This window comes from Cheilinus undulatus, linkage group 10 (assembly GCF_018320785.1).
Source record: "Cheilinus undulatus linkage group 10, ASM1832078v1, whole genome shotgun sequence".
Classification (NCBI taxonomy): domain Eukaryota; kingdom Metazoa; phylum Chordata; class Actinopteri; order Labriformes; family Labridae; genus Cheilinus; species Cheilinus undulatus.
Window position 1 is genome coordinate 28,578,413 of NC_054874.1, and position 144,179 is coordinate 28,722,591.

At 40.5% G+C, this 144,179-nt stretch overlaps 4 protein-coding genes across 9 annotated transcripts; 3 read left to right on the forward strand and 1 right to left on the reverse strand.

Annotated features, from left to right (window-relative positions):
* The first annotated feature begins 24,879 nt into the window (after positions 1-24,879).
* On the forward strand, positions 24,880-33,243 carry etf1a (eukaryotic translation termination factor 1a). Of its 2 annotated transcripts, none has more exons than XM_041796804.1 (11): positions 24,880-25,036; positions 25,416-25,526; positions 26,890-27,065; positions 27,634-27,773; positions 27,897-28,035; positions 28,201-28,391; positions 29,562-29,691; positions 29,797-29,970; positions 30,067-30,131; positions 30,215-30,362; positions 32,489-33,243. In XM_041796804.1, the coding sequence occupies exons 2-11, from the start codon at positions 25,441-25,443 to the stop codon at positions 32,569-32,571; spliced, it is 1,332 nt and encodes a 443-aa protein (XP_041652738.1). In that variant the 5' UTR covers positions 24,880-25,036; positions 25,416-25,440; the 3' UTR covers positions 32,572-33,243. The 2 variants fall into 2 exon arrangements, with proteins under 2 accessions (XP_041652738.1, XP_041652739.1); XM_041796805.1 differs by lacking the exon at positions 24,880-25,036 and adding an exon at positions 25,161-25,294.
* A 1,439-nt stretch (positions 33,244-34,682) lies between these two features.
* On the forward strand, positions 34,683-51,579 carry fbxw11a (F-box and WD repeat domain containing 11a). 2 transcript variants are annotated; one of them, XM_041797461.1, is made up of 13 exons: positions 34,683-34,810; positions 39,041-39,109; positions 39,575-39,794; positions 40,236-40,422; positions 40,704-40,794; positions 42,026-42,163; positions 43,266-43,384; positions 46,859-47,108; positions 48,805-48,923; positions 49,187-49,297; positions 49,390-49,468; positions 50,027-50,191; positions 50,307-51,579. In XM_041797461.1, the coding sequence occupies exons 1-12, from the start codon at positions 34,772-34,774 to the stop codon at positions 50,186-50,188; spliced, it is 1,584 nt and encodes a 527-aa protein (XP_041653395.1). In that variant the 5' UTR covers positions 34,683-34,771; the 3' UTR covers positions 50,189-50,191; positions 50,307-51,579. The 2 variants fall into 2 exon arrangements, with proteins under 2 accessions (XP_041653395.1, XP_041653397.1); XM_041797463.1 differs by lacking the exon at positions 34,683-34,810 and adding an exon at positions 34,993-35,261.
* A 6,784-nt stretch (positions 51,580-58,363) lies between these two features.
* fgf18a (fibroblast growth factor 18a) lies at positions 58,364-88,074 on the reverse strand. Of its 4 annotated transcripts, none has more exons than XM_041796791.1 (5): positions 87,957-88,074; positions 61,997-62,036; positions 61,697-61,877; positions 60,068-60,174; positions 58,364-59,951 (listed from the first exon to the last, which is right to left on the reverse strand). In XM_041796791.1, the coding sequence occupies exons 2-5, from the start codon at positions 62,024-62,026 to the stop codon at positions 59,679-59,681; spliced, it is 591 nt and encodes a 196-aa protein (XP_041652725.1). In that variant the 5' UTR covers positions 62,027-62,036; positions 87,957-88,074; the 3' UTR covers positions 58,364-59,678. The 4 variants fall into 4 exon arrangements, with proteins under 4 accessions (XP_041652725.1, XP_041652724.1, XP_041652722.1 ...); XM_041796790.1 differs by lacking the exon at positions 87,957-88,074 and adding an exon at positions 65,343-66,865 and having other exon boundaries at positions 61,697-61,874; XM_041796788.1 differs by lacking the exon at positions 87,957-88,074 and adding an exon at positions 65,343-66,865 and having other exon boundaries at positions 58,364-59,948.
* A 34,647-nt stretch (positions 88,075-122,721) lies between these two features.
* si:ch73-233f7.1 (uncharacterized protein LOC100537710 homolog) lies at positions 122,722-128,777 on the forward strand. The gene is made up of 4 exons (XM_041797559.1): positions 122,722-125,244; positions 127,620-127,678; positions 127,823-127,950; positions 128,473-128,777. The coding sequence occupies exons 1-4, from the start codon at positions 122,722-122,724 to the stop codon at positions 128,775-128,777; spliced, it is 3,015 nt and encodes a 1,004-aa protein (XP_041653493.1).
* Positions 128,778-144,179: the final 15,402 nt, after the last annotated feature.

Here is a 144,179-nt window from a genome sequence, read left to right on the forward strand (position 1 = left end):
AATCCTCCTCATCCAAATCCACTGACTGGTCTGAAATGCCTTATCTGACACCTCCATAGCTGTCTTTTGCAAACTCTTTCCCTTTACTCCCAGCTCTTTAAGTACTGGAACTGCTGACCTTGCTACTAACCCCCTACATCCTACTTCTACCTGATGAACGTTCCATCTCCACTGTTCAGCTTCTGCTCCTCTGCTCATTTTAGCTTTTCCTTTCAGATGTTTCTTCCTCATTATCCCCAGGGAACAGTTGGTTCTATGAAATAACTATAAATGGCTGGCAGACTGTAGCACTATGTCGTGCCTGAAATTAGTTGAAACCATCTCTTATGGGACAAGTGTTCCTGCCAAATACACCTGCATCACCCAGTCCTTAGCACCCTTCAGCTGGCGTCTGAGCTACCTCCATGTGAGTGAAGGAGAAAGGTTGGGTCTCTGGGTTTCCTCTGCTTCATTTTTTTTTTATTATTAATTTATTTTTGCAATTTCTTATTGATCTGAGTAAACAAATACTGCATGATGACGAAGGAGGGAATAAGACAGCGGGAAATAAAGTATCACAACAGGCGGTGGGGTAATCCCAGCTGGGATCCGGTGTTTGATGTCTGACTTGTGGCTCAAATCAATATTGCGTGCTGGATGGCAAACATACAGGCTTCCTGTCTGACTGTTTACTACATCTTTCTCCTGCCTGCATGTGAAGCCCTGAGATGCACAAACAAATGCCTTTACACACAGAGAAATGCTCCCAACTCAGTGCTGAACTTATAAGGCCTTTCAGTCTGGTTTTCTTCTCCAGTGCCCTTCTCATTATCTTTAATTCATTTTTTTAATTTTTACTTTATGCTATAGTGACCACAGACAACTGTAGGCAAATGTGTTTCCTGGTTCATTTTGCTTGTTTTACTTAAACTTTAGAAATGCAATCTCATAAAGACACAATTCTCAAAAATAACAACAGCAAAACACCCCAAAGATAATGTCAGACAGTATAATCCATATTGGAGGAGAAATCCCTGAAACAAGTCATGTAAATGTGGAGAGAGGAAGTCATAAAAATTGCATTTACAAGAACAAAGACTCATCAGTAAGCTTTCAAAGGGTTTATTTAAACCCCAGAATCCAACTTCAGTCCCTGCTGTAGGGGGTTCGGGTTTAGGGGCACACTAGGTGAAGGCCGTCTTACCAAATTCTGAACAGACTGAGGGGACGAAAACTGTAATAAAGACATGGGATAAGGTCCTAGAAGCAATGCTCATGTCATGTCAATTTCATTTATAAAGCATATTTTAAAACAACATTTGTTGCTTAAAGTGCTATACAAAGACAAGACAATTAAAGACCAAGGATAAAAACATTAAAAATAATGATGAAATACTTTCTGGTTGGTATCATTTTTAAAATAATGGAAAGGGATTGTGAAGTACACACTGTGTGTGGAAAAAGTGAAGAAAAAGAGTAACTTTCAACCTCTGTTCTCTCTGATGATGGCCAGCAGAGGGCACTCAACTCAACTTTAACACAAGTCTTTTCAAAAATTACTCCTCACTTCTTAACCAGGGGTCATTCCTTCATAGAAGTGTCCTGTGTGGATTGGTCCATCGAAAACAGGCAATCTACCAAGAAAGAAACAAATCGGAGTTGGATCTATAAAACAACTTCTACTAGGATTGTCAGTTAACCTGCAGAAGTCTAGATCAATGAAAGCCGACCTCACACCGAGGTTGATTTGTTCTAGGTTTTCATTTCAGCTGAGTGAAACAGATAATATTGCAGCATATCCTTTAAAGCCTGGGTACTTTGTTGGTGATTATGGTTCCTTGTGACCGGAAAGGAGTAATGAGGACTTGGTTATACATTTTTATGGTCAGTTAAATATCATTTTCCCCACCAGCTAAATTAAACATCCTTATTAATATTGAAGTATTGTGAACTATAGATGCATGCTGCGGACAGAACAAGCACCAATGTTGGCTGGTCATACTGCATTCATACAGTTTCCTCAAGCTACAGTAATAATAATAATGATGATGATAATGATAATTTGTTGCATTAAATGTAGATATCTGAACTTTGGCTCATAAATATGACTAAGCTTCAAAAATGGCCAGTGTAAATAAAACAGCTTTAATAATTACACAAAACAATTTCAGCTGTAATGATTTAAGAGTTACTGTTGCATATAGAATTTTATTATTTACCTGGTCATACTGTCTTTAAGCATTTGACATTCAAGTAATGTGTATAAGCTCACAGATGAAAGTACATGATAGTTTAAAATATAACTCACAAAAATGAAGGGGCTTTGTGGCATTCAGTATACTTTTTAAATCAGATGCCTAGCACTCTCCTCATGGTTGTTTAAATCGCACTTTTCTCATTTTCCTCTTCCTCACTCTCTATTGCTCCATCCATCTCAGTGTCATCCTCCCTTCTCCTTTTTCACCCCCATTCTTTTATTTGATGGTGACACTTCAGTATAAAGGGCAGATGGAGGACCTACACATCTTGACTGCAAAGATGAATTACCCGCCTCACCATTTTTCTCTTGTTCTGTTTTATGAAAGCTCTCCGTTTATCTTCTGTTTTACTACCAGCAGGGCAAAGCCTTTATGTTAAAGCGAGCCTTTAACAAGCAAATCATTAGGGCATATCCTGCTTACAAATATAAGTTTGAAAATAGATGTGACACAATCTAGTGTCAATTTATACAGTATTTGGCTGTAGTCTGGATGTTTGTCCACCTCTGGACAAGCAGTTTGCACAATAAAATATGGTTTAGGTTCCCAAATATTTAAGAAACTACAACCCCAATTCCAAAAAAGTTGGGGCACTGTGTAAAATGTAAATTAAAAATAAATGGTTTTCAAATGGACTCATATTTTATTCACAATGAAGCATAAACAATATATCAGATGTGGAAAAATATCAGCTCATTTTGAATTTAATGGCAGCAAAACATCTCAAATAAGTAAAGACATGGCCATGTTTACCATTCTGTAGCATCCTCTCTTTTTTAACAACAGTCTGTAAACATCTGGTGTTTTGGGAGGGCAATGTTGTCCCATTCTTTTCTAATGTAGAATTCTAGCTCCTCAACAGTCCCAGGTCTTCTTTGCAGGATTTCTCATTTTATGATGCTCCACATGTTTTCTGTTAGTGAATGACTTTGACTGCAGGCAGGCCACTTCAGTGCCTGGCTCTTCTACTGGGAAGCCATGTTGTTGTGATAAGGTACAACACTGTCTTGCTGAAATATGCAAGACCTTCCCTGAAAGACACGTTGTTTGGACGGGAGCATATGTTGCTCTAATACCTCTATATGCATTTCAGCATTGATAGAGCCTCTTCAGATGTATAACCAGCACATAGGCACTATTGCAACCCCATACCATCAGAGATGCATGCTTTTGAACCTTGTGCTGCTAACAAGCTAGATAGTCCCACTCCACTTTAGTCCAAAGGACAAAGGAAGGTTGTTGGTGTTTTCCAAAAAGAATTCCAAGTTTTGAATTATCTGACCACAGAACAGTTTTCCATTTTGCATTAGTTAAAATGAGCTTAGGCACAGAGAAGACGGCAGAGTTCCTGGATCTGGATGGCACAGCCAATTGTGTTGACAGACACTGATTTGTTGAAGTGTTCCCGAGCCCATGCACTGATTGCAGTCCAAATTCATCCATCCATTTTCTACATCGCTTATCCCGTTCGGGGTCAGGGGAGGAAGCCGGAGTACCCGGAGAGAACCCATGCATGCACGGGGAGAACATGAAAACTCCACACAGAAGCAAACCGGGGATCTTCTTGCTGTGAGGCAACAGTGCTAACCCCTGCGCCATGCAGCCTGTCCAGAATCATGTCTGTTTGTCTGTTTTTAATGTAGTGCCACCTGAGGGCCAGAAGATCATGAGCATCCCATACTGACCTTTGGCCTTGTCACTTGCACACAGATTCTCTAGATTCTCCGAATCTTTTGACGATAATATGTATACTGTAGATGGTGGGATATTTAGAGTCTTTGCCATTTTTCATTGAGGGACATTTTTCTGAAATTGTTCCACAAGTTTTAGACAGTTTTCTCACAGATTGGTGAGCCTCTGCCCATCTTTACTCAGGCTCTGCCTCCCTAAAATGCTCCTTTTACACCCAGTCATGTCAATGACCTGTTTTTCATTAGTTCCACCTCCTTTTCCAGCCTTTTGTTGCTTCATCCCCTACTGCTGCCATCAAATTCAAAATGAGCTAATATTTTTTATGAAATGGAAAAATGGCTCAGTTTTAACATCTGATGGTATTTATGTTTTTATTGTGATTGGATTGTGTTTTTAAGATTTGTAAATCTTGCGTTCTTTCTTTATTTACATTTTACACAGTGCCCCAACTTTTTTGGAATTGGGGTTTAAGATTTACCTAAATAATCAAATGTTATTTTTCCATAATGGCTTTAATATTTCCAAAGCCAACAAATCTGCAGATATAAGTTAAGATGCTGCTCATATGTCCTCATATGATTTAATGTCCTGGTAGTATTATATGCCTAATAATATGCTCCTTCAATAAACGTTGCAAAAAAAAAAAACACGTTATATTTATACAAGTAACCTTAGACGAAGCTTTTTAAATTTTTTTCACATTGAACAGTAAAAATATGGACAAACTTAACAGCTCTGTATTTTTTGTACATAATCTATGCTGTGCCTTATATGCAAGCATGCTGTCCATTGTGCTTATGATGATATCCAAAATCAGGCAACAAATCCTCTTCTGCTATGCTTTACTTTAATGCTTTTCAACTTTGTAACTGCATGTACACATACTGTCAGTTTAATTCAAGATGACTGCAGCAGTGTGAACGTTTCCCCTCACAGGAGGCTGTCTGAAGGTCTCTTTTAACCACTGAGGCCCCCTGTGCTCTGAATGAACAAGTGTTCTCCTTGTACTCCCTGTGGAACAACTTTTATGTCAAGATTGTGTCTGCCTCTGGCTTCTTAAAGCCGACCTGACCCCACTGTGCTCCTGAAAGAAACAGTTAACGGGACATGTTGTCTCTGTGTATCTCGTCCCTTTGTGTGTGTGCCTCCCTGTGTGCAAATGTTTTTTTCCGCTCTAGCTTTCTGACTCAGTGCCCACCAAAAGGACTTCCATCACAGACAGCAGTGCCGCTCCTGTCCGAAACAATTTGGGTCAGACCAACTAAAACAGAAAAGAGGGCTCCTTTTGGGACTCATCGTTGCCCACTGAGGGAGTCTGAAGAGAGCAGAGAGACAAAGATGGGGAGAGAGCCGTCAAAGCAGCAGGGGGATCAGAGGAGGAAAGAAGAGTGCTTGTCAAAGTGAACAAATGGAGTTTATATCCAAACACCAAAGACTGTCAAAGGGAGAAAATGGAAAATAGTATCAGAGACCATTAGAGTGAACAGGACGTGTACCTCAATTCTTGATCCAGGAGAAAATAAGTTTGGTAGATGTTCTACTAACTGAAATTGTGTTGCAGATAGATGGTTTCTCTGTATGAGAGGGAGATGTTGGACTCTAACCTCTAATGTGCCTGCTGTATTTTCCCCTCTGACACTGCTGCTGTAGTTGAAGCTGTAGAGGTATTACTGTGTCACAGATACACTCTGACTCCTAACATGCTGCTATTTCTCCCTGTTTTCTCTATTATAGTGCTACCAATCTAAGAAGAGAACTTACAAAGCCAAACACAAGTTTAAGTATGGGATCCTCTGGTTACAGACCATTACTGTGTGTGATGTTTTAGGTTTGTTTAAGATGTAAAAGTACATTAATCCCACATAACTTTCTTTATCATTCAGGTCAACAAACAGATACGACTGAGAATGAACACAAGTATTCAACATGTTGGAACGGAACAGAAGTTTATCACCTTGTATTGACAAAATAATCCAATGATCCAAATCCCCCTCTACTCATAAAAATCAAATAATCAGGACTTTCAAGAAAATGTAACCTTTTAGATACCAGGTTCTGTCACCATGCCCCCCTGTGCTTTAGATGGGAAAAGGTGAAAAAGTTAGTTATTTTCAATCTAGTATGTGCAAAGTCGATTTTGTTTTTATTCCTAGTCATCAGAACTTGGGAAGTGTCAATAATTTCTGGCAACACTGATTTTTATGCATTATTATTTTTGGTGAAGTGTCAAATGTTAAAAAATGCGACACATGAGCTGTTAAGGACCAAAATGGTTCATTCTATACACTAGGCTGTAAAATTTTTATTCATTCATATTTCTAAAACTTTTTTGGTTAATCATTTAAACCAGGGATGTCCAAACTATGGCCTGGGGCCAAATACGGCCCACGGTCCATTTCTGATTCTAAACATTAAATGAAATATGTCCCACATTTCAACATGAAGCTTGTGCTTGGCTGCTTTGTACTTTTTGGTTTCGGCACAAGGCAGTGCTTCCATGCTAATTCTGTAAATAAACATTTTGACAAGAATATATTTTTATTTTATATATTAATATATTTAATTGAGTTTATGTGAATAATTAAGTCAACATTGTAAACAGAAAACATTGGCAAACAAAATAATAACAATATTTTAATATACAGTGCTTAACAAATTTATTAGACCACCCTAACCCTAACCAAAGTAAGGTTTATGCCACAGCTGCCCTAAATTAACAGCATTGGTAATTACCAAAATCATTTTTTATGTTTCTGCAATGTTAATACACCAATATGTAGAAGCTCTTTAACCAAAATGATATTTTTAATGCTAAATATAATTATTATTGTTCATGAATTTTCAAATTTACTGATTCACAAAAAATTCTGACTTCTCAGAGAAGCACATTATTATTTCTTGATTAATATGTCAAATTATAGTTATTTACTTGCATTCCTGAACAGAAAAATTAGTTTTAGTGGTTGAATGTTATGCTTGATTAATTTCTGACTTCTCAGAGAAGCCCAGTGAGCCGGCTCAAATTTGGGTGAATTCAGTTTGAAATTCCTCATTCCTGTTCAAAATGGTAAAACGTTGAGAGCTCACTGATATTGAAAGATTAGCATTAAAGCACTTCACGATGCTGGATGGTCTCTGAGACAAATATGACAGGTGGTCTAATAAATTTGTTAAGCACTGTATAATGCCCTGATGGATGACGAAGCGTAATGGCAGTACCAATAGTGTTTTAGAGGCAGAGCCAGTAGTAGCTAGGGCCAACCAGGACCCCTGAAATCTAACTGGCCTCCCTAAAATCCTTAAAATGATAGGCTATTTGTCTTGTCAGACATAAACTATCCATTTAAGCATACCTAATCACTAAGCATATCTTAACCATTATAAGATTAGTTTACTAACTTTACTATCCTCAAGGATAGGCATTTGAAAGTAGCCCCACCATCCTTATATATTTTCTTATGCTGTCCTCGGTAGAAAAAGTGTGGATACCCTGTTTTAAACCAACTCCCCATCTACTCATAAAAAAAATGAAATAATCACATCTTTCAAGAAATTTAACCCTGGGGCCAAGTCAGGCCCCTGAAGTCAGTTTTAGTTGACCTGTGAATTGAATGCTTTAAAATTATGCACATACGTTGTTCTTTTAACAAGGTACGGCATTTTAATGATATTTGTATGATTGTCTATATCTTTTCTTCCCCCGTTTTTTCCCACCCCACAGTGTCGCAAGTTATTATTAAGGTATAAAGACAAAAGAAAAAAAACAAACTGAAATTAAAACTCAGAGATTTGTATGTATAAGACACAATAAGTAATGATGAGTTTTGTTTTTTTTTTTGTTTGTTTGTTTTTTTTGTGTGTGTGTGTGTGTGGGGGGGGACTTGTTCTCCCATTGCCTGGGGACCAAAGAGTGAAAAAAAAAACATCCTGTGACAAAAGTCCTCAAAATACTCAAATTTAAAAAAGAAAAAAAAAGTCCTTATGCTTTTGGAATTGGCCTCTTTCGAGCCATTATTAGCACTTCCTGTCTGCAGTGACACAGAGAGACACATCACAGCCTCTTCGTGTCTTTCTCTCCATTATAAGTCAATCAGGCTCTCTCCTCCTGTTTCAAAGTGTTTGCACATGCAATGTTAGACAAAGCATGACGTGAAAACGCAACAGCCTGCTATTGGTTGTCACAACTCATCACAATGCATTATAAATTGAGATGGTGACTAAGGCTAAAGCTAGCAGTGGGGAATGATCAAAAATGGATTATAAAATGGATGTCAAAAAGATGTTCAATATCTGGTGTGGTTTTAATCTTTAAAGACCCTAACAAAGTCACCCAAGTTCCATTCTGGTTATGCTGGGCTTACACCAAAAGATTTTCACAGTCACAGACTAAAAATTGAAAGTTTTTAGTCTGTGACTTTTAGGAGTCTTACTGGAGTCACAGCGTGCTCCCGTTATAGCGTGCTATCGTTACGTTTAAGGCGGTAATCTGCGCTGTTTTATATCAGTCTTTTCCTAATCTTGGACTTGCGATTATATCAAACATGTTTGACATAATCGCAAGCTGCAGTGATGTAACACTATCAACAACCAATAGATGAGCTCTGACAAAAACGGAAACAGGAAACCTGCCGGTCAAAACAACCACAAAAGTGGCAGAGCGGCATGGACGAACAAGAAACACCAGCAGTGACACGTCGATGGTCCCGACCAATATGGTTTCTACTAAGAGCATGATGGGAAAAAATTGCTAAAAGAATCTAGTAGTAGTATTGTAAATAGTGACCCTGCAAGATTCACAGTCTTTGTAAAATCTCAGTCTGAGACTAGGCTGTGACTAAAAACTCTAAAAAGTTGTCTTTAGATTTGAGCAGGTGTGAGCTGATAGTTTTCCAAGAGTCTTTTTCAAATCTTTTCAAAGTTGTCTGATGTACAGATAGTATAAGTAAACGTTCTGGAAAAGGCATGGAGAGCGCCATTAGAATGGCACAATGGAGGGTTTTCACCGAAAAAAGTAAGTGGCTACGATTTTTGGTTCAAAAGCTATTGAACTTTGAATAATGTGTCTCTTCTACAACAATGCCGAGCTCAGAAGGTTTTAATCTGTGATAAACTTTGGAGGAAAATATTTTTATTTTACTTTATTTTCATTTTACTTTATTTTAGACTGACTGGATGAATACAAAGATGTATCACTTCTTTATCTCAGACATATGGCAATTATATTGCATTTTGTGTTTCTGTGCATGATTATAGTGTTAACAAGAACACACAGCATCAAAAGGGGACAAGAATGGAGCATTGAGGAACACCAACAGTAAGACAGAGCCACACGAGAGAAGACATCACTGGACTGTACCGGTATGTTCAAAAAGCTAGCCAGTAACCTTGACCTCCCCCTGGACAAGTCAGAGCTGAGTATAATTTACCTGAACTATCATATGCACAGAGCCCCTCCTGTGACCCAATCAAAGAAAGCAACCTGTTGAACAAAGTTACTAGACACCTTGGGTCAAGGAGGAGGTAAGTTTTCCTTAGCCTAATGAAGTCTGAGATAAGATGTGATCAAGACGAGGGGGGTGAGAACATGCAGTTGGGAGCTAAAATTGTAAGAAATGAGGGATGACGTCGGTAATGTAGATTGAATGGTGGGGTGTTCGGAAATTGAGTTGCACTAAGTTTAACTTTCTCTCATTTTCACGCTCTGTGGCCCTGTGAAAAATAGAGCATTGATAGTGGACATTCTCTACAGGAGTTAAAGAGTAAGTAATGAAAACCTAAGTGAGTGTACTGCCTCCTGCAGCCTTGTGATGAGCAAATGATTGGAGGAAGGGAAAAGAGGTAAAACCTGAAGGGTGGAGGGAGGAGTGAGGGCTGGAGAGGAAAAAGAATACATGAGCATAGACAGGTTTGTGTTGACAGGATGCATGGCAAGGTTTGGACAGGCCAAATGAGTTGTCAAGGCAGAAAAGTGAAAACAATCAAATCAAAACTGAAATGTCGTCTGGTGTATGTTTATGGAACAGTGATTTGTAAAACTGTTTTTTTAGGATTGCCTTACCAGAGACAGAAGAAATAATTCAAACAGAAGAAAAAGGCCTACAGGTCAGTTTAGATGAATGACAGCTGTCAGACACTCAAATGGCCAAAGGTGCCTAGTGCAAAATCAATTAGCTGGTTGATTATCATATCAGTGACAAGTTTTTTGTTTTTGCCCAGCTGGAGAAAGGACTTTGAGTGTGAATTTACATGTGAGTATACTTAAAATTGGTGCTGGTAGTCATCCCCTTTCTTTACATACCTTTACACACATTCCGACTTGGATTGAGGTACAGTGCTTAACAAATTTATTAGACCACCTGTCTCAGAGACCATCCAGCATCATGAAGTGCTTCAATGCAGACTCTTTCATTTTCAGTGAGCTCTCGATGTTTTACCATTTTGAACAGGAATGAGGGATTTCAAACTGAATTCACCCTTTTATACCCAAATTTGAGCCGGCTCACTGGGCTTCTCTGAGAAGTCAGAAATTAATCAAGCATAACATTCAACCACTAAAACTCATTTTTCTGTTCAGGAATGCAAGTAAATAACTATAATTTGACACATTAATCAAGAAATATTAATGTGCTTTACTATTTTTTCAGTTTTTTTGTAAATCAGTAAATTTGAAAATTCATGTATAACAATAATAATTATATTTAGCATTAAAAATATCATTTGGGTTAAAGAGCTTCTACATATTGGTGTATTAACCATTGCAGAAACATAAAACAAAATGATTTTGATTTTACCAGTTTTTACCAATGCTGTTAATTTAGGGCAGCTGTGGCATAAACCTTACTTTGGGTGGTGGTCTAATAAATATGTTAAGCACTGTACATGTTTTAGGTTATCGTCTTTATGGAAAATAAATCTTCTCCCAAGCCGTGGTTCTCTTGCAGACTGAATAAGATTATCCCCCAGGATTCCTTTCTATTATGCCACATACATTTTACCCTCTACCTTTTATGAGCCTTCCGGGGCTGACTGCTGAGAAGAATCCCCACAGCATGATGCTGCCACCACTGTGCTTCATAGTAGGGATGGTGTGTTTGTGGCTATGTGCAGTCATCAGACCATAGAAATTTCTTTCACTTGACCATGGAGTCTCCAACATACCTTTTAACAAACTCTAGTCCAGATTTGATCAGTTTTCTTCAACGGTGGCTTTCTCTTCAACACTCCCGTAAAGCCCTGCTGGTGAAGCAACCTGCAGCAACAGTTGTATGAGTCTCACCCATTTCAGCCGCTGAAGCTTGAAACTCCTTCAGAGTTTTCATAGGTGTCTTTGTGGTCTCTCTTGCCATTCTTCTTCTAGCATGGTCACTCAATTTGTGATGATGGCCTGATTTAGGTGGATTTACACATTCCTTGATGATGGATTTAACTGAACTCAGGGGGATTTTCAGTGCCTTGGAATTTGTTTTGTTTCCACTCCCTGCATTTTAAATATTAGTAACCTTTTCTCTGGGTTGCTTGGAGTGTTCTTTTGTCTTCATGGTGTAATGGTAGCCAGGAATAATGATTGACAAGTGACAGGTTTTTTTATACAATCACTTGAGACTAGGGATGGCACGATTACCCGTTTTCACGATTAATTGCGGTATTAAAATTTACGATTAGTTAATCGTAATGTTTCCTAAATACCACCAATTTACAGAAAAGATTATGCCGGGAACCATATTGGTACATCAGCACAACTTGGCCAGAACGAAAACAAAGTTACACAACAACCGCATGTCACCGCCTCCTGTTGCTTGCATGCAATTGCAGGCGGAGGCGTGTCACTGTCCCAAACAAACTACAGCATGGAAGAGGAAGAGTTGTTCCCTACAAATAAACGGTTGAAGTCAGCTGTGTGTTTTTAACTCAAACACTACTCAGCTAAGACCACTTGAGTGGTCCATCCAAATGAGATTATTATCATTTTTCTGGTAATTATTTGTTACTTTACATTGCTTTTATATTATTTTGTTATGAGAGCATCCTAAGGTGGAAATAAATTAAAATACAAGACCTCTAAGGAGTGTTCATGTGATTTTACTTATTCATGGTAGTGTGAAATTAATTAATGCAAAAATAATCGGGATAATCGTAAAATCGCAATTATTTCTCTGACAATAATTGCATCAAGAAAATCTGTAATTGTGGTATCCCTACTTCAGACACATGCACTGCACTCAGGTGATCCCCATTCCACTTTTTGTGAGACTACTAGCACCAGCTGGCTGGGCATATGCATGACCTATCTATGCAGCCATTTATTTTTCATTACATATTTGTATTCAGATGCACTGAAGAATCTCCTTATGTGTGTCTGTTTAGAGCTAAAGCAGTTTTCTAGTACATGCAAGCCTTGAAGCCTGTAGACTTTGAGCCAGAAAAAAAAAGATGTTCTACCTAACTCTAGAGTATACTAACAGCAGGAAGAGTTTACATAAAAATGCAGCAGAATACATAATAGCCTAAAGGCATCTTGTTTCCTTTGTGAAAGAGAGGTTGTCATGCTCAAGCTGTTATTTAAGGTGCTTTTATGTTTTAGTTTTTGGTGTTTTTGTTATTTTCTTTACCTCCTGTCTCTGTCTTTGTGTGTTTGTTGATCTTTTCATCCATCCCTGAACTCAACTGCATCAATGAAATCATTTTCTTTCTTTACCAAAACAAAAGGTTTGCAAAGCTGGTTGCATGTGTGTAGTTATTAGAAAAGAGAACTTGATCTCCCAGCCCAGATTCCCAGATTTGGTGCTTTTGTTTACATGATAATTTAACAGGGATTACCAATTGTGAAGAGAGTCTAGAGAGCAACTATTTTTAGGATGTTCCCCTTTCACTGAGATTTGTTAAGTTTCTACAACTTGGAGAAGTTGGGAAAATAATTTAAAAGGATGGTGAACACTTCAACATTTTCCCTCTCAAGTCCTTTGTTGTCATCACAGTGGCCCATATGAACTTCAAATTCTTCAAATCCCAGGATAGATGCATTGCCAAACATATCCGAATGCTGTTGCATGATATGTAGAGCTGTGCATTGCTGCTCCCCAAGGTACGTATCATTATTCATAATACAAAGCAAAAGTCAAATTGACCAGAGGTTTGTAGCTTATTTTCACTTGCTGCTTTGGAAGAAATGTTACAAATCATGTTTCACTCATATCTACACAAGCCTCAAGGGAAATAACAGTAACACACAATTTTTGAAAATCAAGGTGAAAATAATTGGTGCTCTAGCGCAAGGAAAGAATCTGGAGAATTATAAAAGGATTCTGTGGTTTCAATTAAACAAGTAAAAAATCTCTCAGGGTTCTTCTGCTCTCAAAGTGCTAAAAGAATCTTAAAAATATTTTCATACATCATTCAGTTTAGCATCAACATTTGTCTCTTCAGAATCTATCAAAAAATGTCTGACATATCTGAGAGACGTGTCTGCAAACAGCAGATACATTTGGATCTGAATCTCATTATCAGCACTGGCTGGAAAAGTAATGAAATATTTAGAGTGGTAATACTCAGCTGTGGCTCTGCAGCAAGGGAAAGTGGTCAAGTAGGATTGGTGGTTCAATCCTGATTTCCCCTCACTACATGTTCAAGTGCCCTTGAGCAAGACACTGAACCCCAAATTGCTGTAAACGGTCAGGGTTAGCTCTGCCATCAGTGTGTGAGTGGGTGCTTAAATGGCTGAAAAGTGCTTTGCATAAAAGTGCTGCAGAAGTGCAATCCACACTCAAGCAGGAAAATACTGCTTGTTTGGGGGAAACGAAGTGAAACCTGCAACCAAAATGAATTACATCTTCATGGATTAATGGTGTCAACATTTTTGCATTTAACGGTATGAACAGTAGATACTGGTGCTGGTTTACTGCTAAAGTTAAAGAGGGCTGCTGCTCTTGTGGTGACCAGCAAACTGGTGTTTGTTTTTATTCAGTCTGTTTAAAGCCTTGGTGTTTTTTTCCTGCTTTGGAAAGAAATAAACTTGGCCAACAAGAATCAACTTTGGAGTGTTGTAAAAAAACATCTGGCAAAATATAGGACGTTGGCAGGCTGGGCTTCTGGCTATTGATAACAGGATAGTCCTGATTAGTTAGCTCATGCTAAACTGAATTGTCCAACGCATCCACTTCAGCGTGAGTTTGAGTTTTAGCCCTCAGGCCATCAGGGCCCTAGTGAGGAATTCTAATAGACATTGGGTCTTACTTATCCCCAGTGCAATTCATTTATTAAATTGCAATTAGACCTTAGGTCGGGCTGCACGGTGGCACAGGGGTTTAGCACTGTTGCCTTGCAGCATGAAGGTTCTTGATTCGAATCCTGGTTGGACAAGGCCTTTCTCCACTGAGACTCTAAATTGCCTGTAGGTGTGGTTGTGAGGGTGCCTGGCTGTTATATCTATATGTCAGCCCTATGTCTGACCAGTCCAGGGTATACCTCCTGCCCAATGGCAGCTTGGATTGGCTCCAGCCTCCTGTGACCCTAAATGGGATCAGGAGTGTAGATAGTGTAGACTATCATTGCTCATTTGCACACCTCCACATTGCATTACTTGGTCTTAGTTTCCATTTTGTGCTGAACTTTTGATGGATGTTATTGCAGATGTTGTTACTATTAGACTTTTAAATTGTTTTGTTTGATTTTGTCTGACTTTAAAGTCTTTGGGCTCTGATTTTACTGTTGTTATTGTCCTTGTTTCTGTTGTAGCCTATGTGCTCTTGCTGCAAAACATATTTTCCCCCATGGAACAATAAACATAATCTGAATCTAGTTTTAACCCATAATATAGTAAAACTATTTAAACACTGTTATATTCTGAGACACAGACACAGAAACAAAGATAGGAGCAAGATCAAGGAAGCTAGCAAGGATAGACTTAAAGTTCAACATGAATATCAGAATTGAATGAATTGATTGTGAAAATCAGGGCTGATAGTTATACCAGTGTGATCTGGAAATTTTATTCGATACTTCTTTTGGTATGACTCCCACATTGCCAACATTTTTGGCAATGTGGCTTCTGCTGTCCAGTAAAAAAACAAAAGAAAATCTCTTAGGGATATTTCCATATTTATGAAATTGGGTTGTATAAGTTACTTGGCAATAGTAGTGGCACTAACCTCTGGTGATTTCAGCAAGTGTTGCCCCTTTAAACAGGATGTGCTGGATGAAGCTAGGTTACACAGCATAGCAGACAGATCCTCTACCTCCACATAATTTAATTACTTTAAGTTGAAAATGGTCCAAAAAAAACAAAACAAACAATGTTGGCTCAACTGTCTTTGTTTTATTTTCAACCCAGAAAGCTTCTGTACTTCGCTCTATTATACAATGCTTCACAAATTTTCAATATAATGCGCATTTGATCCTGCATTGTTTTCTGGCCCATTTTGACCTAAAAGTTTCTAAATTATGGGGAGATATTGTACCTGTCTGCTATGCTGTACAGCCTAACTTCCCTGCCAGTACAAGCAGCAAGTCATCTTAAAGGGCAATGTACATCGAAATGCCTGGAGGCCAATGCCACTAATATTGCTAAGTACTTTATACAACCCAACGTAAAAACAAAAACAAAAATAAAAAAAAAATGAAATATCCCTTTAAATTGACTGACAATCTGCTACTGATCTCTTTCCATATCACGTTATTTGGTGATATCCAATGTTTGTCACCAAGGCCCATTTTGGCTAATTGAGGTCCAACTGATGCATAAGCAAAAAAGAAAAAAAAAAAAAAAAGAAAAAAAAAGAGAGAGAAAGAAAAAAACACAAAAATAGAAGAAATAAACAAACGAGAACACTATAAAACACAAACCAATTTGATTTGTACATAAATGATCTCACAAACAAAGTTGATAGATATAAACATCTCATTATCAGTCACTGAGCCTTCTTTGACCCCCATGTCAGTTAAGTAGAATAAAAATTCTCCTTTAACTTTAAAATGCTATAAAAGCATGTTTCAGAAATGCAGCAGTTCTAAATGAAGTATTTTGCACTATTTCCTATCTATTGCACGCTTTTGTCTCCCTCCTGTGGAGCTTGCCTGTTCTTCGCTTAGACTCCATCTCTCCTCATGACTCCCATTCATCTGTAACTTCATGCTTTTGAGGTGTTTTCTAACTTAAGACAAAAATATGCAAAATTGCCTTTCCCTCTCAGTTTCACAGCCAGACTGGTCTTTCTTGTTGTGCTCCCCTGATGTCCCTTGTGGGTCTTTGTCTATAGACACAAAGAAATGTAAACATGCTCCATAAAAAAACAAACAAAAACATGGTCTTCTTTGCAGTACATGCTCAGTTTTCACTTCCTGTCTCTCTTCATGACAGCATATATAATACTCTGTACTATTTTTTAAATTTTCTTTACATTTTAATGAAATCTGCTGAATAGGTTTTTGTTTTTTCTGTGACAGTTCCACAATGTTTGTCTGAATACATTTACATTGTCCGTGTCCATGCTGTCTTTTCAGTAACCTAATTCCAGCAGCCCACATGTTCCAGCAGCAGATCCACATAGTGTATAGCAGAGCCACACACAGATGCGTAGGTTGTATGTGTTGATATGAGCCCTTTGCTTCAGGAAGACAGCTGCATGTAGCAAGCATTTCAAACCCACGCAGTTATTCTCCATGTCACGCTCTAAATGTAAGAACATGTTTGACATCGTTTCCTTTTTCCATATTCACATGACAGGACATCTCTTGATCTTTCAATAATCACCATCTCTCAAAGTGAGCTCGCATCACCAGACATGCCTTTGTCTTCATTTAACTCGCTGTATTAAATCCATTGTACTGATAATGCTCTTTCTTTAGTTGATTTGATTAATGCAGCTTGAAGAAAATCGATTTTCCACCATCTTTCCCCCTTGTTTCACCTCCTCTTCCCATCCTTTTTTTGCAATCAGTCCATCTTGGAGCTTGTCATGGTGCTGCCTCTGATATAATGCTTTCAGACTACTTTAAAGCTGTGCTGCATCAGTGATGACATGGATTACTGCATGGACCGGACCCGCTGGTATGAAAACTTGATTTTCCCTAGGAGTGACAGCAAAGACATTTGCAGAAATACCACCACAGATTAAAACTGCAATCTCATGAACTGCAGTTTAATCATGTTGATTGAACAGCTGCATTTGATAATTCTCAAATATGTTCTGTCCTGTATTTACAGATGTGTAAATTCATCCTGATTTTCCAGTGAAGATTACTAGCTAAGAGGACACAGCATCATATCCTCGGGAAGCTGAGAGATGGATGGGAGTATCTGGTAATCTGTCCTTGGTGGGTGATAGGTGGTATCGAGGCTTTGTTGACTGCACTCTCCTCTAGGCAATACTGAAAGGAAGCACGTTGTTTTTCAAACTCTTCTGTTTTTACATATTTACAAAACTGCCCAACAGTTACAAAATAAGGCATGGAAGACTTTTAAAATCTAATTGTGGAGAACTCCTCACTCCCTGAGGCATGAAAGACAATTGGATTATACCCTGGGTCAGTGAGTGGCGTAGACAGGCCAGCTGGTCCATATTACCTCAGGGTTTAACCCCTTTCCAATGCATCATTAAGATTGACTGTTTGTCCTGGCCTTTAAATTGAGGTTATTGGTCTTAATCCACTGCACTGATAAACTCCTAATAGGCTACACAGTGTGGACATGCAGCATGTCTTGCCCTATGCCTCAAAGACCTCATTTATATTTATGACAACCTCGACTCTCCATTCCTGATTAATCCCCTTAATATTGGGACGCAGATCCGTAAATCTCCACTTGCCTCTGTGGAGCAAGGAGGAGAGCCAGGGATGTGGAAAGAATGTCAATTCTGAGATTTGCCAAAGAACACAAAACAGAATTTAACCCAAACACCACTACTACTGCAATCCTTGGACTTGTCCTCAAATTAAAAAAGAACTCCCAGTTGTGCAGCAGAAAGTGGCAGACAGCAATGTTTGCTGATTAGTATACTCACACTGAACATCCTAAGAGGATTGGTCTAAGTCATAAGCAAGCTGTTAAAGTGCTGACAAATATGATCCTCTTTTTTTGTAACACAGAAACAGATCATTAGAGACGTCTCATTGTGAGTCAGTGATTATGTAGCAGAGAATATGTGCTGCTTAATTCCCTCTAAGGAGTTCAAAGGTTTCCTTGCTTACATCATAACTCTACTGCGCCTGAAAGTACTGCCCCTCATCGCTGATTGGTCCTGTCACTTTCTAACTGGGCCCAAACGGTTTAGATGGGAGCTTTGCAAGATGGATTTGCCAGTGAGAAACAAGGAAACGGGTGTATCCATCTGCTTTGCAATGTAAGTGATAGCCTACACCAGGAGGAAAAAAAAGTAAGTGACTAAAACTCATGGTTCAAAAGATTTTTAGATTTTTATGACCACAAAAAGGCCCAAAAGTTTTGAATTTCCCCTAACATCCAGAAAACCTTTGACCTTGCAAAGCAGATGATTATGCCCGTTTTTCTGTTTCTCACTGGCGAATCCATCTTGCAAAGCTCCCGTTTGAACCGTTTGGGCCCAGTTAGAAAGTGACAGGACCCAATCAGCGATGAGGGGCAGTACTTTCGGGCCCAGCAGAGTTGTGACATGGGCAAGCAGCAACAAGAGGCTGGTGCAATTATGGTAAAGAGTTTAGCGTGGCTGCTGTGAAAGCGCAAGTTTTATCAGAACTTGGCAACATTTAGTCATGAACAGAAGAACAAAGAACAGCATTGGGTTGTTTTCATGGTTCATGCTATGCAGTTCTCTATGGAATCTACTCCTTCTGTAGGGGCACAGCTCGGTAGCGGCTATATCACCTGTTTTGTTACTATGATTGGCCCGTAAAGATGTGACAGACAGAACATTCATCCAATCACCCTCTGAGTTTTTTTTTCAAAGGCTCTGCCCTTACCCACTGTCTACGAGAACTTTACCAGATGTGTAAAACACATCCATCTGGCATGTCAGGTTAGAAAACCTTACCACATTCCCATGAAAATGCAAAAAAAAAGATGTAAAGATGCAAGGCAAATTTCCCCCAAACTTCAATGAATTTCTCCAAAATATCGAAAATATATCTCCTATATTTTCATGAAAATAATTAAAATCTCCAAGAAAAATCCCCGAAATATCCAAACAGAACATTCTCCTGACACTTTAAGCAAATTACTTTAATGGAAATTCCAGATAATTATCTCAAAAAAATCTCATAGCAGAAATCATTACTAAACTACGCACAAAAAGTAAAGAAATCTGTGTTTGGTAGATTATTTCTTTGTTGTAACAATGCTTCTTGGCAAAAAAAAAAAAAAAAAAAACTTATCTAATTGGAAAGCTTGTTTATTTCCTTTTTAAATGGTGCCACATATGTAAGGAACATGCATTTGTGAGATGAGCTGCAGAGCTGAGTATGTGGGCTGTGCCCATCGAAAATTCGTCAAATCTAATGTCAGACAGCTTTTTCTGCCATTAACTCTTGGTTGGTGTTTTTTGGTTGATTGAATGAAGTCTGAAGAAACAAGACATATTGGCAGTTTAACAATTTAATAATCTAACAAATAGCAGCCTCAGTAGCATGTAAAAGAACCATGCTCAGCCACAACAGCTTGGCACCTCCTCCTCATGCTAGTCAACAGCCTGGTCACACACTGCTGTGGGATGGCATCCCATTCTTCAACCAGCATTTGTGACAAGTCAGCCAATGTGGTTGTGTTGGTCAATCTGGCCCAAACAGCACGCCCAAGCTGATGTGCCTTTGTTCAATGGGGTTGAAGTCAAGACTGCTGGCAGGTCATCCCATCCTCTCCACTCCCAAATTCTTGAGGTAGTCTCTGATGAGCCCAGTGAACCTGAAGACATCTGTTTTGGGTCATGCTCTCCATAACTCTCTTACCCATGTACACCACACACACAAAAAGCTACCTTCTTGTAGCATGGTCACTATGACACCACTGACTGTTAATCATCCCTACCTCATGATCTATGTGAGGTATGAAGGTCTCCCATGGTACGATCAGAGAAAACTGTGACATTATTAAAAGGGCATCCATATGGACTACACTGCCCTGAAATCAACAATTGAAGAAGATGGCTATATGTGAAAGTAACAATTACAACTACAGCTTATTAAACACTTGATAAGTGTTGGGTGGCATTTCAAACATCTGTATAAGCTGCTATAAAGTGCAGATAAAGTACAAAATCAAACACAATTAGTGTTTACTTCTAAATCAGATAAGGATAGAATGCAATAACAATTTCCTTAATTTTTCTGAACAGTTTAAAATCTCTGTGATGATTGGGATAATATTTCAAACCTGAAATTTGGTCACAGACAAAACAAGGATTAAACAACTCCTGCTTGTTGGATTCCTCCATGAAATCAAATACAGTTTCTCACTCGGGTAAAAGAAAAGCTGGATTTTACAAACATACAGACTTTTCTGCTCATTTGATTGTCCATGTGTGTCAAACAGGTGAGCGGAAAAACAGGCCAGCTCTCATCCACTGCACACCATACCCATCCATTTCCACGTGACAGATCATTACGGCTCTGATGGGTGGCAGATGGTGATGAATTGGCACCGAAACCCGTGCTGAACAATTTTGGAGGCAGTCAGCTGCACGAACTGCTATATCACTTTTCTCCATGATGGAGCCATCCTGTGAGTGCCAGACACAGGCACATCCTCCATGTACCTAATATAACTCAGCCCAGTTCACCAGAGACAGGTAATATCACTGACATGATCACTGGGAATTGCTGCTTAATACAGAAGCAGAAGATTTTTTTAAGATAGGCACTATCATAATTTACAAGACTATAACTAATATCCAGCGTATAGCAAACAAATTGATACCAACAAACTGCATAGTTATCAAATCTGATATTCAATAAAGCCTTACACCTGGGTGTCCCATCAAGAAGGGATATTATCAAATACTGATGAGAGAAGGGGAGATGTTGAAGCTATTCATTTGTCCTTTAACCAATGCTGTCATCTGGTGGCCTTAATGTGTAAAAGCTCTCTACAGCTGTGATAGGACACAGGATAAATGGATCCACAGAGCTTCAACTGAAGCTAAACTTAATGTCTTGTGCCACTGTTAGCATTTACTGGAACCTTACCTTGTAAATATTATCCACCAGTACACATAAAAATACCTACAATATGTAGAAAAATGTATGGAAATATTACAAGAGATGGGCCTGCACATATTGATTCAAAGCAATATACAGTGCCTATAAAAAGTACTCATCCCTTACATGTTTTACCCCTCAACTGATTCCACAAATCAGTCATGGTCATTGAGATTTTGCCTTTTTGACAGAAAAGTTAAAAAAAAACTCTTTAATGTCAAAGTGAAAACAGATTTCTAAAAAGTAAAGTCAATTGAATAATAATACATAATGTAAAATCAGTATTTAGTAAATGCACCTTTGGCTGCAATCACAGTCTCTGTTGATAGATCTCAATCAGGCTTGCACATCTAGACACTGTGTGGTTGCACAAAGATCAGGTGTGAACAGCCCTTTTCAAATCCAGCCACAAATTCTCTATTGGATTGATGTCTGGGCTTTCACCTGGCCACTCATGTAGTTCTTCGCTGTATGCTTCGGATCATTGTCTTGCTGGGGAGTTAATCTTCTCCCATGTTTTCTTGCAGGCTGAATAAGATTGTCCTCCAGGATTTTCCTTTATTTTGCAACATTCATTTTATCCTCTACCTGTACAAGCCTTCCTGGTCCAGCTTCCGAGAAGCATCCCAACATCATGATGCTACCACAAACATGCCTCACAGTTGAGATGCTGCGTTTGTGGTAATGTGCTGTGTTTGGTGTCTGCCAAACAGTGTCTTGTTGGATGGCTTTAAAGCACCATTAGACTGTGGAACTTTTTTCTACTTGACCGTGGAGTGTCCCACATGCCTTTTGATGAACTCCAATAGATTTATTGTGTTTTCTTCAGCATTGGCTTTCTCTTTGACTCTCATCCATAAAATTTTGACTGGTGAAGGACCCGGGCAACAGTTGTTTGCAGAGTCTCTTCCATCTCAGCTGCTGAAGCTTGTAACTCCTTCAGAGTGGTCATAGGTTTCCTGGTGGCTTGTTTTTTTGTTTTGTTTTGTTTTGTTTTGTTTAACTTTTATGTGTCAGGGACCATGTACAGAAAAAAAACATTAAACTCATCAGAGTAGAGATGCTCTGCACCAGATTATAGCTTTCTAGCTAATTTCCATCTGCAGTCCCTGTGGCAGGCAAAAGAGAAAATAAGGTATCGATGTAAAGTGCATTTACAGTACAGAAAGTGTATAAGAGCATAGGGAAATACATTTTGTTCATAGAAAGTGCATACATTCAATTTTAGTGCAAAGACAAAGATTTAAAACAAAGGCATACACCCACTTACACTCACTTACAAACAAAGGCATACACTCACATACACTCACTTACACTCAAGGGCATAGAAATATAATTATTAATTATTGTATTTTCTCACTACAATCTGTCTTGCTCAGCCACTCAGTTTGTAAGGACAGTCTTATCTAGGCAGCTTTATACATGTGCCATATTCAATCCATTTCTTGATAAATTAAAATGAACTCCAGATGATGTTCAATGCTTTAGAATCATTTTTTGTCCATCCCCTGACTTATACTTTTCAGTAACCTTTTTCTGAGTTGCTTGAAGTGTTCTTTTGTCTTCATGATGTAATGGTAGCCAGGAATACTAATTAACCAGTGACTGGACCTTCCAGACACAGGTGTCATTATACCAGACACATTCACTGCACTCAAGTAATTTCCATTTAAATAATTGTGAGACTATTAGCATCAACTGGTTGGACCTCTGTTGAATTTGGTCAGTCAGAGGGTGAATATTTAGGCAATCACTTATTGTACTTTACATATTTATGTTTGACATTACTTTGTAGAAATCTGTTTTCAGTTTGACATTGAAGCGTTTTTTGATTGTTCTGACTAAAAAGCCAAATTATATTGAGCATGATTTATATATTTAATTTTTTTAATAGAAAAAAGGCCAATATATCCTAATTAAATATTCAAACAACTAACAACCCAAGAAAAATCAAATTGCGGTACAAAAAAAAGAGATTGGTATATTCATTTTGATACCACCCATTATTTACACAAGACTCAGCATTTTAATAATGTGTTTCAGAGTGCCTTGAAATCCTTATTCAGAACAACACTACACTTACACTGTACAGACACTACAATCTTTGGCTCATATAATCCTCTACCAGTACCTCAACCCAGTAATTTGCATCTGCAGCATTAAACTCAACAACAGAAGGTGGCCAGGTCACATTGGATGCTCATATGAAACTTTCTTGCTTTTTTTTTCTTGGGAAGCAATGTCTCCATACCACAAATCAAACTAATTGGAAAGTTGACCTTTCTCTTGCTTAGAATAGCTTATTCAGCGGCTTTTTGGAAGCCACACTGTTAAACACTCATGGTCCAGCTGAACCCTGGCTGACTAGAAGAGGAGAAGAGGATACACCTGTGTTTAAAACAAGTGTTGCATTAAACCTTATGCATAGGGGCAGACATAGAAGTGCTTGAAGCTCAAACGTATGATCCACAGACATCCTCCGCTGGAATTTCTGCTGATCAGATACATATCGGCACTATTTCCAAGCCATTGTTAAGAACAATTTAAAAATTCAAAACAAGTCTTTGTACAATTATAGAGTCAACATAATTTTAACATGTAATTGATCAGTGCCCTCATCATTTTGAAACCATAATAGCCTACTTTTTGAAAATCAATAGTTTTCACCTGTCTGATGTTTATCTGAAGTGAAATAACATAGTTATGACAGGAATTTTGTGTAAAAGTAAAAAGCTAACAGAAACATTAATACTGACATTAATACGAACTACAATGTTAAACTGTACTTCTTCACACTTTAATGTGTGTATAAGTAGTAGACATATACAATGGTTTGTTTTTGTCAGTTTGGCTACAAGGATGTTTTGATTATCAGAGTCAGTTTATTTGTTATCATCTAATTCTTTTTGATTTTATCTATCATAATACTCAGCAGCCACATACTTCTTTACCAGCCTGAAAGATCAGGGCCTCTGGGGAAACATTCTGGGTTAAGTTATGTTAGCCACCCCTTGCTCTGTCTGTGCTTGTGCATGTGGAACATATTTTGGAAACATATGAACTTTCCTTGTATGAAGGTGGTACCTTAATCATTAATTTCAATGGATATCTGGGAGGTTAACACAGCCACTGACTTGTCACCAGTAAAATGCATGTTTTATCCTATTCCGGAGGAGAGTTCAAAACAGGGCCAGATTTCCTCCTATTTACTCTTTGTACCCTTTTTTAAGTAGCAGCGTGACAAAACATTTAGAAAAGCTCAAACTATTTTTGTATCATACCTGGGATTACATTTTTTGGATCACAGACATATTCTTTAACACTGGAATAAACCACACTCAGAAAGCAATAAAAGAGTGGGTAAAAGTCGTGAACAGCAGCAGATAATGATTGAAAAGTTTACCTGACAAAAGGTTGACCAGCAGATGTCACTGCACACATTAAGTAGGCTATTCATGGACACCTCCCATGTAATAACGGGACAAATGACGTCGTAAAAAGTAGGCAATAAACTCCTACACCAAGAGGATGGGGGTGGGTCATCTTGCCAACATAATGCTTCTAGTAAACTCCAGCCAAACATTGTGGAAAGAAACATGCCTGTTGGTTAATTTAGCTCTTTGTGTCGTGTCAGACTTACTACATATCCCACGACTCTCAGTTATGAACGCCCACCAAGGCTCTACGATGGTTTTAGATTCTGTCCAATTGTTATTTAGATTGTTATGATTGACATACGATTCAAGAGCTGCCATTGGTTTCTATGCGGTTTCCAGGAAGTAAACGCCACAGTCCTAACCACCTCCTACATGTGAGCTCCATCGATAGCACCACGCGCGGCGTGTGGAGGAGCGAGAAACCGGTCGGGAAGGCAACGTCACTCCTCGCACCACCGACTCGACGTAGTGCAGCGGACAGACAGCGGAGCGGAGCGGCGTTGTCCGAGGCAGGTACGGTACCGTTCCATTTTGTACCAACAATATTCAGTCGGAAAAGTTGATACTTGGGTTATTCCAGGAGACCGGGGGAAAGTAGGTCGTATTAGATAAGAACAGGGTGGACGCTAGGGCCTGGCAGACTGTAGGCCTGTTATTCTCCGCGCACTGTACTGACAGAGGCAGCCCGGGCTGAGTCTTTTCCTCACGGTCAGTCCAGCTGCCAGAACTGGTCAGGTGCCTTAACGGACACCGAGCCACTAGTTTGGAGAGGTACATTGTCTATCTGGACTGGATTAATAATTTTTCCGACTATCAAGACTGGGATTTCTGGTAATTCTGGTTAGAGGAAGGTTTACCTAATGTGTTACCGCTTCTTTTTACGCTTTTGCAGGTGCTGAAGCGATTACAGCAGAAAGATGGCGGACGACCCCAGCGCGGCTGACAGGAACGTGGAGATATGGAAAATCAAGAAGCTGATCAAAAGTTTGGAAGCTGCCCGTGGGTACGTGGTCGATGTAAACTGTGTGTCGATGACACGGACAGGCTAGTCGTTCTTTGGTTTATGGCTCCGGTTGATGGTGTGAATGTTGACCGCCGCAACAGCTGGAGATGGGATAAGAGGGGCCGAATTTGGGAGTGGTTAGCTTAGCGTAGCTAACTTTGCTTACCGTTACTTTTGCTGCTTGCTAGCGTGCTAACCGCTAAAGGCTAGCTTAAACTGTTGGCGCATTTACCTTGTCTGGTGGTTAAAAATACTAAGTTAATTTGGACAAGTGTTGGGTGTGAATCTTATTCTTGTTTGTGTAACGAATGACATTATGTAGAATGACGATTTAGGTACTGAAAAGGGAAAACCTTAGTAAGGTTTACTTTAGCGGCGATGCTAACAAGACCCGCTAATAGACGTCATCTGTGGAAAGAGGCCGCCATGGGTGTCTTTAACAAGAAAGCACGTTGATGTGAAAGGAAGGCCGGTTAGCATACAGTTGGGCTTCCACATGATCCGACAGATTAATGCTAAGACTCTAACTGACGTTTACAGGCCCTTTGTTCGTGTAGATAATGTGACAGAGCTTCTTATTCCCCGTAGTCTTCTCATCCAGCTACCTCATGGCAGCCGGGCTTCTCTGTTACATTCAAACATTACAGGCTACTTCATGGTCAATGGACAGTATTACGAAAGTGCATTTGGCCTTTCATAAAACACGACGTGTTAAATGTGGGCGTTGTTGTATTGGCTGACAGCTTTCTCTGCGTCAGCTTGCTGTATAGTGCTGCGGATTTTTGCTGCCTGTGCTCCATCGCCTGCCATGTCACAGTTGACCATTTGCCCTATATTCATCCAGCTGCTGCTACCTGCCTTCCTGTGTGTGTGAGAGCAGTGTCAGCCTGTACTGGCATGCTTTGTCTGTTGAGAGGTAGTGAATAGAGACAGTTTAGAGGGGAACAACTCAGTCGTCAGCCTCAAGGGCAGAGATTGTGTACCGTGTAGCTATAAGCCCACCCTGTTTGTCCCTCAACCTTTTAAACCCGGTCAAGGTGATATTTTGCAATAGGAGGTTATGTGTTTACAGAAACAGATCAGATAAAACTGCTGTGCCATCACAAAAGTAATAAAATGAAAGGGGTTCAAGTTCCAAATAATCAAGGTTGATTATGGTGAGTGTAAATCACACCTATGATGTCAGTGTCATTTTGACACTGATTTGAGTAACATTTTTGTGTTCAGACTGCGATGGAGTATCTGTGATAAAGCACCAGTGTTAATAATGTTAGACATTGCACCTTAAGCGACTTTTGCCTAAGTTCACCTCAGTGTCAAAGCATTAATGTTAATCTCTCTCTTGCATGCTCTTTTTCTCTAGTAATGGCACCAGTATGATCTCACTGATCATCCCTCCTAAGGACCAGATATCCAGAGTGGCCAAGATGTTGGCGGATGAGTTTGGCACTGCATCTAACATCAAGAGCCGAGTTAACAGGCTCTCTGTTCTCGGGGCCATCACCTCTGTACAGCAAAGACTAAAACTCTACAATAAGGGTATGTTTATTATTAGAACTCCGATAGCTCAAGTAAACAGTCTGTGCAACTGGTATCTTGTTTTTGTAACAGAGTATTTTGTAGAATTTACTGATGGTGGGATATAACTCAAGTTGTATAAGATATGTTTTGTGTACAATGTTATTAAAATGTAAAGTTTTGCAGTTACTGCAGGTCTGAACTTAAGTGGAAATCTCATAAATGTATCTGTCATCGTTCTTAGCATGTTTGTAGGATGAACTATACGCTATCTTTACGCTTTAGGCCAGCCAGTATTATGGGGACGAATGTGTATCTGCCAAAGTTCATCTAGTAGGTTGGAGTTATCAAGTAGCTAGGCAGAGGTTGGGAAAAGCTGGGTTTTATCCGTATGTTAAGTGTCTGTGCACACATTTAATCGTGAATTGAATATGTGCTTACTTTTTAAAAACTTGGCTACAGAAACAGATGTAAGATATCTTTGAAAGTTTAGTGATGCTTGCTTCTTCCTCCTTACTAAATTGATCATTTTGTTTTATTATAACCTTTTTGTTTAATCTGCTTGCCCCTGACTTTTCTCTCTTGGCAGTGCCACCAAATGGTTTGGTTGTGTACTGTGGCACCATTGTGACGGAGGAAGGCAAGGAGAAAAAAGTCAATATAGACTTTGAGCCTTTTAAGCCAATCAACACCTCCCTGTACCTTTGTGACAACAAGTTCCACACCGAGGTAAGTGATTTTCTTGGTTTCTGTGGCTATTTTGATAATAGATCATTTCATTTTTAAGACTCTTGGTATTATACTCTGTCACATTCTTATTCACAATTATTACTTCACTCTCCACTAACACAGGCATTGACAGCCCTGCTCTCTGATGACAGTAAGTTTGGCTTTATTGTCATCGATGGTAGTGGGGCACTGTTTGGCACACTGCAGGGCAATACCAGAGAGGTGCTACACAAGTTCACTGTGGACCTACCCAAGAAGCATGGTACTAATTAACACAAAACTTCAGTTTTGACATTTTTCTATCACACCAATGGATACATATAAGTAATCTATTTACTTTCAATCTGTGTGTGTGTAATTCTTTTTTTTTTTCTTTTTACCTGTGAGGCATTTTAAAAGTTATATCTCTGGCCATTTTTTCTCTCAGGCAGAGGAGGACAGTCTGCTTTGCGTTTTGCTCGTCTGAGAATGGAGAAGAGACACAACTATGTGAGAAAAGTGGCTGAGACAGCTGTCCAGCTCTTTGTGTCCAACGATAAAGTTAATGTGGCAGGAATGGTCTTGGCTGGATCTGCGGACTTCAAGACAGAGCTCAGCCAATCCGACATGTTTGACCCAGTAAGTCTAAGTTTTGTGTATCTTGTGTAACAAATTATTACGTGCTGATTTAGAATGTTAATGAATCACAAAATACACTATTAAGCAATACTGAATTCCAGTTTACCAGAAGTAAATTGCACTTAAAAACTTTTAAAAAGTGTTGTGCTTTTGAATACAAGTACATTCAATTTACTATTTTGATTAAAAGAATGATGATGGCACTTATTCAGAAGTGGTATGTTACGCATTTAGCTCTTTGTAAAGAATTACATAGTTTCCACACTCTGTCAAATTCATAGGATTGGTCAGTGTTTAAAATTTGTAAATCCCTTTTCACCTCAGTCTTGGTAGTGAGGTAGTGAAGCCACTGCTGCTTTCCTTAGTGTCCTTTTTTAAGAGTAACACAAGAATTGTCATCAGTTACAAAGTGGTAAGAAAAGGGGTTATGTGTTCTCAAAGATACAAGCTGTGAGTTTTTTTTCCCCAAAAAGGAGTGCCTCCATTAACTGATTGATGTCCAGTTTTGTAGCATCTGACCCCAAGCAAATTTCTGCCTGTTACTGCAAGCAAAATGAGACCGCAGCCACACATAACACCTGCTGAAGGAACATTATGTTGCCCAGCCCTTCTTAAAGGTCTTTAAACCTTGTATAAGCTTAAAACAGCCCTAGCATAAGGAGCAGTATCTTTCTCAACATTCATTTGAGTACGATCCTTATTTAAGCCTGATTTATGCTTCTGCGTCGTTATGCTGTTGACGCGATGCAGAAGCATAAATCAGGCTTTAGTGCTATATAATTTTGGCTTGTTTTTGCCAAAACATTATCTTTACATCAACTGTACACTTTATATTTTATAAGACACATTCCTGAACCAAATATTACAATAGATGTGAATCTGACTTTTTAGTCAGATATCATGTCTGACATCCTGCAGCCCTACTGACAACAAAACCTGTACAACTGTGCGTCACTATTTTATGTTTTTTTCCCTAGCCTTTGCCGTCATTCATCTAAGCTTATGGCCTATCTTTGGTGTAGAGATTCAAGTAGTTTGACTGTTAAGCTGCTTGTTCTGAAGGGAAATTGGATTTATATATTAAGCATTGTCCAAATCATAATACTTTATATATGTGTACATGTATTTCTGTAGTATATTTCACACAGTTTGTTTGTTTGTGTCTTGCAGAGGTTACAGGCCAAGGTTCTGAAGTTGGTGGACATCTCATACGGAGGAGAGAATGGTTTCAACCAGGCTATTGAGCTCTCAGCAGAGGTTCTCTCTAATGTCAAGTTCATCCAGGAGAAGAAGCTCATAGGTAAGTTGTCCAGTTGAATATAGGAATAAATATTTTTAGATGTTGCCCACAACAACTTGAGGACTTGAGTGTTTCTGTAAATGAAGAGATTGTCCATCTGTACAGGGCGGTACTTCGATGAGATCAGTCAGGACACAGGGAAGTACTGTTTCGGTGTTGAGGACACACTCAAAGCCCTGGAGATGGGAGCTGTGGAGATTCTCATAGTCTATGAGAACTTAGACACAATGCGTTACATTCTCCGTGTGCACGGTGCCGAGAGCAACGGAGCAGAGAATGGTAATAAATCTGTATATATTACATTTCTCAGAAACAAGACCATTAATAGCATGTTATGATGTTTTAATCTTAATATCTGTCCTTGCATTTAATCAGACGAGAAGACTTTATACTTAACGCCAGAGCAAGAGAAAGACAAGTCTCACTTCACAGATAAGGAGGTGAGTGAATCCAAGTGAAGGCTCATTCTCAGATTTAGGTTAGGCCCATTACGCATGTGTTCTGACTCTGATTGTGTTTCTAGACAGGGCAGGAACACGAGCTGATCGAGAGCATGCCACTGCTGGAGTGGTTTGCCAATAACTACAAGAAATTTGGAGCCACGCTGGAGATAGTCACAGACAAGAGCCAGGAAGGTTCCCAGTTTGTCAAGGGCTTTGGCGGCATTGGGGGTAAGCACACTGTCAATGACAGTGAAAGTGTACATTCATAACTTCTCCTACATGTCAGTGAGCTAGTTTGAGTGTCTGTGTTTTCTCGTGTTCCCTCCATGCATAAGAGCAAAACATGGAGGACACCAAGAGAAGGTTTTCCTTTTATGATCCAGAATCTCTCTCCCCTTCTTCAACCTCGGATGGTGAAGAAAATAAAACGAGCCCCAAAATTGTTTTCTAGATACTGGCACAATAAAAATGTCAAGTAACTTTGCAGGATGACATGCTGCAGGCAGCATTCAGGGTGCTCAGTCTAAATTAATTTATGCTTGTATCAGCAACAATAAGGACATTGATAGCCAGTATGGTATGTTTGCGAGAATGTCACAGCTTATTTATAATTGTTGGCTTAATTACATGAACTGAAGATGAAAATCTATAAATAGCAGTCTATGTTTGGGAAATTTGTGCTCAGAAGATTCCCTCTTAGACCATGCAGAAAAAAGTATTGGACACATTTGGTACGGTGGGGGCAAACAGACTGGATTCTGAAGGTTACTCTGCTGCATTATCTCCTTGCAATGTCCTCTTTGTGCACAAAACTTCCAAACTGTCCCTTTATATCTAAAGAATCAAATTATTTTTCTAACACTTATTCATACAAAAGAGTACCAAAAATTAGTCTTGCCAATGTCTTTGACTTTTGTGTGACTTGTTAAATCAGAATGTCCAAAATATCATGTAATTTAACATAAATCATTCAAAATTCAGTCACACAGTGCAAGGGCAGTGCAAGGCAAGGTTGTTATGATTAACTAAAACTAAATAACTAAAATTCAAAAATCATTTTAGTTAACTGAAACTATATAAAAACTAAGCTTTACAAAAAAAAAACAAAAAACAAGCTAGAACTGTGTTGTGCGCTTACAAAACTAACTAACTAAAATAAAATAAAAAATGGAGACAGAATATCCTTAGTTTTAGACTTTGACACAACTATACTGACTGGCACCGACACCCAAGTCTGGGGATTGTAAAATTGTCTGATCTGATTAGTTAAGACGTCACATAGTGGTAGTTTTATGTCTGGTGTTGTAATCATACCTTATCATTAAGTAAATAAAATGATAAGTGAAGAGTTGCCTGTTTTAACATGTTTTTGAAAATGTATGACGGTCACTCAGCCCTGACATCTATCCATAATAACCTCAAACTAACACTAAAACTAATAAAATCTAAACTAAAAAGATGCATTTTTGCTAAATAAAAACTAAAACCAACAGTCCAAACTAATAAAAACTAAACTAAAATCTAACACAGAAAGTGAAAACAAAAAAAAAAAACTAGAAAAGCACTCGGAGAGTGTACACCTCTGCCATTAGCCCTATCTCCCAATAGTAAAGAATCCTTTAAAGAATTCCTGGATCCATACAGTGATCCGGATCACTGCCATAATCTAATCAGTTCTTCCTTATACCATTTGTGACATTTCCTGAAAATTTCATCAAAATCTGTCCATAACTTTTTGAGTTATGTTGCTAACTAACAAACCCATCCGATCACTTAACCTCCTTGGTGGAGGTAATAAGAACTAATGAAAAATCAAAAACTTTTATTACCTTGGTGCAAGGTACTCCACAGGGGAGCAAAAAGAGATTAGCATAAGGTAGAATGATCAGAAGGATTTAGAGGATAATGTACAACGATATAACGAGTATAGTAATACAGTTTGAGATTGTGATAAACATAGTAAAATACAAGAAATTATACACAAATTACTGCACATATAAATGAATACATCGCTAAAATGTTAATAGAACCTAAAAAAATAAAATAAAATTACAAAATACAGGAAATCACATCAAATTTTAATGGTAGTTATTAAAATGCCATAAGTTATTGATGATGATTAACAAATGTTAATACTTAAACATGATGTAAATCCAAGAATGTTAATGTAGAATTAGAATAGGTTGATCGGGATAATAAACTAAGTAAATTGAAAGGATTACAAAACAGCAGGGTACCAGTTTTAGTTGGTTCATCTCAAATTAATCTTCTTGCTGCACATGATCAAACCAAACATTCCACACACTGAAAAGTCACTTCATTACCCTTGTTAATGTGTCATCTCTATTCCTCAGGTATCTTGCGGTACAGGGTGGACTTCCAGGGCATGGAGTACCAAGGAGAGGACGATGAGTTCTTTGATTTGGATGACTACTAGGTAGTCGGGGACTGATACTGGGAGAAAAAAGAAAAGCAAAGGAATGAATGAAGAAATGAGGAAAGAAAAATGCCACCTCTCTTGCAGCAAGTGAGAGGTGCAACTGTGTTGACCATAAATATGACAGACACACCTTCCAATTTACCTGTTGTGCACACACACTTTCACATACATTTCGTCTGTACACAAGACAAAGTACATCACACAGGCTGAAGAGGAGTGAGATTTTCTTTCATCCAGAGAGGGAGAAAGCCCTTCCTGAATAAATCCCTGCCTTAGAGTGCTGGTTCCTTCCCCTAGTTGGATTGGACTCGACTCATTTTTGTTCTTTTTTTTTCTCTTTTCTCCTCCCCTCCATTTTGAATGAACACAACAGCAAGTTCCCAGATTCCTCTCTGCACCCTACCCTGTCCGAAGATGAGCTTTGGACTTACTCCTTGCATACAGAAAATATATTTTCCTTTCTTGCCTCATCATAGCCCTATCCTACATCTCTCTCCTCCCTTCTATGCTTTCTCAATGTTTTTTTTTCTTTCTTTTTTTTTTTTTTTGCATTTCATTTTTTTACTGGTAACTGCTGCTGTTGTATTTTATGAGAGTGGGGGATTTTTTTTACCTGGGTTTCTGTAGAGAAAGGGGGACAAAGTATTAAATTTGAACTGCTGAAAACCATTGCTACCTCCTCATCTGCTGTGGTCTCAATCATGTGCTGTGTCTGTCTCATTCCTGGAAGAATTGAACTTTTCTCTGTTTTCCTGACACCAAATGAAAATATTGTGATAGTCATTTGTGAGAGTGTGCCTGGCTGGGTTATAGAGATTTTGTTGTGAGCAAAGCAATTTAGAATTCACTCACTTAAATCTAAAATGAGTATAAAATTTATAAATTATGGTTTTCTGATCTTCGGGATGCAGCAAAATATTCATTTAGGTCTCTAGTTGTAAGCTAAATGACCTAATTTAAAAACAAAAAAAATCTGAGCATCTTTAATGATTACACTTAGGCAACATTTGATTTCTTGTAAGTAGATTTTTGTGCAGCTATGGATGCAGTCCTGATACTTGTGATAGCCTGCTTGATTACCAAATTGAGGTTTTGAATGCCTCCATGGCAAAGTTGAGTTTTTAATTATGAGTGTTCATCCATATTCAGTTGTGCACTGAAATTGTGATGACAGGAGAACAATTCAGGGAGCGACAAGCTAAAGAATTAAAACTGCAGAACAGAAGTTTTGTGTTGATTCCTCAGGGTACTCCTTGGGTATGAAGAAACAGTCTTCATGATATGACATCAGTGCTTGTCTTGTTTCAAAAACGTAAAGCATTTGAAACATTCAGAAAAGCGTTCAGGGATGTCAGTGACTGAGGCACTACATTAATGTGAACGTCAGTCATTTTTACTTTGTGGGAATAGTGGAGAGACCTCTACAAAAGGTGATCTGAGGTAAAGATTGATCATATAGACTGTGAGGGGAATGCACGGTGTACCAGGCTTCTGAATGGCAATGTTAATTCATGCAGTTCAGGTCTGTAAGTATACCCGTTTGACTTCATAGTCTTCCTTTTCAAGAGGTTACCGTAGTTTCAATATTTCATTTTTATCTTCCTCATAGGGTAATTAAATTGATTCAACCTTCACTTAGTTGTGAAGGTTTATTTAGATACCGGTATACAATTGAATGAAATGTCCTGAGACAACCCGGGTGTCTGTTTAGCACCATAACATCACAGATCCATAGAAGATTTACAGCCTTGAATCACAGTTTATGTTTAATACAACAGGATGTAGGCAATACAATAAATCGCGCATTTTGTCTTAAAAAACCGGCTATCATCCTGCAGCATCTCATAGCAAACCTATGCGGATGATTGATTTTGCCTTAGCGTATTCCTCTTCAGGATAGCAACAGCATCTTCATCCATTTGCCCTTTTGTTTGGGGGAGTCACCGGGGAAAGCCTTGGTAGCACGATTAGCCAATCAATAAAAGACTAAGCTTTAAAACCCCTCCCCTTTGACAAAATATCTCCAATCAGAACATTCGTTCTTTGCATGGGCGTTCCCATCCCCCACCCACCCTTTTGACACTGCCCCACCGAAGCTGTGTGGTTGAGCGAAGTGAATGACGTCTCTGCATTTGCGGGCCGCCGACGCAGGGCTGGGTTTCCATTTTCAGAGCGAGTTTCGGGGGGGATCGTCAACATGGAGCCGGAGATGGAGGACAAAACGCTGGAACTGATGGTAAGATTTTTTTCGGTAGGCACTTTGGATGTCAGAAGTGATCAGTATCACATCTAAATTGAACGAGGCGCCGAGGCCCGATTCGACGGCAGGAACGGGCTGAAGCGGCTTGTCGGGAGAGGGAGAGGAGAAAGGAGGGGGGACCTGAAAGCAGAGGGAGGGCCTGAAATTATCGATACATTTCGCCATGAATTCTCCGCATACTGGACGTTTTGACAATCGATACTCACACGTCAACATCAGCCGAGTGTTAAATATGTGTTCTTTGAGCTAAACTGGCAAACAACGAGGAAATTAGAGGTTGGATGTTCAGTCGTCTGCCGAAGACAGCCGAGGATTCTCGGGGTAGCGTTCACTGCGGTGACGCTGCGCCACTTTAACTGGGCCCTGTCTGATACTTAGCCATCCAGCTAACACAGGCTAGAAGGCGATGAACCAAGTAAATTTACGGGTATGTTCAGTTATCTTGTTTATGTCAAGACTGCTTACACTGTAATCGATGTGTCGAACAGCTTTAAAGATAGTATGATGTAAGATAACTACGCAAAATGGGTCGTCTGATGCCCGACTGTTTATATTTTTGAAGTGCGTAGAAGGAAGTGTAGTGCTTTTTCATTCACATAGCGTTACCACGATTAGCGAGGTAGCAATTAGCCCATTAGCTAGCATGCTAAAATGTTAGTTATACTTGACAGTCATTACTTTACCAAAACGGACAGTTGCTCTGGGCATTATAAGCTGTTTTGATGACCAAAGCTGTCATCTGTCACTATTGCATAGGTTCTCTGAGTATGTAGTCAGATTTCTTTAATATGTGCCATAGTTTCTGGTGAGATGATAAGCTATCTTGATATGCTACGCATCTAGGCTAACGCTAGCTTGCCTACAGCTAACGTTACTAATTGAGAGGTCGAAGTAGTCGCGAAGTAGTTGTGAATTAAGATGAGACACAAGCATTTTGCTGCCGATTGACTATTGAGAGTTCAGTTTGAGGACGATTCACAGGTTTTGACATAACCCAGCCTTTACAAATCAACTGTGTTGTCATACTTTATTGACAAAGCATGTCAGGCCTGAAGCAGGATGATAATCTGTATTATTGGTCAAGTATGCGGCACACACAAGTAATTTGAGTTTGTGACTTTTGTTGAATTAACTATTTAAGACTCTTGTGAATCAAAAGTGCCCCAAACAAACATCAGAGTGAGCACTGAATTCCCTTTTATGAAAGGATGATTACCCAAAAACACCACGTGTTTATAGACCACTAATAACCATCATTGAAGGAAAATTTAATGCCAGAAAAGACTGAAATTACTAATGGAGGCAGCAAGTGGATAAAGCGCTCAAGGAAATATCCCTTGCTATGCTTTCTTTCATTATTAACTTTCTGTCTGTTTGATATGTAGCATATAGTGAAAAAATCAGTAACCTCAAAAGCCTAAACAAAAATGTTCTGTTTGTATGGTCACACCATTGGAAAAAAAATTATTTGTGAAAAGTAAACTTTGTATGTCAACCTAGCTTTTATGAATTATGAACTTCAGCAGACCTTTAGTTTGTAGTTTTACAGAGCGTCTCCTACAAGCCTCAGAAACAGTTGTCTTGGTTTTCTGTGTATTTAATTTATTTTTTGTCCCAGTGTTACTCACTAACCACTCATAAGAGTGGGGATGGCAGAACAGTGGGTGGGGTCTCTCTCAAAACAACAGTGACAAAAATTGACAATTTACCCCATAGCCCCCCCTCTCCTCTACCTATCCCCACCCGGTTCATGTCTAATAATGCTTCTGTGTGTATGTTTACCAGTCTGTTTCTTGTGTGTGGAGGGGTGTGTGTTCCTGCGCTCACTGTGCCAATGTGTGTGTAGCTCTAATACTGGTTTTTCCCCTCACTATCCCCCACCTCCTTCCCTCTTTTCTCTCCTCACCTTTGATGGTTACACGCCCACCTCTCAATTTCAAACCAAACCTTGTCATTGAATTATTTTGTCTTTTTTTGACACTTTACCACACTCTACCTGTCCTGTATGTCACAAACTCCTCACCACTTACATCCATCTGTCCACTCATTGATCCATCCATCCACGCATCTCCTTTGATTTCCTCTTTCCGACTTCCTTTATCAAACCCCCTCCTCTTTTCCTTTTCTTCTCATCTTGGGTCTCTCGCTCCTCCCTTTCTCTGCCTCCCTCACCCTCTCCACTTCGTTCTCCTCCTCCTCCTCCCTTCCTCCCTTCCTCTCTCTCTTTCACACAGTGCTCTGTGCCTCGCTCTCTCTGGCTGGGCTGCTCCTCGGTGGCTGAGAGTTTGTGTGCACTCAGGTGCCTGCAGAGCATCCCCTCCACCCGGGCTCACAACCAGGTTCTGCCTCTCTCCTCTTAATTCTGCTGCTCCTCCTCTCCCTTCCCTTCCCTGCCCTTCCCTTCCTTCCTTGCCATCTCCTCATCCTTCACTTTTCTTCGCCCACTCCACATGACTCCTCATGCCACCTTGGTGCGGACAGCACCCACTCACCCCCCACCCTCCTACCTCCTCACCTTCCGTTGTCCTTTCCTCCCTGTTGGAAGCACACTGCTCTCAGGTTCTTCTCTGGTGCATCCTCAAACTCTCTCAGCTTAAAACTAGCTTTACAAACTGTAATTGACTGCTTTAAAATCATGTCAAATCACAGTGATCACATCTAAACAAGAGCTCCAGATAATTCAAACAGCAATGTAGCTTGTTTATGGAAACTGGAGATTTCTGTTTAATTGGTTTGAGTAAACAAGTATTTGTGAGGACGAAAGGTTCCAGGGGGTCCCAGAGAACAACCCCACTCTGAGGAGTTATGTTTTCTGCCCTTCTACCTGGAGGTGTGAGGGCTGAGGTGGGGGGGGGGGTCTTCCTTCCAAGCTCTGAGAGGCTACATGCTTGCTTGTTTGCCTGCCTGGCCATCTTGGTCTGTCTGTTTTTATTTCTCCCTCCCCTGTATTTTTTCTGCTTTGCATGGTCATCAACTCTAGCAGGCCCATCCTGGCTTCTTGTCCTGTCTGCTTTGGTCTTGATACCTGACCCTTTGTTTGTCTGTCTGTTTGTTTATGTGGCTGAGATCGCCCGTCAAAGACAGTTTTGAGAGGGTTCTGGGTTTATTTTGGAGAATTATACCTAAGCTACAGAGAATTTCTATAGAAGCTCTTTAGCCTCAGAGGAAGAGCTTACAGACACAATTTCAGTTTAAAGATGAACAGAAGTCTATTTTCGCTAACAAAGACATTTTGAAAGACTGTGACCTTGGTACTATCAGCACCTAAGCAGAAATGCAATGCCACTAACCCTCGTTCCGGCTTTTTTGTCCTAGATTTGCAAATAATTTTGATTACATATTATTAACAGGAAATTGTTGTAGAAAGAAATATAAACTTTGAGGAAACATGCAATTGAAATGATCCTTTCCCCATATTGTTGTGTTTAATGTGCAGTTAAATCATGCCAAGTGCTTGCATAAAGGATCTTTGTATTTCAGGGAGTTAAATATATTGGGAAGTATGCAAACATTTTGATTCAAGATCAACTCAACTTATCAGTATTTTACCCTATCCTCTGTTTCTCATGTTGGTCTGGATCTATGTAAAGATTGTTCTTCTTTAACTTTGCATTCATTTTAAGATGTTATCGTTATGTTATTAAGTATTAAGAGCATTAAAGTGGCCAGCCATTTACTGTAGTAATGAAACAAGGGATTTCTGTTTCTCACTACAATGTTTTCAGTCTCCCCAGCTTGTTTGTGATGTACTTGAGAATGATTCAGATTTTGTAGGGCTTAAAGTGATACTAGAAATGGGTAGGATGGGTTACACTCCGTTTTTGGCCTATCCTCTATATGCTGTAAGACCACTATCTGATTTAGTTTCATTACAGTCGTGCCTGAGCTACTGCCAGTCACATACCCAAGATGCTACAGTTTAATTTCCTGCCCAGACTACTTAGCCCACATCACAGACATGCAAGCAAATAGAAACCTTTTGTTGCAGTGCTTAGTTCTTTTCACTCCATATGTGTGTATGCACGGTTGTTTGTGCGTGCACGCCTAAAAAGTCATGATAGTTACCCTTCCTTGGCTGTGTTTGTGGTACTCTTGTGTCCAGCGCTGTCCACACTGCTACCCTGGCTCTCACACTGCCTTTCTCACACATTTGAAAGACGAAACGCTCACTTGCACCCTGTTGTTGTTGTTTTGTTTTTTTTACAGAACACATCAGGGATGGAGTCACAGAACCTTGTAGATGATCTGTCGCCAAAGAAGACCACAGTTCTCAAGGTTTGTTTGTGTAGGGTTTTTTTGTTTAATCATTACCACATCTTGATAAACATAGAAAATTTCATGTAATCTCCGGATTTACATGAATTTCTTACATAAAAACATCCTACAAAGAGGAAAAGCCTTCACTGATGTTGGCATTAGCATTTATTTTAAAGTATACAGCAGCATGTTGGCTTTTGTTTGGTTTAAAGTATCAATGCTGAAAACTGAAAATGCAGAAAATTAAGCCTTGAATTTAAATGCTATTCCTTTTGTTATGAAATCCTGAATCTGCACTCTGCCTCATGCAATGGCTGCATATTTTCTGTTTATACACACATATGGTCTAGATAAATTTACATACAGCCTTGAAAAGTTCTCATGAAAAACAGCAATTTTTAACAAAACCATGCCATGTTTCTCTCAGCCTCACACAAATAAATGAACATTAAATCAATCTGCATGTGCTTCTGATCTTCACAGCTTAGTAACGGTCCTGTCGTGGGGTCCCGCAAGCGCCCATCAGAAGGGAACTACGAGAAGGAGAAAGAACACTGCATCGCCCTGTTTGACCAGTGGTCAGAGGCCGACCAGGTGGAGTTTGTTGAACGCCTGATCTCCCGTATGTGCCACTACCAGCACGGCCACATAAACTCCTACCTCAAACCCATGCTGCAGAGGGACTTCATCACTGCGCTGCCAGGTATAACAAAGTACATTTACAAGCTGCTTTAACAGTTCTGGCTCCAGTAAGAGTTTAAGTTAGACACACAAGACTTTTTAAGTTTACAAGACTGATAAAATATTATTTTTAAAAATGTGTTCAAACGCACAAGTTGTTTGTGTGTGTCATAGTAATGGTTGTGTATTTCTGTAAATGAAAAGGTCCTTGTTCTGCAAACACAGCAATAAGATAAAATGGCAGTTTACAAGAAAAGAGCTGTTCCTTGGATGTTCCAAAATTATTTTCTGATCATCTGATTTTTTTTAAAAGGGATTTTTGATGCTTAAAAAATACAAATGGGCACAGATAGTTTTGGAAAAACCAAACATAATGGACCCCAGGCAGAAATAAACCAAGCAGATGATATTCCATTAATTTTGCAGCGAGTGCTCACTCAGCCTCTTCTCCTCTTCCCTCTAGCACAAGGCTTGGATCACATAGCTGAGAACATCCTGTCTTTCCTGGATGCACGCTCACTATGCTCAGCAGAGCTGGTGTGTAAGGAGTGGCAGAGGGTCATCTCTGAGGGTATGCTGTGGAAGAAGCTGATTGAACGCATGGTCCGTACTGATCCACTCTGGAAAGGCCTGTCTGAGAGACACCAGTGGTGAGAAAAGACACTGATCCATTCACACACAGGGTTAGCAATCCGATTCTCATTTTGGGAAAGATCTGAAAATGGTTTGCAAAACACTGAAGCACACTTTCTGAGGATTTGGGTTGAGATCTTGTTGTCATTGTTGTTAGTTTTCAGCAGTTCAGTTCTGATTATAAGTATACAGAAAAGGGAAGTAAGGTCAAACTTGACTGGTTTTGAGTGTTGTAAAAAGAAAAAAAAAAAAAGGCAATAGAAACAAATCAGATGTCATTCTTATGTTTTTTCCCTAGGGAGAAATATCTGTTCAAGAACCGTACGGCAGAAGTCCCACCCAACTCCTACTATCACTCCCTTTATCCCAAGATCATCCAAGACATAGAGGTAAGACCCAGCCATGTGATTTCAGTATCCTTTTCCTTCTTTTTTTTTTTTTTACTGGGTGCCTTTCCTGTTTTTTCATAAAACTGTGGGTCTAAAAACATAAAGCCACCTAAACCCTTTTTGAAACTGAAACTTCTGTTTTAAGCATCAGAGCATTTGCATCACAGAGCCTCAAATCACTGACATTTTGTCTCTAAGGCGAACAACGGTAGCTTCTCTAATTTGAAGTGGTTAAAATATGACCTGCAAGTGTTCCTTTCTGTGCTGTCAGTGCTGACTCCAGCTAATTGTGGTGGTGTTCTTTTCACAGTCCTCTTATCACCTGGACAGAGCTCACATATGTTTCACAGGATTTGAAGTTCTCTCTCATAACAGAAGTTTTCTGCCATATTTACAGTTGTTACATTTATGGTAGGATTTTCTCTGAGAAGAAACAAGGCAAGGAAGAAGAGTTGACAGCATACTTTAACTGCTGTTTTATGTTCAGCAAATCCATGCTTGTAAATAAAGTACATTGTATGTGCACCAGTTAGTAAAAACAATGCCTAAGTGTATGCTTTGATAAATGATAGAATAAATACTTCCTTGAAAATGACATTTTGCATGGTAAATATGCTTTCTGTTGTATTTGAAAGCGTAGTTTGAAGCTGATGTATTTCCAACTGAAGTAATTTTCACTGCAGTACATCTGATTGTAATGATTAGGTTAGGTATAGGGTCAGTGCTCTGTGACACAACTTCTTTTAGGCTGCTTTGAGATCTAAGGTGGTTCCCCTCACACTCCCTTACTTGTATTTTCTTTATATTTTTTCTGCTTTGAAATTTTTCCAGTTTGCATGGCTAGGGACTATTACTACTAGTAGCTATCAAGCTGATATCTTAAACATACAATGAATTTTACTTTGTGCTGCCTGTTCAAATTCCCACATTTAAAGTAGTCATAGTTAGCTTATTTGAAAATTAGCCTGTAAGAAAAGTTTTAGTTTTATTTCTTTGACTGAATCAACATTTTATAGCCATGAGGGTAAATGTGGGTAGCTCCTCTGTATTGTGCTTTATGTGTCAAGAATTTTCAGTCAGCAATTTTTTTTCTGCTATAATCCCTGATTTCAGTCCTCTCTTTTAACAGAACACACAGGATGTCTGCCTCCATATCCACTCCGATCAACTGTACTTGTATTTCTGAGTATGTTTCTGTTTTTGACCCTTTGCTTGTCCCTTCCTCCTCCAGACTATTGAGGCTAATTGGCGGTGTGGAAGACACAACTTGCAGAGGATTCAGTGCCGCTCTGAAAATAGTAAAGGGGTTTACTGTCTGCAGTACGATGATGACAAGATCATCAGTGGCCTTAGAGACAATTCTATCAAGGTATGTGTGTAGTGGATATCACAGAATGAGATCTTTGAAATGGAGGCATAGGCCTCTGTTATCTTAACCTGTTTTCTCCTTGCCTGCATTGGCTATTTCATTAACTTTTGATTCAAAACTATTAGAGATGAATAAAAATGACTTTCTAGAAGGTTCTGTGGTTAACAAATTGATAATAGGTTTTTTGTTTGTCTTTATGAGATATAATTTAATGCAGGGGTATAACAGCGATAGCACTCTTTTCTGCAAAGCAAAGCATAACATGTTAAACCTCCAAAATGAAATGTAAACGTAGCCCTTAGATAGAAACAATGTTGTCTTCTTCTGGTATTACTTACCATCCACCCTCGAGTAAAAAGCAACTATTGATTCAGCATGACGACGATTTATCCTGATATTTTTGTGATATGATGATTGATCTCAATGTGGAAAGACAGGAATGTTATTAACAGTATACACATTTAAATTTGACTTGAATAATAAATGGCTTAAAATGAAATGTAGATGTAATTAACATCCGCCTCATTTGCACGTTAATGCACCCGCAGTAAAAAGACAAAGAAGAGTTGGCTGTGAGACAGCACTGGTTGCTTTGTGTGAGGTTGTTTTCTTCCAACCTTGTTTTGTGTTTTTATGAATTGAATCTCTTCTTGAAGCTCAGTATGGCTTATCATCTTATTGTCTATGGCGCTGAACTAAACCAGCAGACATTGAGACAGAACACAAGTGAATTATGGGATAAAAGAGCTCAGCTCCAGACTCGCTGGTTTTTTACACTTATCTGTCTGGCCTGGGAGCAAAGGATGAGATGAAGAGGAAGGGAGGATGGAGAGAGGGAGGAGAAGAGCAGATTTGTCTTGTCATTGTCCTCGAGGAGGTTGACGCACACCCAGAGAGGAGCTGCACAGCTCTTACGCACACACTCAGAGACTAGCACAGCAGTGGGGAAATGGGGCATGAAGAGTGCTACGAGAATAGGCCATTCTTAGCGTGACCCAAATCTGCAACCTTTTTATAACCTTTTTTCTGTTCCATTCTCTGTCAATATTCTCCTCTTCATCACTTTTTCCTCTCCTCCTCCTGTTGTGTTTTTTTCCATTAGATCTGGGATAAACAGTCTCTGGAGTGTCTGAAGATACTGACCGGTCACACAGGCTCAGTGTTGTGTCTTCAGTATGACGAGAGGGTCATCGTCACTGGGTCTTCTGACTCAACCGTCAGGTATGATACACATGGAAGAAAACACAAAATTGAAATCACTGAAGAGACTTTTTTCTCTATTTTTTTGAGACTTGATGACTGTACAGCATCTTTCTCCCATATCCATGCTGAGTACAATGTAAATCCATGGTGAGAAGGATGAATCTGGAGACACAAGACCAGTGTTAAAGACTTGAGTGAAGTGCATAAAATATTAATAACATAGTAGAGCTGATTGGTTGATCGTTTTAAAGCTAAATCATCGGTGATTAAATAAACATCTTTACCTTTGGCAAAGTTCCACAACTAAAGGAAATGCTTGACAGTGGAGGGTGATCTAAGTTACATACACAGGGAAAACTTACATGATAAACAATATTAATCAGTAGGGTTAGGGTTTTTTGTGGTATGAATTTTATCCCCAAAGAAAATGCAGCATACTTATAATTCTTGTTTTGAGTGATTATATTGTGATTATACTGTCTTGTGAATTAGTTCCTTACCTGGTGAACTGTAATTACTGTAAACTTTTCTAGTCTTTGATATCTGCTGAATGGCACCTGGACTTTCTCAGTAGTAAACACAATAACAAAGAGAACTAGGTCATCAAATATCAAGTAATTCTTATGTGATCTGTGAAGTCCTTTGAGATTTGTGTTATATCTATTCCAATTTTATTAGGGACTCAAATAGAACTTGAAAGAAGGATGTGTTGTAAGAGTCTAAATGTGTTTAAATGCTCCCCCTTTCCCCTTCATACAAGTGACTAAGTTGTTTAGCCTTTAAGATAATCAGGAATAGTTTTTCCCCATTAATAATTTTCAACACCACATACTGTGCTGTTTGTAGGAGAAGATTGCCTTTTGTCCAGAAAAAAATGTCAGCTCTTCCTGTCTCATCACTTCTTAAATTGCAGTCCTATGACCTAATGCAAATCATTAAATGCAAAACAGGTCTCAGCTACCACATATGCAAAGCTCAGTTGATTAGAAAGAGGTGTGTTTTGATGATTGACATTATTTCAGAAACACTACATAATAACATGAGTTCTCCTAGAGCGTTGGTTCTCAACTAGTGGGTCGGGACCAAAAGTGGGTCACAAAGCCCTTTAAGTCCTTTAAGTCTGGAATGTGTGCCAGCAAAAAAATAATGGCAAAAGATCTTTGTACGGAAGTCCTAAGTGGGTGAAGAGTAAATTCATACTTTTTCTTTTGTTTCTACTATGATTAGAAGTATTTCTCAATATTTGTCTCAAGATTTCTACTTTTGTATCTCCTTTTCTTTGCATAGAAAAGCTAAATTTTGCAAGATAAGCTGAAAATTCCTCAAGAAATTATGTGATTTCCGTGCCTTCTAAGAAAAAATTGGAGTAAAAATGAGATATATGATTTTCTTTCTGTAATGATATGGGTTTTTTTGTATTATTTATTCTGTCCCGTCTCTTTGTTCAGTTATGTTTTGTTCCAGTTGTGGTCAAAACTGCAGCATTGTTCATTACATGAATTCAATTATTTGGAAATTTAAGTTGTATCTGGTTCGTGATTTCTCTTAAAGAAGTGGTGGTTGGTCCTGATGCCCAATGAGTTAAGAACCATTGTACTAGAGGGTCTTCTTAAATCACGGCAAATGTATAAACTAAGGTTGTCAAAATTATACTTGGATACTTTTTTAATGTCACAGGCTTTAAATGATATAATAACCACAATTTTTACATTCAGTGGTACAGAAAAGTACCAGTTAGGAAAGAAAAAAGTCATATCTCTACCCCAGATTTGCTGCTAGGAGAGAGAGAGGGAGACAGCAGGAGTGGATGATCAACATTAAGATGAAGTTGTGATTTGCAAAATAAAGTTGCTGTTTTCCGATCATTAACTCAAGCCGTTTTTACACAGAGATTCCACAATAAAGGGAAAAAGGAATGCCCGTCTCTGTTCCGCAACGAGCAATTCACACAAAGGTGTAACAGAGCCGTGCACGTCTGAGCTTACACATACCCCGGCGTCCCGTAATCAGATTGCAGCCGGCGCCGGAGCTGCTGCTTTCAATTGAACTTGAAACTCTGGATTCCTCGGTTCAAAACTTTGTGTTTTCTAAATGAAATACGGGGAGAATAACATGAACATTAATTTTGATTGATTAGATCCAGTAGACTTTTTTCCTCCATGTTTCTGAGTTGGAGGTCTGCCTTTAAGCAGTGTCACAGCACACGTATTTATGTCGGAGGCCGGAAATTTCAGATTACCGAGCTCACTTGAAACATCGTGGAATTTTTCAGATGCTGGTGTGAGCAGAGATGTGTCTGCTCTCTCCTCTCCTGTACAGAGTGTGATCAGCTCTCTAACCTCGCAGTCTCTCCAGTTAATCCACATTATTCTTTGTTTTATTCCCCTGTTGTTTTCTCCGATGAAATGCTGCTCGATTAAACCTAGCTGGTTTTTAAATCTCCCGTTTATGGAGACAGCAGTGCACACTCGCCGTTGCAGAATGCCATGATGTCTTTTCACACTCATTGCGGAAAAGTCTGTTACGGCTCTGATACCTCTCGATCCGGATCAGAGGTGGGACGAGATGAACACCCCCATTGCGGAACAGTCGCTTTCATACAGAAAGGCATTGCGGAACGAAGGCATATGTATGTATGTATGTATGTATGTACGTATGTATGTCTTTATTGACCCTTTATAGTGTGTGTGCTGGAAATCAAAAATAACTCCCTTAACCTGTTTTGGGTGCCATGGAAGTTAAAGGCATTGTTTGATTTTTACAAGAATGGTATCAAAATTTAAAATGCTGGTTTCATGACATTTCCAGCATGAAACACAAGTGAAGTCTTAAAGAGTTACATGTTCAGTCACTCTTGGAGCTTGTAAAATGGGTTTTATAACAAACATTAAAGACTTCAGTGTGTGTGTGTGTGTGTGTGTGTGTGTGTGTGTGTGTGTGTTGACACCGGCTTGGCTATTACACACAGAAGCTCAGCATTAATTCTCTCATTACTTCACACTTCAGCCGTACTCACTGAGCAGTATCCAAGGAAAATTTTACTTCACTTCCTTAGCAACAGCTTGACAGGCTCTGTGTTTGTAGGTTTGGTTGTCAGCTTTTCCAGCGTGTTCTGCTCTTGACTCTTAATGCCCAGCGGTGCAACACAGTAACATGTTACACACAGCAACTCGTGTATGAGTGTGTCCATTGTAAAACGAATAAACATAATTCTCTCTCATGTCTCCATTGTTCTTTTTCTCCCATTACCCGTCTTTTCCACTCTCTCCTTTCAAACTTCTTTTCTTTGCCTCTGACCATTGCCCCATCTCATTTTTCTTTCCTACACACCCTTGCCTCTATCTTTTCCACTTTTCTTATCCCTTTGTCATTTTTTCCATCTTTGTTCCACATCCCTATTTTTCTCCTTTTCCACCATTCTTTCCTGCTCTGTCACATATGCCCTCATATTTTGGGCACTGTCATCTAATCCCCTGTCTCCCCCCTATGCAGGGTGTGGGAGGTGACGACAGGTGAGGTATTGAATACACTGATCCATCACAACGAGGCAGTCCTTCACCTGCGCTTCGCCAACGGCCTCATGGTCACCTGTTCCAAGGACCGGTCAATTGCAGTGTGGGACATGGCCTCTCCTACAGACATCAGCCTACGTCGTGTCCTCGTGGGACACCGGGCCGCCGTCAACGTAGTTGACTTTGACGATAAATACATCGTCTCCGCCTCAGGGGACCGCACCATCAAGGTAACAAAAACAGCCATTCATAGATTTCACCCAAGGCCTGCGCATGAAAACCCTGTGATGCATTGAAAAAGTATTGTATAAAGATGGGAAGAGTATTAACTGTGATATAATAAGTAACTCTAGAAATGCATTCAGTAAAAACAAAGAAATTTAAATGAGATGAATGTTATCTTGATTTATCATCTCTGGTTGAAAGTACTGTTTGTGCAGGACCAGTATTACCTGTGGACCAATGATAATTTGTGAATTACCCCCTGACGTCAGTGTTTGGTGCGGTGCAGTCAGATGGGATAAGCAAAGTCTGTGATGTACTCAAATTTAAAGATATTTCTAAAGGAAAACATACAGGTGTTGCATGGCTGCAGCAATGGAAATGCATGAAATAAGTATTTCTAAAATTCATACCAAAAATGCAATGTAGTGGGCATTTTGTTCTGCAAGTGATGTTTCTTACATTTCCAATACAGACCCAGAGTATTAAATGGCCAACAGTTGCTTGAGTGTTTTTTCCCTCTATATAAAATACTTCTATATAAATAAGCATTTTTTTTGTATCTTAAACAAGCTGTATATGATTAATAAACTAGTGAAATATTTCCTCTAATTCCATTATGCATTTAGATTGTCTAAGTCATCTGTGCTTATCTGCGGCCAATCAAACAGAGAGAAAGCTGACTATGCCCCTGTTAATGTATGACAAAGGGAGGGGTGCTCATGTTAAATATGGATTTCTCTTGTTTCCCCTTTTTTATGCTATTGATGCTCTTGATGTTGTTTTCGTCCCTGAATCTGGGATCATTACGCATCCACAATAACCCTCCACAGATCAGCTGTTGCTGAATGTAGAGGGACACATTTCAAATCGTAATTTGAGTTATGCATGGCTAAATGATACTGATGTAAGATCAGGCACTTGCAAACCGAAACTGGAGGAAGCAGAGCAGAAGCAGTGTGCGTATGAAGAGAGCAGTGGTGTGTGCACGCACGTTTGGACAGCAGTTTAATTAAATAAGTAAAATAAAACAGTTTTATACATAAGCTGCAATTACCTGAAGAGAAGCACTATTTATAACCTATGTGTCAAAACTCTGTGAACAATCTCCTACACTGCCTTATTTTTTTTTTTTTTAGCAGATCCAACCTCTCTCCAACAACTGGAACCTATGAGGGAGAATTTCCTATATTGACAGGGTGTATTAATATACCATGTAGAAATGTACTGATAGTAAAAAAAAAAAACAGGGCTGATCTTAATACCTGTGTTTTCATGTATTCTTTTAGTGTAAGACTCCACTTTGCCAACATTTTCTCTCATGTTTGATCATGGAAACAGTTTGTTTAGCAGATGATTCTTCTGCTCAATAACAAATATTCCTCTTTGAATCAGCTGTTAGTGGTCTAAATATCATCTTGTAAATTGATTGGACTCAACTCATAATTGCTGACAGCCAATGTTTGTGATATTGTCAAATCAATAATCAGTGCATCCCTAACTCTCAGCCTTATTTCTATTGTAAATCAAATGCTGTAAAACGTGTTTCTTGGTTCTGACTCCTCTAGATGTTTTTAAAGGTAATTTCTCTCTTGTAAATAAGGCTTTTGATCCAACTCTGTAAAACTTCAAATGAGTTTATTGAATTGTTTGTAAGTAATTGAGACTGTTGTTTAAAAAGCCTATTTTTTTGTCCCACTGAAGGTATGGAGCACCAGCACCTGTGAGTTTGTTCGCACTCTAAATGGTCATAAGCGGGGCATCGCATGTCTACAGTACAGAGATCGTCTTGTGGTCAGCGGGTCCTCTGACAACACAATCCGGTACATGAGAGAGAACCGAGATGCATCTTGTTTGACATATTTGTATTCAAAACCACATTACACAAACTCTAAGCCTGTCTCAAAAATATTTTAAATCTGTATTGATAAGGCTGAGGCCAAAACCACTTTGAGTTAAGGGAAGTTTTGTTATTTTTGATTTTATGCTGCTCTTTCATACACTTGATGACGGAGCATCTAAATCTGCTCTGAAAGTTTTAGGACAGCATATTGCTTTGAATTCACGAAGGCTTCTCTTTGTCCAGGTTATGGGATATCGAGTGTGGGGCATGTTTGCGAGTGCTTGAAGGTCATGAGGAGCTGGTGCGCTGCATTCGCTTTGACAACAAAAGGATTGTCAGCGGCGCCTACGATGGGTCAGTCCCACACCCGCACACACACACTCAGAGGTTTGAGCTCAGAGTCACATTTTGTTCTTGACGCTGTGTTGTCTCATGTTTCTCTGCAGTAAGATAAAGGTGTGGGACCTGCAGGCAGCACTGGACCCACGAGCCCCAGCCAGCACATTATGTCTGCGCACTCTAGTGGTAGGTATTTCTGAGTCAGCCTTCAGTCACTTGGTTTAATTTTTGTCCCATAAATTATAATACTTAGAAACATTCAATAGGAAAAGTACTTACTTTCACTTCTACTAGTGTAAGTGATTTTTTTAGACATTACTTCCTTTTTTTCAGTACACCATCAAAAGATTTCTGATACATTGGCTGAATGCAATGTTCAGTTCTTGTTAAAACTCTAAGATATACAAATTTAGATTAATCCTTATGTTTCCATTGATTTTTTTGCATTCTGAGGAAAACTGTCTAACTTTTACTTAATTTGAAAGGACATCCTATCTTTATAAATTGTCTTCATGGTGAGAAGAAGCAAAATCTTCTCATGTTTGCTATGGCTGAATTCCAGGCTTTCCTCATGATGACCTGAACAGAAATATGCTTCTCCAAACAGCATTAACAAACATATCTGAAACAAAAGGCTAACTTTCAATCTCATGTGAATGTGATCCTTAGTGATCGCTTGATTTCAGAGTTGAATGAGTGTCTTTTTTACAGCATGTTGACTTGATGTCTCTGTTGTGTTTTCAGGAGCATTCTGGCCGCGTGTTTCGTCTTCAGTTTGATGAGTTTCAGATCATCAGCAGTTCTCACGACGACACCATCCTGATCTGGGACTTCCTGAATGTCTCGACCAACGGCCAGTCAGAGGGACGGTCTCCCTCTCGCACCTACACTTATATTTCTAGATAGCAGGTACAAAGACAGGTTGTACAGGCCGTTTTATACATTTCAAATTTTCAGGTTGTGTGTGGTAAATTTAAAGGATCTTATACAGTCACCTAATATCAGACTCTCTTTTTTGCACCAGGTGGCGCCATCCACAGAAGCATTTCTTGGAGGAGCCCAGGGCTGATTGGCTGATGGGTGTGTCCATCGTGGAAAGGAGCCCTTCTCTTCTCTTTCCTCCTCGTCATCTCTCTGTCCACCTCTCACCCGGCCCCCTGCCACCTCTACCTTCCTGCTCGTCTGACAGACTCATGAGCTTGTGCCCATTACCTGCCAGCACCATGACACACCACACACTCACAAAAATGCACACGTCAACAGCAACGCAGACCCCAACTGCAGAACCAACACGACTTTCCCGAGAAGTTCACCCTCCTCTACTAATTTATGTTTGTAAAGTACACTAATGACAGTATTAACATTATGTGAGACACAAGCTTCCTTTCGCCCCGTAAAGCAGCTTCTGCTCCTCGGTTTTGAACCTTGGCCAAACAGGTTTCCACACATATGGAATTGCTTGATATATATTTATATATATAAACCAGACACACATGCACACACATGTGGTGGCACATTTGGACAGAAGATGACCGGAGCTGTGATGTGGGAGACAGAGACTCTTTACTCAGCTCCTGGAAAGGAGGGAAGGACCAGAGATGGAGGGAGTGATGGAGGGAGAAACGTGTTTGGGATGCCCTCCCTGCTCCCTCTCACTCCCCCTTGTCTCTCTCACTCTGCGAAGCCTCCCTTTATCCCACCCTCCCTCCCCTCCTCTCCAAACCCCAGAGATGCACACTCGCTTGGAATACTGGGGCGCACACACTCAAGTTTGCGTGGGTGTGTTTGTGTATGAGGACTTTTGAAACGGCAGAACAGAGCAGAAGCGTCAAACAGACAGACATGCATGTGAGGTTGCCATGGATACAGCATTCGGGTACACCTCTGCTTTTTTTTTCTCTTTAACTCTTACTTTCTTACTGTTTTTTTATTACTGTTACTTTCTCATTTTATTTGAGTATTTTGGTTCTTAGTACAAAAATCATACTAAGCGTAGTCCTATCTCTCTCTCTCTTTCTCTCTCTCTCTCTCTTTTTCTGTCTTTTTCCTCTTTCTTTCTTCTAACTTGAACCCTCCATCATCTGTCCCTTTCACTCCATCTCTCTCTCCCGTCATCTACGTGCTTGCTTTGGTTATGAGAGAAGCTGGAACTCAAGAGCTCAAATTTAGCTGTAAACGGAGTTGTCTTGTCAAAAATTGTGTTGTATATTAAAAATGATTTTTTAAAGAAGAAAAATGACCTTATTGTGAATAAAGTACTTGACAGTGGTGGAGTGTTGAGCCAACTGTAACATGAATGAGTGTCTTAAGTGTCTGTCTGTATTTGTCTGTGTGTACATGTGTGGCTGAATCTGTGCTATGCAATCTGTCTGAGTTAGTACAAGTCTTCAGAGTGTTTCCTTTGTGAAAACAGTGAAATACACATACTGTCCTGCAGGCAACAAGAATTTAAATATATCTGTAATTTTATTTTGAATTGGTGATTTTTATCAAGACAAGCCTGGAAAATTATGACTTGAGCTTCAACATCTAAATGAACAAAAATCATCTCTGAAAAAGAAGGAAGATGTGATGGGACCATATGTCCCACGTAAGTATGTTAACATGAGCACTAGTATGTACATTTTGATGTCTAAAGGAATTGTCCGGTATTCTGAGCTTCTGCAATATGATGAAAAACAGAAAACCTTTGATAACCTTTTCCTTTTGAAGGATCCTTAAGTATTCATGTTTGATTTTATTTCTGAAGGGGTAGAATTGGCAACTTGACTTGCAGCACATAACCAGGGTACTTGTAACATTGATCCTCAGTTTTTTTGGAAACAAGTTGAGAGTATAGCGGAATTGGTAGAGAAGATTCCCCATGTACAGGTGCATCTAAAAAAAAATACAAGGTCATGTAAAAGATCATTTTTCCTGTGATTTACGTGAATTCTATATTTATCTCATACAAAGTGAAATACCCCAAGACCTTTTTGTTTTAATCATGATCACAGCTCACAAAATGTAAAATCTACTATCGCAAAAGAGAATATTGTGGGAAAAGCTCCCTATGTCAAAGGTTTCCTGAGCCTTCGTTCTCTCACTATGGTTCAGTACACACAACTGCAATCATGGGGAGGACTACTGACTCAACTGTTTTCCAGAAGATGATCCTTGACATCCTCCACTAGGAGGGTAAGCTAGGGAAGGTCATTGCTGAAACGCCAGGCTGTTATCAGACGCTGTATTAAAGCATATTTACGGAAAGATGCCTGGAAAAGTGTGGTAAGAAAAGTTGAACAAGCAACAGGATGGGCTCAGCCTTCAGAGGATTGTCAAAGCAGGTTTAAGAACTGATAGGAGCTTCACAAGGAGTGGACTGAGGCTGGAGTCGGTGGATTTAGGAAATGGGCCACAAGTGATGTGCTCTCAGCGTCAAGCCAATCCTGAACCACAGATGCAGCATTTCACCTGGGTCAAGGAGAAAAAGAACAGACTATTGCTCAGTGGTCCAAAGTCCTGTTTTATAGATCAGAGAGGCACAGAATCCAAAAAAATTTAAGTCCAGTATTTTCAGTTTCCTTGGTCAGTGGGGGTGTGAGGTGCCAAGTCATCTGCTGCTGCTGGTCCACAGTGCTTTATCATGTCTGAAGTCAACCCTGTCATCTACCCACCAGGAGATTTTAGAGACCTTCTGCTGAGAAGCTTAATGGAGGCACTACATTCCTTTTCCGGCGGCACCTGCACTCAGTTCAGCCAAAACTACCAGAAACCGGTGTTCTGACCATGGTATTACTGTGTTTGATTGGCCAGCCAACTGGCCTCACCCGAACCCAACAGATCATCTCTGGTGTCTCTAATCAAGAGCAAGATTAGAGACACCAGACTCAACAACACAGATGAGCTGAAGGCTGCTATCAATACAAGCTGGGCTTTATAACACCCCAGCAGTGCCACAGACTGACTGGCTCTATGCCATGTTGCACTGATGCTGTAATTTGTTCAAAAGGAGCTTCTATCAATTACTTAGTGCATAAATGAGCATCAGTTTTTTAGAAGGTCATCATTTTTGTATCATGAATCCTGTTTTGGGCCCATATTTTTTGATACTCTAATTTGTTGAGTTGGTGGATTATTTATTTTTGTGAGCTGTAAGTATGAATCATCAAGATTAGAATAAAAAGTCTTTAAATATTTCTATGCACAATACTGGACTTTTGATATGTGATATGCCAGTTTTCTTTTTTCTCAAACGTTAGCTGATACCTATATAAACACACCTTTTTGTACTGTAAAAACACCAAATGCCCTCTGTGCAAAGAGAGTCTAAGTCATTGGATGTAATTTGGAAAGATAGACACCTCTCTCAAGAAGGCCTCAGAGCTGACAATGCATATCAGAGCAAAAACCAAGCCACGTGGTCAAAGGATCTGCCTGCAGAGCTCAGACAGAATTGTTGCAAGGCTCTGATCTGAGGAAGGCTACAAAACAGTAAGCTTACTGAAGGTTCAAAAAAGCACAATGGCTTCCATAATTCTTAAATTGCAGAAGATTGGCACAACCAGGACTCCTCCAAGAGCTGGTTTCCCCACCAAACTGAGCAATTGCGGGAGAAGGGCCTTAATAAGAGAGGTGACCAAGAACCTGCTGGCCTGACTGAGCTCCAGAGATCCTGTGTGGAGATGGGACAAAGTTCCAGAAGGACAACCATCACTGCAACCCTCCACCAATCTGGGCTTTATGGTGAAGTGGTTAGACAGAAACCTCTCCTCAGTGCACAGCATATGAAAGCCTGCTTAGAGTGTCCTAAAAAGGACCTGAAGGACTCTCAGGCTGGAAGAAACAAGATCCCCTGATCTGATGAAACCAAGATTGAACTATTTAGCCTCAACTATAAATGTTATGTGTGAAGGAAACCAGGCATTGGTCATCACCTGCCCAATACCATCCCAACAGTGAACCATGGTGGTGGCAGCATCATGCTGTGGGGGTGTTTCTCAGCAGCAGGGACTGGGAGACTGGTAAAGGTTGAAGGAAAGCTGAATGGAGCAAAGAACCAAGATATCCTCAATGAAGACCTGTTCTGCACCACTCAGGACCTCAGACTGTGTGGAAGGTTTACCTTCTAACATGTCAAGCTAAGCAGTTGGGCCAAGACAACACAGGTGAATGTCCCAGAGTGGCCCAGCCAGAGCCTTGACTTGAACCCTACTGAACATCTCTGGAGAGACCTGAAAATGGCTTTCTACTGATGGTCCCCATCAAACCTGACTGAGCTTGAGAGGGTTGGCAAAGAAGGATGACAGAAAATCTCCCTGTCCAGGTGTGCAATCTTTTTGCATCGTATTTCAAAAAGACTCAAGGTTGGAAATGCTGCAGAAGGTGCTTCAACTGAGTTACTGAGTAAAGGGTCTGAATACTCATGTAAATGTGATATTTCTTTTTTTTTTCTTTTTCTTTTTAATAAATTTTGGAACAACTACTAGAATTCTATAGTGTTGAGTGTAGATTAGTAGTACTGTAGTATACTAGTATATGTCACCCTCCTAAACCCCCACAATTCCAGATCATCTTCAGCTTTTCCATCCAAATAATGTCAGAAAGCCGAAATATTTCAATAAGAATAATAATTTGTACATTTGAGAATGCTGCAATAAACCTGTTTCTATAGAATTACTACATTCTTCTTTGCATTTAATAAATAAAAAAAGAAACTATGACAAGTGAAGGAAACCAAATTATTTTTTTCTTACATTTAAAAGTTGAAAAAATAAATCAAAAGAGCAGTCAGCATCCGCTAAGTTGTGATATCAAAGTCATTTTCCCATTTGTAACAGTTTAATAGTATGTGAAATAACAAATATCAAATTTACCGCAATTTTTTATTTCATTTTCATCAAGTTGATTTATGTAAGAGCTGATCCTGATTATAAGCCTTTTAAAGATGAACAGTGTATCATTCATTTCATGACAGCCAGTGTTGCAAAGTTGGCCACCAGGTGGGAGTATTCACCCAGTTATCTCCCACAGTCCTCTGTGTTTATGAGACTCTGACTGTTTGGTAGCCAAGTTTGGAGTCAAAATAACCTGTTGGAGAAGATCACATACTCACTGTTGTAAACACTGTAACTGTGAAGGAGGAATGCATGTTTGAGATGCTAAAAGTGGAGCGTTTTGTGTACAGCCCAGGCTGCTGCAGCTGATCTCTATAATACCTCTGTCTGGTTACTGTACAGTGTGTATTCTCTCAGCTTGGAGAAGGAGGGGAGTTGGTTTTTTGGATTTCTGGGTTTAGTTTAGTGTAGTGAAATGTTTCAAATTCTGGGAATAAGTTATGTGGGATGGATCTGTGCTTGGTGGAGCACCATTAGTATATGATGTGTGTATGTGTTGGATATGGGTGTGTGTGCTTCCTCTGGGTCTGTGGGATTTTGGCCCATAATTCCTGCAGCTCTCAGGTCACAGCTCCGTTCTCACGCACATATTTGGCATTCCTTCCCCGACATGATTACCATACACCTTCCACTCTGGGTTTGGCTACGCAGAATATTTCCATCATTCCCGAGTGGAGCTGGAGCAGCGTTCCAGAAATGAACAACTCACCCCACCACCACCCCCTACTCGCTCTTCTTTATCCCACCCCCGCACCCTGTTTCCCTTCCACCCCACTGTCTGCTCATACCACCCCCCCTCCTGCACAGATTCCTGCTGTCTTGCAATAGGAATCCTCTGGTACAACCCTTTTTCCCCCTGAGTCAGCTGTTTCTGTCTGCCGGCATGATTGGGTCATTTGGCAGCGACATCTCTTCAGTGACCTCCTGCTAGGATGGGGAAAGAAAGGGGAGGGATGGGGGGACAGGAGCAGGAGAGATGAGAGAAGAAACAGCAATGAAACTCTATCTGACTACTGCATTTTTCCTTCTGCTCTGTCTGACCCTTCATGTTGAAACATTAATGGTAAAACTTTATGATGTGCAGTAGACTGTTGATTTTTACTCAGCACCTTCTAAGTTCCTAAAGGATGTTGGTTCTTAGATTTGAATTTTTCAGGCAATTTAGTTTCTGAGGCTGTAATTTCCACCTTTTGCCATACGAACTAGACTGACCTCAAAACCCAGCTTTTTAGTTTATGCACCCTCTCTGTCAAAACTGTCTGTTGGTTATATTTTAAATGATTGCAGGTGTACAAGACTTTTGTTTTTCCATAATTGCACTTAACATATCAAATGTATCCTATTGTCAGTAATAGCATGACATGGATTCACTTGAGAAATTGTTAGAGGATAGAAGAGCTAGAGAGAAATAAGTGCTAGAGGGCGATAAAACCGTATGCAAAAATGCTGCAAATCTAGCATCCCCATTAATACACAAATGGACAAATTGTTGGTTCCCTACCATTAAAGACAGAATAATCCACAATGGTCACTGAAATAATTTAACTTTAAAAAAAAAAAATAAATTAATGAAACTGGCCTGGACAAAAATGATGGTACCTCTAGAAAAGATTGAAAATAACTTGTCCACAGGGACATGAGAAACTAGGCTGTGTCCTGTAATTAGCAGCACAGGTGTCTTCAACTTTAGTCAGTCAGTCTGCCTATTTAACGAGTGAAAATTAGTCACTAGTATCACTAGTGTCATGGTGTGTACCATACTGAACGTGGACCATGGAAAGCTAAGGAGAGAGTTGTCCCCAGAGGTTAGAAAAAATTATAGACAAGCATGTTAAAGGCTATAGGGCCATCTTCAAGCAGATTGATGTTCCTGTGACTACAGCTGCACATATTATTAAGAAGTTTAAGGTCCTCAGGACTGTAGACAAAGTCACTGGATGTGGCCAGAAGAGGAAAACTGATGACAAATTGAAGAGACTGATAATACAGATGGAAACCAAAGAGCCCAGAACAACTTCCAAAGAGATTAGAGGTGAACTCCAAGGTCAGTGCACCATCTCCCACTGTTTGAGCCAAAGTGGACTTAATAGAAGACTCCACCTTTGAAAGCAAATCATAAAAAAGCCAGACTGAAATTTGCATGTTGACAAGCCACAAATCTTCTGGGAGAATGCCCTTTGGACAGATGAGACAAAACTGGAGCTTTTTGGCACGTCACATCAGCTCTATATTCACAAATGCAAAAGTGAAGCCTACGAAGAAAAGATCACAGTACCTACTGTGAAACATGGAGGAAGCTCGGTTATGTTCTGGGGCTGCTTTGCTGCATCTGGTACTGGGTGTCTTGAATCTGTGCAGAGTACAACAAAATCTCAAGACTTCCAAGGCATTCTGTAGCGAAATGTGGTGCCCAGTGTCACCTAGTGTCAGAAAGTTTGGTCCCTGTTACAGGTCAAGGATCCTCCAACAGGATGATGACTTAAAACACACAGTTAAAAACACCCAAGAATGGCTAAGTGCTAAACAGTGGACTATGCCTCAAAAGGTTGTGCTAAAAAATATCAAGTTAAGGGTACCACCATTTTTGTCCAGGCCAGTTTCACTAGTTTGTTTTTTGAAACATTGAAGCACAATTAAAAAGCAATGTCTGATTTTCATCAGCCTATTTTCAGTACATTTTCATTTATTATCACTTTTGTCAGTTTCAGTTTATTTCAGTGACTGTAGTGGGTTTTGCTTTCTTTAATGAAAGGGTACCGACAATTTTGTCCACATGTGTAGGTCTTCATGTTGAGTGGCTGTATTGTATCTCAATGTAAACTGCATGGCATAGTCTATGATCATCCATAAATCTGAGCTTCATCACATTATTTGTGTTTAAAAAGTGCCCTGGTCCTTGGGGGGTGTCTTCTTGTTGCTAATCTTGGGTTTGATTTAAAATAAAAGTGAAAGCAGAACATATTCAGATAACAGTAGTTGGAGCTATTAGTTGCCTTACTTGATTGATAAATAGCTGAAAAAAATACTGAAAGTTTTCCCAGATATTTTTTGTTGATTTAACAACTGACCTTTATCTAAGCTGTGTCCATTATGAATGTTTGTGAACTTCTGGACAAAACAGGAAGAATGTGCATCTTAAAGAGGCAAGGACACAGAAAGTATTTCTGTAAGATTTACTGAGTCAAGAAAGACTGCTGCACACAGAGCTGAAATAAATAAATGAAATAATTTTATCGTAATAATTATAATAACCATCATAGTAAGGTTGCTTATTTAGGGTTTCTGTCTTCTTTTATATATATAATATATATAACTTTCAATAAATTGTTCCCTTTAATATTTTTCTCCTGTGTGAATGCATGAGACTTTGGTTTGTTCCACTGAATGTCCTGGTAGCAGCATTCTGTATCCACGGTGTAACACAGGAGCGTCATCCCCTGGGTCATCTCTATAGCAATGCTAGTCGACAAGGCACCCTCCTCGCCGCACTTGCTCCTGTGCTCGTCACCCTCTGGACCTATAAGCTGAAGGTGAAGTGTCCGCTGGGAGTCATGAAGAAGGTCTCCAGTTGTCTTTGGTCATAGTTGGTTTGGTATGCTGTGATTGGATGGCTGTTTTTGGTGCAGCTTGTTTTTTTTTTTTTTATACATTCGAGTTTTTTAAGCTTCAGTCCTTGTGGTGAGTTGTCACGGGTTCATGCAGGGACTGGATGTCCCTTTCAAGGGTCCCTCGTGTTCCAGCTTCACTCATGGTTGTTGGTGTACTCACTCGCACATGCAAACACACACTCTTACATACATTTCCCCCTCTTTCATCTTCTTACAAACATGCATTTATTCAGTAAGTCACTCACTCATTCTCTCAGGCTCCCTTTTGTCATTCATCTAACAATCTCACAGATTCCCACTGACTCAGCAGAGAGAAAAATAAGTGCGTCACATGTCAACAATCCATTTTTGGTCCATTTGATCTGTGCAGATCAATCGATCCCTTTGTCCTCTCCACTATTTTCGTGTCATCTTCCTCCTGATTTCCCTTTGTCCACATGCTAAGCACCCACTGTCTTGTTCAGTTAGTCTCTCCCACCCTTGTTGTCTCTTGCATGGTCCAGTTGTAATCCCACACTTGTCATTGTTCAGCTGGTCCAAGAACAGGAGACATGATGGCCTTGTAGTTCATGTGGTTGTGGAGAAAAGACCTTGTGGAAACTAGGACTCTGGCTGCTCTTCAAGTTTCCTGTCAGTGCTTCTGGCCTATAACTCAAACACAGACAAATCCACAGAGCTTCCAGCGATGTACCAGGTAAAGTCCAGTTTGCCCAGGTAGAGACTAAAACTGGGGCTGTAGTGGCAAATGAGAAGGGGTGAAGCTAAACCCCATTAATGATTCATCAAGTTTGTTCTCAGTGTTTGTCCCAGCAAAGAAAGCTGTTGAGTCGCATGAGATGACTGGGCTAGCCTTAGATTGGCTCAGGTTGAGGCTTTGGATGACGAGACAGTGGGTGCTAGCGTTAGCAACTACTAGCGGGGCCCTGTAGCTCTCACCCTCTTGGCCCGCTTGCTGATGGTGGTGAAGCGAAAGGGTGTGGTGAGGTCAGGCTGCTCCCCGGGTGGGAAACGCTTCATGAAATGTACATCCTGCTGGTTAGGAAGTGTGTGCGGGCCACGACGAGGACGCCCTCTTTTAGTGAAGCCCACGTACCAGCCTGTGTGGCGCGCCGACATCAGAGCTGTGTAGTGGTTTTCCAGAACCTTTTCCACAAAGACGCAGTCGGCACTTCGATTACTGGCCTTCTGAGAGAGCAGAGAAACCACAAGATTCCAACACAAACACAAAACACATTCAGAGGCTGGTCAGAATATTGAGGGATATTGTTGATAAAAATGTAGCTCAAAGAAAGAGGTCTCACCTTTCCTACCAGTTTGCCGCGACGGTTCATGCACAGGTAGAAATTTGTTTCTTTGCCCCGGATTCTCACCTGGCTACCGAAGGTGTCAGCCTCCACTACAAGCTGGGCTTGTGAAGGGACAGACAGAAGGACAGACAGACATTAGAGCCACAGGCAGTGCAGATAAACACAGTATTTAAGTCTAAATGGTTGACCAGGTTTATCACACCTGGTAGAAAGATAAAGGTGACAAAAATATAGAAAAGCTCAACATTCAGCCCTTCCATGTATGAGGCAGTTGTACTGATTAGCAACAACCTCTAAATCAGGTTTGGCATTAAACAAGATAAGGTATTCACATCTAATCACAGTTTTAGGATTCATAGTTGCTATTAAACTGTCTGATAAATCCCAGTCAGATGTAAATGTCTCCTGCTGGACAGATGGTTGTCAGATAAGCCCGGTCACACACATGGATGTGAGGCCGCTTACCACAAATGGGACTCGTAAAAAAGATAACAGGCAGGAGTAGACGGAGCATGGTGGGCTTACAGGAGTGGGAGAACACTCAGACTGAGTGTCTGCCATGTTGCTGTTTTAAGGTGTGTGCATGTGAGTGTATGCAGGTGCACGCATGCTCAATCCTCTCAGGCGATACCGCTTCATCGTCTACACATCTTCAGAGAGCGCTTGAGCCTGTTTAAAAATAAATCCTTAAAATGGTTCCTACATGACCTTAGTCAACAAAGGGGTCAAGAGAAATCAATACCTCCCTCCCTCTTACCCTCTTCCTATCCCCCCCCCCAACTCTCCTCTCGTCTCCCGTCTGCTCTTTTTCTTCATGTTTGTACCTTCATGCTCCCACCCCTTCTTTTCTGTGCTCTAGTTCTACTCTCTCTACTCCTTTTAATACTTCATCGCCCATAGCCTGTCACTTAGAAGTTGTATTTTTCAATAAACAGACATGCTTTTGCCTCTTTGGACCCAGCTTTGGCTTCAAGTGGCTTCTTAGCAACCTGACATGTTTGTGAATGGAAGAGGAGAGCAATATGAGCACACTCAGAAATCCAAACACCAGTTTTATGGCTTGGCTTTCTTCTGCCCATTGATTCTGTTTGTGGTTTAAGAATGGGTTAGACAGCATTACAAATGGAGCAAGGTGGAGAGGAAGAGGCAGTGGGGGATGGACAGAAGGAGTGTTAAAGGAGGGAGGGAGGCAGGGAGGGAGAGAGAGGAAGCCTGCCGTTTTAAATCCAGAGGAGACAACAGGGAGGATGAGAAATCAATGGAGGGATCGATGAAGGAGATGAGTTTCTAACACTTGCTCCGACACTACCTGCCAGGCTTCTCACACTTTTTTTCACTAACACCTTCTCCCTCGCTCTCTCTTTTGCTCTCTTGTGAATCATTGAGTCAGCAGCCAGTCGATGAGGTCTTTGTACTCCCAAGACAAGCTCCACTGCCCCTCTGCCAAAGCCTGGGGAGGCATGTGGATGTGTGCTTTTGTGAGTGCTCCTGCACAGTTGCATTCTGTATCCATTCATGCATGCTCTTGGTCAACCTTGAAGTCTTTGTGCATGCAGCCATCAGCTGGTGTGAGTGTGTTTTCTGCTGTGTGTGTGTGTGTGTGTGTGTGTGTGTGTGTCTTACCATATTTGTCTCCGTCTTCTCCTCGAGCGCTTATTCTGCGCCCGAGCACCTGGACGTGTTTTCCGCTGGTGCGGCTGTAGAGTTGGTAGACCCGGTGGTGTCGCCGACTCATGGTGTCTCGCACCTGTGTCTGGTTCTCCACATGCACGCTGAAGTTGACCCCATCCACACCAAATACCTGCTGCAAAACCCAGAAGTTGACACACAGTCATAAACTGTTTTTTTAAACTACATTTTGCCTTTGAACAACTTGTTTCTTTTGCTGCACAGTTGCTCTTTATCAGGCATGCAGACTCTCACCTGTAATGGATTGCACATCACCAGCAACATCTGGATACATCTGGGAAAAGTAGAAACAGATGAGTTTAGAAATATGTAAGCAATACTGAAAGTTGGAAGAGTGATGTGTGACACCATCATTTCCATCTCTTTCTTCTCTGCCGCTTTCTCTGTTTAACATCTCTTTTCCTCATTGGACGATTACTCACACTGCTGGTGTGAGGCTGGCACGGCGACCTGACATACAGATGGACAGATGTCCGGAAAGACAGACAACACCCAGGGCTGTGTTTATCGTTATGCTACCAGCCTTCTGTGCAAACCCACTTTCTGACCCATTCTTCACACCAAAATCTGGCCTCCAAATGACCCGACTGGACCGTGGCAGAATGGCAAACATGCCGAGACAACTAGAACATGTTTTGGTTTGGACATCTGACGGAAAAGGCTGACTTATTTGGCTGCTCTGCATATGTAGACAGCTGGGCTGGACTACAGGTGTACAGTGTGCTCTGATGTGGCTTTTGGAGAGCGGTGGACTGCAGTTATATTTAAAGAATAAGCGATGAATAAATGAGAACATGAGCTGCTAAAACGTGAGGAAGGATGATTTATGGTAATAGTGGTGATGTAGCTAATGAATAAATGTGTATTGTCTATGTAAACATATTCCTTTCATGACTTACTCCTTCTGACTACTTGGCCTGTTTGACACCATTATGATTTAAACAGCTGCTTACAGTAACTGCTTAAATTCTCCCACTCATTCACATCACTTAATTGAAGTTGTAGACCCTGACCTGGGATGTATCACGTTATTTACAGCTTTAGTTCGGGAGTGACTGTGTTGTGCAAAATCTCCTCTGGCAGTCCTTAAACTGCCTTAAACTGACTTAGTGGCTGAAGACTTGACGAAGTTCAGGACCAAGTGTGTGGGCTGAAAAGCTATTCTACGAATTTCGTCTTTCCCCACCTCATCGTTTGCTATCTCTCTGCATGCCTCTCTCACTCTCCGCTCTGCTCTCTTTGTTGGACTTGTTGTCCTCCCGTTCTCTCCTCTACCTTATCTCTCTGTCCGCTCTACCTTTCTCCCATCATTCCTTGCCTCCCAGCTTCCTTTATGTTTGGGGTTAGCGGGGTGACTCCTCCACACTGTCATGGGCATAGACACAGATGTGCAGATGTGTGCATATGTGTACACGAGGTGCAGGCAGCTGACAGCTGGGCCAAAGCAAAGACATGTTGAGAGAGGGAAAGATAGCAAGGAGGAGAGAGAGGTGCACAAAGGGAAAGGCAGAGAAGACAGGACAGATGAAGGTGATGTCAGAATAATAGAGGGGAGAAGAAAGAGAGGGCTGACAGATAATAAGAGTGAACAGATAAAATCAAAGAGAAGGGGCAGATACACAGATGTGAGAAGGTCAACATCTCAAACATCTCAAAGCAAAAGGAAAAAAGTGGCAAAATGAGAGACAGTATTGTATCCACAGAGTGTGGTCTGGCATGAGAAGTAGACAAAAAGATAAATAATAGGAATGAAAGAGGAGGGGGTTTAAGTCATGCACATCGAAACACATGTCTCTGCATCCTGAGTAACACACTCACATACCATCTTGTTTCCTGTCTCCCTTCCCATCTCTCTTTCCACTTTCTTTCCCATCCCTAATGTGTTGGCCCCTGAGTTTCTCTAATAGATGCAGACATCCCGGGCAACACAGCACAGTGTTGGCCCTTACATTTTGCCTGCGCAGCCGAAAAAACCTGAATGCCTGTGCATTGTGAGGACTCTCAGCTGTTAAAACACCACAGCTGCACAGCCGCCGAGGACACTGCAGGAAAAGTGCCTCGGCACTGGATTCCCCCGCTCCCACAAAAACCACAGACACTCCGTATTATGCCAGCCACATAGAGAAGAGAAGGAGAAAGGAAAGTAGGAGAAAGGATTGGCCAGGGGTGGGGGAGGGATGAGAAAATGAGAGAATAAGAGAGCGGCAGAGTAAAAGTCCTGGAGAGTAAAGACAGAAGGAGGTACGCAGAGAGGGAAAGCCCAGTGCACCTTGGAGGGCCGCCAAAACAAGCAAGGGTCTGACATCATAAACCTGCGTCCCAGCAGATCCACCATATGGAGGCTGCGGTTAGACGAGCAGGCCTGAGCAGCGGCAACTGGGCAGCAGCCTGGAGTGAGAGTGGTCGGCCTGGTGGGACTCAGCACAAAGCGGCGGTTTCAGCTGTGTGTAGCAGTGGTTAGCGTGGTAGGCCAACATTGGAGCAGTGGTCTTCGGCACAGTGCAAAAGTTTCAGATGTTCAACAGCGGGCTGGGTGAAGAATAGCGGTTAGGCTAGTGAGCGTGTGAGTGGTATCAGCAGTAAAGAGGCCTATAATGGAGCAAGGCTGGGGAAGCAGAAGGCCTCAGCACAGAGCTGTGGCTTTAAGAGAAACAGAAACAGGTTGTTGGCCTTTCAGTGAGACTTTCAGTGTGTTTTGGTTGGTAAAACAGGGTGGAAAAGGTGAAGTGACTGTGATAACACTGATGGGCAAGAGGGAAATGAACAGAGAGCTAAACTAAAACCATCAGACAAAACAGTGAGCCTGCTCCCTCTGAGATACTGCCAGGGGCGCCATCATTCATCAGTTATCAATTCATACTTTTTATCTGAGCAAATATCTGTGGAAAAATGAGGTACAGTCAAGACAGGGAGACAGATGTAGGCAGTTAGGTGGGAGCTGAAGAGAGAGAGAGAGAGCGAGAGAGAGAGAGAGAGGCAGACAGCAGCAGCACACACCCTGTCCAGGTCGAGGAATGAGAAGTATCTGGAGATGACTGCCATCTGGGAGAAGTACAGCCGACACAAAGAAAGAAAAATAAATCCCCTGGCTTTTAACAAGACACACCTTGAATGGGCAAACTCGAGCCCCCTGAGTCTGTATCCTCCGCCCCTAGATTTGTTCTTGGCACTCTATCATTTTCCTATCCAGCTAGATAAAGCTGGTGTTATTTGACTTGACTTCTGAATTATTTTCAATAGGAAGGGGGGAAAAGCATTTTCTTGGCGATGGGAAAATGGCCTTTTCTAAGCCAGCCTGGCCATCCCTGAAGTGAGTGCAGATGGTGATGGAGATGTTTATGGCAGGTTTTATGAGTAACAGGGCCCTGACTCTGACCCAGTGACCCTGAACTGTCAGCCAATCAAAACAGGGCCTTCCATGGCATGTTTTCCATGGGGACTGATGAGGAGTGATGTAATCGTTAGACACTGCAACCTTCATCATCTTCATCTGGAGCTAGGCCTGTCATTACTTTAAACAACTGAGCAAAGAAGTGCAAGAATAAGACTTTCACAGGATAAAGTGATTAAGGCGACTTACAAGACGGTCAGCGTGGAAAGAAGGGACCACATCGCTTCCCCCCTCCACTATGGAACTTGGCCCAGAGACAGTCTCCTCGCTCGGTCTGAGCCAGTCCGACAGTCCGAAGAGTTCCCCTCTCTGTTTTGAATCCGCTGGATGTTATGCAGAGTCAAAGAGTCAGTGGACACTCCCGTTGGCATCGGCAGCGGCGTGCCCCGGTCCCCCCGGCGTGGGTAAATGTATGCGCGCGGGCAAAGTGAGATGTGAGGGCGGGGTGACTGTGCCACTGTGACCGCCGGGCAACCTCTAACAGCTGTCCAGACCCGTGTAGCGAGGCAGGTGGGCGGGGGAGTAAAGGGGGGAAGGTTAGGGCTTTTAAGTCTGCGCGTCCCCACCAACGAGATGAACAGGTGAAAGCGCGCGCACGCGGAATAGATAGCAAACTCCAATCGACCTGGCTGACCCTCAGAGGGATGCTCGGTCCCGTGGACAGCTGCCTTGCGTGCGTAATCCAATGCGTAATGTTTCAGCTTCTGAATTCTGTGTGGTGTAGTTTATGTCCCAGCACGGAGAGGAGCAGGAGGCAGAGTTAGTCCCAGCAGAGCGGGCTCAGGAGCTGGTGGAGCTGGGCTACCTGGGATGGCTGATGGAGTAAACGCTGAGCTGGAGACGGGCGCTCTGCGGGCGCAGGATATTGCAGGGCGGTCTCGGTCATGACTGCGCCCCAACGCTGGCTCAACGGGTCTGTGGCCCTGGTGACACTGACCAACAGTGTCCGACAGAGGTGGCGATAAGGTCCCGGAGCGGTCCAGCTCAGAAGGTTGTATGGAGAGTGCTGAATGAGAATGGGTGGGGATAATAAAGGAGAAAGAAAGACGAGTGAGGGAGGGGTGCCTGGAGAGGATGGGAACAGCTGTGACTGGGTGGCGGACTCAGCCACCCGCGACACAGCGAGGAAATAACAGCCGCACTTTGCACCTGATTTTCCGGACTTCCCCGCTCGCCTCAGCCGCTGTTTACCGCCTGGCTGCAGCAGTCCTCCCTGCGCCCTCTCCACACAATACCAGCCAAAACACAGCACGATGACATCACCTCCAAAATGTTTGAAGGGGGAAAATGCAATCCGATCTTTTTATTTATTTTTTTTAAACGTAGAAAGTTTAAGCAGTCACTCTGAAGGGGAGAAAAACACGAAAGTCTCTTCGCTGCGAGGAAAAGCAACTCCGCGGTGTGAAAGCAGAGGAGAGGAGCTCACCAGTTTGTGAAGAAATAAAAGTTTAACTTGTTTACACGAAACCCACAGTGACAGATCTACTCCAGTCCAGAACCTGCACCGTCCTTCTCCCACTTCAGATCTGCTTCCCTGTTTCATTCACACAGCAGAGGAAAAAACAAGTCAAAAAGAAAGCAGCTGTGCTGTTTTATCCACTTCACTGGTATTGTGCAGATCCTTCTCCTTTTATAAAAATTCCAGGGTTTCCTTCCATAAAAAGCTCTTCTTGAGGGGGGCTGCACAGGAGAGGCGCGTCGGCAGGCACAGACCTCACTCCAAGAAAAACCAGAACAAGATTTTAACAGACGCGGATCAATCCTCCCTCCTTCCCCTCCTCCCCTCTCCTCTCCTCCCTCGCCTCCCCCCCACCCCCCCTCTCTCTCCTCTCTCTCTCTCTCTCTCTCTCTCTCTGCCTCACACACGCACATGCACACTTATTGGATCAAAATGGGATTAGTCAGTCGCTATGCGATGCTGACCCAACTTACTCTGCAGAAATATCCATTTAACAAGTCTTCTCCGTGTGAAAACATCTGCTAATGAGGTGATAGACATTCAAGATGTTTACAATTCAAAGCAACTGCTTCATTTTCTCCAGTAAGGCAGTTTTATTCTACTAATATTTGTTTGTGGAATTAAAAAAAAAGTCTTCTGGAAATAATGGACTGAAAGAAAAACATTTAAAAGGACAAACACCTGTCTCAGTCAAGTGAACAGCTGTCTCTGACTTTTTTATCTCCAGTGATAACCTCACCCATGCACTCTCACTGGCCCGGGCTCCCTCTCTCTTTCTCACACACACCCTTCAGAGCCGCTGTGCTTTCAAGTCATGTATTTTGACTCCCCATTTCATAACTTTTAAGTTAAACCTTAAGAGGGAAAAATGAAACGGAGAGTGAGAGACAGTTGGGAGGGCGGTATGTAAGCACGGACACGGATCCAAAACGAACATTTCTCAGGGATTTCGGCAGCAACGCCCGCTCTGCGCTCCCAAAACTCCCTCTCACCGCTGCACAACCGCAGACGGTCAGCCAAGCCAACACAACACTCCTGCCATACCTTTCTTTCTTACACACACAGAAGAGAGCAAGGGCGCGCGCATGTGCTTAATAGAGGTGGGCGGAGGGGGGGGGGGGTCTGGCCTCAAACATCAGGGACAGTTCTCTTGGCTCCTAGAGCAAGATTATTCTTTTCAACATTGTACTTTCAAATCTCTCTCTCTCTCTCTCACACACACACACACACATGTGGACACAGACTCACAAAAAAGTTCTGCAACTGGAGCGGCTTGAGCTGGGCCGGGTAGGGGTACTGTGGTTGAATGCCTTTCCAGTCATGCTCCATAGACAAGCCTCTGGCCTTCTTTCCTACCACTGGCTCTCTCTGTCTCTGCACCTGTGTCTGGGCGCTTTCTCCCCGCTCACCACACTGCTGCGAGGGACACGAGTGTAAATGTTGTGGAGAGGGATTTGAACCACATTCTGGTGTTGAGGAATGGGCCCGTCTGGTACTCTTAAGTCCAGATGGAAGGATTCAGGACTGCAGCACATCTTGGTGTAGCGGTGGAGTGAGTAAAAGCAGACAGGGGAGCCTCGTTTAAGGCACATATTGAATACAAAAGCTGGACTGAACAGCAGTAGTAGGATTTTCTAAAGCTTTGGTTCTCAACCGGTGGGTCGGGACCCAAAATGGATAGAGTAATTTCAGCAGGTAATCGGGAGAAACTTAATACGAGTTTAATGATGATTTGTTTTACAAGTTTCGAAATGTTTGGAAATCTTTAAATGTCGTTGGTGAATAGACTCCATCATGATGTCTATAGGAACAGGAGCTTGACCTAGACACAGGTGAGATGACTTTAAAGTAGGGACGCACGAAGTAGCTTGATGCAGACATCAATAAAGTGTCTCGTTGGTGGCAATGAAGGGATGTAGGATGGCATGAAGGAGCTGAACCTGGACACTGATTAGATGTAACAGATGCGGCTGGGGTGGAGGAGGGTTGCAGCGGCCGCACTGAAACAACAGACATAACAATCTACAGACTGATTTTTAACTGCAAAACCTAGTGACTCTGAATGATTTAAATCCCTAGAAAAACTCTTTATTACTATACAAACTTTTTGTATGAAACTGTTTTAGCTTATGTTCTGCTATAACTGTGAATATTGTTCACTGTGAACTCTAAGAGTTTGAGTGTGTTTGACTTTTAAAACGATGTACTGCTGCTATTCTTAGTCAAGTCTCCCTTGAAAAAGAGATCTCTGATCTCAGTTGGACTGACCTGGTTAAATTATAAATAAAAATCTTATTATTCCAAATCTGTGGCTGAGAACATTTCTTTGGGGAACAAGGCTCGATGGCCAAGCAGAACAAACATAATGGTTTAACTTAAATCCATGAAAAGAAAATGACTGATGAGATGTAATGGAGGTAGCTGGGGTGGAGGAGGGTTGTAGCGGCCATCCTAAAACAAAAGACTGACTCTGGAGGAAAGAGAACTGATTTTAAAACACAACAGCTGAAGGATGATTGGATTGAGAGAGGCCATGGCTGAAAGGGTGAGTAGACACCCATACCAGCTGATTACCAGATCAGGAAACAGCAGGAAAAAGGAGACATGAGTGCATGATTACTACTGAACAAAAGGATGAATGGAAATGAAACAGTCTTCCTGCTTGTACTTATGCTAACTTATGTGTCAAAAAGCCCATGAAATGCTTTTATTTTGAAGGATAATACCAATTTCTTTGTTCCATTACATCTTTTGTTCCATCTCAAGTCCAAATTGCCCCACTTGCCAATAAAAAAAACACACTTATGATTGAAAAATGTACAAAATATTAGTGACGATTTGTCACTTAAGGCTCATGTTCACTCTGCATATAATTGAAAATAGATCCATGTGTTTTAAACATTACAAGCATCACTGCCCTCATAGGTACATGCTGTTTTGTTGGGGTGAACGTTAAAGAATAAATCTACTAGATGTCTGTCTCATGTTTGCTGCTCCATCTGTCCCCGGCCAAGCTGTTCTGTTGTAGTTATCCATCTCTGCACCCAGCTGAGTTAACAACTTACACATCACTGGCATAGGGCCAAAACTTTGTATCTCCATTTTTTTAATCTTATTTTTTTTTTCATAAATCCGTACTATAGGATGCCCTTTCTGTCAGTGGGTTTTGACTAATTCACCAGAATTAAAAAGTGTCAAGAAAATGTTGACTATGACCATTCAGTGTTAAATTAATTGAAAAATACAGCGATATTCCTCATTCCTGAAAAGTGGTGACTTTGGAGATATGCCAGCGATACATTTGTCATTTCTAACAACTCATACAAGATACAGTAATACTTAATCAGAAATTTCAATTGAGCTCTGCCATTTTCCAACGTATCCTTCTTCTTTATGTTTTGCTGCTCTGGCTGAACCTCAGGCTACATAACTCCACTCTGCTTCCATGACTGACGGCAGTATGCCTACAGTATCCTTAAGTTTTGGGAAAACGGACAAAACATGGACAAAATTAAAGCAGAGTATGGATAGAAAGCCCTGTTTACATCTGTTATTATTTCAAACATAAAGCTTAAATGAGCCTTAAGGCTGTGGTGGTGGGTCCTAAAGCTAGGTCAGCTGAGAACCACTGTTCTAAAGGATCCTAATGCTGAGTTTGGCAGTATTACGTCTGAGTTATTACAGACACAGAAAGAGTACCACACGGTTCGGTACTGGGCCCTCTGTTATTCCCAAATCTTTTAATTTTTATGATACAGTTATTTACTGCTGTGCACCTGCGTCTGCACAAGCTTTTCAAATCTTCAGCATGCATTTGACCTGGTACAAGATCATCCTAGTCAGCTTTCTCTTACATTTTTAAGAACAGCAAAAGGAACAGTATCTGGGGAAACTGTTACGAAAGACAGTCAAGCAATTGAGTTGGTTTCTTCTTTAACACACTTGAAGAAAACTTGTCTTTGAGGGAGCACATCATCTGTTGTTAGCTGATGTCACTGCCGCCATTGAAAGTTAGCAGCCAGCTACAGTACATGCTATGTTTTTGTTCACTGTGAGGTAAGTTTCTCAAATCTATCAGCAACAGTGGCCTATGGCTCATTAAAAGTATCATAACAGAGAGATCTGTGCCAAAAAAAAGTCAATTTAATCCAAACCTCTCTCTGCTTTGATGCATTTTTTTTGAGAGGTTAGTATTTCTCTAAATGGGTGTGGCTTCAGCTCATTCAACAGATAAGCCACACCACCCTAGAGCAGATTTTGCTGCCTCATTTTTCCTGAGCTTAATTTCATTAACTTAATGACGGTTTTAATGACTGAAATTTGGCCTGGTGTTTCATAACACAGTGGCCTGTCATTCAACAAACCTAAAATAAACATTTTTAATCACTTTACAGGACTACTTCTCCGCTCTTTAATCTTGAAGGGTGGAATGCACAATGTTGGTTTGTTAGACGCGGTGCAGATTGTTGCCCCTGAAGTCTGAACAGAGTTAAGAAAGAGGGCTTTTAGATTTTCTGCACCTTTTGCTTGGAAGAATCCATAGACTGAATTTTAACTGCTGAACTTGGTGACTCCGAATGCTTTAAATCCCTGTTACAAACTCCTGAGTCCAAACTTTATAGGTGCTACTGCTTTAGCTGATGCTTTTCTACAACTGTAATTATTGTTTACAGTCAACTGTGTGAGTTTGAGTGTGTTTGGAACAGAGATCTTTGATCTCAGTTGGACTAACCTGGTTAAATAAATAAATACAAGTCTTATTACCATTTCAAATCTGTATGGATGAGAACATTTCTTTAGGGAACAAGGATCTATGGCCAAGCAGTACAAACAATGGTTTAACTTAAATCCATAAAAAGAAAATAACAGATCAAATTAAATTGAGTCTACTAACATTTGGACTAATAGAAAGTTTAAAATCCCTTGGCCAAACTTTTATACAATTCTGTATTCTGTACCTGAAAGTAACAGAGATTACCTAAAGCCAGCATCTGTGGATGATCGACAGGTGGATCTTCTTAGAGGAAATGTTTTTTTGCAACCAGAAAGTTTCCTAAATTTAAATTTGTCCTAAAAATAACCTTAAGTTAGGAGACTACAAATCGAAACCAACAAAGCCTTTCCTGCCCCCCTCCTCCTTCTGCTACATCATTCTTTCCCATTCATTCTGTCCTCCCTATCTGTCTCTTTAATCTCCCTGGCTGTTCTTTATCTGCCCACTCTGTCCCTCCCTCTGTTTGCAGCCAGCGTATTGATTGCCCATGTCTTTGCCTCTGCAGCTCCTGCCTATTGATCCTCAGCTAAGACACACACAAACGTAAACACACAAACTTGTGTTAACATACATGGATGTCCACTTCCACTCAAAAATCATTGTACTTTCATGCAGACAAACTTTAGCACACACATGATTTATAGATACGTGTGTATGTTCTAATGTTCTCATATTTGCACCACTGCACACCAAACGACACACTCCAGGACTTTTTTTTTTTGCACATACCCTCTGTTGTGTTAAATAGACTTGGCATTGATGGACGTTATACCTTTGTGCTTCTCTCCACTCATTAAAGTGAATGAGACCTGTGTTTGTGTGTATCTGGGGCTCTGTAGCTGCTGTAGGTCTCAGCCAAGCAGCTTTCACTATCGCTCTCTCCCTCTCTTTGACTGGACCTGCAGGCTTCCTCATCCAGGGAGCCTGGTCAATATGGCCATTCTGTCTAGCAATTAACATCGATCAGTGCTCGTCAATACTGTCAGCACCCAGACAAAGACCCAGGGTGCATTGCGTGTGCTTGCCCTTTCTCTATCACAGCCCAACAAATCCCCAAACAGCACTCTCATTATATGAGGGCATTCTGGCCTGACCCCAAGGTCACCGTGGAGGAGAGGCATGGTGTGCTGGACTCTTCGTTCTGGGTGATTGGAGTGAAACCTTATGCGGAGCTTGGAGAGCTTGGAACCACGGGCCAGTTGTTGACTCATTATGACAGTCGTGTGTGTGTGTGTGGAGGTGTGTGTGAAGAGGCCAGTGTAGATATTCCTTGGATGTGAAGTAGTCAAGGAAAAGTTGGCAGACAGGCGATATCTTCCCCCTGCTGTGTACTCCAAAGTGTTAAGACATAGTGAAAACTTTGAAGAGTATAAATGCAATCCATCATCCTGGTGTCACAGAGCAGATTTGGAGTTCTTAGATGTGTCAAGTGCATTGGATTGTGTCCAATTAGCTCTGTCTATAAGCAGTGTGGGGTATATATGTTTGGAAAAAAGAGACTTGTGGTTTTGATTAATACCTGCAGACATGGACTTTAAACTTTACATCAGATGTTGAGATGTCAGCCGAACATTGGTTTCTGGGATAGATATCCCTACTCCGTTAATCACAGGCCAAGTTTAAACTGTTCCCCAATGTGTAAATGTATGAGACACTTAATAAAGGCACTTTGATGACAAGGGGGCCCATGCAAAGTCGAGGAATGCGTACAGTGTGCCGGGCTTTGAAATGAGAACCTGTTCGCCACTTGTCCGCGTCTGTGAGATGAGAGAATCAACAGCTGCAACTGAGTAAATGCAGGAATTAATTAGCGCGGAGACGTTTGTGCAAAGCTAAGCCGCTGTTGAGATGAAGAGAAGAGCAAAATGTTGTTTTTATTAGCAGCGATGTTGGTGGTGCACAGCCTGCTCCCTTCTCTCACTTAGCAAGATTAATTCAGCGAATATGAACGTTTACTCTCCTTCATCCCAGAATCCGTTGCAGCTGTTGTCTCTATACATAGCCCAGCTGAAGCACTGGAATAACTTTACTTTGACACTTTCAAGTTGGAGGGTTTGATGCTGCTTTGGACTTGTGTCAGGGTAATTATTCATGCAGTGTTACTGGTAGGCAAAAGCCTGAACCGTGTCAAGGTAGTCATGTGCTTATAGTGCTACACCTGAGCCATGTACATGGTATGAGTCATCACTGAAGTTATTCATTGTTAGTGACGAATTTCACCAAAATATCAGTTGATAAAAAAACCTGTACTTCCCAGACCAATCATGTGAGTCCTCATATCCAACAGCATATGCAACTCATCTTCACCTCTGTGCCATCTGGAAAGTGTTTGTTGAAGTTTGCGAACACTTTGTGCTGATAAAATGGTTTGTAAAAAACATAAAGATATCAAACTTAGAGGGCGCCATCTCTGTGCACCTGGATCATATATCAGCATAACTAGGAACTCATGATAGAACCTTGTACATCTTCCAACTATTCAAGACCATCCCAAGAGAGTTAAACCAAGACAGAAACACAACAGCACAGACCATATGAATAAGTGATTAGACGTACAGAACTGAAGCCCAGTGTGATGTAAAAGTGCTGATTTAAGGGGTGTCTGACACTGACTGGTGGAGGCTATTTAGTGTGAAGACGTAGAGGAGAAGAGGGGCTTAATTGCTTCTGACCGATGAGGTTTTACATAAATATGCAGTGTTCAGTGACTGGGTGGATGTTTGTTTAATTATGGTCCCTGTGGTTGTGTGTGTTTGGTTGAGTGAGTGTGTCATGACCCTCGTTGACAGACTGTACACAGCTGAGTGTTTGGGGTTTGTGGCTGTAGTGTGAATGTGTTACAAGCATATGTAACGATTGTGAGTTTAGTGGCGGCAGTGTGCAGAGTTTTATCCTGCGCTGTCCATGCTTAGTGATGGGAAATGCAGCTGTGGCTTGTGTTGGACGCTGATCTGGCATGTTGTTTTTTTTCTTCCTCCCATTTCATGTTCACTCATGGAATCCATGATCATGGTAACCTTCACTCCTGTCATCTTTTTCTCTTCAGCTCTTCCACACTTCCTCCCCCTCCTCCTTGCCCTTTACTCCTTCTCCCTCTTCTCTACTTTCCTTTGTGCTGCTTCTGCTTTCCTTTCTCATTTCTCTCATTCTGTTATTTTCCTCTCTGCCTGGCCCTTTAGCCTTGCCACCGGGCAGAGGAGGAACTGTAATGTTTATGAAACCCTTTAATGTGCTCTGTAATTGCCCTGGCAACACCTACCATCATTACTCATGCCAATAAAGCACCTTTGAATTGACATGTCAGAGTTGGATAGTGAGTGACAGAAAGGAAAATAAAGGGGGGGACTATACCACACAGCTTCCATCATTCATCTTCTTTGCGTCATGAATCCATCCTCCTCTCTTGTCCTTCTGTTTTGTCTTTATTTCCATCCACAGCTCCTTCCTCTCATGCTGCATCCCCTTTCTCTCCTGCTCGCTGAGACTTCTGCCAGATGCCCAGGTGGTGGTCAATTACAGCACAACTTCTTTTGGAATAACAAAAGCATTCTCAAACTTGCTCCACTGAGCCTATTTTAGGAGGACCTCTGTGTTTGCTGGAAACTGGGTGAATGGGCTCGAAGGACAGGAAGCGAAACAGAGAGAGTAGAACAGATCATGAGAAAGTAACACTCGAGTGTAAATAAGGGTGCATTAAACAGGCAGGCTGCTGATGAAGTAGCCAGGATGATGCATTCCTAAAACAATGTGTTGTGTGTAATACCTTTTTTTTTTAATTTAGAACTTCCATTTGCAATTAACACATAGTTCAAGCATCTTACAGGAGCCCCTCCCTCTCCAGTGCATCCACCCATACTAGTCCTCCGGTCACTACCTCCCACTTAGACAGCTGAGGCCTTGGCCCTTCTTGTGTTAGCACTTATGCTAAGTCCCCTAGCTTTTCTCCTTTGCTTGAACCCCTGCCTGAACATCAGGCTCTTACTGTAAACCCCTTTTTGCCCGCATCTCTCCTCGTCTGCAGCTGCAGACAAGCTGTAGCCTCTCATTCTTCCTCTGTCCTGGCAAAATCCTCATTTGTAAGACAAATATTATAACAAATTAAGCAGCAAAACAATGGGTGGGTGTCTGCCTGACGTCAGCCTGCATTTCATTAGCAATCGCTAGGCTAACGCGTTCCATATGGAGGAGCCTTCAGGGTAGCCCCCTGCTGCCCAGCCCCAGCCTAGCCCAGCCCAGCATGGCCCAGATCAACTTGCTTGCCACGATCTGCCCCCACCCTTGGTCTTAGTCAGCCCCCAGTTTGGACCCCATCCTGGCCCCCGCCATTATGTCATCTTTAATTTGGACTTGTCACACATCACCTGACACCTACCCCCGTCATGCAGTAACCTTTTGTCCCGTTGGAGCGAGAAAAGCACTCCGGAGGCTTTCTCCCTCTTCTTTTCTCTCCCACTTTGCCTGTTTTTTTACTTCTCTTTTCTTCCCATTCTTCCTCTCACGCTCCTTCCCCTGCACGCTCGCACTCTCTCTGTTGGCTTCTGTCACTCTCTCAACCTCCCACTAGTACCCACCTGTCCTCCCCCTGTGTCCTGTGTCTTTTACTCAGATGAGATGTGTTTATATGATTAGTGTGTATATTAGAGGCAAAAGAGAAAACCAAGTAAGATTCAGATGATGACTCTGCTCAGTCAACTTCAGCCTTTTTCCCAGACCCCCAACAGATGAGCTAAAAGACAGTGATAAATGGAAAGCGACAGTCAGAGGGTAGGTAACGCTTCCTGGAAAGAGTTCAATTTTTGCACATGACAGTATGCTGGTGCTGCTGTTGAACCAACCTTCGGTCCCTCTAAAGCTAAATGTGAGGTAAAAAAAAGTGAAGGATCTCTGTTATTTGATTAAATTAAGGAGATGGGAGCATAGGGGGAAACATGACATGATCATGTAGCTAGTGTGTACATGTGCACTGCAGGAGTATTACAGGTGATATACAAGTACTTAAAAGCATGACCTGATAAAAGCATGTTTGCATGCTTACCCTTTCATGGTCTATGTATCGTTGTGCGTAATCATGTGTGTTTTAATGGCCTGTGTGCACTGTTGTGTGTGGGTTGCTGGGTGTCTCTGGTAGCTGTCCCTCATCACTGCTCTGTTCCCCTAGGTCTCTGCTGTGGTTTCACCCTCCCCTCCTGCTCTGCTGTGCTGCTGCAAGCTTTATATTCAGCTCTGCTTAGCTCTACTCTATTCTATTTTATTCTATTCTATTCTATTCTATTCTATTACCAATATACCTTAATCAGTATATAGTAGATCCATTAGTTTGGAATACTTCTATTCCCTGTTTGCCCTAACACCCTTTAGTTTCTCTAATAAAAAAGTGAATGAATCAAGTAGTGACAGCTGGTAGACAAGCATTTAGTTTAATTATTCTCTTCAGCTCAATAGTCCAAATTAACACGGCTGGAGGAAAAAGATTTTATTATGAGGGAGCTATTTAAGACCCAAATGATGTGCTGAGAGCTGTGCTGACTGAAGAGAAAGGAAACTTCACAGACTTTAAATACCTAAAAAACTACAGATTAGATTGAACACTGAAAAAAATGTAACAAAGAAACAACTAAAATTTACCACTTTTCTTCAAATGCTGCACAGTAATTACTAAGCTATTTCAACACAAGTTGTTTGAATATTTCTATAAAACCAATCATAACAGGCACAGACAGGTGAAAAGTCAAAGAAACTTGAAAGTAGAGAAAAAGTGGATGCAGATTGCTCAACAAAGGGTCACTTAATAATTGTAAGCCTCTAGTAGAGGTGGGTCACAAAGGCTCTTGGATATTCATCATTCAAAACTCTGCAATACATGTTAGAATGAACATGTCTTTTTCTGTGGTGCCTACTGGATTCGTCAAAAAAAGGCTGAAGATGTAGAAGTCCCCTCTGAAGTTGACTGCCAAATGTCAAAAGAAAGTCCGCACAGGGAAAGCAGGTAGGCATCAAGTAAGTTTAAGACAGGAAGGTTTCAGGTTTACAGTCCAAGCTGCAGGTTGAAGGCCATTTGACTGAGAGTTGGGGTTGAAGCACAAATTTGTTGAGTAACGAACGATGTGAGCCATTTGACTAGATGAAAGCAGGCTGGATACAAGCTGACTGAGGGCAAGCAGACTGGAAGAAAAAGGTGTCCTTCAACATCTTTGACAAAAATTAAGTCAAAATCAGCTAGGTCTACAATTAGGGTGCTTTCACATTAGGGGCCCGGTTCCGGATCAGAGTGCACTTGAGCCCAAAGTCCGGTTCGTTTAGGTAGTGTGAATGCAAACAAACTGCGCCCAGGCACTGAGCCTGGGCCCACTTGGGGAGGTGGTCTCGGGCACGATTCAAGTGGACTCTGGCTCGGTTTGGATGAGATGTGAATGCAACCGCATTTGGGACAGAGCGTCGAATCAGCTTTATGACATCATTATAAAAGCTAAACTTCTTTCTACAGTGCGGCAGTTTGTTCACATTTTTCCTCTAAAAAGGGCAGAAATCATCAGAATCCAATCAATAATTGATCTATTGTGACTCACCTTACAGATGAACACAAGTTGGAGTCAGTGAGAGGAGGTGCAAAGGCAATAAAAGTCTCCTGTCACCTCAAAAACCATACCATCACAGGGGCGGCTCTAGAATCAGAACGTTAGAGTTGCTCAGCCCCTGTTGACATTGTGACAAACAAACATCTTTGAAAACAACTGTGGGGACCATGAGCAGCTCCTTCAGCCTGAAACTGTTACACCACCCAGCAAAAGAGAGCGCTACCACAGATAGTTCATGCCTTTGGCTATCAGAATCTTCAACAAAATCCCCACCTTATGATTTTTTTTTCTTACATAGATGTTTATACCACTGTAATTTCTTTGCACTTTAACTACAATTTAAGCTGGAAAATAACACCATTTATCTTAACACATGTAATGATAACCTGCTCTAGTATCATCATTTAATCAACATCCATATGCTACACACTGTGTGTGTTTTTGCTATATTTGGTTTATGTCCTTCTATAAGTGAAAGTGTGCATATCTAAATATGCAAATACTTTATTATACCTATCCTCTTATATCCCATTATTATACCTTTGCTTCTTTTTTCTTTCACTCTGTTATATATTTGCTAATTACTTACTGTGACCTCTTGTAATTATCAAATTCCTCCCAATAGGGGATCAATAATGTATCGTATGGTATGGTATCGTAGCCTAGCCTAGCTTACCTTTGCAGATTTAGGGATGGAATCTGATTTAGGGTTTGTCCTGCAGAATTTTTTTTTTTTTTTTTTGGCAAGGTTGGCAGTTTTATTACTGAAAGAGCTGGTTCTAAGGAAAGACTTTGTCACCTGACAGATTTTAAAAAGTCTGATCAAGAAGTACCCTTGTCATTTTTAGGGAGGATTAAAGGGGAAATTAAATTTAGGAGTAAAGACGGTCTAAAACTCCTTGTGTATGCTACAATATTCAACCGCATAAGGTGATAAAAACAGAAAGAGTAATGAAATCCTGAAAGTAATAAAATATTCAGGCAAAAAGAAAAAAGGTTTTAAAAGTTCTCAGCAGCAGGGAGGAATTAAAAAAGCCTCGGTCTAAAGCCTGGACAAGTGTGTGGTCTGTTGCTACAAGGTTTGTTCAGGACAGTTTTTCACTGTTTCGCACATTAAACTTTGATTTTCCCATGATTCCTCAACTGATGTCTGTCCAGTCTCACTCGTTGTGATGGAAAAGCTCTCTCATTTAAGAGATCCAGATTTGGCTCAGGTCAGTGGGCTGGTTGTTTGACTCTGAAACGGCTCTTGTTTTGGTCACATTTTGGCTTCTTAAATGTGGACTGAATAACAACAAATGATGGAGGAAAGGAAACTGGCACTCAAACTGGAGCAAGCTTCAGTGGCTCAAATTAAGGAGCTATTTTGTGGAACAGACTCGTTTGTGATTGGTACTTCATTATTCATTGCTTACCCTTAAAGGTTTAGTCAGTTGATAGTACATCACTGTTTCAATAAATAGCATGTTTATGACAAAATGAGGTGTCTTTTGAATGTTAAAGGGGCTCAATTAGCCTCTTAGCTCAGTACAAGACTCCTCAAGTTTCCCTTCACCTGGATAGATGATGCTAGGAGGCCTGCAGGACTGAGTACTTTGTGATACTGATTGCCTTCACACCAGGTAAATCTGTTAAACTGTGGGAGGAAAAATACCCATTTATATATATCATATTCGGTTTACAGTATGTAGAAATTTTTAAATGATAATTGCAGTGCACAGGTCCATTTAGAGCTGTAAAGTACTAACTTTCCTGCGTTCCCTTTCATTCCTCATGGCTGTCCCCTACTTTCTGCCTGACCCTCATGCGTCATCAGAATCACATAACTGCAAAGAACCTTTAGCAGGTATCAACTGATGGTAGACCACAGTCTAAATCCAGACCCAGGTTTATTTGAATGAATAAAAACAGAATGGGATAATGTCAGGAAGGCTTCAGCCAGGAGAAATGAAGTGAGTGTTTTCAAATGAGAAAATAAGACAAACACAAGGGGGCTTTTAATTAAAAATGGTCAGACTCTTGTCTGTCCACTCTCCTTCTTGGCAGTGTCTGATATGTTTCAATACCATCATGATAATTAAGGATAACTATAAGTGACACAGAAAAGGAATACATGAAGAGCCTCATGTGATCAATTTACTACAAACCCTGAGACAATCATTCAATGACTGACAACTTGCCAACATTATTCCCATAATGTTCTGGTTTTCAGTCAACATAAAAATCCTTTTGAGTGCCAAAATGATTGTTTGACACAATTTCAACCTAGATTTAAAATCCTAATGGGGGAGCTAAGCTCATTTCTGTCACTGACCAAGAGAAAATATAAAAGAGGGTTAGAATAGAGAAAGAAAGAGAAAAGCAGGTGCTAAAGCTGTTCAATTTTAGTAAGAACTGTGATTGGTTATTAGAAAATGCTTTCTGAAAATGAATGACTTAAAACTCAGACTACGCCTTTTATTTTATTTTCCTAATAATCAAACCATGATTTCAATTGGGCAGTTTTTAAGATCTGTCTTTTATGAATTTTTTCTCAAACTTAACTTTACTTTTTGTCCCCTGCTCTATAGTCTTTGAGCCAACAGGATGACACCAATGAATCAGAATACAGATCAATCACCTCCACACTGGAAAAAGCAACTTGTCCCTCACCAGGAGCTCTTGTTCACATCAAACTTGATCTTGTGGTGAATGCTGCAGACTAGAGAAACACCAATTGTATAAACCAGGGTCTATGCCAGTGTTGGTATTCTTTTTCATTACTACTGGTGTTACTCCCACAATGCCAAAATTTTCTCTCACGTTTGACCATGAAAATGGATCAGAGTTTGTTCAACAGGTCTGATGTTCAGGCCAATGTGAAAAGTCTTCTCCATATCAGCTGTTAGGTGTGCTAAATGCCAGCTTTAAGTCATATGACACAGCAGATAAACATCTGCTACTGCCACTGGTTCATGCCTACATTATTTGCCAGTGACTGATGTCTATCAAAAGGGCCGATACTGGACAATACCAATAAGGGTTCCTACATGCTTTTGAAAATCAAATTGAAGACTTTTTAATCGCTGAAGTGAGAATAAGTAATACCACTTTTAGCAAAATAAACTGTCAGCGAGAGGCATGACATTTCTTGATACACTGGGCTGAACTTTCTGATCAAATGAACTGTTAATGAAATGTCAAATGTTATAGAAGACAAAATATATTTTGTGGGTCATAAATGCCCAATTTGATTATTTCTGGCACATTCAATGCATCTATTCTATCAATATACAGTATACTGCATATACTAAGCTGGTGTGCTGAGCTGATTCTAAACAGTTAAGCTAATAAAAAGCAGAATAACACTTTCTTTGTCAGGGAACACCTGTTAAAATAAGGATGGGCTGTAAGAATTTTGAAGTGGGGGCAACCGGGTAGCCCAGATGTTAGAGCACATGACAAGTGTGTCACAACAGTACTGAGTTTATTAAATCACAGTGAGTCAGACAAAATCAGAGAAGGGTCTGGGGACCTCCTCCAGGAAATTTAGAACATCCAACACTGGATTCTCTGAGTTATGGAGAATATTTGTGCAATAATTTGTGGAGGAAGATGATTACAATCGTACAATGTTGGCTAGAAAACAAAGATTGGATGAGGACATGTCTTTCTTAAAGTGCCAATTAAAATTTAAGACCTTACACTGGTTAAAAAAACAGCCCTTTAAAGATGTTGTATGGCCTTTTTCAAATCTGCAATATAAGACTACATTTAAGACTTTTTCAGGACCTACAGGAACCCTGCCAATGCTGTGCATCCCCCCTGCAGATGCTACATCACATTGTAGAGCTTAGGATAGAGTGGGAAACTCCTGCCTCCAAAGCTTCATAGCCACTTACAGTGCAATGACAAATGTTTCGGATCATCAAACCAATTTTTACATTTCACAAAGACAAAACAAGTAAATACAAGATGCAGTGTCTGAATGATTATTTCATTTTTCTCCAAAAGTCCTGAGGATCATCAAGATGTTTCTTGGTAAATGTGAGACGAGCCTTTGTGTTCTTTTTTGTCAGCAGTGGTTTTGGCCTTGGCCTCCCATAGATGCCATTTTTGCCCAGTGTCTTAATTATGGTTGAGTCATGAACTCTGACCTTAACTGAGGCCAGTGTGGCCTGCAGGTCTTTGAATGTCGTTCTGGGTCCTTTTTGTGACCTCCTAGATGAGTCGTCGTTGCACTCATTTTGGTTGGCAGACCACTCCTGTGAAGGTTCACCACTGTTCCCAGTTTTCTCCATTTGTGGATAATGGCTCTGACTGTGGTTCACTGGAGTCCCAAAGCCTTGGAAATGGCTTTGTAACCTTTTCCAGACGTATAGATTTCAATCACTTTGTTTCTCATTTGTTCTTGAATTTCTTTGGATCGCGGCATGATGCGTTTCTTTTTTGAGATCTTGTAGCCGTAACAGCTTCTATTCAAGTGATTTCTTGAGTCAATAAATCAGGCCTGGGTGTGGCCAGTGAAACTGAACTCAGCTTTCCAAAAACTGTGGTTCATCACAGTTAACTCATGATTTAACAAGAGGGGGCAATTACTTTTTCACACAGGGCCAGATAGGTTTGGATTTTTTTTAAATAATCATTCAGACACGGCATTTTGTATCTACTTGGGTTGTCTTTGTGAGATATTAAAATTGGTTTGATGATCTGAAACATTTAAGTGTGATAAATATGCAAAAAATCAGGAATCAGAAAGGGGGCAAATACTTTTTCACTGCACTTTAAAACTACTAGGCTACTGAAACTAATGGGTTCTTGGGACACCCTCTGATAAACCTTCAAGTCCCTGTGAGATGACCATTGGACAGCAGAAGGGGAAAAACAGAATGAGTGTGCATCATATGTCAGGTGAAAAAGCTGAACCTCCTTGAGATGTCAGTCTACCAATAGTACAATAAGTAAGAAGGGCGCAAACCTAATGATCCAAAAAAAATTTTTCAGACTCCTAAAACGAAGGATTTACAGATTAACATAAAGAGGTTGTAAACTCAGTCCTGTGATTTCATTTTTTTGCAACATGCTATTTTAAGTTATTCATAATCAGAATAATGTAGAGTAGATTTAGATACTTGTACCAAATTTCAACAATGCATAAAATGTTCTCATGTTCCTTTTGTAGAGAAATGATATCATACACTTAAAGTGTGTGAATGTTTGAGTAAGTTCAGTTCCCAGGCCAGCATGTCATGACTGGCATGTGTACAACCCTCAAGACCAACAGAGGTCAGTTTAATGAAAGACAGAGGTGCAGTGCAGTGTTAATTTCGCTGACTAAAACTATGACTAAAAATGTTCGCTGACAGCCTTTTTTTCCATGACAAAAACTAGACTCAGACTAACAGTCTGATCTGTGATGACTAAAACTGACAAAAAGTAAGTATAGTTTTTTTCAAGATGACTAAAACTAGACTAAAATGTAATGTAGTTTTCGTCAGACATTCAGAATCCGTGATATTTCTCCACTGTGGCTAAATCTATCAAAAAACAATGAATCTGTAGCTATTTTTCCTCTCAGCTGTAAAAGCAGGGACCCAAGGTTTGGTAGAGTACATAGAATTCATTCCCATGACTTGGTACCAAATTTATGCAAGAAAATAAATGCTTGGACTAAAAGTAAAGGCTAAAATTGTGAGGACTTTTATGGACTAAAACTAGACTAAAATGTTTTTCATCAGCTAAAACTAAACTAAAATTAAAAAGGATAGAAATGAATAAAATGTGACTAAAACTAAAATGCATTTCATTTAAAGACAAAGACTTAAACTAAAAATAGCTGCCAAAATTAACACTGGTGCAGTGGTGTTTTTGCTCGTCTCCTGCTATCCCAAAGCTCCCCCAACCAAACCGCCACTCACATTTTAAAAAACAAACAAACAAAAAAAACAAAGATCTGAAAATCCCTTTAACTTCTCCAATTCCCACCATGCCTTGTTAATCCTCTATGTTAAGGTGTAGGTTGGACTGCTGACTACTGTAATTCAATTGTCTCTACTCAAACTCAGCCATTGCTCCACACCAACTCCCCCTAGGCCTGACAACTTCTACCTCCTGGTTGTCAAAAATTCCAGTACCAGTAAGAGGAATAGGCACTTTACACTCCGGGCAAAGTCAGCTAACATTTCCACCACTGAGATCTGTTGCTGACTATAGCAAAACATTAAGAAGGGTTAACTTCAGCAAAACCAGTCATTCATAACAAAATCAATGTGAGTGGATTTTCAGCTCTTTCCTTTTACATGCGTTCTTTTTTTGTGTGTTATCGACTTTTTAGGCTCTGGAGATTTGCAGCACATTAACTGTTAAGAACATTTTTGCCACATGGTTCTGTTGTTACAAGACTTTTGATTATTGATTTCATTTCTGAATTTACAGCCTAATGGAAACTGCTCAGATGTCTTGCCTCTTTTGGCTACTTTAGTTTTCTCTGGATGTTTTACCTGGTCATGTAGACCCAAATGATCAGACAGTGTGGGCTTTTGTGTCAACTGTGGATAAAATCACACCAATACTTCATTGGTTCAACAGGACCAGTGAAACACAACTTTTTTTTGTTTGGTAAATTCTGCAGTGAAAAAAATAGACATAAAGCATGTCAACACTGTGGCATTGAAGCACTTTAGCTCTTTTATTTTCAACTCATAACAGTCCCATTATGCAAGAACTACTTTCAACATGCAGCCAAAATCACAATTGTTGCACATTCAAAGTAGTGAGTCTGGCTTATAAATGACAGTGGTGGAGTGGTAAATACCAGAGTGGCAACATCAGACATTTGTTTAGTGACTTTCTGGTTGTGCGGTACGCTCAGTAGCAGCTTCTTTTCAGTGGCTCTTTCATATGTGTTTGTGAAAGCATGTTCTTTTCAGCAAACAAACCGTGTGTTTGTAGGGGTGTGCATGTACATGCAATTATGTCAGCAGCCTGCAGCATGGAGTGTGTGTTTATATGTGTGAGTTGGCTCTCTGTGGGGTTGTTGGTTGCACACGCTGGTTGGAAGTTTATGATCAGTATTTTCCGGCTTGCATGACTTAGCGTGTGAAAATCCATTCACACCCAACACAAACACACACATATACTCAAGCACACAGGGACTGTGTGGATCTTGATGATATTCCATGGTGTGTCCGTTACTGTATGGTAGTCTTGGTAGCGGTGCAGTGTTTTGGGAGTCAGGATGTGTGTGCGTTTGTGTAACTCGGTGTGTTTGTGAGTTCAGCTGCATGTCGGTGTGTGTGGAATGAGTGTAAAAGACATCAGACACCACCGTTAATGGGCTTAATCAATGACAGATGAAATTCTTGTTGTTTTTCTCACCGCAGCACTGTCTGCTCCAATAGAAACAAGGCACAGAATGTGCAGAGAGACTGATGGGGACGACTGAGGTTGGAAATCTCACTTACACTCTCAGCCGCCACATACACACGCACAAATGCACATTCATGAACGCTGGGTTTAACATTGGCATGGACCTGCTTGTGTTTTGCTTCATCGTGGAGTTTACGAATTGCATGAAATATGCGATTACAAATAAACTATGCGTACGCTAGTCTTTGACTCTGTTACACACACATACATGCGCATACACTTGCCAAAGTCCTTTCTGTGCTCCAGCTGGGGACCCAGCTGCAGTGATGTCATTGCTTGCTGCCACTTTGCTGATTGTGACTCTTATTGAAAGCAGAGCACTTTGATTTAGCTTCAAGAGCAGTCACTGTGCACAGCCGAGTGCACAAATACACACGACACACAGACACTAAAATAGATTGCACACATTCTGCTCACACGTACCCTTAATAACATCAGCATATTTTTAGCGTGTGCACATACACGAGCACACAGGTTGGATCACATCACTCCAACAGCACTTTTCCAAAGTAGACAAACAGCTTGGACACTCAGGAGATGAGATGGAAAGCAGGATGAGAAGGAAGAAAGCAGAAAGGTTTTGCCCCTAATGACTTGATCCAGAATGAGAAGAAAAGAGAGAAAAGAGAGATGAGAGAGAGACAGATGGGAACACAGCGTTGACAGTTTGCTTTGAGAGGAGAGATAAGAGAGATGGAGTTACGCAATGAGGGAATGTCTCCTTTGCCTCTCCAAGCTATCCCCAAATACATCCATCTTCCTCACACATGTACGTTTATGCACACAAACACCTTCCATACAGCACACTTACAAACGCACACTCATAACTGTGTACAGATTTAGGGCACAGACACATTTGCCAAAAGTGTTTTTTAACTTTCAAGATCTGATTTAAAATGTTATTCTCCTCTTAACCTCCCAAATACACACATACAAACTCACTGACAAAGTCAGTTACAAGACTCTGTGAAAGTCCTGCCAGTGTAACAAAAAAGCTGCAAACATATGAGAACAGTTCTGCACAGTTTCCCCATATTATGGTCCATCTGGACTCATCCCAGCACCCCCCTTTTCCTTCAGCACTGGCCTTTGCTCTGTGTCCTCACGGCCAGTGGCTCCATCTCAAGTTCTCAGCCTTCCATCACCTCCCCTACCGCCACCTTTCTACCCTTGTTCTCATTGGTTTGCCTCTTTCAAAAACCTCTCTGCCCTGTCCCCTTCACCGTCCCCCCTCTTTCTTTCCCACCAACCCTCACACTCCCCTCCTCTCCTCTGCCTTGTATACACTCGTCTGTTGGCATGTCCTCTGTCTTTCCAGCCTTTGAAGGCTTTTCAGGCTGCTAATAAAAGACAGGTCCCCACCACAACAAAAGAGCTCAGCGCTGCCTTTGAATAAACAGTTTATTTCACTTTTTTTTCTTTTCATCATACACCCCCTCCCTCTCTCACCCACACCCCACCAGTGTGTGTTTTTTCACTGTTGGCTAAGGGGGAAATATGTGCACTTGCTATGGTTTTTTCCATGTGATCACAATGCTCTGGAACAGATTAAATGAAGACAACAGAGAGAGAGAGAGGGGTAGGGGGGTGGAGCAGATAGAGAGTGCAGGTAACTGTGGCAGCCTTGGCCTTCAAAAAGACAGTCAGCATGTGTGCATCTGCCATCAGCCTGTCAATTTAGTTGTCTGTATCTCTCTGCACTTATTATGACCACAATGCTCACAGGTCATGGGACACATTCTGACCTCCAACTTCAGCATCTTATCTTCTGAGTCCTGCAGCACACTCCTACAGGCACCTGCAGTCTGCACTCTGAGGTAAACTCCAAAAACCACATTAGGCCGGCTGTGTACACTGGCAACACCTGGCTTTTCCCAAGGGGATTCAAATAAACATTTAGTTGAAGAGAGACCTGTTTTGTTGGATAAACTGGAACAACCTGGCTTTGAATTTGAGCGTAATCCACCACATCCAGGAGAATCACGTCAAAGTTAAGTTGTTGTGCTGTTTACATGTGTAGAAATATTTCTCTAGCGAGAAATGACTTGTAAGGCATATTTGAAAGGGCATATTTTTCCCCCCTGAATGTAAATAAGTTCTGAGTTTGTTGGAACTGGACCCAGAGTGGCCCTGCTGGCTGGAAAGACACTCTGCTACTGAACGGAGCCACGAAGGCCGGGCCAGGAGCAGGCTGGTCAGGGCAGAGTGCTGCCTCCAGCAGACTTGTACAAACACAAATACTGTTCAGCTCTAAATATTTGAAAAGCATGTGGTGAGTCTTAATGGGTCTCATCAGCCCTCAATGTGCATGAAAATCACTCAGAAGATAAGTTTATTTTACACTTGTAATGTGTGTTTTTAAGTATTCACAGAGAATTCAGACATTTTTCATGCTCCGGTTTGTTTCCCAGCTTGTTTCTGCCCAACCCACACAAGCCACAGTCAGACTGTAACACAACCAAACGCTGCACCGGACCAAACCACAGCTCGCTACTCTAACATCCACCAGCAGCATCTCCCCCTCTCTCAACTTGTAGCTCCTGCTGGCCAATTCCTTTCTCACTCATCCTTCGCTGTTGTTCGGTTACCTTTACTGTCCTTCTCCCTCCTCGTTCTGCTCTTTGACTTCTTCTTTCTCCTTTCACTGGTCCTGTCAGGCTGTGTTGCTAAAGCCTCATAGCAAAGTAAATAAATGGTCATTTTTCGGCCTCGTTTTCCTGGAAGAAGAATAACAGCGAGAAGAGCATGTGGGTAAAGGTTTGTGCTAACTATCTAAGTATGTGTGTGTATTCATGCACTTGTGTGTATATATATGAGTGTATATGTGTGTATGAGGCAGCAAACCACAGGCTTATTGGAGCTATTAGAGAGCTGGCTGAGCAGCACAGCATAGCAGCACCAGATGGGCAATGTAGACTCACACTGCACACATACACACTGCGTATGTACATAGAACACGCACTTTGTACACAGACACATGGTGCACATTAATATTGACAGATTGACAGAAGGAGTATTAATACATACAATACACTCATGCATAAACAGGCTTTGAAATGATTGCAAACAAATTGATTACACACACGTACACTTGCGCGCAGCTGGCATGCACAGCTGCCGCTCTCTCTGTAGCCCCCATGATGCTCCCGATGAGTGATGGACGGAGTGAGAGTGAGGACGGGTGACACCAAAGAGCATCCCTTCATCTCTGTCACCCGGCTAATCCCTCTCTCCTCTCATCCATTACGTCACCCCTCCTTTGCCAGACACCCCCTCCAACCTTCATCCCTCTCTGTGCGTCAGTCACTTACTCTTTCCCTTCTCCTCTTGCCTACTTTTCCTCAACCAGATCCATCTCCCTCTCCCCTTTTTTCATACCCTTACTCAACTCTCAGATGTCTCTGCTTCAGATTCAAAGAAGTGGGAATTTCTTTCACATCTTCTGCCTGATGAGTGATATGTGCATGAAAAACAACAACAATACTCTTGTGAAGACATACAAGCATAAGTCCTACATTTTAAATAATTATGACTACGGGAACTCAACTTATCAAAAATGAAAGCAGTAATTTTGCAGAAAAGGCACTTTACAGGTCTAATAAGACTAATGTCAACCATTATTGAATCAGTATTTCTATTTTACACATCTGTAAATGACAATACTTCGTGCTTTACATTGAGCTATTTTTTTCCTGCTTCATAATCTCTGGAGCTAACAAGTTTATGCACTGCATGGTATCTCGTTAGCTGAGGGCATGCTTAAAACATGCAAACAAAACTTGTGAATCAAACTGCTGTACAAGTGTAGAAAATAAAAATTACTCCTGTATGCAGGGGCAGTTTTAGTCATTTAAAAGTCCTTTCTCTTTTAAATAAAATCAATCAGACAGAACATTTTGAACATGGCTGTCAAAATATAAACACTTTATTTGTGATTTATCTCAGAATTTTGATAATCACAATTACTTACATTCTCTTCACCACATTTTATAATTCTGCTATTTTGCATTCAAAATTGTTTGAAAACACAAGGCACAGATGATTTTGACCTGTCCAGTCAGTTCTCTGGGAGTTTGTGAAATTAAGCATTAAGAAGCAGAGTTGGTCTTATTTTACATCACAGTGGCTACAGGGAGTCTGACGTGGCTTAACCAAAGTGAACTGAAAGGGACAATAAAGCATACAAAAACTGCGATTGGAAAATTGGTGTAGTAATTGTGGGACTAAATGAATTGCAATTAATGTAATCGATCTTGACAGCCCTAATTCTGAAGCTCAGTATTAACCTGACACACCAGATTGTTTCAATTGCATGGATATATTTTACATTAATCTGGGAGAGCTCCCATAAGCATTTGGGGAAGGGCAGGACTTCTCAAAAAATTCACAGAAGGTGACTGGAAGAACATTGTGTCAGATTCACGATGGGCCAGAGCAACAAGACAAAATGAGGTTGTACACATGCGCTTCTCTTGAGTTGACAGGCCAGCGCTGCAAACACATCGTCTCTGCCAAAACAAGCTTTCAGTGCGGCTTTTTGCTCTTGTTTTGAAAAGAAATGTGGTCCAGTTCAGATTAAACTGCCGCTTTCCTACAACTACACCTGAGCTAATAGCTACTGCAGCAAATCATCCATAATGATCGCAAACCCATGCTGAAGCACACTGGGAGAAGAGCAAAAACACCTTTACCATCATGAAAAGCTTTTAGTGTTGTTTTATTCTTTATTCAATACAGAAATGTGGTCCAGTTCTGATAAAACTGATGCTAAACTAGAGCCATAGCTCATAAATCATCATAAATCAAACTAACCATATAATATTTTACCATGTCTCAAAGCAAGGTAAAACTTTTAAAGATAAAAATATATGCTCATCATTGGTCCTTTCCTCTCAAACAAATCATACATTTTCGAGTATTACATGCCATTTTACCACACATAAATCCACCAATCCATTGCTTCAGTATGTCTTTAGGGATTACCAATTTAGAGCTTTAGAGCTTTTTGAGGTTCTTGGACCTTAATGTTGGGCCAGGAGTCCTCCCCTGGGACTTTGACAATAATCTGAATCTACTTTGGTGCTATTTTATTCACTCTTGACCCCTTATTCACATTCAAACTACAAGTTTAATTAATGAGTATGAGACATATACCTCATATTTGATGAAAACCCATTTCTTGAGATGAGGCCCCAGGCAACTGTCCTCCTCAGTCTAATAGTATAACAGGCTATGTCTTTAATGAGCAGTAGAGCTTTAAGTATGACTACATATAAATGTAAAATCATAAGCATGCGTGTACTTTATGAGCACAGCACATGAGCACATAGTTGTTTCCTCCAGCTGTCACATGCACCCATATACTTATCAAAACTTAGTGTATGTATGCTTGAAAGCATTTAGTCTTCATACATTTTTAAATATTTTACCTTGATGCATTATTACAACCTGGTCTGCCAAATTTCCAACCACCAGCATTGCTGTCAAAACCAAAAACCTCAGAGTATATCATTTATTACCTCCACATTTGTGCTTTACACCTTGCATGTTGGTATTACCCTTTCCAAAAAACCCTCCATATTTAATCCCAGGTTTTTTGCATCCTGCAGAACACTACAACTCACACTTATCTGTTTCCCAGAAGTAGCAGCTTTTCCAGAATTTCTTATTTTCCCTGAAATGTTCTCTTTGCATCTCCCTCATGGCCAGCAGGAATTTACTACAAGCTCCAGCACTACCCCTAACGTTCTTCCATTTGTCATCCATCAGGCTAGCCAGAGTTATTGGAACATTGCAGTTTTGCTTCCCGTGGCGTTGATGCGGCCGGCGGGCACGTTCTTGGGGTTGCAGTAAAACAAGCATCTAATGACACCCCCTATAACCACAGCAAAAGGGGGGCACGCGTCACTAGTGCTAACCCAGGAAATGCTTTGGTTGGCCACAGGGTAATTGGGACTGTCCCATGTAATTTGGGCGGAGAGGCAGGCAAGTTTGGCCGGCACTCCTGCACTTGTCTCTCCTTGGCTGTTGGTCAACCACACAGCCCCACAGAAAAGACCAAAGGATGGAGGGAGTGAGAGGGATGGAGATAAGGAGACAAGAGATAAGAAGGGAGTAAAAGAATAAGTGAGGGCAGAGGAAAGACAGGCTGGATGGAAAAGAAATGAGTGAATAGAGAGCAGAGGGAAACTGCCTGTGTTTGTATGTGTAAAGAAGTGTCATAGTAAAAGCAGAGAAAGTGAAGCGTGGCGTGTGTATGGTGGGCATTATTTTTCCCCACACAGGTTCTCCTGCGCTGAGGCAGATGGAAAATAGGAAAGGGGAGCAGGGGGAAATTCAGCTTAGTCAGGTCTTCTGCTCCAGCAGTGTACTCATCGTAGTGTGTGTATATGCGTGTGTTTTCTCTGTCTGTCAGGTCCTCTTCACTGTAAGTGGGACAGACAGCTCCAGGACTAAAGAGTTCTGTGTGTGCTGGCCTGAAACTACAGGTGTGTGTTTATGTGCATACACTTACACCTTGTGTTTTTGTGTTTTTCATGTGAATAAAATGAATGTGTTTGTATATATGTCTGTGAGCAGTATGATTTGTGAATGGAGCGGTGTAGATTTTGTATGTTGCTAGTCAGAGAGAATACTCTTCATGTACCTGTGTGTTCTAGTTAAATCCTCCTGGAAGGGTGACTTTGAACCTGTAATGTCTCCCTATATTTGTAGCGGCTGCTGTGTCATACCTGTCTGTCTGTGCAGATTTTTTCGTATTAGAGGAATTAGACGGCATGTTCCGCATGCAGTCTGCCTGTGTGTGTTCTGTCTGCCTATCTGTCTGTTTTCTTGTCTCGCTTGTGTGTGGTTGTGTGCATGAGAGGAAAAATGTCTGCCCTCTTAGGTTTATATGTGTGTGAGCATGCATATAGAAATGTGCAAGAATGTGAGTGTGTGTTACAGGCTGTGGGGTCACCGGCAGGTCCTCGTCTCCTCAGACCAGACCAGACGATGAGGAGGGGAGCGGCTCGGTGCGGTGCAGAGTGCACTGGTGTAGCAGTCTCCAATCTGGGACATGGCCTAGGGCTGCGACTAAATGAAAAATGAAACAGCACAGCAGCAGGGCCTTAAATGTTTGTAAATCGGAGACTGACTAAACCGTGCTAAACACAAAAACACACACGGAGCAGACTCCAAACAGATCTCCTGCAGAACAGCACCCCCTGACCTGCTTTCATGGCCCAAGTTTGGCCTGTGTCCAAACCCAGTCAGGTACACACCAAAGGCGATTTCTCCACCAGTGGCCTGCCTCAAGTTTGTTTTCCTTTAAAAGGCTGCTTTGTTTTCATGATTAATCAGAGTGAAGGGTTCTCAAGTGGGATTCATGACAGCAATTGAATGCATTTTTAACTTCAATAAACAAAATATTTAGCAAGTGTTGTTGTTCCTCACCCCAGATCCTTGCGTAACAGTAATACGTTTAACACAGCACAGATGCTGTATCAGCCCGCAGACATAGGTCTGCATTACAGAGGGAGAGAAACTTTTTAAGAAGGTCCCTTTGGTTTAAACACAACACACATCAGAATCATTCTGACCTTTTCTTTGGACAATCCTCACCTTTTAGGTTGGCATTGTGTTTGCTTTGTGGCATTTAGGCTCTGCTCTCCAAACTCGGCTTATGAGGGGATTCAGAGTGATACAGCAATAAGTGAAAACACAGAGAAGGCAAGGAGGAGGAGATGTAAAATGTGATGGAACAAGAGATGATAGAAGGAATGGGAGAGGTATACAAAGTGAAAGAAAAAAGGGGTGTGAAGGCCAGTGCAGAAAATTATTAAAGCTTTTTTTGCAGGTTACAAGTTATTTTAATTCAGGATGGACCTGCCAAGCAAAAATAGTTCCAGTATCCCTTCACTAACACGACAGACAACGCCAAGCCTCTGCACAGCTGGGAAAGTCCAATCTGACTCATTTGTGGATTCCATTCAGAGTCTATGCATCAACAGATGGAGAAAAACTTGTGCAGCGTAAATAAGAGTGGAATAGTGAAATGCAACACCATGAAGCCACACTCTTCTCTCCTGTCCTCCATGGTTAGACCAAAGAACAGTAGCTACAAAACCAATGTCACACTGAATGACCTCCGTTGTATGATGTATTAGAATTGGGTTTCTCCTGTTGAACCATAGATTTGAAAGAATCTCCAACCTAGTCAGAGGGATTACATAGTCCAGGGCATAGCCGGGCATACACTGTGCCATTTTAGGCTGACTCTATGACAGTCACGGCGGAATGTCAGCTCACATTGTGAGACTGAATCGCTTACAATGCACAAGCATTGCACACGATTTATGTGCTCACACTATAAGGTCCGACGGTAGTGCGTGTGCTTACACTGTACAAGTGAAGTCGGGACAGGCTGTGACAAAAATCTGCGGAGTCGACATTGAAAAAGTGCCACACACTGGGTTTGAAGTCATATCCTTTCTCTATATATCCCTAACAAACAACCAGCATCATCATCTGTATCAGCTGCATGTCCTCAGGTAGAAATATTTCCTGCTCGATTATTTCCTTTTTCATAGCGGGGTTGGGGCGGGCATTAGAAAGTCAATCCTGCTGTTTTTGTGATGATTTGAGATGCTGACATTTTACAAAGGAAAAAATACCCCTAAGTTGAGGATTCTGCTCGTGGCTCTACTCTCACTGGAGTCGTACATCCAAAATATCAAACACGTCAGAAATCCCTTCAGACCAGTTGGGAGGAGCTGGTAGGGCCAGGGTCAGGATGTGGTCGGCTGTGGTATCCCTGTACACTACATGACAAATGACGCCCAATCTGACCGAAAGTCGGCGTGAGTCTTGTGCCCCATCCATCCATCAAATTGGTAGTTGTATCGTATGAAATCTGCAGTGCATGTCCGGCTTAACCTGAAATGTCTTTAAAGAATAATTAAACACCAAGGTTTTAGATGAAATGCATCTACGCTGGAATTTAGAACACCTTTAGAATATTTTACACTTTTAGAGTGAATTTAAATGAAACAGCCGACTAAAAAAACTGTTAAACATAAACATCAAATGGTTGACTTGATTCCAAAGGGATTGATGATATCAGATGGTACCAGCTCAGCCATTTCTCAGCCTGGTTTTGTTAAGTAAAGGTCAATCACTGTGCACATTTCTGACACAATATGTAAGATTTCAAACTTTGTGCTCAAAAATTGAGAGTCAGACCTGCCTTATCTAACACCACTAGTAAATGCCAATACGCATCACTTTCCAGCTGAAAAGGGTAGTCTAAGGGTTTGGTTATCATCATCTGTAAATTAAGTAGAGTTTTGAAAAATAGGTTAATGAGAGTCATCTATATTTTCTTTACAAATTGCAGCAGACTTTTGAACTGGCTATTAGTTGTGGCATCGTTTTAACATAATTTTAACAACAAAGACAAACTTGACAAGTTTCTTTGTGGTTATTTGTGGGACTGAAAAGACTGTGATCTTTCATCTTCAACTTCATTCACTGAAGTGTTTATTGTAAGCAAAAGCATGCTTGAGTAACAGTTATAAGAGGAAAAAGAAAGCAGCAGTACTCACTGGCACATATTAAGGGACATTTCACATGTATTTTCCCACCCATCCATCCATCCATCCATCCATCCATCCATCTAGTCAACTTTCTTCCTCATCTCCTTCACTCCCCTCCTTCCTGCTCCCTCGCTCTCTTTCATCTCAGGCCAGACATGCCCAACTGTAGCCAATTAGCATTTTTCTCCCCCTCTCCTTTTCTCCCCCATTTTCTTTGCTTCTCTTCCTCTCCGTTCTTCTCTCCTCTCTCTGTTTGTTGTGTAAATTAGATTTGGGTGCTCGAGACAGATTTTGTACTGTTTAAGCTCTCTCTTTTTTCTGCTCTTTTTCTCTTAACAGGAATAAACCTGCTGGCAATTAAACATTTATGGAACTGGCATACCCCCATTTATCCCATCTCACTCCATCTCTCCCCCCTCTCTCACTTGCTCTCCCAGCAGCTTTCCCATTCCATCGATTCACCTCTACTTTTATCCCACACTGTCAATCTGTCTTTCTTCTTGCCTTTTTGCTCTGACTCTCACATTGTCTTCTGCCTCCTCACCTTTCAACACCTGCTATACAGGTTGTCCAGTCCCTGTGCTCGCTTGTCCTTATCCTTTAGCCATCCACATCTCGCTCTCTCTCTCTCCCTCTCTCTCTGGGTGGAATAGGGGAATGATTAGTGAGAACACATTCAGATTTTCCTTCCATGTGTTGTGCCAATGAAACGCCCGTGTGCCCGCAGCATTTGGGACAGCTGTGCCAGGGAAGAAGTGGTGTTTGAGAGTGTGTATGTTCGTGTGTGTTTATGTGTGGGCATGCATGAGAGTGTGTGTGTTCAGGATATGAACAGGCAGGGTTAAAAAGCAACAGAGCGTGAGACAATGAGCAGCACTTGCATAACATAAATGAGGAGCTGTGTGGCTGGTAGTACACTGTGTGTGGTAGCTGACTGTGTGTATGTTTAGTGTTGTGTGTGTTGGATGTTGATGTACTCATGCTTGGTGTTTACACATCACAGATGTTTGTGTACAGATCGTGGTTTATCAAGGTGTGCAGACGTATGTGAGTGTGTAGGCTCTCAGTCGTGGGAAATCTAATTTTGCTTTTGCAACCCAGATGTGCTGCACGGTGCTATGAAACCTGACCCCCCCTCTTCAACACTACCACTACACCACTAACTATAGTAGCCCCCCCCAAACCCGCCCAGAACGCTGCGTTAAGACACATGTGGAAACAATTCAGTCAATGCCCTGAGCAGGGTAGCCCTAACACACACAAACAGACGTATATACACACTTAACTTATGCACACACACATTCACAGAAGATACACACTCACCCCTCTCATATGCTATGCGCAGACATACGTACACCCAGAGTATGCTCACATTACTCTCATCCGTCCCCCGTGGAGGTGCTCATTGCATGGCATTTGACAGTGTGTTAACTGTACTGTGATCCTAAACTGCTATCAGGTTGTCTACACTCAATCAGTGCATCGTTTGTATCCACAGGATAGCTCAGGGCTTATGGAGGAGGAGAGCAGGGGGATATGGAGAGGTGAGGCAATTTCTGAGGTTATTTTATCTTGTAATGGGAGATAGTAATGCCACATTAACCTATAACATCACATGTTGTCTGCTGTATAATCAGGTTTTTTAATTGTAGTAGCAGCAAAGTGATGTTACTCACACAGCTTTGCCTGCCATTAGAGAGCTGGCCTTAAGTCTTCCCTGACAAAGTCCAAAATTAGAATATTGCACTGCTTTGATACAAATAGAATTGTAAGTTTTCTGTAAAATCTTGTATTTACCTTTGTATTTTAATCAAATTAAGTGTAATATCAAAGTCTGGCATTATTTTTTTATTCTGTCAACAACCCATTTCACTTTGAGGCTCTCGGTTTAAGTTAAACACGCCAACTTTACTATCATAGCCTACTTATGAAAATCTTTCTTTCTCTGATTATATTTTAATACACACTTTGGCAATAGAAGCAAAAACCCTAGAAAATGATTAAAAAAGACTGAACTACACACACAGTACTGTGCAGAACTTTGACACGTTTAGCCAAAAATTGAGGCTGAAGAAAGTTGTAGATGTGGCGAGTAAGCTGCCTCAGGGCACCATCAGGTGGGAAGGAGGACTGACATTATCTGGTTGTGTTTGGATGTCCTTGCATATCACCAGGGGCATGTCAGGTCCTACATGCTTATAACCCATGCATATGACTGCAAGACAATGTATGTTCTCAACAGTGCAACAAGGTTTCAGGATTCTTATCATGCTTATTTTTGGTTTCAAGTTTTGAATGTTTTTGTCTCTGCTGGAGACAGTGGAGTGGATCGAGCTGAGGCTGAAGTTGGTAGAGTAAAGAAAACCAACCAAGGGTGACAGTGGTAATCAGAGATGATCGAACAAATTCATTAAAAAACACATAATTTAACTGTATGTCTCCTTAAGACCTATTGCCCTCTTAACATAATAATCTTAGTGAGTTAATGATTAAACTTGGGCTGCACAGAGGCGCAGGGGTGAGCACTGTCACCTCACCAGAGGAAGACTCCTGGTTCAAATCCCAGTCAGGGCCTTTCTGTGCAAAGTTTGCATATTCTCCCTGTGAGGTTTCTCCAGGCTTCCTCCCAGAGACCAAAGAAATGTTTGTTAGATTATTTACAGACTCTAAATTGCCCGTAGGTGGGCCTGGTTGTTTGTCTCTCTATGCTGTGACTGACTGGTGACCAGTCAAGGGTGATATTTGATCATTTGTATTTATTAAGAATGTAATAGCAGGGAAAACCCAAAGGCACCCAGGACCTGCTGGGCTGGTCCAGACGCTGGGGGCTACTACTATGGATAGGACAGCTGGGAGGATACCTGGAGGGATGGGGCATGGGCCTGTTGCAGGCCTGGAAAATGGCCATCAGCAACCAGCAAATGCTCCCATACCTGACCTGGCTTGATCTTAATAACAATATTTATAGGACCTAATAGAGCAGCATAGAGAAACAGGAGCCTTAATGCCTCACAACAAGATGGTTCCTGGTTCAAATCTTGGTTGCACAAGGCATTCCTGTGTGGATTTTGCATATTCTCCCCTTGCATGTGTGGGTTCTCTCTAGCTGAGAGAACAGTATTAAAACATGCATATATGCAAAACACAATTGGTGACTCTAAATTGGCCATACTTGTGAGTGTGAGAATGTCTGGTTGTTTGCCTCTATATGCCATCACTGTGTTTAAGTGGTAACCAGTCCAGGGTGTATCCTGCCTCTTGCCCAATAACAGCTTGGATTTGCTCCAGTCCCCTGCGACCCCAAATGAGATAGGTGGTAAAGATAATGGATGGATGGATGGATGGATGGATGAACTCTGTTAGGTTCAGTTTCATGGTATGTGTTGGCTGACTGTTAGGAGTTTCACAAGTAACAAAGTGCTTTGAAATAGTTTTATATGCAAGAAAAGGCTTGAAATATGAAATAAAAAATGTTTTATATGCCTAATAATTTGATGGAATTTGCTTTACTATGAATGGATTTAACCTGACATGTTTCCAGTGAAGAACTGGCACAGGCAATTCATCATAAAATAAGATGAATCCAGGAATAGTACTTATGTTTGTAGCTAAAGTTTCAAAAACCCTGAAAGACTAACAAGGAAAAACACATGGAAAAAATGTTTTGCCTGATAAATTTCTCCTCTTCATCAGATTTTTAGCATTACATCCCATATCACTAACTGAATGAAAGACATTAATATTTTTATTGTTTCATCTCTCTTTGGGTAGAAATTGGTCCCTAGTTAATAGTAAGTTGTTGCAAAAGGATCTAATAATGCACATTATGTAGCTTTCATTTAAAATAATGCTTTTAATCACATTCTGTGTACATCACTCTTGTGTGTCCAAAATAAGTACAAATATTTTCATTCACATATCATTACTTACAGATGGAAATAGGTAACTTGTCAAATATATAATCTGGCAAACTGTTTTCCCACATGGAGTTATTTTTTTTCACCTGCTGCACAGATAGGAAAAAATATTTGAGAACATTTGTCCTGGCAAAGCTTTGTTTCAAATAGGAAAAAAACTTTTTCCCCCCACCTGTGAAAAAGATTACATTTCTTTTCTGTTAAGTCCAAAGCACTTTGTGCTACATTTCAATGTATGAAAAGTGCTATACAAATAAAGTTTGATTGATTGATATATTAAAAAATAGTTAGATTATCCCCTGGAAAACTGTTTTTCTAAGTCAAAACACACAGAGGGAAAAAAATTAGATCAGATGTAAAATATGGATCACTGAATTTTTTTCTCTCACTTGTCTCTCAAGGGTTTGGTAAAACAGTTGTTTGATTTCAGGAGTATGGATTTTCTTATAAGCAGTGGTCTAGTAGTTTTTAGAGGGACTTCATCTCCAGGCCTCTTTGCAGGAGCTCTTAGATCCAGCTGTGGTGGTTTGTGTTTGACTGATGCAGCATGTTCAGTTTGAACCAAAAATTACATTCTTTAAAATCGAAATGAAATAAAAGTCAGAACAAACGATTAAAGTGCTGACTGAGGAAAAAGTATCAGTGGCTATCTGCTTTCATTCTCCAATTTGAAATGTGATTATCAGCGTGTGAGAAAGTGTGTGTGTCAGGTCAGCTCAGAGAGCAGAGGCTGGCTTGTTTTTGATATAGCCAAAGTGCAGAAACAAGCCTATTTCTGTAATTTAATATTTCACTGCCTACACATCTGGAGCTGCATGTAAAAATGGAAAATAGAGGGGTGGGATATGAGACTGACATGGAGAGAGGGAGGAAGAAAGAGGAGAGAAAAAATACACCCTCGTCTCCAGCACACACATATTCGCAGCCTTCACTCACTCAGTGCTCACACTATGACCACATTTTTACAGTAACACAGGATGCATACTTGCTGTATGCACATATACTTCTTGTCTTTCGTTTTCTTTCTCCCTCTCAATCAGTCTCCCTTTATTTTACAAACACACACACACACGCACACACACCCACCCACCACTCGCGGTGACTGGTGTTGTAAGTTGGCGTGAGTGTGTAGGTGATCTGGGTGTGATTACTGCTTGGCTCTCCGACAGCTCTGATGATGACATTCAGTGCTTTGAGCTCCTCTGGCCTGGGCTCGCTCCAAACACAACCAGGCAGTACACACTCTCTCTACCTCGCAACCATGCATACATGTGGCCTAGATACTTCTGCAACACACACTCTCTGCGTTGTACCCGAAGATCAGCTGCATCTCATAGGGGACATTTTATGAAAAAAACTACTTTTTCAGGATTTATGAACATATTTTATGTATCCGGAGTGTCTACCAGCCCAAAAAATGTGAAATAAGTCAGCTCAGTCCACGATACCTGATGGTCTTTCAGAATCTGCTCTCCTCTCTGTGACATAATAATAATAAGAATAATATCTGCCCCTCACCTTGTACCACCTGGTATGTCCACCCATGGCCATGAGAGCTTGCTGTAGTCAGGTTGGTACACCCTGCAGAAGAGAGGAGCAGAGTGGAAAGAGCTCATTGTACTGAACGAGACACACCTAAACCAAATGTTCTGGACAAAAATAATTTTTTGATATGGTTTATACAAGGTCAAATATGAGGATATGCACAAAAAGCTGGCTAAACGGTCAAATCTAGATCCCTTTGCTGTCTGCACCAAAATTAGAATGAGTTGGTTAAATGCACAGTGTGCAAAATTTAGCCACCAGGGGGCTCTCAACAAAAAACAATAACAGTATAATGAGTCAGACCAGCGCTGCCTGGCTCTGCTGTTTTCTTGTTTTAAACTCCATTCTATAAAAAATGGCGTATCACAAGGCATATTTACTAAACAGAAGAATTCTGTTCTGAATGTTTCATAAAAAATACATACATAAATCTCTCTTACTGCCTGAGAAATGCACTGAAATAGGCAGCGCAAACACGCCCAGTGCCTGGAGATAGGTGCTTCCTGGCCACTTGGAAGTGCCTATTGCATTTCTCATTCACTGATAGAAATTTAAGAATAAAAACAGAAGGTCAGTTTTCATTTTAGTAAAAATGCCTTGCAATGTGCTGTTTTTATACCATAGTCCTCGAGTCAAAAAAAAGGAATAGCATTGAAAAGGAGGACGAAGCTGAGCAGCGCTGGCAAACTGGCTAGTAATACTGACTGGGGGGGATGATACTGAGTTGGCAATTGAACTTGCAACCTTATGGCAGCCTCCATAAAAAGACACATCCTGTTGGTCCTGTTTTGTAGGACTAGCAACATCTAGTCCTACACAACAGATCGGATAAAAAATAATAGTTTCTCTTGTCTATGAAAATATAGGAAAGTATAGGAGTGGTGACGTTTATTTGAATGTAGATATTTCAGTGTAGAAATTCTACATATTCATCAGTTCAGGCACACAGTTCTGGTCAATCGCTCCCTCTTAACCATTAAACAACTGCCTGCCACTAGTAGCTGCTGTAGTAGTTCTTAATGACAACTGCATTGCTGCCACAATACTCTTCAGTCCAACAAAATCAACCGCTAACTGCTACAGCACTGGTGGCATCCTGCAGGACATTGCGGTTTAGCACTATTTTGATCAAGAAAATTGGGATAAAGTTATCCAGAGGTTGTGTAAGGATATACTCACATATAACTGAAGCACTGAGTTAAGATATTCAGTGCAGGAATGTGAACGATTGGAAAAAGGATTGAAGGCTGGCGGTGCTAGCGCTGCTAATGTTAGCACCATTCTGTAAACCAACTTTGCATTATTGCGATGTGGAGTCGTTTTATCATTGCAGGGTTTGGTTGGTTTGCAAATTGTCAGCGTTGTGTGTAATCAGATGGAATGTTATATGCCAAGGAACCTCACTAGTCAAAAAACTACTGTGGTGTTTGATCCGTATCACATTCTAACTGAAGAACAGAAAACGTTTGGTTTAGACCACAGGGGAGTGTGCTCAAAGCTAAGAAAGGGGCATGGGATGTCAAAAACCTAAAGCCTCCTACAGACTGTGCATTTTCAGCAATCTTATAAGTTCCTGGCATGTTACACAATGTGACATGAATCTCATACGACATCAAGTTCGATGTGTGCAGACTGTACGATGACAATTCCCACTTAACATTGCTAGATTGCAGGCTATGACGTCCACCAATTTTTAAGAAATAAATGTCATCAGTGTGCGCCACATCACTGCAAGTCATCTAACGATGCTGCCAGTGTCGTGGTAAATAAAGAAGCAAAGCAACAACAAAGCCGTTTTAATTGTAGCATTCATATGTTTAGAAAAACATCTGAGATTAATCATTTCCTTCTTGTTGGAATCCCACAAACTGCTGCTTTTTGTCATCTTCTCCATTCTAATGCTAACTTACTTGTTTGTTGGCACCAGTGTCTAGTTCATCATTGACATTTATTGCTGCATTCCTATTGGATGGTTCGTTAATGTAGGTGGTAGCAGCAGTCACACTGTGAGATAGTCATCCTACATTTGTCACATACATACGTCTGTCAACCTGTCTCACAGTGTGGCATAGGGCAACTGTTTTAGAGCCACAACCAAAGATATGGCCACCATTGGTCATCTTTCATTTGGAACAAAACTGCACAGTGTATATCAGCCTTAAGACCATAGAAAAGGGAGTAATAACAACACGTAGCACATGTTACCTTTGGACATCATGCCTTAAGGGGTTAATGATGTGTATCTCTGTGTTTTCAGGTAAGATTTGCCTCCTAAGGTATATCATATATACATCATAAACATATGTTTACATACATATGTGAGTTATTTGTATACAGCCTTTAGAGCCTGAGAATACTTGTAACCTGCTCTCTTCAGATGTCCTCTATCTGTCTGTGTTGTCATCGCCAATGTCTGTATTCCATTTACTCCAAGTGTCTGTTTGCCTCATTTAAATGCCAAGCTTAGAGAGCAGCTGTGTGTTGGATCGTTGCTATCAAGACAGAGTCAACATATGTACACACACACAACACACACACACTTCTCTCAGTTGCAGGGCTTTATGCCCAGATTGTGTTAATCCTCTCTGTCCTCCACATATTTCTCTACACCCATCAACGTCAACGCTGCTTTGATGAAGACACACACACACGCACACACACTTACTACTCTCCATCATTATCATTGTTTCAGCTGGAGAAGAGTCAGCGCTTTTGTTTGTAATTACAGGGGTTTGAAGTGAAAGGGAAGAATTCTCAAGAAGAGAGAGCAGGATGGATGGAAAAAAAGGAGTAGGTTAGAAAAAAGCACACCAGTGTGTCTGTGACATATTAGTCACATTTTACCGTAATTGTTGTTCGACCTCATCCCACACTTGTAAAAAGAAGAAAAGAGAAATACTTTGGGAATGTGCTTTTCAGTGGAAGCCTTCCAAGGTTTTGTCTGGTGTGTTCTGTACAAAGGGCAAAGGGAGCTTTGTGGCTGGCTGGTATGGCTTTAAAAACATTACAGTTATGGGTAGAGGCCTGTTCCGCTTCCTAAGCCTGGGGCTTCGGTTAGGATTGACCCCATCAAAGCAGAATAGATTGTGCCATTTGTAGAGGTACTAAAGAGTCTTGAGCTGGAGTCTTTCAGTTTCCCCAAAATCAAAACGAATCCCTCGGTGTAAAACCTAAGATAAAGGAAACATGAAACCAACTTTGTTCCTTTCCATCTGGGCACGTGGTGATAAGCCAACACAGGGATCTTTAAGACAGAAAAACCAATCAATTGTTGGACTGATTGATTTACTTTTCAACAGAGCTATCGATTCAACATCAAAAAGAATAAGCCTGTCTGTCAGGAGCATAAGCTCGTTTGACTGAGGAACAGAAAAGTTCAAAACCGACACTGCTGAATGATGACAGGCACGTGGCACACAGCAGATCCACACAGCTTGCAGAGATCCCTTAGGGTTTATAAAACACAAGTCTCGTTAAAGCCTGCGCCCCCACTGTGACCAGCAAGCCAAGGTCACCACTCAGGAAAAAGGGTCGTCACGAGTGAAATAAGAGGAGGAGAAGAACTTACTGTTGAAAACAATACATGTCGGTCCAAGAACTTATCCTTCCACCCTGACTTTTTATTATGTCAGTTTTGTTTTTGTAATCAAAACATGGCTCAGTTTCATTCTTTCATGGCTTGTTGCTCACACAATTTTGGGTCCCCTTCATCAAACACTTTTCAGTACTCAACCCCGTAAATTGCACGCCTCTTGTTTGTTATTGTGTTGCAAAGAGATGCAAGAATGCTACTCACAGCTGAAGCATACCCACTAAACTTAAAAACACATTTGCACACATCTTTGCGCATTACTGCTTTCAAACTCGCTCCACTTGGGGAGGTGTGTGACCCATGTACGTCCTCTCATGACTCCCAGTGTTGCCCAACAGGGAGTGTTTGTGTGGTTTCCAAGGGCAACGGCAAGCGAGGGTGGGGGAGGCTGATGTAGAGAGGCAGGGCTGCAGCCACACTTTCTACACTGGTTTGTTTGCATGTCTGATTGCTGTGTGTGTGTGTCGATGTGTGTTTTGCAGAGCATGCAGGTGGGCTTATGCACGATGTCATTGATTAGCTATGATTGTGCATGGCTTTGTGTGTGTGTTTCATTTGTGCATGCAGCGTGTGGAAAGTGTTGTTGTCTACAGGCTAACTGTTACTGACAAGCACACACTGACTACTGGAGTCAAAAAGTTAAACGCACTCTATGCTCCTTTCTCTCCCTGGAGGCTCCCTCTTTCTGCCTCTCTAACTTTCTCTCCTCCCATTTTTATTTTCTATATTTTTCTCTCTGTCATACTCTCCCTGCTTTTTCTCTCTCCTGACGATTTCTTTCTTTTGCTCCCTCCCTCCCCCTTTCCCTCACTCCCTCCATCTCTGATGATTTTAGCAGAGGTGTGACTCATTGGGCATCGAGCCACAATGTCAGGTAGTGAGGGGAGGGCGGAATGAGGTGGAGAGAGAAAAAGAGAGAATGAGAAGGGGAAGGAGAGCTGTTTTAAAATGGTGAGGTATAGAGCAAAAGTGCGAGTTGGGGGGGGGTCGAGATATGCAAAAAACTGAGAGGAATGTGCAAAAGGGAAAGAGTGAGAGTGAATGAGGGAGACTGGGGAGAGGGAGGAGTGTACAGTCAGCACAAGGAAAACATAAAAAAGGAGGGAAATGAATAATTTCTGCAAACGGTTTCCGTCACGATTGAGTTTTTTCCTCCTTGCATGTTTTCACGATTGCTGCTCGTGTTTTGGCTGTGCGGCACACTCTGTGAGCTGACCAATGTGTTTATGTGCAAGCCTGTTCATGGGTAAGCCTCCATTCATGACTCTTCATGCTTTAAAGTAGCTAATTACCCATGGGGTCATTAACATAAGCTCAACATCCCAATAAAAAAGACCTGGAGCAAATAAAGAAGGATGGTTGAAAGACGGGTGAAGAGGATGAGGGAGGTTTGGAAGAGGGGAAATGTAGAGGTAGGGATGGGTAGGAAGCAAGGTTATTATAGTTAACAAAAATTTAAGTCGGAGCTATAATAAAAAACAACGCTTATCCTCAGTTTTAGTCTTTGACACATGCATACTGACTGACACTTCCTTTTCAGATGATAGTGATTTAAATTAAGGGTGAGCTTGTTCCCTGCAGAGGAGAGTAACCGGTTCTTCTTAGAAATAATATAGAATTTATTTTGTGAGGAAAAAAAGGTATTTTGGGTGCTTCCTTTTTTAAGGGAAAGGGAACACTGACTTGTGGACTTGTGCAGGAATGGCATTAGTTTTTGTGCACACATGAGTAAAATGAAGTGCAGTGAAAAAGTATTTGCCCCCCTCTGATTCCTGATTTTTTTTTTTTTTTGCATAGTTATCACACTTAAATGTTTTGGATCATCAAATCAATTTTAATATCTCACAAAGACAACCCAAGTAAATACAAAATACAGTTTCTAAATGATGATTTTATTTATCAGGGGAAAAAATCCAAACCTATCTGGACCTGTGAGAAAAAGTAATTGCCCCTCTTGTTAAATCATGAGTTAACTGTGATTAACCACAGTTCTTGGAAAGCTGAGTTCAATTTCACTGGCCACACCCAGGCCTGGTTATCGACAGATTTGTTGAATCAAGAAATCACTTAAACAGAACCTGTCAGACAAAGTGAAGTAGGCTACAAGATCTCAAAAAAGAAACGCATCATGCCACGAGTTAAAGAAATTCAAGAACAAATGAGAAACAAAGTGATTGAAATCTATCTGGCTGTGGTTCGCTGGAGTCCCAAAGCCTTGGAAATGGCTTTGTAACCTTTTCAAGACAGAGCCATTATCCACAAACAGAGAAAACTGGGAACAGTGGTGAACCTTCCCAGGAGTGGTCGGCCAATCAAAATGACTCCAAGAGTGCAACAATGACTCATCCAGGAGGTCACTAAATAACCCAAAACAACATCCAAAGAACTACAGGCCACACTGGCCTCAGCTAAGATCAGTGTTCATTACTCAACCATAATTAAGACACTGGACAAAAATGACACACAGTGTTTGATAAAAAGAGCATCATGACGACAGTCAAACATGGTGGTGGCAGTGTGATGGACTGGGGCTGCTTTGCTGCTTCAGGACCTGGACCACGTGGTGTGATTGATTGAACAAGAAATTCTGCTGTCGATCAGAAAATCCTGAAGGCCAACATCCGGCCATCAGTTTGTGCCTCCAAGCTGAAGCGCTCTTGGATTACAAAGCAGGACAACGACCCGAAACATACCAGCAAGCCCACCTCTGAATGGCTAAAAAAACAAAAAACAAAATTAAGGTTTTGGAGTGGCCATGTCAGGGTCTGGACCTAAATCCAACTAAGATGCTATGTTGTGACCTTAAACAGGCAGTTCATGCTCAAAAACCCTCCAATATTGCTGAGTTAAAACAATTCTGCGAAGAAAAGCGGGCCAAAATTCCTCCACAGCGATGTGAAAGACTCATCACCAGATATCACAATCGCTTGATTTCAGTTATTGCTGCCAAAGGTGGCACAACCAGTTATTAGGTTCAGGGGGCAATTACTTTTTCACACAGGGCCAGATAGGTTTGGATTTTTTCCCCCTTAATACATAAAATTAACATTTAGAAACTGTATTTTGTATTAACTCGGGTTGTCTTTGTGAGATATTAAAATTGGTTTGATGATTTGAAACATTTAATTGTGATAAATATGCAAAAACATTAGGAATCAGAAAGGGGGCAAATACTTTTTCACAGCACTGTGACATCAAATTCTTCCCAAATTGTAATCAAATTCTCCCACATATATATCAAATAATCATATCTACTTTAACCCTTTAGCACTGAGGTAAATTTGTTGGGCCATCCAAGCCTTTGCAAGTAAAATGGTCTGATTTGATTGGTATTTTAGGTCTTGACATGTATTTAAATATCAAATTTGCACAAGGAGTGAAGAGAAGCCTATTTTAATCTATATTTTAAATTGTATGATTACTTTTTTGGGGTCTTCCCCCTGACAAATATCCCATATTACTTAAAAACTAAAACTAACACTTCCTTTAGGAACACTCTTATCATACATTTTACCATTTTATTGCAAAATGGATTTACTGATTTACTTAGCAGAGAAGGCTCTGCTCCCTGGGTTAGTCAAGCAGAATGCATTCACTTTCCAGAGAGCGCATTGCTAAATCCCCCATGGATAGATACATTTATGATAATGCATACTGATTACAGTAAAATTACTTCAGTAGAAGCAAAATCTGAATATGAGGGTGTGCCAAGCTCGATGCTATAAAGGAGGAGGCTGGGGTGGAGGAGGTTTAGCTTTGCCAGCAGCAGTGTGGTGCATCAGCATTGATGCAAGCAAGGATTAGAGAGAAGTACTCAACTTTAAAATACACTGCTTTGTTGAAAGAAAGAGCTGTGATTAACTGTGGGAGCTGGGAAGCAATAATTGGGATCAGCTGGCTGCAGCTGATCACAGCTACCATGTCCTGCACGAAATAATGCTAAGCTTCATTCAAACTAATAAAAATGAGAACATTTTTTATAAAATAAAAACTAAACTACAAACCAGCAGGAAAAGGTAATTAAAACAAAATTAAAATTGAAAGCAAAAGTGAAAACAAAACAAAAAAACAATTTAAAAAAATTAAAAACTATTACAACCTTGGTAGAGAGGAGGGACAAAAGAGTAGAAGAGGTGTGATTATTAGGATTTGGCAGAGAGAGGGTTACACAGGCACATTCACGTTCATGTGGCTTGTCAGTCAGTTGTGTATGTGGCCCCTGAGGCGGGGGCTCTCCACTCTCATCACAGCCTTGGCACCCACACTCTCACTCATACACACACAACATCTTGGCTGACAATACAGACTTTTTGTTGTCTTTCTTTGTGATGGGAAATTTGCTGGAGGATTTTGTTTGATATGACCTGAGGTGAATGTCATACTAAGGACACACTTAGTGCATGCACACACTCACAAACAACACACTTGAGCTTTGACTTCTGTCCTTAATAAACACTGCCTTTGTGCCAGAGCCATGTCTTTGTCTCCTCTCTGTCTCTCTATTCCTTTCCTTTTTCCCTTCCTCTTGTTCTTTTCCTTTTTCCCTTCCTCCTGTTTTTCTTTCCTCCCTAAAATCTCAGTTCATATTGTTGATAATAGCCAGACATGATAAATGATTAAACCTGACTATTGACAGTTATGAGGAATGTTGTTTAATTTAATCTGTGTGGATCTAAAACATTCCCATGATGGTATTTCTGATGTTTCAGGTGCAGCTGAAGTCATATCCCTTGAGTGTCTTGCAACACTGCCCCCTTCAGATTACTTTTTCTTACTGACCACAGCAAAGAAAAAAAAGAGCGAGATGCCACTGTTCATGTGTTCTGGCTTTACCCTTAAAGAAATGGAGACATAAGCAGACAGATTGTCAACAGACTATAATGCATCTCGGAGTTTCACTGTGCACATTCAACTTGATCTGTGCCAGCTTCTTTGAAGTCAAAGTTTAGCAGTGCAAGAATTTCAGTGGGTGCTAGCCTGTTCTAACATCTTGACGTGCATGTGCTCATTATGATTAATTGTAGAGAGTCAGATCCATCCAGAGTATTTCAGCAGTGGTGACAGAGGCATGGGGAAGATCAAAGTCATCCTGATAGATTGCTATCGCCACTCCCACCTGTTCCCTCTGGAATTTCCTCTCTCCCCAGCATGAGTGCATGCGCGTGCACCTCTGTTATGTCTATCAGACTGTTTGTGTTTCTGCATGTGTGCCTGAGTTTGCATCTGTTACCAGGTGGACGTGGACCTGTGTGTGAACGTGTATGTGTGTAGTCTGTTTCAACACGTCTGCAACTTGCGGGAATCTTATAATCTGGAGTTGGAATATGTGCTCATGTCTGTGTCTGTCTAGCCCTGCTCCACCTCTCTCTCTTTTCTCTCTCACTCTCTCTTTTCTCTCACTTTTTGACAGCTCTAATAAGTTCAGGAGATCACGTTACACCCCTCGATACATGCCAACTTCTCCCTGTTTTTCTGTTTCTCTCTAACGTTGTCTTCTCACTTCTTTCCTTTGCCCATTTCATATAAATGTCTCACCAACGGACACTTTCTCACGAACATGAGGCACACTCACTCACCGTCTCTGCAGGCCTCTCATGTTGCTGACATTTTCCATTTTTGCACATATAAAGTAATAATAATAATATTAGTGGGTGTGACAGAGCAAGGGTCCATTCAATGCGACTGCCAGCCTCCTATAAATATCTCCCTTCTTCAGGGGAATCCGAGAAGCAGCAGAGACCTTCAGTTTACACAGCTGAGGAGCATGTGGACGAAACCTTCTATTCTCTCTTTCCCTCTTTTTCTTCCTTCTCCTTCCCCCATCCCTGCTCTTCATTTTCCTATCACTTCACTGCCTGCTTGGCTACCGTGCATCTATCACATTTTTTTCTTTCATTGTTTTGTCTTATCTTCTCTCACCTGCCTCCCCTTTCTATGATTTCATGCATCCTCTATCTGGTGTGACCTCCCACCTCTCCTCTTGCCCCCCACATTTCTCTCTCTCTGTTTGTTTTCTCTTGAAGACATTGTGGTGACACACTTGAGAGAGTTCAGCGGGTTGGTTTGGAAACAGCAGAGTGATGAGGTGAGGCTAATTGAAGGTGGAAGTCACCCTGCCTTTCATCACTTCTGTGTTTTGTTGTCTCTCCACTTCCCCTCTCTGCCCACCTCTACCCCAAGACACACACAGACTCACATCTGCTGAAGTAATCTAAATAATCCCAGAGGCCTTACATGCACACTTATTTACCACATCAAACATGCACATCATAACAAGGACGATTCATATAAGCACAGTCACACATAAAAAAACAAATCCATGTAGCTTTTTATATCAGGACATAAACATACTTAATCATAAATGTGTGCCTTGATTTATGAGTGTTTATCAGTATTGGCAGACAGAGATAGTTGGAAATGATAGGGTGCTAGTCTTTCCCTGGTCTTTTATCTCCCCCTAGTGGATTTTCTGTGTCAACGTCACAAAACTAATTTTGAGTTCTTAAAAGATGATGTCATTATATCTCAATCCGGGTATGTAGTGCCTAGTTTCACTTTAGAAAAGATGTAATAATAGATAAATAGAAAATTTCAAGTCATGTATATTTTTATAAGTTATCTACAAACAAATACAAATATATTGTGCATAATAGACTTTTCTCTGAGTTGATGTTGGTTTCTTTGGTGTTGTGAAATGTCGATTTTGAATGCCGGATGAAAATCAAATTTTATTTTAGTCTTGTTTAAGTCCCCTTTACTTTGGGGTTTTAGTTATCTGATATATATTTTTATCAGTCCAAGTATTGTCTTATTCATAGAAAAAGGTGGTCAGCGAACAATTTTAGTCATAGTTTTAGTCAACAAAATTAACACTGCTGTCAGCCACCTCAGCTCCAGCCCTACTGCTCATATTTAACTTAAAGTAATTTCAAAAATAATCTATAGCATCTTTTTCTTTTATAAATTTAACGTGCTAAAAGAAATTGTTGTTCAAAGAGAACCACCTCCTTTTGAAATTTATCCCAAAAACATTTGATTCAAGACAGTCAGATTTTAAAATCACTAATTCCAGTAAAGAAAAACAGTCTTCTCCAAAACTCTGTCCATCAGTTTAACTCAGTGACCATTTCTTATGAGGACAAATTTCCACTTTTAAACTGCAGGCTGAAGAGTTTGACCACTGAGGCTGACTGATGCTTATAAAGCAGTTTGGTTTGTGAACTTTGTGTTTTAAGATAATCGAAACACTTTATAATAACTGCACACTTCTCTGATTCTTCTAATTAGCATGGAGAAACACCCATGTAAGGATGAGACTGCTGTGCTGTGTGGAAAAAGGAAGGCACAAAGGAGCAGGAGGAGTTTTCCAAATTAAAATAAATCACATAAACAATCACAATACTTAAAAATACTTTCGTAGCTTTTAAGTGGATGCAGTGCTGCTCCAAATTACACCAAAGGAGGAAGACTGCATTACATTTTTAGCATCAGTAGCAGATACTGAATATATATGCTTCAATGACAGTACTGTCATTTGATGGCATGCATCATGCTGTAAAAAAAAAGGATGCATTCCATATGATAAAGAGACAGTTAAATCAGGGGTGAGGGTTCAAGTGAACATGGTTTGATCAAAATGTATATTTATTCTAAAACTGGATGCTTTAAAATGATGGAACATCATTTATACACATTTATAACTGCTGATGTACACACACAGTTGTTTAAATAGGTTTTTGTCATTTTAAATAAACGTCTAAAAATACAACTTCTAAGCATGTGCTAAATTTATATTTACCATATCTAAGCCAACTATCATATTTATGTATTATATAAAAGTATTAAATTGATAAAAATGCAGTAAAATTAATACATAAATTCTATTCAATGGTGGACAAGCCATTACTGATGGGTGCAAGGTTGAACATTTTGTCCTCTCATATCATTACTCAAATGTTTATAAGATTGTTCTGGAGTGTTTTGAAATTTTGTTCTTAGCAAAGAAAAACTCACACACAAGGCAATGTTGGTGAATCGTCTAAACTATGTTAGAGGGTTTAAAGAACAAATTTCCTCCTAAGTATGGTTATGGAATAAGGCCTAGTATTCTTATCATTAATTATATTTCATTATAAACACAACTATAAATTTGATATTGATGCATTAGTAAATCATTAGTAACCTTAACCCTTACCTTTACCGTAAATGCAATGCCTTAACGTTTTATCAATGATTCACTAATAAGCATCCAAAAGGCATTTAAAACTTTGTTTAAAATGACATATCAATGATCAATATAGTGTAGTTATTCTAAACAGTTTCAAAGATAATAGTAACTGTATACCACTGCATCTGAAATAGTAGTGACTGACACCTGTTAGGGGAGAGAAACAGCTGCCAGTAAGACTCCAACCATGTTGGTTGCAACTTACCAGAAAGTTTCCATCCAACTGACCGCCGAACTGTTGGGCTCCAGAAAAAAAAAAAAAAACAATCATGCGTGCGAGGCGTAGGTTCAACTTTACCATGCACAACTAGGAACTACTTTCACTTTCCGTTTTCTTGATAAATGCGTGAGTTTTTCTCCACAGGGGACAAAAGTCTTGAAGCATTTTTTTTTACTTTTGAACTGAATCCCATAAACAGACAGAACAAACCAAACAGGTTAAACTACAGTGATACTATTTATAGGCGTACTTGTGCAGATGATGACGCATCGGTTTAGCTCAATGGTTACATCCAGTAACCACCCGGTAAACCGCGGAGTGAAGGGTTCGACCATGGGCGCTGTCCGGTGTTTTTATTTGCATCTCTAACTTCTGTCAGAGTTTTGACTATTGACATCACAAATATCAGGAAAAAGAAATCTCATGACATCAAGTTACGTGATGACAAGAAACCTGGACCGTCACGTGTTTGTTATTGTTGAAATCTTACCCTATAGATTGTATATTTTCCTCTACATACGGCATTATAACCAGAGATGGTTTAAAAATAATCAGAATATTTCCAATGTACTAATCTCGGATAATACTGCCAAACAAAGCAAACTAGTTCATGCTTTGACTACAAGCAGCTCAGACATACCGTCTTATCTCCAGTAGGAGTCGCTGCATTCGCATGGGCTTTAATATTGAGATGTTTGTTTTTTCTTTTACTGTTTTTGTAGATTTAGGTCCTAAAATACAAACTTCACTGAAATAATTAAAATGCACAGTAATTAACTTTTATTTGCTGTCAACGTTGCTGCTAAACTATCTATTTTAACTGCTATGTGTGTATATAGATACAGTTAAATATAACCTTGCCAGGTTATATCAGGTATAATTACTGCTGTCACAAACAATGCCACTCATAACGTGGGAGAAAGGGGGAGGGTTTTGGGGCCCAGGCAAACAGGGGGCCCATGGAGGCAAAATCAAGGTCTGTTGCAAAGTTAATCAGTGATAACCATGTTGTATATTTAACCTGGGTAATAGGCTTTTATCAAAGCATAAATAAATAAATAAACAAATAAATTATATTCATTTGTGCTTTAGTAAAATACAATCTTTTTCAAAATATAAACCACTTAAAAAAAATATTTTTTTTTTTGGTAATGATAACATTGTGGATGGGTACACTGACTAAACCACTTGGAAAGTATTGTCAGACTTCATAGCCAAGCAATGATGTGCACAAATGTAAGGGAAAATGATTAATTGAAAAAAGGGTTAGACGTGACAAATATTGTGGTGAAGAGAGGTTTAAAGATGCACAACTTAGATGAAATTGGCAAAAATTGCTTCCATAAATACAAAGATAGGTGGTAAATGCATAAAAGCAGTTAATAAGTGGCAACAACTGGTTAAAAATCTCAGACAAATAAATAGGCATAAATGGGTTACAATGGAAGGAAAGAAGCTGCAAACAGGGTCAGATAAAGTAATAAAGGGGGTTAGAAAGTGGCAAAAACTAGTGGCAAATGTAAAAATGTGCTATCAGATGCAAAATAGATTAGAATGGCAAAAATGAGCTAAAAATGGGCTAAAATGGGGGAAATAGTAAAGAGGAGCAGAAACCGTGAAAAAAGGTTAAGGGGTTTTAAAAAGTGTCACAAATAGATCATTTCAACATCAATACCAAATGATAACTTGACACACTTTTCAGCTCCAAAATGAAGTAACTGTAAGCCAGGATGCCAGCACTAATGATCCAACACTCATGCATTGATATTTTAAATCGCACCTGGGGGGGCTCATTTATTTCATTTGGGGTTTACAGTGGCCCGGCCAACTCTGCCGGCAGGCCTGAATACAAAAATGGTAAAATCATCACCAAACAGTTCTTATGACTAACTTAAGTTACAGCCAGCCTTCCTCCCCGAGAGATCTAACACTAAACTTTTGATGACTGAAGTGTTAGTGTTAAAGTCAAGGGCCAGATCCTTTAAAACTGTTGGTGGTCATAACAAACACAATCCTCCAGACCACAGAAAAGGAACAAGGCTGATAAATGACAGATAGTAGACATTGATAAAGCAGGGCTGGACCGAGAAGAAAATTGTCTGTTTTGGCTCAGACCGGTTCCTCACAACAGGCCAGACCTTTCCCTTGCCCCCTATAGAGCTAACAATTTTCCCCCAAATGTTTACCTAGCTCAGAGATAAGTGGCATAGACATCTAATGTTGTGTTTTCATTCTGATTTATGGTCAGATGTAAATATGGTGGACAAATCATCCCTGCCAATTAACACAAAAATGATTTAAATACTCAAGAAAAAAGCCACTACTCTTCTAATTACAATTAATGGACACTTTATCATCCCACTCCACTTCAACTCATCATCTACTGAACTATTCAATAATGACAGCAGCTGTTCTCTAAACTCATGAACACATGCAAAATATGAAAAAGCAAATAAGGAAAGAGCTTACCTACTGTATCTATGCAGCTGGTATATTATTTTTGATAGAAAACTGTTCACAGGGAAATTTATTCTACTATTAAAAATAAGAGCACTCAAAATTAATATTAATGAAAATACTGGCATAAAGTCTGAAAACAAGACTTTTACCCACAATGAAGTACTTTCATTGTGATAAGAGGACCGTTTCTTTATTCTTCAGATGAGAGGAGAGCTGCAGATTTAATCTCAAACTGATTTATTTTGATTTATGACACTCTACAGAGCTACCTCTGCTTCCCCTGTAAACACACCCCTGTCTCTCCTCTCCTGCCTCTCCTCCTCCACATGAAGCTGTGTACAGAACCAGTAGGGACTGTAGACTGCACAGTCTCTCCAGCTTTGTCATCATCTTGATTTTAAATTATTTTGATTCGAAGTATGTTTACAAATCCCATCGATCGTTAGTAGTAAAGCTTAATTTCGCTTTCTCCAGACAGTTTAGTTTCGTTTTCTAAGCTGGAGCGAAGTGAAGAAGGGAGGGAGGAGTGTAAGCTGACCTTTAGACACGCCAGTCAACTGTTGTTGCAAAGAAGGCAATCAATGGGCTCCTGCCCCTGCAGCATGGGCTAGTGTTTAACAAGAACAAGCGCACCGCCCCAACGGGAAAATGCGGTTTGTCAGACTGACAGTCCAACCCTGGTCACGTGACATACAGAGGATACCTGTTCAAGACACACCTACCTGTCTTCCAGTGGAATCCTTCCGCGCAGGCTCAATTTGATCATGCACAACCAGGAACTATTTGAACTCATGTATATAAAAGCGTTCTACCTCCGGCTGAAGTGCATCGGTTTAGCTCAATGGTTACTTCCAACGTTACTAGTTTCCACTCAGCGGGCCGCGGTCTGCAGGGTTCAACCAAGGGCGCTGTCCGATGTTTTCTTTTGCTTCCCTATATTCTGTTAGATTTTTAACTGTTTACGTCACAAATATCAGGAAAAGAGAAATCGCACAACATAAAGTTATGTAGTGAGAAGAAATCCGGACAGTCACCACAGTTTCCTATCTCAAATCTTACCCTATATTTTCCTTCTACACTCATTATAAACATAGAAGATTTAAAAATTAATAATCATAATATTTCTGATGTAATAATCTCGGATAATCCAGCCAAACAAAGTAAACTGTCTCCTGAGTTCTTGCTTGGACTTAATCAGCTCGGACATACCACATCCTTTCCAGTAGGAGTCGCTGTAGCTGCAATACTGGGACGTTTTTACTTAATGCTTGTGTGGATTTAGCTCCTCTACATCACTGAAATACTAACCTCAGTAAAAAAAAAAAAAAAAGCACAATAATTAACTTTTTAAGCTGTCAACACTACTGTTTAGATAATTTATGACAGTTATGTGTGTGTATATACATACGGGTTAATGTAACTTTGACATATCATGGCAACTAAATGTAAAAAAAAAAGGCAAAATCAATACAGCTCCAAACAGCCATGTTATAGTGACTCACTCAAATTACTGCCAGCTCTACTTCCAGATTGTTCTGGCACATTTTGATGACTGAAGTGTTTTACTATACGATATAACAGGGCAATTAATCGTCATATAGTGAATGATAAAGAGGAAACACGAGTGTAGTCCTCCAGAAAACAAATGATAAAGATAATAAACCATCTGAACAAATTTACTCCATCAAACAATAAGCATGAAAAAAGTTGAACTGTGGCCTTTCGACTTTGTTCCCAGTAGCTGTTATGATGAGTAACATCCGCTAGATGGCGAACTAAGACCAGAGATTAAAAGTAGCCTATAGCCCAAAACACCATAAAAATAACTAATAGCCTCTGATTGAAATATGAAAAGACAAGTAATATTAAGTCCTGATTTTTTTCATTTGTGTTTGTGTGAGGACAATCCTAAAGTGATTATGTTTTAATCTTATTTGTTCCCATAGGTTGATACATTAAGCAAAATTTAACAGCCCTCAATTTGTTCACACTTTTTAATATTTAGACAAAATATTATTTTCATTTCACCTTCATCTAACCAGGAAAACCTCATTGAGATTAAAAACCTCCTTTTCCCAAGAGTGTCCTGGCCAAGACAGGCAGCAGCATAGTTAAAGTTACAGACAGTGAGAACCCATACATAAAAGCATAACAGTGCACTAGAAAACACAACATCAATAAATAAGCAAGTATTTGTCAAAACTGGACCACAATCATAAAACCCCACAGATCGAGTAGAACACATATCAGCCTCCAAATCATCTAGCATCCCTTAAAGTATCTAAATGAGACCAAGTCATGAATTCTCTAATCCAATAATCAAATATGTTTATTGATTCATAGAAATTAGAAAAAAAAAAATAATAATAATTTGACAAAAAGTCAGGATGGTGGGAAAGAAATTTGTGTTTTCTCTATATTTTCAGTTTTGCATCTTACAGTTGTGCCAAAAGTTGTTTTGACTTTTCATTTCATATTTTAACCTTTACAACTCATAACTCTGACTTTTATCTAATATTTCCTATTTTGGACTTTTAAAGTCATGATTTTAAATTCTATCCCATGTTTTGACCTTTTTCAACTCCTAACTTTGACTTGTATCTCATTTTTCCCTTTAAAACTCATGATTTTAAATTTTATTTCATATTTTGGACTTTTAAAACTCATTAACTTGAAATTTCATCTCATATTTTGACATTTTAAACTCATGATTTTATGTTTTTCTCATATTTTGGCTGTTAAAAATTATGATTCTGAATTTTATCTCACTTTTGACTTTTTAGATTTATGGTTTCAGTATCCTATCTCATTTCTTTCCTTTTAAAAACATTATTTTGACTTTAAATGTCATGTTTTTACCTTTTAAACTTATAAGTTTGACTTTTTATCTCAGATTTTGAGTTTTTGACTTGTCATGTTGACCTTTCAATCAAAAGATCTTTTACCATCAGTGCCAAGTTTTTTACCCCCATAATTTATTTCTGGTGAAAATAAGGTTGACTTTTTATGGTTAAATATCGACCCTGTTATCTTTATTTATCTATTCAGATTCAAAATTGTTGAGCCCTCAGGTTAGACTGAAGTTCAGAATCCGGCCCCTGCTGTGATTGTAATTCATTCCAGCCAAAGGGAACAGCCAATTTAAATGGCTTTTTTCCAAGTTCAGCGCTGACCCATGGGACAGAGAGTAAGAAAGCATCCTTAAAATGAAGAGGAAAGTTTCAAGAGCGCTTTTAAATGATGTAGGGAAGAAGGTAGGAAGGAAGACAATCGAGAATAGCCTTGTAGGTAAGAATACTCCAGTGATTTAGTGTATGTGAAGACAGAGAAGAACAACCAACACTTTCATACAACAAACAGTGATGGGTAAGCTTTAAAGGTGAATTGTGTAACATTAAGCCAAGCATTTACCAGAACACACTTGGTATAAATGAAAACAAAACAAAACAAAACATAAATAAGTCTATTTTAGAACTGGAGGACTAAATAACAGAAATCTTTTGTTTTTGGTTATTCCACTGGTTCAGGATTATCATCAGAAATAAGCATTTCAATCTAGAATCAGACTGTTAGATGTAACTAACGTTGCCCAGTTTTACACACTGCACCTTAAAGTTAGTACTAAACCTCAGAACCCCATGACACACAGAGTCCAGAGCATGTCAGCTCATGTATTAAACTCATTTGAAGTCAGATGTTGTCTGTGGATATATTGTATATCAGCTTGGATAGAGGTTTAAAACGTCTACATGTTGAAATATAAAGGTTAAGACCCTTGATGACATCTAGCCATAAACCCTTAGTTCCTGTGGTTTTTCTTTTCCAGTAACCAGCATCAGGTCATGATATAATATCACTTGCTTGTGAAATAGAGTTGACACAGTATTTTCTATTTCCACAATCATATATATCTGTCAACAGTGTTACTTATTCAATGTTAGGGGTTTATAAAACTGTATAACACCACATACAATAGTTAATACATTATGTTGTTTATTTGGTTTGGCCATTTACATTTGTAAAGGGCTAGAGCAAAGCCATACACTGAGTTTGGAATGGGGGCCAGTTCCTGAAAAAGGATCCATATGACGAGCCTTGGAGATATTTCTTGACATATATTATATGTTCTAATTTTTAGCTTCAGTCAATGAATCAATCAAGTTGTTTAGGATTTTCTTATCTGTAACAACCTCCTTGTTTGCTTCAAGCATACATGTGTTGACTGTCTTTGTGGTTGTAAATAATTTGCCTAAAATCCATGCCACAAATAGTGATGCTGATGTAGCTCTCTCTTGTTCTGTATGAGCCAGAAAACTTCAGGTCAGCCTAAAAGTCTCAAGGAAAGAAAATGGACATAAGTGGTGTCTGTGTTTGAATGAGCTGACTTAAAATGCCCTCTAAAGCTTGTATTCCTCACACACCTTTATGCACTCATTGCAGAGTGAGCACAGAACTTGCACAAACAGATAAAAACACAAACTTCTATGTCCATTCAATGTTGGACTCTCTGCATCTTCTTTTTTATAAGGAAGAGACACATTTTGTCTGGTGAATGGGTTATGTGCTCGCAAGAATATGTTCCTAAGTGCTAAAAATCAGTGCTGAGGTGGCAAAGTGGAGAGTAGTGCATATTTCAGGCAGAAGTGACAAAGACTAAACAAAGATACTAGAACAGTTGTTTGTATTATATTTAAGCAGATTAAGTAGTCTGCTAAAAACGACCCTTCAGTTGGAGGCTCTGGGGCTGGCCTCCAATTAAATGGCATGGGTTTAGAGCATCTGTTTGTTTCACTTGTGCCAAGTTTAAAGTCTTTTTTGTATAAAATTTAAAAAAGTTAGAGCCATATGATTACTAGTACTGCACTGGTCTTTGGCATACAGTAAGGATAAAGCACACGGCTGACAATCTGAATAAAGGTCATTGTTTTAAAATGAAATCATAAATCTATAATGGGAATATTCTCAGTTTTTGTGTTATTATTTAACAGATCCATCAGTTACTCAGCATGAGAGATGACATTGATGACATTGTGACTACAAAGGCCTGCACTGTTGTTGTTATGCTGGTCTTCATCCAGTAGATGGCGTCATAGGATCATAAATAAAAAGAAGTTGTTCAGTTTGCCTGACTTGGGCTCATGACGGGTCAGATTAACTAAAGCTTTACCTGCTTCATCTAAATCGCATAAAAAATGTCCAAGCAGATGATTGTATCTTAAAAAGAATAGAAGGAAAATCTCCCTCCAATGAAATACGAAAAACAGCCCTGACCCCCTCCTTCTCCTCCTCTGACCCTCTGCAGTCTGAGGAGTAACAGGTCATGGTCAGGTGGCTGCTGAGTGCCAGTTCAGAGAAAGTAATGGCTGTCTTCCTGTCGGACAATGGGCTGAGCGAGGCGATAGGGGCGGATGAGACCGGCTTAATGCTCCGTGTAATGCATGTTAATGTAACAGGCACCGAGGGACCGCGGGCCGGAGCGCTTTGGGATTATTTATCACAAAACATTTGTATTCTTCCGTCGGAGAACGCTTGATCCCGGATAGCTGCACACTAATCCTTCACTCCGTTAATTAAAAAGAAGGGGAAACCAATGGAACTGGTGGTGGTGATTTTTTTTCTTTTCCAGAAATGTAATCATTTCTGGAGAAGCTTAACCATCTGCTTGAGGTTAAGTCTGCAAGCAGATTGTGTTTTCTGCTTATTTAAACCTGGGGATTTAAGTTTTTTTCCTGAAAAGGGAAGGGTGATGCATTTCTGGGGCTGCTTGTGGGAGAGATGACTCTGGGACAGTGTTTGTGCCCAGGAAAGTAAAAGTGATACTTCTTATGTAACAACTTTTTTGCACAATGAGCATTTAATGATATGATATGAGTTTTTACTCAGAAGTACGTCATGACCTGTGCTATCCATGTCTGCAAATATCAGACTGAGTATGAATCATGCTGAGACTTAATCCCACCTCCATTTTCCAACAGTAATTATTCTCAGTTGGCTTGAAAGAAAAACGTCAAAAACAACTATTCCCACAGGATGCTTTATTTTTCTGTTTTAAGGAAGATGATCAATAGATATCAGTGTTGTTTTTCCCTGATCAGCCTCACAAAGGACCAACAAACAACACCATTTTTTAACAGAGGACGCAATCTTCAGATTTTGGGGGGCAGTTAAACTGAAAGTGTTTCATCTCATGTTAGAAAAATGCTGCCTCTAGGAAGAAATTTGTGTTTCTAGTTTTTTTTCTCTCTCATCTCCTTCCCGCCTCTTTCTTTCTGAGCAGCTAACAAGCCAAACGCTGCCCGGGGGCCAACGCTGTGTCGTCAGTCCCAAGAAGAGACTTTCAGATTTCTAGCCACCGTTTTACATTAGGATGCCACTCGTGTCTGTGTGGAGGCGAACTCGAATCCACAAAGGCATCCTTCTCTCTCTCGTTCCCTCTCTCTGCGGCTCAGTGGTTGTCTAACTGACCAGGATTAAGAGGAAAAAGATTAGATGTGAACAAACATGTGCCGCACTCTAAAGAGGCCCGAGTTGTCCTCTTTGTCCCATAAAAACCAAAGAGCTCAGTGACAGTGCTTTCATCCACTGGAGTGTGATTTCAGCCCTGGAAAACATCCATGCCCCTTCCCGGTCATATCCAAAGTGTAAACACCTATGGGATATTTGTCTAATCCCAACGATAATACCTGATTAGAGACAACTATGATTAAGGCGTTATGACATTGCTTTTATGTTGATTGTGTTGATACATGTTCCCGCTAACTTAAGTGAATTAAAGTCGTGTAATACGCTTTAGGATGTGAGCAAAACCTGCTCGTGACTGTCATTGTAATCATTTTAAGGTCTTAAATGTAGCTGGCACTTATTTCAATGCTGATTAAAATTGAAGTATCATCCTAATGCATCATGGATTCTTTTTGTAACACCCACTTTGGTGTGTGATGACTAATGAATGGGGCTGTTTTGCAATGTGGGCATTCATCTTCAAAGGGATCTCATTAAAAAGCATTATAGGATCCCAGGAGCCCACTGGGCAGTGTCCACTGCGTGGTCCACTTGAGCCAGTGAGAATGAGTGTTCAGGACTGTGTTTATGTTTACTGCAGCAGGACACCGGTAGAAACGTGCGTAATTCTGTAAAGCTATGAAAGAGTTATAATACATCAAGCAAAATAATGTTTGCTGCAGCTGCCTCCCTGGGCCTGTAGGTCACCGTGACAAATCCTTGTTCAGTGTCATCTGTTAAATGCAGCCTAGAAAACGACACCCACAACTCAATTTGTCCCCTAATCCAAATCTGGCTGTGACGTCTGGTGTCAAACTTGCGCCTTCTCGTCTCTTTAATGGGTCACATGAACAGACAGGGGGATGTGAAAGGGTTAAACGTCTACAGTAATTAGAGGCGCACTTCGCGTCTGCGTCCTCCAATACGAAGCTACGTCTCCCCCCGTCTCTCTCTCTCTCTCTCTCTCTCTCTCTCTCCCTCACACACACACACAGACAAACACACACGCCTCCCCTCCAGCTCCTCCAAGTGTCTAATACACTGGAAAATCAAAGCGCGAGCCTCCCTCGTTCACTCAACACCGGTGTTGCGCGTGGAGAACAACAGAGAGGGAGAGAGATGCTTTCCTCTCCGGTCCCCTCTGCTGAACTCTAAGAGAAAGTTATTCTCACACAGATGTTACAAACTTTTATATGAAGATTTTTTTTTTTTTTTTATCATTTGTCAAAGACTTTGTGCTTTTATGCACTTTTTAGCTGCGCAGCTGTGTGAGGCGAGAGATGTCTTGGTGAGGTGATTTTACGCACAGAGCTGAGATGGATCACAGACTCTCGAGAGGCAGCTGGGTACCGGTGACAGGGCTGGTCATATGTTTGCTTCTGTGTGCATGTGTAGTGGACCTGGTTCTTGCGCAAATTCGGTACTCCATCCCCGAAGAACTGGAGCATGGAGCTTTTGTGGGAAACATCGCCGAAGACTTGGGCTTGGATGTAGCCAAGCTGTCAGCTCGGAGGTTTCGAATAGTCTCAGGCGCAAAGAAGCAGTACTTAGAGGTGAACTTGGAGAATGGCATCCTCTTCGTCAACGAAAAAATAGACAGAGAGGAGCTGTGTGAGCGAAGCCCGAGCTGCTTTTTACACTTACAAGTGGTTATTGAGAACCCACTAGAACTGTACAGAGTTGAAGTGGAGATTTTAGATGTGAATGACAACTCTCCCAGTTTCCCGTGGAGCGAATTTAATCTTGACATCACAGAGTCAGCTGCGCCCGGCTCACGTTTCCCGTTAGAGAGCGCACAGGACCAGGACGTGGGCACCAACTCCCTGCGCTCCTACCAGCTGAGCGCAAACGAGCACTTCGTGCTGAATATCCAGACGCGCAATGATGGAAGCAAGTTTGCCGAGCTCGTGCTGGACACCCCACTGGACCGGGAACAGCAGAAAAAGCACGAAATGGTACTCACTGCCTTTGATGGGGGGTCACCGGAGCGCTCCGGGACAGCGCTGATAACCATCACGGTGTTAGACGCCAATGATAACGTGCCCGTGTTTGACCGCTCTGTGTACAGGGCGAGTCTGGTGGAGAACGCACCGAGGGGGACTCTGGTGCTGAAGCTGAACGCCACAGACCTGGATGAGGGCTCAAATGGTGAGGTGACCTATGCGTTTAGTGGGCACGCTCCCCTCAAGGTGCGTGAACTGTTCAACGTGGACCCCTACACGGGTGAAATCCGAGTGAAGGGCATTGTGGACTATGAGAAAGCCAGTGTTTATGAACTCTACGTGCAAGCTAAAGACAGGGGACCCTCCGCTGTGGCTGTGCACAGTAAAGTGCTGGTGGACATCCTTGATGTGAATGACAACGCACCCGAAGTTATCCTCACATCAGTGTCCACTCCTGTGCAGGAGGACGCGCCACCAGGCACGGTGATAGCTGTTATCAGTGTCATGGACCGGGATTCGGGGGAAAACGGGAATGTGGACTGCCAGATACCGAACAACGTCCCCTTTCAGCTCCACTCTTCTTTTAAAAACTATTACACTCTGGTGACGAGCGAGTTTCTGGACAGGGAAGCGGTGCCAGAGTACAACATCACCCTCACAGCGCGAGACTTGGGCTCCCCTTCACTCTCCACCAGAAAAACCATCCTAGTTCAAGTGTCTGACATTAATGACAACCCCCCACGGTTCTCTCAACCTTCATACACTGTTTATGTGACCGAGAATAATGCCCCCGGCGCTTCCATTTGCTCCGTGACTGCCTTCGACCCCGATTCCAACCAGAACTCCTATCTGTCCTATTCTATTCTGGACGGTCAGATTCAGGGCATGCCCGTGTCCACTTATGTCTCAATCAACTCCGACAACGGCAACATCTATGCGCTGCGCTCCTTTGATTATGAGCAACTTAGAAACTTTCAGATCCTGGTTCAAGCACAGGACGCTGGTTTCCCTCCTCTCGCCAGTAATGTCACAGTAAACGTCTTTGTGCTGGACCAGAACGACAACGCACCCATTGTTGTGTCCCCGCTGCCCAAAAATGGCACCGTGGCGACAGAGGTGGTTCCGCGGTCAGTGGATGCTGGGTATCTGGTTACCAAAATAACTGCGTTAGACGCGGACGCAGGGCAGAACTCTCGGCTGTCGTATCAGGTGTTACAAGCTACAGACCCCGGACTGTTCAGCGTGGCTCTGTACACGGGAGAAATCAGGACTATTCGCCGCTTGGTGGAAAAGGACGCAACAAGGCAGAGGCTGGTAATATTAGTCAAGGACAACGGGCAGCCGCCGCTCTCCGCCACCGTCTCCATTGTCCTCACAGTGGTAGACAGCGTGCCCGAGTCGCTGTCAGATTTCGGAGATCTCACCCTCAGCCCACAGCCCCCCTCCAACCTCGCTCTCTACTTGATCGTGTCACTGAGCACAATATCTTTAATTTTCCTGGTGGCAATTATCGTGCTGGCAGCGATCAAGTGCTACAAAGACAGGGAGACCATCAGCGGGTACAATCTCCCCCCGTTCGCCTGCTGCTGCTGCGGGGGCTTTCAGCCCGATCCCCCCCCGGAGGTGCTCAAAAAATCCAACCTCAACCTGCAGATTTCCTCCGCGGCTAAAGTGCCCACAAACTGCATGGAAGTGAACGGAAACAGCAGCCTCTCTCAGTCCTATTGTTACAAAGTGTGCCTGACTCCCGAATCTGCCAAAAGTGACTTTATGTTTTTGAAGCCGTGCAGCCCGAGCAGCACACCGAGGAACAACGAGGCGAAGAGCGCAGACAACTCGTGGACCGCGCAGAGCAGGAGCGCGTCTGTGAACAACGGAGCAACTACTCCAAACGAGGTACAGTCAAATCAGTATACAGTAGAAGACAAGGGGAGCTGTGCTGTTCATCTGCCTGTTTCACCCACTGTCACAACAAAATCACCCTCACTTCTCTATCTGATAAGAATCTCCACTGTGACATTCTCAGTGAAGGTCAAATCACGCGTCAAGCGTCACACTGATTTAAAGTCAACTTGAGCAGAAGCCTCGCTTTCTTTCCCTCTGTGACTCCACACAGTACATGCTGTCTCGTCTGATTCTTATAATTATGATAAAAATGTATCTTCATTATGCAGCCAAAGTTATGTTTGGCACACGGGAAATGGAGTGAGACGATGTGAGATTAAATTTTAATTGACGTGTTAATGAAAGTGTTAAACCCTGTGCAGCAGCGAGCATATGCTGTGCGCATACCGTGTCTGATCATCTGTACAGAATGAAGTGAGATATCAATTACTGTGTGGGAGCAAACGGAGATCAGGTCCACTTTCCTCTCTGTTACATTTCAAGGTGTCAACACTATACAAGGAAAAACGTGTGCCACTATTTATTAATTATTAAAGACTTTTATTATAGTACTTTATGACCTACATCAGCCACTGTCTTTGCAACTCTCTCTCCCTCTCTGACTCACCTGCTTCAGCACACCTTGAGTTTGAACATTAAGTCAAGGTTATGAATGACAAGGTGAATGTCAGTTTGAATTCATCTGCTTTGGTTTCAGACAATTCCTGTCCGACCACTGAGATTTACGACACGCCTTCTTGCTCTCAAACTAACAATATAGGACAGATAACCTCACTAACTATGCCTCAAGGGCATACACGCTGCCCGGACCATTATACTACACACAATTCAGGGGAGAAGGGAGGGTGGGCTTCCATTATTGATAAAAAGGAAAAGGAGGGGAGGCAAATGGTTGGTTTTGGGGAGACATTGGGAGGACAGTGGAGAGGACATCGTCGGGGGGGGGGGCAAGGACATGGCTGGGCTGAGACGTGGGCCGCCTGTAGATCGACACCAACGCTGTCCTCAGAATGCAAGGAGGGAGGGAGAGAGAGAGAGCGCACGAGAGAGAGAAAGAGAGAGAGAGGTGGCTTCATTTTTGTCGAGCAAGGGATGGAAGAGAGGAGGGGTGAAACAGATTTTGGGGAGGGGGCTTAAGGAGAAAGGGAGAGTTTAAGGAGGCAGACTGATATCTACACCAGTGTTTTAATTCTGACAGAGTTCCACTCTGGATATCCGCACGCCAGCGCTCATTGCCTCCATGTTTTCATGGCTACCAGACTCCAGCAGGCAGACGGACAAATGTCACCTCGGTCATTGGCTCACACACCTCTGGCCACAAGAGGCATTTCGAGGTCACGGGGGTTTTTCCGCCTGCAGCTACGCTCCTCTCCTCCAGGAGAGAGTGTCCTTCCTCCCCGTCGTTAATTGGTGCCCCTCTGCGTACAGACCTCACGAGGTCGTCAGTGACACATTAAATCTAAAAGGCAAATCACTAGCAAGCTATTACAGCGTTACACACTGCGCGTAGAGCAGGCCTGTTGATGAATTGAAGGTTAAAAGAAGGATTAAACACACGCAGGATAGGTGCGTGCGCGTAAACGAGTGTAGATGCGCGTTTTAGTCTCTTGGGTTGTGCATATACAGCTGCGAGGACCGTAAACTTTTCAAGGCTCTCTGTGAGACTTTTAATTAAAAACCTTGCTCGAGGAGCGTCAGGCAAATATTAATGTAAAATGATGCATAAAATCCACAAAACAATGACGTGTGTAATTTCTTAATTTCCTCCCTGGCACGGTTTCCTTTGAAGATTAAAATCATGTTTCGTTTCATCCCGGTGGGGTTCTAATTGGTTTTGTGCGTACTTGGCAAGGGGTGTATTTTGAATACCGATTCTAATAATACGCTTACGTCGCATTCTCCTTGTTAACAATTTCAAGTGAATTAATAGAGCGTGGAATCCATACTATAAGCCTAAGACGTGGAATAAATATCACTCGGGTGCTCTCCTTCAGCCCTCCCTCTGCGCCACAGAGGATAAAAGCAAAACTAAGTGACAGAAGAGCCGAAGCTGAAGGCAACAGCACCTCTGCTCTCAAAAATAACGTTTTTCAAAACATCCACAAGGCGGCAGCCACGATCCATATGAAAGGACTCATGGCTCCATTTCAGGACGAATACAAAGATAGACTACTCCTCATGTCAATTATATCTGACCTCTACTGATTCGAGAGGACAGAACGAGGAGAAGCGACTTATTCTGATGACAGACATTTCTCTAAATAGATCCCGGCAGTTCAAATTCACAACTACATGTCTTAACATGTTTTTATCAAATCATTTTTATGAAGCTGAAATTAAACCATGTCTTTCTATTTTTCCTGCAGCTGAAACAGCCAAACACAGACTGGACCCTCACAAAAAATCAGAACTCCTCCATCAAAAGGTACAACTTCTGATATCTGCATCTGTCTACCAACTCTTCAGCTTTAATTCAGCTTAATATTTAGTAAGCTTCGGGGAAAAACACTAAAGACTTTTATAAAACACAAGTAATGCCGTCATTTTCATACTTGTATCTTGTCTGCAGTTATAACTCAATCAACATGGATGGCACCCTTATGCGTAAGGCCATGCATGCAGACCCAGAGAACTATGTCACGTCCATGGCTCCAGGACAGTACTGGACTTGGGGAACTCACATGAGAGGCATGAAAGGTAAGAGACACTAAGGCTACGTTCACACTTCAGTTAAAAGTGACCCAAATATGATTTTATGTGACTCATAACTGTCTTTTTCTGTCAGTGTAAAGATCTCAAGTCACATTGGATCTGTCATTTTTGTATCAGACTCAGGCCACTTTCATAGTTGTTACTAAATCAGATACAGATCTGATCTTTTGGACTTTGACTGCAGTGTGAACAGCCAAACAAAACAAATCAGATCTGAGCAAAAGATCAGACTGGAGCATTATTATGCTCTTTTTACCTGAAATTGTTTTTTCCTTATTGTCTCTACTTATTTCAATGAACGCCAATAATATGCAGTCACACCCAGACTACATCATCCAAGCTCTGTTTCTTTATTTTGATTTGTAACTACTGTTTTCTTGGCCTTGTTTGGCACAACACACTTAGTTTTAGAAAAGTGGTCTGCAAACACAAACAGCTCTACACAACTAAGTCAACTTTGCATGCTTAAGTCCCTTTTTCTTTCTTCCTCTCTTTGTCATATCACAGACTATAAGATGTCTCCTTCCACCAGCGGGGTCCCCTCTCGCCCCTGGACTCCTCGCTGCACACCTCCTCCCCAGCAGCAGCAGCCATCCATCCCTCCCCACCCTCACCCTCACCCACCACCTGACTACCACCACAATATGTACATCCCTGGGACCCCATCAGGCTTTTGCACCCTGAGGCCTGCGGCACAGCGAAGTGAGCTGGACGTCCACAACTCCTTCTCAACTTTTGGCAAGAAACGACGCCTTCAGATGTCCCCACAGGGAGAAGCTGCGATTATAAATAACGACTTGTACAATGACTGATGTACCAATGACTGTCTGAAGGGATGATCATCATGATGAATAACCTCATCTCAACATAGAGGAAGCCACCATGGATGCATTAATGAACATTTAATTTAGGTGGATTGAAAGCAGAAGATGTGCAATTTATTGAGTAAGACATCATATAATGAATGAACAGTTCATTTTGGCCCTCTAAGTGACTTGCCACTAAATCAAGGCCAATGTCTGTGTCTGCCTATCATTACTGTCGTTGTTATTATCATTGTTATTATAATTTAGACAATCAAACTGGAGCAGCAGTTTCATCCAATATGTTTTGAAAAAACATTGGTGGACAATAATTTTGCACATCCTTATGAATTTATATTTTTGGTTTAACAAAAAGAGTGTTTTTCTTTTTGTACGCTTGTTTGCTGACAAAGCTTGTGCGAATATGGCAAATAGTATGAGTATGTATATGCAAGCTGCAACATGGTGCAGATAACTGTAAAGGCCGGGGATTTCCCCCACACATGTACTGTATACATTTATGAGAATAAAATATTTTTTTCATATTATTTATGCCTCTCAAACATGCATGTGCAGCCTAGAGTAATTCAGAAATTCAAGGGTAGGCATTTGGTCATCTGCATGCACAGAAGCATTTAGACGAGTTTCCTGGATCTGTGTTTAATAAGCTGGAGTCAATTATTTTGGGGTGAAAAAGTTCCACAGCCACTCTTATAAGGGTGGAAAGCTTTTCGCCTTGGTAAGCTGTTTTCCACGGTGAGGAATAAACACAGTAAAATGCTAACATATGCTAATTGGAGTGCTTGCATTTCCATTTGCCCGCAGAGAATAGTGGGGTTCATTAACTGAACAAACAGAACCTCCTCTCTCGAAATATCACTTTAATTAAGACCACGAACACGAATACAAGCGTCAGGGGAAAGAGGGGGCTCAGCTCCAAATGCCACACCTGGATGTGAGCTCGGGGGCCTGTGACTTCTCTCTCTGTGCCCTTTTACTTCTTACTTCTCAGGGAATTAGTTCTTGACATCAACAGATGAGAGCTGGCCACGGGCCAGAAATGAACAGGGTAATTAGGTCGTCTTATAGCTCAGATTGAAATGAATTCCGTTAATAAGGAAACGGTGTCCATAGAGAGCATGGAGGGGAGCAAGGTAACCTTCTCTGCGGTAAGGTGTTCCATGGGGACGGCTGAAGGGGCAGCAGGATTTAGGTCAGCTAGGCTTACTTTCAGATGAGGGAGGAACAGAGCTCTGTTCTCAAAATAGAGCTGTAGGATTGGTCTCTGCTTTAAGAACAGCTTTAAAGTTAATAAAGTTATTCTAGGATAATTAAACAGGAAATAGTCTGGGAGTTCAATTTTATGTCTGCACTTGGAGACCAAAAAGGCAAAAAAAAAATTCGGTTTATTTTAAGCCCCGCGACTGGTGAGGTGAACCAAAGTATGAGTTGTTTTACTGGTAATATTTTAGTGATACAAATGAGGAAATCAGGAAGAAACATGTCAGGTTTGGGCAATTGATACTCCTTACAGATCACTTTACATCCTCTCACTCTGGTGGTCATTCGTGTTAGGAGCTGTCCATTTCCATGGTGCTGAAAGTGTTTGAAACAACATGCCGTTATGCCCGGCCAGCTGCGATGTCATCAGTCATCCGCCAGAGGGCGCCTGTGACACAACGCAAGTAAAACTGGTGCAGATGCTTGGATATAAGGCTTTCGAGGCACTTCTCTGCCTTTTTTTCCTCAAAAACGAACAAAAACTTCGAAATCTACACAAGGCCATCCTTAAAAGCTTTGATAACTTACATATATTTGCATGGTTCTAATCTGATTTCACTTATACAAAAGAAAGAAACACCATAAGGTCAACTAAAGGGCAACATGTATAAAACAAAGGGGGACAGTTTTATTCTTTGATGTCAATGGTGAAAGAAATATTCTGATTATGCTGACCCTCAGTAAAAGCAGAACTACTAAAGCACACAAAAACTGCATTAAAATGTTAATTTAATCAGTATAACTAAAACATCTTAGTAATTCTTGTAGGGAATCAACACAGCTTTTATATGAAATGACAAAAACAGAAGTAACTCCTTATATTAAGCCTTATGTGGTGTCCAGAACATACAAATGGACTCATTTTCAGTGGTTACCCACTTGACTTACCCCTACAGATTTATATTACAAAGTAGTTGTCTGGGTCAAATGAACCCAGGGGTTTAAAAGTATATTTTGGGTGCTGAAAACTTTCTCTTAACTAGGCTTGCTGGTAATGAGTGTGGGTGTGTGTATGTGTGTTTGTAAATGAGCGTGTTTGTAAGTGTCATAATGTGTTTTTCTGTGCCTGCTATTCCTGCACACCACTGCAGCTTTGTTTCATTTCAAGCACTTATATACACCTCTCTGCCTCTAAATTCCCAACACAGTTCACCTTTTGACTTGTGGTAACCACTTTTTATTTTCTTACAAGCTATCCCAGATGCAAATTTCGGGCCGGCTGCAACAATAAAAAGTTATGTCTGTGTGGATCCTTATCACAATCAATAAAGACAGTGAGAAGATTCTCTGCCTTGGAGATGATTTTTAGGAGAGCTAAGCTTTGCAGGATAATGAAGAATGAGATTTTTTAGAATTTCCATACATTCAGTATCTACATTGCTTATTCTGTTTGGGGTCGCAGGCTGGAGCCAACCCAAGCTGTCATTGGGCAATAGACTGGGCACACCTTGGACTGGTCAGTCAATCACAGGGGCTGACACATAGAGACAAACAACTAGGCATGCTCAAACTTATGGGCAATTTAGAGACGACAGTCAGACTAACAAGCATGGCTTTGGACTGTGAGAGAAAGATAGAGTACCCTCAGAGAACCCACTCATGTACAGGGAGAGCATGCAAACTTCTTAAGGAAAGGCAATGTCTGACAGAAATTTGGCTCAAGAACCTTCTTGCTGTGAGGCAACAGGCTTAATCCCTGCACTGTACATCACAAAAATCAGATAGGACTTTTATTCTGAAGTTGAACTTTAAAAGGGGTTAAGGACAAACACTGACCATCCATGTTGTCTGTATTGCTTGTAAATGGGTTAAAGTAAATCTTTGTTAAGAATTTTCACAAAATTGTATGGCTGTATCGATTTAAAAACCTAATATTGCAGTGGGTCCAGCAGACCGAGGAACACTTGATGAGTAACAAAAACATGAACATCACACAAGGGTTAAAAAAAAACATAGACAGTGACAGTTATACAAAAATGCAGACTAAAAAGAAGCATTTTAAATGATTTACGAACTAATGATTATCACTTTGTGATTGTATTCTTTAGAGTAAAACTTTATTATATCTTTATTTTGAGTTTTTTTGCTTTTATTGCAAACAGAATATACAAACAAGGTTATCTTAACAACTAGGAATACCAGCCAATTGTATAAGCAATAAGTATCTGTCCTTTTTTAAGCTCAGTTGGCAAGTTCTTTTTCTTTTTTTTTTGTAACATTAACAACAAAATAGCATAAAAAGGTCTAAAATAGCCCAAATAACACATACAGCACTAAAGGTTGTACCCAAAAAAGAACAAAAAATTATCGGGCAGCTCTTTTGCAGCTCCCAGTCCAAGATCAGTTCATACATAAATCCGTATACATACTCACATACACATGCTGACACATACTAAAAGACATACCTCCTGGCATACTAGTATTTCACTCAAAATAACATGAGTTTGCATCATTATTCATTTACATTTTTATCAAAGCATGTGTGTCTCAACTCACAGCCTCCTGCACCCTCTCTCGGGATGCTAAGTCCCTCACATAGACTATAAATGCCATGGGGGAAGTGGAGTGAAGTAGTGCCACCCCTTGTTTATAGAAAACCATAGAAGAAATTGGTCATGTGACCACATATTTTTTGAAGAGCCATCCATTTTACTCATCCTGCATAAAAGAGGGACACATGGCATGAGAGGTAAGCACATTTTAGCTCAAAAAACTGATTTTTGCCTTTCAAAGTAAAAATTCTATGATCAAGGTTTATTGATTGTTGTGTCTGAACAATTATAGTCAAGTTTGAAAACATTTCACACATGTTTTAGTGCTTTATTAGGCTACAAAATGAGTCTGTACAGTTAGCATGATGTTAGCTCTGAACTGCTGGATCATGCTAACTTTTAAAAATAGTGGGGCTGGGGTGATTTGTGTAACAGGGCCTGGGTTATGTTGTGCCAGTGGCACACCCACAAACCCAGACCCAACTACCCACAAATCCAGACCCACACACCCAGAGACACAAATCCCAGACCAAATGACCTAGACCCTAACCCATACACCCACCCTAACAAATTCACACAACCACAGATCGAGACCTACACACCTAGAACCCAGCAAAGAAGGGCCAAGAACAGCTGGAGAAGTGAGGAGATGGGCATGCCTCATCAGTGTTTGATTAACCTGCCATTTGTTTAATTTAGCTAACACTGATTTTAGTTTAGGGTTTGCACTTTGTTATGAAAGAGCAGTTTTATTCAGTTTTTAAGTGGCCTAAATCACAATGAGATGTTCAGAAATTGGCCTAAGTCACTTTGTATATGTTAGATAACTGACAGACAGCGTTCTATGTATGTCAAAGGCATCTATTGCCAAAGCCTTTCTGCCTGAAATGATTCACAAATATCATATGTTGTGTATTCAAGTTTTTTTGTGTTTTCCCAAAAACTAGAAAATGTGTCCTGTGCCATTAGTTTAATAGGGTGATGACATCTAAATAAACCTTAAATGAGTAATTTTGTATTGACTTTGCTTTTATATAGCATTACAGTTTATGAGATTAAAATCTTCTGTTTTACTTCAATAATCTTCACTAATTATAGGCACAATTTACCCCAGCGTATTCTCCCTAAAGGCACAACTCACCCTGCACTGGGGGCAAGTTGTGCCACAAGACCACTTTTTTTTCTGAAAGCTATATTTCTTAAACAGTTTATTTCAGATCTAAAGTTATTGTTCCCAGGGATGCACCACATCCTGAACATACTTAAGTTGGACTTTAAAGTCGTTTTGAGTTAAAAACTGGCACAACTCACCCCACTCTCCCCCAAATGCTTTCCATGTCTGTCTGCATTTTATTTGGGTATAAATCTGGCAAACATACTTCAAAAGCCGCTGTTTCTGTCATGACCCTCAACGTGATTCCTGGCCCCCTTGGATTCTTGCAGTTACAGATTACAGATTTGTCTCCTAATGTAAGCAACCTCTTGCTGAAAGATGGTCTGGCTCTCAAACTGATGCTTCAGTCATTTTTAATTTTTATGATGTTCCTTAACCATTCTGTGCTGAAAACACCATAAGAGCTACAAGAAAACAAAACTAAATATTAATACACATGTAGGCTACAGTAAAAATCTATCATTTTAGCTCTTGTAAATATTTCACATTTGTAAACCTTGACTTTTAACGTTATCATTTTATCCTTTAACAGCTTATATGACATTAGCTTACTTATTTCAACATGAATTGTACCTTTCCCTTTTTGTATATAAAAATTTCACATTAGAATGCACCAGGTAAACATAAACAACTCAAATAAAATATTATATCGGTCCCTTTTAAGTCTTAATCCATATGAAATGCTTTGGACCTTATTCATGCACATTTTCACTCGTATTTTGCAAACACAACACAAACACACTCGTTAACCGGACCGCGAGAAATGCAGAAACTTGCTGGCCCACACACATGCTAAAGTTGAACAAAACTACTATTCAGCACTTAAAAGTAGCTTTATAATGTTGAAAATATAGAACAAATAAAGTACAAACCTTGTTCCCAAAACAGCAGGGTGCTTAACCAGAAAAATCGCCATAGTTTATGTCTTAATGATTCATATTTTATGCAGCATTCTCCATTTTTAGATCGTCTCATTACCTTACTTCCTGTTTGTTACTTTTCAAAATAAAAGCCTCACGTTATAGACGTGATAAAAGGAAATGATCAGAAACCTGAGAAAATCACCTTCAAAATAAAAGCATTTATAAGTAAGTAATGGGTCATTTACACCAAACAAACAGAGTTTTGGGGACTCGGGTGTGGACTGTTCAAGCCAGTCTTCAAGACTTTTCAGCAGCATCATCCAAAATGGTGAAACCATGGAGCCGCTCCACGTAGCATGGAGAAATGTGACTGCCTAATTTTACATTTCCAACATCTATTATTCTTTATTAAACCATTTTGCATCATTCTAGAGGTGTAAAATGATACATATTTTCAATCTTATGAGGAAAAATAAAATATTTCTCAGATCTCTTGTGGCACATCTTACATTTGAAATCATTTATTGCCATAAATCCTTCCCACTTTCAGTATCAAGGTCCTTTTGCCATATTAATCTCAAACTTTAACTGACTGTACTTCTGTTACAGGACATTTTCAGATATAAAAATTGAAACAGAGTGTTAAGTGGTCAGGGAGTTTAGAAATGCCTCCAACTTATTTTCAGCCCAAAAGCTGGTCCCATACTACTCCTCAGTTAAATGCTTCCAAAAATCCCATGTTTCAGTCAGGCTGTATTCTTCTTTTGGGTCTTTTAAATACATAAATAGACAGTCTCTGTACAAATCATAGACAGCATGTATCCCTCTTGCCAGCCAGGTGTCCCAAAGGATAAAGTTTTTTACCTATACTAACTGATGAATTATTCCATACCGAGGAGTAGATCTGTTTGTATGGTGAGATTCCTAGAATTGTATGTGCTTTTGTCCACGCTGTAATATCAAATTCCCTCCTATCTGCCTTCCTGTTTTTTTTTTTTTGTAATAATATTCTCAAAATGGTGCTGTGAGGGCTTTCTCCATTCTTACCTAAGCAGGGTTAGAACCATAGTTTGTCCAATGTCTTTCTGACTAATTTCAAATGCTACATCATATAGCTCCATATGAGGGAGAGCTAGTCCTGGACTGAGGGGGTCACCTTGTCTGGTTAAAGAATGGTGATCTTGCTCCATCCATTGATACAACTGCACTTGAATCTGAGTAAATTATATTCATCCAGTTAAAAAAAATTCTCCCCACATCTAAATACTAAAAGAGTGTAAAAAAGGCCCATTCAGCCCCAAGGAAGGCCTTTTGAGCATCCAATGAGAAGGCAGCTAATGGTCTATCTTCATCCTGATTAAGCTGTTTAAGGTGTAACAAGTGCCTGACATCGTCTGAAGATGATCTCTCCGTTATGAATCTCATTGATCCGGGTGTATGAGTTGCGGTAGGATCATTTCTAACCTCATAGCAAGGATCTTTTAGAATTTTAAAATCCAAAACAATCAAACTGATCGATCTGTAACTTCCTGGATTGGGGGATCTGCATCTTTTTTACCTGTAAGAGAAATCAGAGCTTCAATAAATGTTTGTGGTAGGTAACTGAGTAAGAACGATTCCTCATGGACAAAGATCTGAGTCAGTCTGTCAACAAACTTTTTATAATATTCACAGGTAAATTCATCTAATTAGGGAGATTTCCCAGCTGATACTGATTAGATCGCTTTTCTGACTTTCAAAACTGTTATGGCACAGTTTAGATACTCTCTCTGATCCTAATATAATTCTGGTAATTTGATTTAAAAAAAAAATTCTCTCTCTGTACTCTCAATTTGTACAACTGGCTATTAATATGTGTAACCATCTTTTTAATATGCTTTAGATTTGTTGTCAGCTCCCGGTTCTCTTTTTAATAGCTGGTATGTTATAACTGTTCACCTTTTGATGTAGCTGCCTTGCAAAAGTTTTCCCTGATTTTTCTCCACTTTCATGAAAGTTATTCTTGAGTCTGAACAGGGAACACTCTTCCTTTTTTATTGTGTATTTCATTTCTGTGCAGTTTTAAATCTCATACTTTTCCAATGAGAGGTTGGTAGAGTTTTGTAACATTTTTCTCTAACTCTTTACATTTAATTTCAAGATCTCTTACATTCTTTTGCATTTTTTTTTTTCTATTTTTCCCTGCTGGAGTATGCTATTATTTCCCCCCAAATACAAATTTTACAGGTCTCCAAAACAGTCCTGACTTTATTTGTTGACTCTGCTATTGGAGAAAAAGTTTTCAAATTCCTCTCCTATTGATCTGATACATTGTTGATCCTTAAACAAGGAGACATTTAGACTCCATCTGTTTTTTTTTTAATCCCTCTGACTCCGTTATTAATCCTGAATGTATTGTTGCATAATTAGTCAATGATACAGGTCCTATGAAGCCTTCAATCACACTCTCAGCCTGATCCTTGCTTACTAAAAAATAACATATCCTAGAATGAATGTGATTTATGATTATAGAAATAGAATATATACTCTCTTTCCCTAGGATTAGAAAGCCTCCATACATCCAAAGTCCCAGATCTTTCAACAATAATTTAAGTGCACTTCTGTCATTGTGCTACATTACTAGAAAATGGTTTTATTAAGGTTCCCATCCAGAACCTGGCTGAAATCTCCAGCTATTATTCTGTGTCCCTTAGTTATATTTTCTACTTACTGATTTTGTGGGAAAAAAGGATTTTCAGTGTTTGGGGCATGAATATTACACAAGTTTTCCCATTAATTTTGGTATCCAGGCATACCATTCTCCCTTCATCATCCTTTTGCTCTTTCATAATCATGAAATATAGTTTCTTATGCACCAGCATAGCCACACCATGTTCTTTACTTGAAAACGAGCTATGATAGAACTACCTAACCCAATCTCTTTGATTTAGCTGCCTCTGAGTCAGTCAAGTGAGTCTCTTGGATAAATGCTATTTGGGCTTACTGGGCTTTAAAATATGACAAAAACTGCTTTCTCTTTATGGGATTTTGCAGAGCATTAACAAACCCTGATATGATTCTAATACAACTAGCCATATAGGTTATACCGGCCTCATACTGAGCCTCCAAAAGAAGGTAGAGAGGTTAAGGACTATAGCAAATGAGAATACCAGAGACATATTAAATGAAATTGAGCTGCCTACAAAAGATAAAAGGTAAATAACTCAAAACAACACCCTTACAGAAACCTTTGAATAAATCAAGCAACATAGAACTTAATCAGATGCCAGAATATACACCTTATCCCATCCCTCCTCTCATTCTTGAGAGACCCTCCACCAACCTGGTCCATGAGACACACTGAAGTGGTGGTTATCAGGACCCCCTCTCACACACCCACCACCCCTTACCAAAATTTCTATTTGGCCTGTCTGTCTATGCAATATCTTCCACTGCAGTAACAGAGGAACCAGCATGGACATTTAATTACACAAATCACCATACTCTGTGCCCCGTTCAGATAATTATAACATCTGAATAAAATTCAAACAAGTCAATAGTCAATAATTGCTCCAGTCCTTACAATCAATCTTATCATGAAGAAGTAAACCAAAGCAGCTGTCACTCTTTTAGACAGACTTTTCCTTATAGTGGCCTGTTTACCATTTCTCATTGTTCATTTCAAAGCAAATATGGACAATACTGGAGGAAAAGTCAACCACTGAGGTGGTTATGTTGGATCTAATTATGGCCATTCGTAGGGCACTCCTAGAAGATCTGAAAATGATCTGTAGACATATTACCACTTAATCTCCAGCAACAACCATGCTCAGGTTTGTTATTCTGTAACTGTTTGATTTTTGAGGTTATAAATAAACTTTCCAGATGAATTCCATTTATAAATATACTAGTAGAACTGGAGGTGGTGGAGGGTGTCTTACATATCTTTAACCATTCCTCTTAAGCTGACTTTACAGAGGCATCTTTGTCACATCTTGATTTAACACACACTGTAGAAAGTCATTATCCAACTTCAACATATTTTTGACTAATCAAAATCTTGTCCCGCTGTAGTGTAGATAAATGCAGTTCATTTTCACCTCAATCAAACACTGTTAGGATGGTAATTCTTAGATACAGTCTGTGATTCATTCCTGGTCGTAGGGAGAAAAAAACACTGTTTAAGCAGCAGGTTTCTCCAGCAGAGGGCATCATTGAGTAACAATCACAGTCAGCAACCAAACAATATGAAGAAAGTGTGTGAGAGAGTCATGGAGGAGCTTTTGAAGTTGTTCTCTTTTAACAAAAGAAGGAATGCCTTAGATTTAATATAATGAGAAAAAACAGACTCTTTCTCTCATAATAGTTATCTTATTTCCACATGATGATTTTAATCTCACATACATGAATTTATACCTTGCAGTTCTTACTTTTTAATGAAATTATATTCATTTTATCATGTGTTAATGATTCTTTTGCTCATATTTATGAAATCAATCTTATGAACTGGCCTCATTTCTGACTTTTTGCCCTTTTTTACATTTAATTTTTACTTTTTTGCTCCAATTTATGAATTTTTATCCTGATAATCACTCAACAAATTTGGCACACTAGCCCCACGTTATAACCATGTTAGGTATAATCACTGATAAAAGAGATAAGCCACACACACATGATAATAGTTTCACCTACGACGTAACGTTAAATGGCGTGTAAAATCACATTTGTGGCAGAGCTGCAGAGGTGGTTGGACACGTGACAGTGCAGTCGTTAGCTTGTTTAGCTTACTTACCATAACGTGCTTTCTTAGATTTGACGTGCTATTTTTGAAGCTTGAGCTCTCCACCATTTTGGGTAGACACAGGCAGCGCTTTTTGTGGCTGTATGAGCTGAGTGTCAAGGTCAGAGTGGTGAGGACTGCCCTCTTTGTCTGCAGGGTGCATATTCAAACCACTAAGCTACACCTGCACCCCAGTGCATCATAACTGAGACAAAAGTGACGTCTTATAGTCAAGACTACACCTGAATCCATTTGCTATGTGCAGATTCTTTTTATGGGGTTTGAGTTTCATTTTGTAACATTTTTCTAACAGCAACAGTTTTGTAAAGTTAAAAGCTGTAACCCTAACCTTAGGGTATATTAAACCCAGGGAGGAGGAGAGGTCTTTTCTTACTCTCATGTCTCAGCAGTGATTACATTAGTGAATAAGTAACAACTCTGTGTCCCTGCACTGCTGGCTAATAGTGGTGATATTTGGTTTAAAGGTGTGACATTCTGGCAGTGGTGAGAAGAACATTTACATAAGCATGTGCAACATAGATTGATTCATGTGTGTGGAATAATGAGTTTTAAGGGTTGAAGGTTTGTTTTCAGTTGGTTTATTTGAGTGACTTTCTTGTTTCTATGCCATCAGCTCAGGTGAGGACAGCCATACAGATGTGTTTGTGCATTGCATTGATTATGTCTGCCTGTCTGTTCAGCAATCCATAAATCCATTCTCAAACTCAATATTAAGGAAACTTTACTGCACATGTATTTTATATTTTACTTCTCCACAAATTCAACCAGCTATAGAGGACAGACCATAAACTGTGACAGGGTAAAGAATCTTTACATGCATGCTAAATAGTGTGCATATGGGCACACATTTAAAGTTGGAAATGGCTTTTAGATATTCAGTAAAATAGGTCATCCTATTTTGTAAAAAAATGTTATGAACTAATACAAAAAGTTGTAATTTTATATATTTTGTAATGAGGTTTCATTCATAAAAAGTAGCATAGCACATCTGTCTTTATAATGCTTTGTTGGATGCATTACAATGTACTACAGGAGTAGTCTGTATGCAGCCTATCTATCCAGCATCTATGGTGTCTGCTTAGAAACTGAACTATCATTTTTCCATTTTTTCCATTTGTCAATTTTTTCTTGCTATATTGATTCCAAAAAAGCTTTGTTTTTGATGATCATCCTCTACAAAAATGTAAGCTCTGTGAGAATGGGGTAAAGGCAACATTTATCAGCCTATTAATTTCGCTGTATAGACATTCCTTGGCCTGTGTAAAAGTGAAGGATCATTTTACAGAAATGTTTCCCGCCCTCTCTAGCAAGGTGATGCTGTATTACTCTCATTGTTATACACTTAAATGTGGAGATAAGGAGTGGGAATTTTGTGAAAAAAAAAAAGAAAGTCAGAAGAGGCTCACCATGTTGCATCTTGAGGTGGCTTATAAATAATTCCAGTGGGATTTGTTTGTAAGATCTGAGAGATTTAATCAGTAGAAGAGTGTTGTTGTGCACCAAGTCTGAGCTGAGTTTACAGAATGATTGGCAAAAGAAATCTGGCAGAAGTGAAAACTGGGAACTTATTGTTTATTAAAGAAGGATTATAAATGTGAAAAAAGTTTAATTTAACTTTCTCAAAAGTTGGAGATCACTGTATGCACAGTTAAGATGTAGTCCAACCATCTGTGAATACTGTGAGCTAAATGAGGAGGAAAATTAACTGATTATACCTTACACTTCTGCCTGTTTCATGACTTGGAGAAGTACTGTCTAGAAATGTTTAAGTCCCTCAATTAGGTTTAAGTCATATGATGAACAGTCCTTCAGTGCACTCATTCCCATGTGTGGTTCACTGGAGATCTTTTTGGGTTGCAGATAGGTTGTCCGAGTTTCTTTTTCACAGTATTTAATGAGACATTTATGTCTGCAGTACACATTATAAAATACAATAGAGAGCTCCACTCTATGACACTTATCCTCTCCACCATGATACAACAAAAAACCAAGGCTCTACCAGCCAGTCCAGAATTAAAATTAGCCAAGCTAGCACTGGCCATCAGTTTGACCAACCAGCCAAGGATGACACAGAAGGCAGACTCGATAAGCAATAAAGTATGGAAAACAAAGTTGTTGGGTCACAATGGCTTTACCTTCTAAAAAGTGGGTCACCAGAAAAAAATGTTTGGGAAACACTGCTGTAGTGGAACACCTCTTTGACTGCGTTTTCTTTGTCTGAGTATCTCTTTAAAGCATGAGGAGGAGGAGAGTAATAACTCGATAGAAATACGTTTCACAGACTCTATTCATTCTACAATGTACTGGTTTATGGACTGTATTAAGTGCACAATATTTAGAGCTGATGTATAAGATAACACTCTTTAATTGTTTCCTATGTGTATGGAGTATCTGGTAGAATGAATCAATATTTTTAAATAATACCAGCGTGGGGGGTCATGTAAATGACCAGACACTAAATGCCTGCATCCATCCATACATGCATGCATACATACTATGATAATTTAACCCCTTAAAGCCTGAAAACACAAATAATAGCCAGAAAATTGGAACTAATATGTTTATTTAACTTTCTACTGAAATTTAAAAAAAAAAAAAAATTTCCATAAAATTTAACAAATATATTTTTAGTATCTCATTTCATTCATTATGTGTTTTCGGTAACTGATAATCCACTTGAGGGCATTTTTAACTTTTATCAGATTGTATTCATAAGTTTTTTTTTTTTGAGTAATTTATTGAGCATATTGATTAGATAGAGGTATCATAAAAGTATGTATTGAATATAATACAACAGGCATTTAGGGGTTAACTGCTAGAACTCAATCGTCAAATTCTGATATTCAGTCCTCTACTTTGTCTGTAATCTTTTGCTTTTAAGAAAGCAGGAAGGGTAGCTCATCAAACTAAAGCAGCACTAAAACACACTTTTACCATGAAAATTCTTAGTGCCTCAACTAAATTCTCAGTGGTGTTGGCTTGTTCATTTTAAATGTGAAGGGATTAAGTTTAAAGTGTACAATGTGACATCATGTTGTGATTTCAGATTCTAAGATGTGAGGTGGATGGGAGTGGTGATGGTGCAGGGAGGTGAGCACTAGTGGGACTAGCCTGGGTTTAACTGTACTATACAGTCAGTTCTCAGTTGTAGGGTCTTTAGTGCAGGAGTTCAAGATCTTCAGGTCTGAACTCAGCTGGCTGTCTGTCAACGGTGCACTCCAAAACTGACCTGCTGATAATAAAAACACAAATATTAGTTGACGGTCTTTCTTAGCTATTATAATATTTCTTTAACTGAAAGAAATATATGTCAGAAAAACATAATACGTATAACACAAAAATAAAACAAAGCAAAGAACATTTCATTTAAAACACCAAACCATGAAGCTGCTAACTTGTGGTGTAAGTATTCCCTGTGGTATTAAACTGAGAATTAATTATTTTTTTTAAATCAAATGAAATAATATAAGAATAATATTAGAATAATATAATGAAATTACATTTTTAAAAAGCTTATTCAAGATGTTTCAGTGTAAAAACTTCAGCCAAAGGCAAAATCATGGAGCACTTAAGAACTTTACAGGTTCCTTGTAATAATGTTGTAATAATTTCATCTCTTAACCAACGCTCTCAGTGAAGTATTGCAGTCAGCATGGCTCTTTTCTTCATCCATATGACAAACATTAAAAGCAACTTTATTATTACTATTTAAACTATAAATTTTCCTCTAATCCTGCGTAAGCATAGGTAGACATGGAAATCCTTTTCACTTAAACAACAAATATCACCAAACACATACTTCTGCTCTGAAAACATTAAAAAGCTTAGGGTACAAACATCCAACCCATTTGTGCTAAAATGGTCAATATTTGGTATAACATTTAAAAAAAATACTGGGAGAAAGCTCCTCAATATCTCGCTTTAGTCCAATCTGGGGAAACAAGCATTTTAAAGCAGGCAGAACGGGCCAGGGTTTCTATCTCTGGCAAATCAAAGGTTTAAATAAAATTGGTGATTATTTTCAGGGTGAAAATCTGATGTCATTTGAAACAGTGTTAATTTTGACAGCACTTTTAAATTTAGTTTTAGTTATAGTCTTTTGCCAAAAATACCTTTTAGTTTTAGTCATAATTTAGTAATCTAAATTGTTTTGGTTTTAGTCTAGTTTTAGTCGACGAAACTTCCCAACATTTCAGTCAACGAAATTTACAGTAAATTTAGTCGACTGATTGGATCTCTCCCCAACTTACTCCGCCACCAGGCAGCAAAAGCAGTTGTGATTGGATCTCCTCCGTATCTTATCCCACCTTTCCACACAGCCAAAGTAGCTGTGATTGGATATATGCCTAACTTGCCCCTACTTTCTACATAATGAAATTAGGTCTGACTGGATAACGTTAAACATTTTTGTCTCGTTTTTATTTGTTGACTAAAATGTCAATTAATTAGTTTTAGTTTTGTCTACGTGCACTTGTTTTTATTAGTTACTGTCTTGTTTTCGTCAGGGGAAAAAAGGCTATTAACGAAAACTATAATGAAAACAATTAGTCAACAAAATTAACACTGATTTGAACAGATATGTGTAAAATGTAACCTTTTAAATAGCCATTTCTTTAAATACTTACAGGTAAAAAGCTTTATTGCTATGTTAGCTTCTGATTCATCTGAATTCCCTATTGGCCATCTGGAAGCTTGAAAAACAGTTATTCAGGAAGATGTTTCTTTGGATGACTGGGGTGCAGGTTGTATTAAGGCATGAAAGCAAACACATGTCTGAGGCTGCAATCCTATATCACAGCAAGTTTACATATATTTAACAAC

Bases quoted from the DNA above. Each gene is read 5' to 3' on its own strand.
- etf1a (XM_041796804.1), top strand. From the start codon at position 25,441: ATGGCGGACGACCCCAGCGCGGCTGACAGGAACGTGGAGATATGGAAA. The intron at 28,036-28,200 runs GTACTAATTAAC...TTTTTCTCTCAG, and splicing joins GGACCTACCCAAGAAGCATG to GCAGAGGAGGACAGTCTGCT. The intron at 29,971-30,066 runs GTAATAAATCTG...GCATTTAATCAG, and splicing joins GAGCAACGGAGCAGAGAATG to ACGAGAAGACTTTATACTTA.
- fbxw11a (XM_041797461.1), top strand. From the start codon at position 34,772: ATGGAGCCGGAGATGGAGGACAAAACGCTGGAACTGATG. The intron at 39,795-40,235 runs GTATAACAAAGT...TCTTCCCTCTAG, and splicing joins CTTCATCACTGCGCTGCCAG to CACAAGGCTTGGATCACATA. The intron at 49,469-50,026 runs GTAGGTATTTCT...TTGTGTTTTCAG, and splicing joins TATGTCTGCGCACTCTAGTG to GAGCATTCTGGCCGCGTGTT.
- fgf18a (XM_041796787.1), bottom strand. From the start codon at position 65,374: ATGTGGTCCCTTCTTTCCACGCTGACCGTCTT. The intron at 62,037-65,342 runs GTAAGTCGCCTT...TACTTTTCCCAG, and splicing joins CTTTCCACGCTGACCGTCTT to ATGTATCCAGATGTTGCTGG. The intron at 60,175-61,696 runs GTAAGACACACA...TCCCTTCACAAG, and splicing joins AGAAGACGGAGACAAATATG to CCCAGCTTGTAGTGGAGGCT.
- si:ch73-233f7.1 (XM_041797559.1), top strand. From the start codon at position 122,722: ATGGATCACAGACTCTCGAGAGGCAGCTGGGTACCGGTGACAGGGCTG. The intron at 127,679-127,822 runs GTACAACTTCTG...TCTTGTCTGCAG, and splicing joins CAGAACTCCTCCATCAAAAG to TTATAACTCAATCAACATGG. The intron at 127,951-128,472 runs GTAAGAGACACT...GTCATATCACAG, and splicing joins TCACATGAGAGGCATGAAAG to ACTATAAGATGTCTCCTTCC.